Source organism: Helicoverpa armigera, chromosome 11 (genome assembly GCF_030705265.1).
Source record: "Helicoverpa armigera isolate CAAS_96S chromosome 11, ASM3070526v1, whole genome shotgun sequence".
NCBI lineage: Eukaryota > Metazoa > Arthropoda > Insecta > Lepidoptera > Noctuidae > Helicoverpa > Helicoverpa armigera.
Genome location: NC_087130.1, coordinates 4525791 through 4669969, shown reverse-complemented (window position 1 = coordinate 4669969; position 144179 = coordinate 4525791). Strand labels below are relative to the sequence as shown.

General features: G+C 34.8%; 11 protein-coding genes and 1 long non-coding RNA gene across 15 annotated transcripts; 5 read left to right on the top strand and 7 right to left on the bottom strand.

The window, feature by feature from the left end:
* Nucleotides 1-3587: 3587 nt before the first annotated feature.
* On the bottom strand, nucleotides 3588-6652 carry LOC110370161 (juvenile hormone esterase). The gene is made up of 3 exons (XM_021325894.3): nucleotides 6409-6652; nucleotides 4065-5353; nucleotides 3588-3889 (listed from the first exon to the last, which is right to left on the bottom strand). Exons 1-3 carry the CDS (start codon nucleotides 6544-6546, stop codon nucleotides 3715-3717), a joined length of 1602 nt encoding a protein of 533 aa, XP_021181569.3. The 5' UTR covers nucleotides 6547-6652; the 3' UTR covers nucleotides 3588-3714.
* Nucleotides 6653-10370: 3718 nt separating this feature from the next.
* Nucleotides 10371-10997, top strand: LOC110370204 (10 kDa heat shock protein, mitochondrial). The gene has a single exon (XM_021325950.3). The coding sequence runs from the start codon at nucleotides 10518-10520 to the stop codon at nucleotides 10830-10832; it is 315 nt and encodes a 104-aa protein (XP_021181625.1). The 5' UTR covers nucleotides 10371-10517; the 3' UTR covers nucleotides 10833-10997.
* A 569-nt stretch (nucleotides 10998-11566) lies between these two features.
* LOC110370160 (glucose-fructose oxidoreductase domain-containing protein 1) lies at nucleotides 11567-13664 on the bottom strand. The gene has a single exon (XM_021325893.3). It carries the CDS (start codon nucleotides 13453-13455, stop codon nucleotides 12253-12255), a length of 1203 nt encoding a protein of 400 aa, XP_021181568.3. The 5' UTR covers nucleotides 13456-13664; the 3' UTR covers nucleotides 11567-12252.
* Nucleotides 13665-17244: 3580 nt separating this feature from the next.
* Nucleotides 17245-23258, top strand: LOC110370130 (neurogenic differentiation factor 1). Its single transcript, XM_021325860.3, has 4 exons — nucleotides 17245-17541; nucleotides 17843-17930; nucleotides 18593-18740; nucleotides 22911-23258. The coding sequence occupies exons 1-4, from the start codon at nucleotides 17442-17444 to the stop codon at nucleotides 23220-23222; spliced, it is 648 nt and encodes a 215-aa protein (XP_021181535.3). The 5' UTR covers nucleotides 17245-17441; the 3' UTR covers nucleotides 23223-23258.
* Nucleotides 23259-24655: 1397 nt separating this feature from the next.
* On the bottom strand, nucleotides 24656-45443 carry LOC110370084 (arf-GAP with dual PH domain-containing protein 1). Of its 4 annotated transcripts, XM_049850968.2 has the most exons (9): nucleotides 45207-45443; nucleotides 40020-40245; nucleotides 38201-38374; nucleotides 36041-36133; nucleotides 34622-34798; nucleotides 33497-33732; nucleotides 32465-32659; nucleotides 27980-28097; nucleotides 24656-27694 (listed from the first exon to the last, which is right to left on the bottom strand). In XM_049850968.2, exons 1-8 carry the CDS (start codon nucleotides 45286-45288, stop codon nucleotides 27994-27996), a joined length of 1287 nt encoding a protein of 428 aa, XP_049706925.1. In that variant the 5' UTR covers nucleotides 45289-45443; the 3' UTR covers nucleotides 24656-27694; nucleotides 27980-27993. The 4 variants fall into 4 exon arrangements, with proteins under 4 accessions (XP_049706925.1, XP_049706926.1, XP_021181483.1 ...); XM_049850969.2 differs by lacking the exon at nucleotides 27980-28097 and having other exon boundaries at nucleotides 45207-45439; XM_021325808.3 differs by lacking the exon at nucleotides 36041-36133 and having other exon boundaries at nucleotides 45207-45436.
* LOC135117480 (uncharacterized) lies at nucleotides 30352-32454 on the bottom strand. The gene is made up of 2 exons (XR_010276932.1): nucleotides 30641-32454; nucleotides 30352-30487 (listed from the first exon to the last, which is right to left on the bottom strand). It is a non-coding gene; the product is annotated as an uncharacterized LOC135117480 (long non-coding RNA).
* A 1633-nt stretch (nucleotides 45444-47076) lies between the features above and the next one.
* On the top strand, nucleotides 47077-54160 carry LOC110370203 (WW domain-binding protein 11). Its single transcript, XM_064036980.1, has 11 exons — nucleotides 47077-47285; nucleotides 47798-47923; nucleotides 48350-48447; nucleotides 48952-49098; nucleotides 49329-49439; nucleotides 49765-49905; nucleotides 50741-50979; nucleotides 51794-51951; nucleotides 52311-52427; nucleotides 52745-52903; nucleotides 53395-54160. The coding sequence occupies exons 1-11, from the start codon at nucleotides 47222-47224 to the stop codon at nucleotides 53607-53609; spliced, it is 1575 nt and encodes a 524-aa protein (XP_063893050.1). The 5' UTR covers nucleotides 47077-47221; the 3' UTR covers nucleotides 53610-54160.
* Nucleotides 54161-56281: 2121 nt separating this feature from the next.
* LOC110370117 (uncharacterized) lies at nucleotides 56282-59375 on the bottom strand. The gene is made up of 3 exons (XM_064037076.1): nucleotides 58975-59375; nucleotides 58003-58199; nucleotides 56282-56985 (listed from the first exon to the last, which is right to left on the bottom strand). Exons 2-3 carry the CDS (start codon nucleotides 58181-58183, stop codon nucleotides 56861-56863), a joined length of 306 nt encoding a protein of 101 aa, XP_063893146.1. The 5' UTR covers nucleotides 58184-58199; nucleotides 58975-59375; the 3' UTR covers nucleotides 56282-56860.
* A 9308-nt stretch (nucleotides 59376-68683) lies between these two features.
* Nucleotides 68684-114903, top strand: LOC110370089 (ATP-binding cassette sub-family G member 1). The gene is made up of 10 exons (XM_021325819.3): nucleotides 68684-68962; nucleotides 91275-91339; nucleotides 105477-105597; nucleotides 105756-106013; nucleotides 107557-107743; nucleotides 110620-110734; nucleotides 112382-112768; nucleotides 113058-113222; nucleotides 113579-113835; nucleotides 114142-114903. Exons 2-10 carry the CDS (start codon nucleotides 91285-91287, stop codon nucleotides 114481-114483), a joined length of 1887 nt encoding a protein of 628 aa, XP_021181494.3. The 5' UTR covers nucleotides 68684-68962; nucleotides 91275-91284; the 3' UTR covers nucleotides 114484-114903.
* Nucleotides 114904-116273: 1370 nt separating this feature from the next.
* LOC110370091 (serine/threonine-protein kinase RIO1) lies at nucleotides 116274-121436 on the bottom strand. The gene is made up of 4 exons (XM_064036834.1): nucleotides 121216-121436; nucleotides 119954-121105; nucleotides 117958-118141; nucleotides 116274-117091 (listed from the first exon to the last, which is right to left on the bottom strand). Exons 1-4 carry the CDS (start codon nucleotides 121276-121278, stop codon nucleotides 116928-116930), a joined length of 1563 nt encoding a protein of 520 aa, XP_063892904.1. The 5' UTR covers nucleotides 121279-121436; the 3' UTR covers nucleotides 116274-116927.
* Nucleotides 121437-125070: 3634 nt separating this feature from the next.
* LOC110370221 (cysteine sulfinic acid decarboxylase) lies at nucleotides 125071-132193 on the top strand. Its single transcript, XM_021325969.3, has 4 exons — nucleotides 125071-125471; nucleotides 125735-126028; nucleotides 130886-131253; nucleotides 131417-132193. Exons 1-4 carry the CDS (start codon nucleotides 125202-125204, stop codon nucleotides 132018-132020), a joined length of 1536 nt encoding a protein of 511 aa, XP_021181644.3. The 5' UTR covers nucleotides 125071-125201; the 3' UTR covers nucleotides 132021-132193.
* A 1332-nt stretch (nucleotides 132194-133525) lies between these two features.
* Nucleotides 133526-143788, bottom strand: LOC110370218 (multiple C2 and transmembrane domain-containing protein). Its single transcript, XM_064036923.1, has 14 exons — nucleotides 143119-143788; nucleotides 142734-142914; nucleotides 142396-142541; nucleotides 141913-142053; nucleotides 141277-141457; nucleotides 140749-140927; nucleotides 140213-140417; nucleotides 139048-139193; nucleotides 136298-136449; nucleotides 136089-136144; nucleotides 135894-136003; nucleotides 135605-135714; nucleotides 135218-135315; nucleotides 133526-133959 (listed from the first exon to the last, which is right to left on the bottom strand). Exons 1-14 carry the CDS (start codon nucleotides 143535-143537, stop codon nucleotides 133903-133905), a joined length of 2181 nt encoding a protein of 726 aa, XP_063892993.1. The 5' UTR covers nucleotides 143538-143788; the 3' UTR covers nucleotides 133526-133902.
* Nucleotides 143789-144179: the final 391 nt, after the last annotated feature.

The window sequence follows — 144179 nt, the reverse complement described above, 5'->3', positions numbered from 1 at the left end:
ATCTGTTTTATAGACAATTTTTTTTTTCAGTTGAAGAAAGAGGTTTGAGTGCATTTCTCAGACAATTTCCCCAAAAGTATGTGGCTTCCAGTCTAATCAGATGCAGCTTAGTACCATTACTTTACATGGACCGTGGAAGTTGTGTTATGAAAAACATTGCTAAAATGTATGTTATTAATCCTAGGAATTTTCCAATATTTTCACATCAATACTACAAACGTTCTGTCTTTCTGTTTCTGAATACATATTACTATGAAATGTTGCTACATTTTTTACTGTTGTACCTACGGCTTTTATTCCAAGAGATGTCCAGCTTTGAAAGTATCTTTCCTAAAAGGAAAATATCAGCGGTTTCTGATAACGAAAAAAAATTTTGAACCATTTTATTTTATTTTGCTTTTATATAATTATAGCTGCGTTTCTTAGAACAACAAAGATCATTATATGATTACTCTCAATTGAAGGTGACAGGTTATCCTGTTGACAATATGGTAGGTGACCGGGCTAACAACCTCGCATAATCTCCTCTGTTGTGTTGACCTTCAACCATTTATAATTCGCGACCATTCATCAACAATACTTGAACATGTTTGCAACAATATGGATTAGTGCTAGAGAAAAATGATGAGAGAAAAATTGTGAGGCAGTTAAGATGCCAAAATTGCCTTTTAATTTCAGATTGATTACGAAATTTCATCATTCATTTTATAAATAGCACCTGTACCTACATACCTATATGTGTGATAATTTTATTATTGCGTTGTACAACAGATTAGGTACTTAATAGTTACTACGAGGTAATCTGATCAGATTTGTATCGCAAAGTTAGCGCCTAGACCGAAGATAATGTGTCAGATAGGTACTATAATGTAGATACCTAATAGGTTATTTTGCACCCGTCACCGTGGCATCTTTGATTTTTTGGCATTTTTTTTTTCAATATACCTAAGTTTAACAGTTTAAAAAAACTGGGATAGGAAGATTTCAATATCAGTCACAGTAAAAGAAATATGTAAGTCTTATGTACATAGGTACAGTTCACTGACTTCTAAGAGCAAAGCTACAAAGCCAATAATAACAAAGTTACGACTATTGGATGTCCGCGTTATTTTTGAGTTTCTAGGTACCTATGTAATATTTACTTCGGTACTTTTGTTATTTAATTTTGATGATGACATAATCCTATTCAATCATAAACAGCAATCGGGTGCAAATTTGCACAAAAACCTTTGGATTTTGCACACAGCTTCTAGCATTTGCACACAAAGTTTCGTGTTCCACACGGCGAGATGATTTGCACACGAGTTATCTTTAACAAAAAAGATAACAAGAAGTTTTTATTTTGTTGTCAATTTCCTTATCTTGTTTTTTACGTGTACTTATCTACGTTGTAGTTGTTTGATTGCGTCATCCTAGGAATCCTTTTAATAGCTTTGGGCATTAACTTCAATTGCTAGCCAAATCATGAATGGAATGTAAATTGTAAATAGCTGAAGATCGTGAGTTCATAATTACGGTCTGACATTCTGACATTCGTCACCGTCTTATGAGTAGAAAAAGGTGTACAACCTCTTGAGCCTGGTTATTTGACCTCAGTTTAGGTTCATAGACCGTCAGAGGCCTATCATAGTTATTAATATCACCAATATAAACTATAATAAAACATGTAGTCGTTAAAGGCTTTGCCTAGTTTGAGGCTAATGATAACAGCAAGTGTACTTTTTTGGAAATAACATTTCTTATTCTTTCTTATTCTAGGTGTTTACCTAAAAAAAATTGAACTTTATATTATTATTTTTTTCAGAAACCGAGATCTCTAGACAAATGATGTTGACAGAGAAGACAACAATGAGTAAAACGCCGGCCGAAAATAAAAAGAGCTAATGTTAGTCTCGCTCTGTGGGAATCAAATCACGACTCACGCGCACCGCTGTGAAAGGATACTGGAACGACTGAGCGACGATACAGCGGGATGGAAGTAGGTACACGGAAGAATTTATGAAAATGTGGGAAGAATTTATGTAAAAGTCCATAATTAGTAAGAAATTGAACAAAAGCTTTTAAAGTATTAAACAAAGAAGGTAAAGTTGCAAAGCTTGAATGAAGTAGTAAAAAATTTAAATTGAAAGTAAGAGACATGGAAACTATACAAAACCATCATCGATAAAAGACACAGAAGTAAAGGCAACACTGAGATGATCAGAATTCGTTGTAAATGGCGTTTATCGCCATGTACCTATGTTTATCCTAAGTATAAATAAATAAAATGTAATTGCAGAATTGCTTCCAATTTCACCGATGCACCACATGCTGTTTTAAAAGTCCTATCTGTAATAGTAAAAAAAAAAAACAAAATGCAAACGTAAAAAATACATTAAACGCAACGCATTCGAAACTGCACAAGAAAGTGAAAAGAGCAAAAAAAAAAACAGAAAGAAAATAAAGCATAACGAGTTACTTTGCACTCTCCTAGTGTTCTATCCAATAAATTACAGCCGGCCTATTTAGAACGTAAAAAGGACACGCTGTACAAAATCCGTGGGCACTGTGGGCAGGTTCGGATGCACCTGAGTATTTCACACCGCGACTCGTTGGCGCCGACGGCCAGTCTACTATAGTCTGTGACCCGGTTATGTAGACTCGAGAACATTTAGAACTGTATGGTTAGATTGAAGATGGTGAAATTGTGAAAGAAGAAAATGTTACAGAGATTTGGTTGAGAATTTAAAATTGGGTTCATTCATACATACATTGATGTAGAATAGTAGATTATAGATTTGTACAAATCTTCTTACATACAATGAGGTAGATCGGAGCAAACGGAAACATGATAATTGAATTACTTACCTATATGCATTAATAAAAGCCCAGCGGAAGTAAATTATCTTTTTTTATATACATATATTGAACCTTGTATAAGGTTACATTCTCGATATAGTCATGTCTTAACTGTTCCACTTCTTGTAGTGCAGCGAGGGTCAAAATATGAACTGTTCAATTTTGAGGTCAAACAAGGATTAGTAAACATTAAAATACAAGGTTGTTTAGCTACACAAATAACTTAATTGTAGTCTTAATTGCTTGCTTCATTCTAAGATAATACACTCAATTTCAATAAAAATATCTTATTTTTCCATCTTTATCGGCCATTTTTTTTTGTTTATTGTCCTGTCTATACATTGTAAAGTATTACCACCCACTCGCTCCAAGTGTACCGTGGTCCATAATGGTATTAGTGCATTCCGAACACTGCGACTCGGTTGAATGCTGGTCGGGCCACTGCGCCCCCGCAACCAACATTACTTCCACTGTACCAAGTGGATACTGAAATGATTTGCCTTTGGTGTTGCATCACAAGGCCCTTTTACAGCCTGTTGGACATACTAAGTTAATTGATATAAATTACTAGCTGTTTCCCCGCAGTTTCAGTCCGCGTCCCGGGGAAACTTATTCCGTACCCAGATAAAATAATTATAGGAATACGATACGAAACCTGGCAACATTAACCAATGCAATAATTTTCAGGAACCGTCTCTAAAAAACGAGTAACGCTGACTAAACACACCAAAATAAAACAACAGCTTCTATACATTTTATACATATATTTCGAGTATAAAAATTACATAGATTCAGTTTTGTATGCACGTTTATATTTTAGTGACACTTAATGCATAGTACGTATAAAAAAAATATTACAGTGAGACATTTGTCTTTTTAACTGCTGGTTTTACATTTCTTTTCATAGATCTCTTCAAAGACCTTCATCCTCTCTGGGTAGACTTCATACTTCATTGTCATGGTTTTATCAATCACTAGACAAGCAATCCCAGTGTCAGCTATGGGCTCCCATTTCGTTGTTATCAGAAAGTCTAGTCTTGGTGATGGGTCTCTGAAAACGCAAAATAAAGTATTGAAAACACTTCACTATAGATTAAATTCAAATATTACATATTTCATCATCTTGAAAATCATTTTAGAAAATCACACAGTTGACTTTATTTTTAGAACTACTGATAATGCCTTCAGATGCGAGATAAGTAGATCTAAGATTTCAAGAAACTCACCCGCAACGAGCGAAGTTCACCCACATTTGGTTCATAGTATTCCTCACGAATGTGTCTCGGTCTGTGACGGGCCCGGTTAATTTAGCACTCTTGACTATATAGCCCCCATCATCTCCATGACACGCTCCCTTACGGTCAATGTTGTAACATTTCTTGATATAATTCAAACCTCCATCATAAGCAAACTCATACATAAACACAGGAGAGTTGTGTTTAGCTATTAAAGTTGCAGCCACATAAATGCCACCTATGAAGTCGACATCAGAAAAGAAATCAATCGCATATGCATCTTCATCAGGGTATAATTTCTCAGCTTCCATATAATTTCCCTTCAGTCTCAATTCTGTATCTATTTTCTCCGGCACATCCAGGTCAAATGGGAAATAATCCACGAAAACTTTATCGTTTATAAACTTCTCTAATGTTGGTTTATTGTGTGATATCATGAGGAGTCCCTCTCGTGAGCAGAATCCTGTCATGTACGGTACTTTATGAAATTCTCCTTTAGCTAACAAGTCGTATGGAGATTTGCTCAAGAAAGGTTCCCAATTACCAGGTTGTTCGATAGTCGGCACAAAACCAAAGTAAAGACCTCCTTTCGCTTTTTCAGCCGACACAACCATCATAGACGCAGTAATTAAATCATGTGTAGACAAACTTTTTAAGTATTTTAAAAGCTGATCATCATCTGTAATTACTTTACCGTGGAGAATCGGTATTTTATAGGCCAACTGTTGGACGTTGGTGTTGTGAGCCCAATGCAATAGGGATGACCCAGACTGGGCAATAGCTTTGTGGAAGAGACCTTTAGCCATAGGTGACAGAAGCAGATACTCGACGCTCGCAGCACCAGCGCTGATTCCAAAAATGGTCACATTTTTTGGATCACCACCGAAACGCGAAATATTTTTCTGTACCCATTTCAATGCTTGAACTTGGTCTCTCAAGCCCATATTTCCTGGCGCCTCCTTATGGTTTAAAGATAGAAAACCAAGTATTCCGAGTCTATAGTTGATACTGACGATTACTACTTTTTTGTGAATCAGGTAATCAGGTCCGTGCGCCGAGTCGTCCGTACCATTGCCAAAGAGGAACCCGCCTCCGTGAAGAAACACCATGACGGGGTATAATTTATCCCCCTTCATGAAGGAAATCGGTGTATAAACATTTAAATACAAGCAGTCCTCATCTCCTTTTACTGCTTTTTCTTCTTTATCGAACTGTGCACATATGTTGCAGTCTTTGGTGCCATCTCTGATTCCTACCCATGGATCCGGTGGCTGGGGTGCCTAGAAACAAACGATTAGGAAATCTTAATAAGGCGCAAACTAAACATAGGTAGATACATATATGTTATGAAGAACATACTTTACATCTTAAGAATTGCATAATTGATAGATAAGATGTTTGGCTAGCATAAATGTAGAATACAGTGTCTGTAAATCGTTTGTCAATAAAATCTTACAAAGTACCTACATTAATTAAGTAGATGTATAATTTTTAGGTCTCATAATAATTGTCTGTTTATTTTTATCTAAAATGACGACAACCATGCTTCTAATGTAATTAGAATATAAGATGCTTTCAATTACCTAATTAACTAACTACAGGCACGAAGTTATTATTTTCAAGTTAATAATTTGTGTATTTATCTTAAACCAACGTTACCAAACAGCCAATCTCTGTCATGATAAAGCAAATCCTCGTATTTTTTTGCTCTATTTAAATAAGCGAAACAAGTTTATCTTTTACAATATACAAAGATACAAAGAATAAAACTATCTTACATAATATATTTATTATAGCATCAAGGTAGGTTTCTTGTACTGAATCAAGTACAGTAGGAGTAGGGCTGCCATCTCGAATTTCGCCAAACCCGGACAAACATTAAAAAAACCCGGACATTTGGCGTAAATCGCATTTTTTCCCCGAACGAGTACGATTTTGTTTAAACAAAAATAATACCTATTTTGTAATCCATTTACTATTAACATATACTTACATTCAATGAGGCGCTTTCTTACATGAAGTGTCCGGGTTTTCCCCGGACGCTTCTAGAAAACCCGCCCGGACGTCCCCCGGACGGGGTCAAAACGAGGACAAATCCGGGGAAACCCGGACGGATGGCAGCCCTAAGTAGGAGGCAAGTAGCTACACCAACATTCACTTTGCCTCGGTCTTAAATGACAAGGAAGTGGTCTGATTGTAGAAAAAAATAATATCTATACAACAGTCTTACAATAACTTATAACAAAACAGAAACAAAAGAAACTGAATTGGTTAAAGCAATTACATAATTTATAGTGAAATTACAATCGAATAAATAGTGCAATCATTCACTTACAGAAAATCTCAATTCGCCAATAGGTGGTTTTGCATACGGAATGCCTTTGAAGCTACAGTACTCAAAATCATCGAAGTTCTTTAACACCTTCCCTGTTATTTGACCCTGTTCGGTGTTTACCAGCACTTGTGACGACATATTTGTTGGTGTGTAAATAAACACAATTATTTTATCACACTATTTCCACTGCACAGCTGTTTTCGACATTAGTATAACCTCAAATCTGTCTGCTTGTGCTAGTGCAAGGCAGCATCAAGGCAGTGCACTAGCTCCTTTCTAACATTGAACAAAGTTCGTGACGTTGAAACTAGATGGCGCTTTGTTAAGTTAGTTAAAATCTATTTTTATAATTTTACTTTTAGTATTGTTAATTATGTAGTTACTAATTAAAAATATACCTAAAGAAAACAACTGGATAATAATATGTTTTAAATATTCTTATACAATTTTCAGCCGTAATAACAAATAGCAATGGCCAATCCTTTTTTTCAATTAGGGAGTAAACATTGTAAATTAGTTGATGATTAACAATTTATTTAAGAAAGCAACCGGAGGGTATATCCTTGAATATCATCATGTACCTATAATAATAATTTTAAACTACTATAACAGATAGCAATAGCCGTTAATTTGATCGTTCACTAACAGTAAATCTGAAACTAATGAATCCAGCCAGTTACCAAATTCCAACAAACATTGACTCAAATCATTGATCTTTGTTTCGGCACCACAATTAGAAGGCTTCACTAAACTGATTCGAATCCCGCGCAGCCGAGATAGCCGGATGCGCACCTGTGTTCCGTCGTTGTGTCGTGAGAACCGACCACGATCTTTAACACAAACCCTTTCATCATCCTCATCTCCATCATATTAAACGATTTTAAACCTTATTTCCTCGTCATAAAGAACTCCAGATTTATCTTAACCGCAAATGTATCGTGGTCAATTTCATATAAGGCCATACAGAGTTCCCTGTTATGCCATGTTTGTTGTGTTATTTTGTACGCTTTTAACATCCGCGCTATTATCGCAACTTTTTATCGTAGTTTAACCATGTTTGAGGAAGCATATCGAAATTTTGGTATTTGAGTAATTTTTTGTATCCTTATTTTTTACAAGAAAATCATTCTTCAGAGTTAGCTAATAAAAAAATCACTAAGTATTGAGCGTTTCCACCAAATTGTAATTCAGCTATTTACTGAAAAAGGTGTATGGTTTTTCACTTTCCTTAGGTTCCATTGATGCTGTTTATTGTTTTATGATAATTATTTTCTACCAAGCATTAAAAATAAAACGGTTTTTAACAACGAGGGCGTTTCTCTAACCACGCCCAGGTCTGATAAAATTGTTGAAAACCAATATCTATTTCTATAAAAATATCTATATAAACATCCAACACGATACAAAAACAGATTAGGCGAACCGAAAACATACTTGCGAGAAAAAAACCTTATTTCTTAATCTTGTATTTTCGGCAATACAAAACGGACACCCTACACTGCACACGTGAATAGTTTGCGAAATCCCGTGTGCTGCGTGTGAACCCGATCACGATCTTTTCTTTTTAAGGTTTTCCAGACCAGCAAAAAGTGTTTGAATTATAATTCATTGAATCAGCCTTCTATAGATACCCGGGTTCCTTTGAGGCAATTTTATCTATTTATTGGACGTAGCAATACAATTAATGTGTGTGAACATTCGGCGCCTTTAAGGTTTTCATTTGGCGTATTTATTTGGTCTAATGTTGTGGTTCTTTGTTTTGTTATTTTGGTTTTTTATCTTGAACAAAAGCATCCCGTTTTGGTGCATACTATTGAAATTAGAATAAATAGATACAGGAGCCTATGGTAAACAATAACGGGTAGGTAATCAATCTTAATTCATGTTATATATTATATTGAACGGCTCAAGATATAATTTTATGTAAAAACTTAAGTATTCTTTTTATATCCCTTACATAAGTACTTCTTAGTCTTGAGTAGGTATGTAGGTATTGTATTGGTATAAAGTTCAGTATAACAGCAGACCTAAATGAAAGCTAGTCTTGCCGCCTTTATGCCCGTCTCCATAAAACGTCAGTATTGTTTCTCAGGTGTCTTCGCTGGCGTTTTCCTCAGTAATTCATACTGTATCGTGTACGTGTTGCGTGATTAAGTGTCAATTAAGTATTCAAGAGCCGTCAAAGTGTATTCGCATTGGACAATGGCGGCGGGGCCGGTCTGTGCTTTCATGTGACCGCGCAAGCGCGGAGGCGGCCATAAATCGCGATGCGCGAGCGCTGCTCAGCTTCTTTTGTGTGGAGTGAGTTTATTCGCCGTCCGTACAGGGCATGGCAGACGTGTGTGGGTGTTGCGGCGTGATTGTGTGTACAATTGGTGCGCGCGCAGGTGTGTCCGAGACTGGCCGGCGCCGGCGCACATTCCTCCGGCGGTCACGGCGCCGCGGACTGAGTGCGTACTTGATGATTGCGGACACGACTCATGCGCGTTCCCAAATGACACTAACGTCTAAAGTATTCGATATAAATTCTGTGCGTAATCAATGGAGCTTATTGTTAATCATATTAGTCAGTTTAATATAAACATTAATAAACAATCTGCTTTAGTTTGTTTGTATGATGTTCCGATAAGCTTAGCTTGATCTCAGGGGAAGTACCTACCTAATTGAAAGTTATGAATAAATAAAACAATTTATAAAAACAATGAATAGGTTACCACATCTATGCACAGCTGAGAATATTTTGATCAATCTAATATTTAAATGAAAGAAATGAATAGACGAATATTTCGTAACCAAATAATATAAATCGAAGGCACATTTTATTTATTAATTAGGTACTGTTATTATAATTTTTATTTTTTCAGTGCAACGCTGGAGTTCGGGCTTTTCCTTTGTCAAGAAAACCGGACAATATAGCATGTAGAATTACCATCTATGTACATAACACAAAACTACACAAGTTGTAGATACATTTAACAAAAATAGATGGCGCTATGCGAAATGCGAAATGCGAGAAAAGTTTTTGGTTAAAAGTAATAAAGTAAACAAAGTGGAACCTGATTAACAAAACAGTTGTGCAAATGTTAACAAAATAGAAAGTGTCATAATCTATCTATACTAATATTATAAAGCTGAAGAGTTTGTTTGTTTGTTTGTTTGAACGCGCTAATCTCAGGAACTACTGGTCCGATTTGAAAATTTCTTTCAGTGTTAGATAGCCCATTTATCGAGGAAGGCTATAGGCTACTTTTTATCCCGGTACGGGAAGTAGTTCCCACGGGATGCGGGTGAAACCGCTGGCAGAAGCTAGTTTAGTACTAAAAATCACTACACGTAAGATACAGAGAATTCAGCAAAAAATAATCAAAGCTTATTAATTATACCATCAGATGATTTCGTTTTATAGGTATGTAGATAAAATATATGAATTTAAAAAAAACATAATAAGTGCTGTAATATTGATTCAATGGAGCGTAGATAATTATTTTATTATTTACTAAATCTAGTTCCATACAACTTTAGTTACTATAATTTCTGAGATGAGACTTCTGTATTTTTATAGGAACTAAGTACTGATTTATTTTCAAATAGTTAATTAGCATTCTTCACTAAATCCAGATAGATTTCAATGAGGCAATACTTCCGAATTTATTTCCATTCTACATATTTTTCTGAATAGTTAAAATGAGCGCCATCTATTTTTAATTTTGTGTACTTCAAATACACGGTAAATTCTGTTTGCTACTCGACACTAGAGGTCGTTAGTGCATACCCTTATAACAATATTAAAAATGCTCAGTTTTTAGTCAATTTACATTTAAGTTTTGTATTTTGATAAAATAAAATATTAATTACTTTTTGTTAAGAAAACTTTCTGACGTTACAGAAAGTTTTTCTTTTGGAAAATCAATCGAAATTCAAATTTTCAAAAATCAAACTGGCAAGTGGCAACACCTCGGACACATGGGGAGAAAATGAGATGAATGAACTATTGTCAAAATTGTACGATCGCCGGTCGGTGTACGAGCTCGAATATTCTAGATTAGAATCGGTGAGCAGGCTCACAGTCAGATTCAATTGTTTCCCTGAAAAACTTGACAACAGACAACATGAGCGGCAACGTAGTAAAGCGCCTGATTCCTCTGCTCGACCGTGTCCTTATTAAAAGGGCCGAAGCAGTTACAAAAACCGCGGGCGGCATCGTCATCCCCGAGAAGGCGCAGACCAAAGTCCTGCATGGAGAAGTTGTGGCGGTCGGTCCTGGTTCCAGAAAAGAGAACGGCGACTTCATTCCAGTGCTAGTCAAGGTTGGCGACAAAGTTCTCCTACCAGAATACGGCGGCACCAAAGTTTCTCTTGAAAATGATGATAAGGAGTACCACCTCTTCAGAGAGAGCGACATCTTGGCGAAGATCGACAACTGAATTTAGTGCTAGTTTTAGTTTATGATTCTGATTCTGTTTAATATTAGTTAAAATTTAGTACATGTAGTGAATGAACATTGTGATTGTGTAATATGCTACTATGTTGTGAGGGGTATTAATGTTATCTCCTTTGCATTTCTTATTATAAATTTGTTACGGAAATAATGTCTTAATTCATTTTACTCCTAAATTCAGTATTTCATCATTCAACATAACCTCAAATTTCTGCCAATGCCATTCTCATTAGTTTGACATAACCTATACTTGCACCAAGTGATAATCTACAGCATGCTATTTGCGACAGTATTTCACCTGGAACAAAGTGCATATTGTTTTCTAAATGAAAAACCGACCCACTGACCAAACTTTATCAGAAACTGATAAGCTCAGCTAATAAAATGATGTTAAAGCACTGAACTAAGTTCACATTCCAAAGCGTCACCCTCCTGTTTATTTTGGCAGTAAAGTACTAGTTCAACACAATTGTAATTCCAAAGACTGCAATTTACACCATGTCGTTTTGACTGCCTATACTTTTATTCTCTAGTGTTGTAAAGTCACTTGAACAACGTACCACACCCAAAAAGTAACAGCGAAACAAATGTGACTAAATAAATAGCCACACCTATGTTATCATTCTATTTCTTTTATTATGTAACTTCAAGACAGCAATTGCATAATGTGGCAGGACCACCATTCTCACACACCACACAAAAATAATAAAATATCAAGTAGTAGTATAAAATATTGTATTTCACACAAGTCATCTTTTGTACAACCGAAATACATTTTTAATTTAAATCACAGTAAATACAATATCTGTACAGAAGTAGACATGCATCGTAATTAGAAAGGAATTACATATTTTACATTTTCAAATAAAAATAAATCTAGCTTTTTCTGCCGTAGGTATCCCCTAAATATAGACCCCTAATAAAAGCGGTCTGAATGGTATGGTTGGTTACAGTTACTTCATACACCATTTAAATCTCAATTGGTTCAGCCTTTGTACAAAAAGATACAAACCAATACACATCTGCTTTTATCTTCTTATTCTTAGCGTTTATCCTGTCTTGTGACAGGGTCCGCTTTCTGTATCTTCTGCTTTTATAATATTTCAATTTCAGACTTATTTGTGAGTTTAGACTAAATCCAAGTGCAGCACAAGAACAATGAATGAATAGATTTACATAATCATGGCAAGCTTGAAATAACATGTTAATAAGTACATTGCTAAGCATATTAATAACTTGTTGTGACTAAACACTGTGGATAATGTTTAAAGGTAATACTGAGTTAATTTCAGATATCAAACCTTATTATCTAGGTACTTATTTGACTTATAATTATATGCAACAAAGCACGCTAACAACAAAAAAGGTACATTATAATGGCATATCAATACATTAAAATGCATAATCTATTGTAGAGATATGGCAGTGCGTCTCACAGCGGCTGACAATGCCGGATTTGGGTCTGGAGGCTCTGTGAGGAGTTGTACTGATGTCCAACACCCATCCTCATTAGATTGACGTAAAGCCTCCATGGTTGCTTGTACTCTTTGTCCATCTTCAAATGTTGCTGCAGACTTTACAGGTTCTTTTACCCAGTCCATTTGTTCCTTCACAGGTAGGAATGCCTCTTTTAAAGCACTTATCATCTTACACAGCCCTTTTATGTAAGGCTTAGGTACCACACTAGAAGCGCAGCTCAGATCTTCAACATCAACATATATGACCTCTTCCTTATCATGAGGCCTCTTGCCTTCATCCTCTGTGGTCTTGCCATTAGATTTATGTAATTTACCATGGAGGTCTCCACCTTTCACAACCAGGTACCCCTTCTTGCTACACACATAAATTTCCTGATTGAAACAAGGCCCAGGTAGGTGATTATTCAATGTAGCAGTAACTAACAAACCCTTATCCATTTGCAATTGGAATGTACAAAAATCTGGAGCGGTTATCTTCCTTATACCGTTCACTTTACTAGTTTCTTCTACAAAAGTCCTCAAAACTCCATGTACTTTGACTACTTTCTGGCCGGTCAGATATGATACTAGATCTATAACATGACTACCAACTAATGTTAGTGTACCTCCTCCCATAGTATCATCACACAACCAGTTGTAGGTGTCACTTATGAGCGGACCCATCTGCACTCTCACATCAATCAAGGTGAGTTCATCAGGGTTCCCCAAATAGCCATCTTGAATAGACTTCTTCATGTGACTAAATGCGGGCAAGAAACGCAAGGAATGATTGACTATGGATATCAGAGTAGGATAGTACTGAGCAGCACGCACCATTTTGAGGGCCTCTGCCTGGCACAGCCCCGCTGGTTTGTCGCAAACAACATGCTTGCCTATTCCCAGTGCCTTTACTGATATTTGGGCGTGCAAATTCGGCGCACAAACAATAAATACGAGGCTGACATTCTTCTTCAACAAAACATCGTCAATTTTATTTGTAAAAAACGGGATTTTAAGCTCTTTAGCAGCTAATTCTGCTTCCTGTAGAGTCACTCCCCATATGGCTTCAACTGGAAATCCTTTTTCTCTTAAAAATGGCACCAAAACCTTTGCAATAGCCCCAGTTCCAAAAACCCCAATTCCCGGTAACATTTTTTATTTCTCACGCAAGCTTCTTATTACGGCACTTGCTTGCGAAATAGCTGAACTGTTATTTATTTTTGAAACATAATTATTGTTTTGATACCTATTACAAACTCGTATTCAATAGAAAAATATATTATTTAGGATCCACAAACAATATTTTAGCACATCAACTTTAGTTCGATTTCGTAAATCGTAAGGTTTCTTCATAGTGTTGTAAGCTATCGATAAAATCGATATCGAAACAAATCAAAACGAATCCATTACCTACATCCTGCACACAATGAAGATAAATAAATCCCAAGCAGAAAGTATTTAATTCTGCAGGGTTAAGAGTGTGATCAGAGCATTTATATTATCAATAAATAAAAAGTCTAGTAATGATAATGACGAAATTGTCGTTACAAGACATTTTAAAGTCCATTTATAAGTTTATTTCACAGAACACACACAAAAAGACACACGATATAATATCTTCATTTTTATAGTACCAGAAAGACAAAATTTGGTTACTTTAAATAACACTACTTCTGAAAAGAAAACTCGAACACTTAATTTAAGTGTTAAATATTTTAGTCGACATCGGTATCATTTCGAATATGTACAACCCTATAAACGTCAGAATTCACTGTCATAGATTTGGCGTTTCAAGCTGCATGTTGCCATGCACTCATACATGCACTACACAATAATCATAGAAAATAAAGGTTTTCTGTTTGGCAATTAACAATGAGATTATGTTTCAACGGAATGAGTTTTTTTTTCTCTTATTTACTTTTCTGATGCCTAGGTGACACTGATCTTGGTACGTTACTGCAGGGAATGGAGCATTATACCTTTATCAACTTCATATAATTTTGCGGTCTTAAAGCGAAAAATAGGGAATTATCGGAGAAAAGCTTTGGAGAAAAGGAGGTTTAAGAACGTTCCCTATTAAAAAGAAAAAGATTTGTACGCCTAAGAGGCCAAACATGAATGGCTACGTTTATTATTTTGTATAACAACCTGCATAATTCTATGTGCACCCATGTTTATACAAATAAAGTATCTTGTAAAGTCAGTCGTCAGTCAGTCGGTAGAATCTTACCGACTAAGATTCTTATCCCTATGTCCCGAGAGACCTTCTCACTTTGGAAAAGGTTCAGTAACGTACCTAGTAGTTACAACGCCATCTATCGAGTTCTTGGGAACTATTGTTTTAAGTCCCAAAAAGTAAACCTCCCATTACGTGCTTCATGAATTAATGAATGGCTACGAAATATTCCGCTGTGATGGATCAAAGGGGTGCGCCGATTTTCTGAAGCCTACTTATTTTTCCTACATTAGATAACTACTATAAGGTCATACTAAGTTACGGTCGGCTTCCAGCTTGATCAAATGTAGCTGGATACCACAGTGTTAAGAATGGAGCGACAGCCTTTGTGACCTCATCAATCCTGGCCATCCCGATACCCGTTGGTAAAACTGTCTATCAGACCATCTGAGTTGTCACTATATAGTATATAGATGTCCAAATAACAGCCTGGAGCCACTTTAATGTGTCTTCCGAAACACGAAGGAACTCGTCACAAGGAGTAAAATGGTCTCAAAACAGAGCCAAAATGCTTAACTGCATCGATAACCTAGCTCTAACTAATGAGAAATAGGTTACTTACTTCAAACTTTAGCCACGGGTGTGCAGCTGCACCTAAGTCCTGGGTGTAGCCGTCGCCGCTATGTTAAAGGCTACATATAGTTCTAACCGAAGATCGGAGGAGACAACAAAGTTTAGCAACATATGACCGGTAACACCTTACCGTAGTTGGTTAAACCTAAGTGTAATCTCGCTTCAGGCTTAAGCCGTAACAAATCTACGCAATAGAAATTCCAGTCTAGTAAATGCGATAAGATACCATCATATTTATTCAAAAGCCCATAAATTCTTCAGATTTTCTTTAAGAGATATCGTTATTAATTGTATGCGTGTAAGTGGAACAAAGAATAATATTAGTTGAGTAAACAGTAGCATCGTAAGTCACACTGTACGGCGCTTAAAACGAATCACTTTTCGTCGGAGCGGTTAAATTCAATGCTTTGATATACGCCACCTGGACTATGTAGGGTTGCTACCAAATCGTCGTAAGAAAATTAGTTTTTCAACAATTACTTTTTTATTGGAAATATGTACTTCGTTAGATCTTCAAAAATAATCTCGTAGCATCTGGGTACAGCCCACCTGTTTGAATTAAAGGAAGACTTTTTTTGGTCTTTTAATGATAAAAAAAAACTGCCGAAAGGTCGTGGTTAGACTTTGAATTTGACTTTATTTCTTACATTTATTGTAATTTAAATAATTGTAACTATAAGTTAACTTCACTCATCATGCTCTCCGATGGTTTAAGTAAAATTAACGTAAACTAACCATAAGTCGATAGCTACAGCTACATAACCCATAACTACAGAGTACTTACCTAAATAAATGTAAACGATTAATATAATAATAACATGTAATTATATTTTTTAATAGGTATCTAAAATAAGTCGTAGCAACCATAACTGCATACTATTTGCAGCAATTCGTCTAACACCTCACAGCACAGTTGGAGTTCCCCGCCGATCATCTCCACAATTAGGGCTGACTGACGACCACCAATTAATAATGAACTTTAAATTACACGAAACAATTATATTTATGTTTTTAATTACTGATATCACCACCAGTGATATGCAGTACTTGTGCGATTCTGGTTTTTTATTAGCGAAAGGTCAATTGTTGCACGCTGAATTTTTTCACCTGTTGTCTGATTTTGGATGCTTTGGATATGAGCATCAAAATAGTAATGAAGAGATTGTTCTCTGCCAAGCCCTGTAACTTTTCTAAAACTTGGCCGAACTCGAAAGTTTAGTTTAGTACCTACTTAATCTGTAAACTGTGAATTTATTTGTAAGAAGGATACATACACCTTCCTAATTTGTTTTTAAAGGAAGCTGTACCTACCTACATTTTAACAAGTTTTTGCCGCAAAGATTATGACGAGACTGCTCTATCAGCTTTTAGGTATTTTTTTTTACTTTTAAATAGGAATTTACCAAACATTCCTCAGGGCATCACGGTGACGCAAGGGTTCGTCTGCATAGCACGTGTGTGTCAGGGTGGAATTATTCCAAAAGTATTGAGTGTCACGGAAGTGTGACCCGCGCGGCATTCTGACAAACTTTTTGTGAGAACTCTTCGACGGCGCTAATTGCTTCACACTTTTGTGGGTTTTGATTACATTAGTCATTTTAGGAATTAATTTAAATAAAAATATTTTTTTAAGAGGGAGCGGTTGTGCAATATATTTTTGAGATGGAAGTGGGTATAGGTACGACAAACTGTTAAACAAACTGTTACTGTGACGATAGCAAAATGATTAAAATCCTAACATACATTCGCAATCATTTTTGTTATACGTTCCATGGCTGTGCGTACTTACATAAGTCTTTCAAATAATCCTGGCACCCAACTGGGATCTTTTGATTTGTAGTCGTCAAACTTACAAGAACGTAGCATAGGTCTTTTAACTATGTTAATAGAAAAGGTAACTTAAAAATCTGTAGCCATAGTTATCGGCATCATTTACCTGTAGTTATATTTATTTGTTAAGATCTGGTTGATATCTTAACATAACAGCTTCCTGGAATTAAATAAATAGAAATTGACCCGCTCAATAAAGCTAGTGTTTCACAACCATGGGCTATTAGAAGTACCTATACAAAAACATACCAAAACGATGTGCTATGTATCTTGCGTAAACCATCGTTCATTAGTCGACCAGTAATCCTGACTTCTTGTTCGGGAGGGGCGAGTTTTGGCGCCGCCCAACGAACCATGCCGCCCGCCTTGCGCTCGCGCCGCTCAAATGATAAACGTCACGCCGGTAGACAAGAGGGCACCCACCCCTAACATTCTTCGGTTCGAAATTTAAAATATGTGGTAGTGTAGTGACAGTGATATAATTAGTGCAATAAACAAAATGCCTAGAAAACGAGTGAATCGATCCCCGCCGGTCGAGAAAAGAACAGAAGATGGTGATGATGATGACTTCTTTTTTGATGATACTCAATCAAATTCAGGTGAGATTTTCAAGAAAATAAAGCGATATTTCAAGTTAAAAATACTTTTTTTAAAGAATTTGAAAGTCCATTTATTTAGACAGTTATTTATTAAATTACTTACCTATATGAAAATTCAGTCCAAAAGAAAATTGAAAGAAATAAATACGAAGGAATTAATAAATAATTAACATTGCGTGTTTTGTGAATTTAAATCAAGAATTTTACGTTTTTACTTGACTCGTGGTACGGTATACCTCAGTTTTACAGTGTCGCCAAGTAGGTGCCTACTTAAACTTAAACCATTATTCATTATCCCTAGGTCGGAGTTCACAAGAGCCTCAACACAGAAATGCCGCAAACGCACGGGAGAGGGCAAGAATGAGAGTTCTTTCTAAAGCATTTTGCAGGTAACTACATACTTTAATTAATTAAGTATTCGCTGATGAATTTGCACGGGTCTTATAATGAGTGAGGGTAGGTATAGCGAAGAATGTGTATTAAGTATGGAAATACGAAACTGGTAAACCAATTGGGAAGGCACCTACCTAATAGTCTGGGCTATAGCTAAGCTTTCTTGCCAAATAATGTAAGTAGCCCGTCGGACAATAGATTTCTTCAGGGGCCAAACAGGCTGAGGCTGTTGAAGTGCTTTATTAGGTTCTCGTAAGGAATACTAATGAACAAGTAAGTAATTTTCCTAACTGGAAACTGTGGGATCTCTAAAGACTGTCTCTATAGACCATAAGCACTATAGATAGATTTTTCGGGTATTCAATCTGATTGTGCGTTATTAATCAGTGCATAAGATGTGGAAATTATTTTTTACTCCTGCAGTTTCACTGGTTTCACCCGCGTCTCAAGAGACTATTTTCCACACCCTGTTAGAAAGTAGGTGTCCCACGGACGATTAAAGTTTGTCTCAAATGTTTAAAGAATGTGTGTCTTAATATTCAGCTCTTTTTGCTGGGCCGACAACATCCACATAAAAAATAAATAGGTTTAATGTGAAATTCTTATCGGCGTACATCCACCTATGTAACTTTCTTACTAACAACAATTTACCTTCCAGACTGAAAACCACGCTGCCCTGGGTGCCGGCAGACACGAAGCTGTCTAAACTGGACACGCTACGTCTGGCAGCCTCCTACATAGCGCACCTCCGAGCCTTGCTGCACGAGCCCAGGTCTGCGCATACGCCGCCGCACCCACTTAGCCTGGTAAGTAACTTATAGTTGTCGGCACGGATATTGAGCTCTCGGCGGAAGAGCGGGGATCGCTTTGCGCACTGTACACATAAGGCAATAAACCAATAAATCGCTTCTGCGCAAGTGAAGATCAGGGCTCAATATCCGTGCCGATAACTACCTATATATCTCTATGTTAAAATAGGGTAAAATCGCACAAAATTATAAGTTATGAACTATATTGCGGATTATTTACTCACAATGTTGTGGGATGACCCACAATGGGATACCTCTGTAGGAGGATTCATACTGAAACATAACTTATTTAGAGAGAGATACCCTAATAAAAAGAAAATTTGGCTAAATGGATGACAATGGGATGCAAAAAATCGCTCCCTGTAAACTTCAATGAATATTCGTAGCAAATCTGCTACGAGTTACTTGCTACGGAGCGAAGAGGGGATCGTGATTGGTAAATATTTGTCAGTGCTGGTTTCATTTTCATCATCTAGATTACTTTTTTTAAACAAATTGCAGGAACATAACATAAATTAATGATGACATAGAATACATAGAAATTGTTATTTTTAAATATTTCTATGAAAACGTAAACATGTCGACGAATACATCTGTTATGGACCATGTGATTAATTCGGGCATTATTTATAATGCCCGAGCATTTTGAATAATGTCTAGCTTTATCGGGCCAAGTGATTAATAACTATCTTAACTTCATTATTTATCACATTGCACGGGCATTATTATATTGCTACATGATAGTTGAGCAATTTGATAATAAAGCTATATTTTATGCGGTGCGAGGGTGGCAGTTGTTCTAATAAATAAATCCTGTTACTTGCTACATATTTTATGATTATTGTTTTAAATTAGGTATATGTTCTATTTTAATGGGAAATTATAAGTCTAGCCACAAAATTATTAATTGGACAATTGTCATCTAATTTACTAACTCGGCCTCATTTTTCTTGATCTCATTTTTCTTGGCTCGTTTTTTTTTATTTTAGAATTTAATTTGGATTCAAAATATTGTATTAAAAACTGAACTTAGTGACGAAAACGAATCGCTGCAAAACCGACTCCACGTAGTCTTGTCTGCCCTACCCCTAGAGTGCAATTCAAAACCGCGTAGGCGCGGAGGGGCGAGGCAGTCCCATGCTCGCATGGGACCGCCGGAGCCCCGCAGCGCCGGAGCCGTGACAGAAGCCATGCTTGCTGCATGTTGCATGCTTACTTCTATGCTCTGTCAATTGATATGGGATGTGTTATATTTAGTTTATTTTAAGTTAAATGTCAATAACAATAAAAAAAAATAAATTAAATATGTTTGTATTACTTTGCCCAAAAGGTCACGGGCAATATGTATAGTGCCCGGTCAATTTGATTGTTTGAATAATTATTATCAAATTGCACTCTCAAATTGGGCATTATTCATAATGACCGGGCATTATGTATACTGCCCAATTTATCACTTGGTCCATAACACATCTACTTGGGCCAGTTAGTGTCCTTCGAAAACAGGCAAGACAAGGAAATCGATCGACGGATCGAAAACGCCTGGAAGAGCTACTGGTCCATGAAGTCGCTTATGAAGGGTGAGCTCCCTTTATCGCTGAAGCGAAAACTAGTCGACATGTGTATTCTGCCCATCCTAACCTACGGCGCTCAGACTTGGTCTTTGACCGAATCTCAGAAGTCCAGGCTAAAAGTTTGCCAAAGAAGCATGGAGCGTAGCCTGCTCAACATACGGCTTAGCGACCGGATACGCAACACCATTTTCCGGTCCAAGACGGGCATACTCGATGTGGGCAATAAGTCTGCAAAGTTGAAGTGGGATTGGGCGGGTCACATCTGTCGAATGCACCCGGACAAGTGGGCCAATATTACCACAAAGTGGATCCCGGAGGATGGAAGGCGACCGAGAGGGAGACCAAGGAAACGCTGGAGGGAAGACTTGGACAGCTTCCTCTCGGACTGGCCTCAAGCAGCGATGGATAAAGAAAAGTGGAAGGCTTTGGGGGAGGCCTTTGCCCAGCAGTGGGACAGCATAGGCTAATTAAAAAAAAAAAAAAAAAAAATGAAAACGTAATACATAGGTATTCAGTAGATCTTTTATAGACAGCATGTTTTTTCATCTAAAATGCAAGATATAAAATCTCCCTTTAGCCAAGAACTAAAAAATCACACAAACAACAAACACTCGTCAAAAAAACTTGCTTAGTGAAAACAATTATAGTAATAACACCAGATGTAATGTACCTACATTTGTAACATTAAAGATTTGCATACAAAATCAGTATTTTGCTAAGTCTTCCAATATTTATGCTATTTATAGCAGATTATTAAAGAACAAAAAGTGTTCAGCGATAAATATCGGTCGTGTACATATCCCACCTGTTCTTTGCAATAGTAATATTAAATCGTAGTCGTACGTATGTTTCTCTTCTATGGATGACCTACTTCAATGTATCTTGCGAAAGTTCTATTTACTTTCCACGATATCTCCTTGTGTCTCGTCTAAGAGAACCTTTAAAACCTGGTCTGATTAAGTCCAGGACCAGTAATGGAGAACATAATGTCATTATTTCTTTGTTATACTTGCATCACCTACCTACTAGAAGACCCAAACAAAAAACCACATCGAATATTCATCAGTGTTGGTGTGGCGACAAGTTTAACGCAACAAAAAGTTAGCACCCGTCCATTTATCAGGGAGGCGTGAATCGTATAATTGTTCACGATATATTCCCTGTCATGGCTGTCATCCCCTTAATCGTGCGGGCACGAGTCTGTCCCGCAATGAATTAGTGGCAGGCCTAAAAGACATTTGCTAAACGCCGAAGCGCGAACGCTGTCGTCGCGGGATTAGTGAACACGTTCCACGAAGGTCGCATAATTGATTGAAAGCCGGATTAACTGTTTGTGAACGCATCGTTAAAGATGGAACATTTTTCAAAATAGGAATTATTGTTGGAACAACATTGCGTTCATTTAGTGGTTTAGCAATTTTTCTGGGCAGCATAACGATAGGTACGCATTGGACTTTTTCTGGTTTTAAATTATTGTTGGATTCAATTTAGTAGGTATTAACTAGACCTTTCGATTGCTTTTTTGTGCAAAAACATCTTGTTTTGTTTATACTTTTTAGATTTTTTGGCATAAAACGGGTTGTACCATAGGGTTATAAACTTCGTGTGTGTTCTCTCTTGACTTGGGGAATAAATAAATACATGTAAATTTTTTCTTCAAATGAGAGTCACTTTTCCGACCCTTCTTCCTAATAACAAACAAAAAAGTATATCGGTACAAGTGGTGGAGATACATAGAAACAAAAAGGTTAAAACAATAAACAGGAGAGTTTTACGCTGCGCACACGAGCTGACCAAAAGTTTGCAGCTGTTCTGAGTATAAATAACGTTTATCTCCGGACGTTAAAGAGATGCTCCAGTTTTATTGTTCCTTGGTTCCTTTGTCTTATTTACTGCTTCATTACGACCATTGGGAAGGTTGTGTTTTACATACCTACTCACGTTAAAATGGTTTTTTTCTTTCACCCTATTTTGTTAACTTTGCAGGAACTCTGTGCCATAGAAATATGTTTGTCTCAAGTTCTACCACCAATTTTTCCTTTTAAGCTAACGAACGGCTATTGTGAATTTGTTATAGCAGTGGAACCCTATTTGAAGACTGGAGATAAATTAGAATTCTACCATTTAAAAAGTGCCTTTGATATTCTAATCCTCATCCTTCTAGTTTCTCTGTTTTGTTTGGAGATACACATGTTCGTCAAAAAACAACTTTGTTTGTTTGAACATAAAAAGTGCGGTCAAGTCGCAATAAACGGATCATCATAACTTGATAAATACATTTTGCTTATTGGGTGGTCTGACTATACGTCATTAATGTATGAGGAGGAACTATTCGTCATAATGTAACTATGCACTTACTTGCCAATTCCATTAGTGGTTCGATTAAAAACAGTAGCTAATGGTGTCTTGGCGCCTTGGAGAAAATAGAGAGATATAATATAATAAACTTTAGGTGGATCTTGAACATTTTTAAATAGGGACTCATTATTTTAAGATGATGTTTAAGTGTCTTTAATTAACAGTAACTCGTGATTAAGATAGGTCTGTTCTTTTAACCCTCTAATAAAGCAAGCTAACAATTCCCCATTACTTACAGGCGTGGCCCTTCGCCTTTCAGCACGGAGGTTCGCTCAGCTGTGCGATATCCCAACGATGGAACGTCAACCCTTCTACCAACGACTCTTCAAACTGCCGAAACGCCCAGCCTCCTAGAGACACCGTCCACGACAACCAGAACAACGAAGGTTACCAAGAGTATCCTGACAATGAGTATGAGGACCGCTGCTATGAAGATATGAATACGAACGATTGTACCCCTATTCAGTATTGCAATTATGGGTACAAGGATAACTACTACGATATGAGAAATGATATGAGGAACTACGGTTCGGATAGTATGATGAATTGATAGGCGATGATGACCAAAGAATTATAATTATTTAACTAAAGTGTAAAAAATAGGAGTGATTGGATCTATAAATTAATAATATTGAAATACAATTTATTCAATTTATTTATTTTTTTCCTTCATTTGTTTCTGATGTTTTAGCGTGAAAGAGCGATAGACAGCAGATGTAATTATTTTTGTATTGATGATTTACATTAGGCTCTTTAACAAGCCTTTGACCAACCTACTTCGGTTCAAATCTGTTCAGATATTTTTAAAACTAGGTGACCTTCAAAGTAGTTCAAAGTCCTGATGTAATCCATCAACGGATCAAGATTTGTCATATCAAATGAGGCAGTAAATCATCTTCTTAGAAACGTTAAAATTAATTAACGATGTTAAATTAAGAAATTCAACATACTGCGAACTTCAAAGCGAATTTCAAAGGATGAAGTGTCACAGGCATATCAGCTTACCTAAATTTCTGCACAATATTAAAGTTTTGAAGGTGCTGGAGATAACTCAATCTTAGAAAACCATAACGATACTTGGCTTTAGATGACTACCTGACCTCTTCTAAAGCGATGTTAACACCAACGGAAGTTTCACCAACAAAGCCTAGGAATTTTTTATTTATTCCCCATTGTCCAGGATTTAAAAAAGGGTGGACGGTTCAGATATGTTAGGCAATAACCGATTTTTATTAAGGCAACCCATTACTTAGGTTCCTTTCAACTTGTGTCTCAACCTACAAATATGTGCAACCCAAAGCTCATAAAACAATCAGGATAGCAATACAGGACTACTATAGAAAACTTGAAATAGTATTTCGGAAATAAATGCATCAGTTACATTGGTACGAATCCGGAACGCTGCTCATTTGAGGTAAAGTGGTAACTCGATACTTAACTAAGTAGACGTCAAGACGCGACATCGCTTCGAGCCTGACAAAACAAACACGAAAATAGTTGCCGCTGCCAGAAAAAATATATTTATGCGGAAACCGCTTTAAGATTTGCTTTGGATTTTGTAAAGGAAGTTAGTATTTTCTAAACTAGGTAGGTACCTTAGGATATTGCTAATTCATGTTTTTGAGAAACATTTTTGACAGACTTGACGAAAAAAATATGGTCAATTGCACCCTAAAGTCCTAATTTTCCGGCACTCTATTTCAGTAGTTTATGCTAGCTCAGCGTGTTTTTTCTTTCAAGCATATCAAAGTTAATTATTGTTGTTGCAAATGGCTAACTTCATATTTCAGGCAGCGGTGTTTTTCATGAATTTTCTCTATTGTGAAGTCACATGCAAACCACGGGCGAATCAACTGGATAATGTTAGATCCTGGATATATCTAATTAAATACACTTTAGCGCCACGAAAGGATAGGACTTGTACATACTACTGTGGTAACAAATTTCTTTAAGGTTTCGTGAGGATTAACGAAAACTCAATGATAGCAGGTGAAAAGTTTATTTTGTAAGTATTCATAGGTATGTTGTATTATGCCAGAGCACACTACAAAAATTATCGTTTTACATATTTACAACAAAATAAATGTAAATCTTAAGCGAGGCATGTTTTGGTAAAATTTGTTGAAATAATTACACTAAAATTTACAACTAAAGCGAATATGTTAATTGATTTCAAATGATGTATAAAATAATAACTTACGTACACGTGGGTAAGCGGCAGTACTCAACACATCGAATAGCTTACACAGCTAAATCATATTAAAAATAAAAATTGTACATTATCTAGGAAACATTTAAATTGCTTTTTGTGGCTTATTATTTTCTAATTCATTTTAACGCTTTCCATTTTCTATAAATTATAACTAAATCTACGGCTATCCTGATAAGAAAATGTTATACGATAGTATAAATTACATACGGTTCAGTATCGAACGTAGTCTAAGTTATTTGCTCATTAAATTAATGTTTTGGACATTAGCTTACGTGTCAATAAATGGTAGAACACGATTACATGATAGTGATTCTGATAGTATCCTAACTCTAAGTTTAGTCGAAGTCTGTCACTCGCACTACACTCGCACGCCACACGCGTGAAGACGAATTTAATTCATTCCTCACACTTACTATACTAAAGCATTTTGCCTGTAAGTCAGTTATAGTATACATTACAATAAAATATTATCTCTACCATATTTTTGGTAGCCTCCTAGCTTTGTATCCACTCCATTCCATTCATTTACTAAACTTAAACTTTTCAAGTTCCTTTACTCTACTGCCGAAGCAATCCGATCCCTCATACATAATTTATGTCTAATTTTCACTAAAAATATTAATTTTATTTTTATAATTTTAATCTAAAGCAGGTAGCTAGACTTTGGAAAGGGTCCCTAATCAATATGAGTATGTGACTACTTTTTTTGAAATTATATTTATTTAAAGTTTTCTAAAAAAGTCGTTTTATATCCAAAGGGTACGTGATCCACACTAGATTCTGCTTCGGGACTTTATCATGATTTAAACTAAACCTAAAACTGTTTAAAATTACATTTCATCAGTTTCACACCCAAACACTACATTTACCTATGCCAAACATTTTTCTTTCTCTTCTAGAAATAATATTTTATCGGTAAACCATCCTTTACCTTTGTCTAAGCGGCTGAAATTATCTAATTCTTCTATTGAGATATGTCCACATCCACACCTATATTTAAGTCAAACTGTCGACATCGAGTCATTTCATTATGAAACAGACGAACAAGAATTGTTTTTGAAACAGCTTTTCTTACACGTTATTACACTGATTACACACACAAATACAAACTGAACTAACACATGCACAACTTCGCTCAAAGCCCGTCGTTTCCGAGACTACCGTTATAGAAAAATATATAAATATAAGAACATACATCAGAGTATTCGTTAAGCCTAAACGCTATACTTTCTCACGTTATTGCATTGCTTGTTGCATTACATATACTTATATTAACGTAACATTACGCTTCTATCCCAATGGATAGTCAGAAGTGTAATAGAAAACCAACCTTTAGAGAGGTCCCAAGTGTAATAGGAAACAACCTATTGCTAATATATCGGGCACAACACTATTCCAACTGGAATCGAACTTAGGACCTCATGATCGTGGCGTACTATAAGATTATAATATAATGTTTAATATTACTGTGATTGCGAGATTTTCATTGATACAATAGTCACAAAACGAGTGTGAATAAATATTAATTATGTTCAATTTGCGACACAAAACCGAGATGGAACCTTCTGTACATTGCTACAATTTTTTTTGTTATGGTCATAACTTTAGAGGAGTGAGGAATCCTAATATATTTGCTTCGGTTAAAGCAGTACTCTTGTTAGGAATTTATCTTTTTTTAGTACCTAGTATCCTATTACCATACCTTTTTAAAGGAGTTTTCCTTTACCACGCTCAATATTTCGTACATTCGTACACTTCGCTTGTCTATTTTCACAATATACAGTCTCCATCCATCGTTTGTGTCGAAAAATTTTATAAATACAAAATTTTTGCGCGCCCAAAACAGTTTCGTTTTCAAGGCGAAAAAATACAGGGTGCTTACAAGTACCAAGTTCCAAACTTATACATAAATGCAATATACGATACAGGTCATATACGTTTCTTATTAAGTCTATGCTTTGGTGATACCACAGATTATCCAAGAACCAATTAAATAATTTTCGGTGGTTTTTTAATCCAAAAAGTATTTTATTGCTGCTAATTCAGCTTTTTTTTTTTTTCAGGTTGTAGATTTTGGTTGGTTGACTGTGGTATCCCATTACAGTACTCGTTTAGACTTATCACCAAATAGAAAGTCCCTGTAGAATGTCTTTTACCATGATTAAGAGAGCTTTGTTGTGATTTTCAACATACACTAAAGTGAATTACAAATGTATTGATATATTTACTTATTTTACAGGCTACATGTTATCATAACTACACTATCGGTTATTACATTGATATTTTGTGCGTACCGCCATGATATAAAAGAACATCCAATGAAATAACACACTTTATTCACTTACAAAACAAACATAAATTAATTATATAATTTAATATGACTTAAATTATCGATTCAAATCCTTCATTGCATTAAATACAATAAATTAAAACAATAATGTATACATTTTAGATAATAAGTCCATTAATAGTAAAATTAAAACGTTGCATCAGCATTACGTAATTAAATAATGGATAATAAACCGATTAAAATCATTTAATCAAAAATCATAGTTGTATTTACAAGAGTCGTCATAAAATAAGATCCTAATTATTAAAATAATTCTAGAAGGTTGTTTTTAATAATAATAATTTAATTTTAATTATTTAGCAGTCGTGTCCGTAGGCGGGCGACTCCCGGCGATATCATCGGACTTTCTTGTGTAAGCATTACAAGTAGTTGCTTGCGTATGCGACGGACACAGACTACCTTCCTGAGAATATGCTGATGGAGTTCGACGCCGTACGTTTGCGGACCAGCGTGGCTTCGACTGGAATAAATAAAAAAAACATATGATGAAACCATACAATTGCAGCTATCCCTTTTTCAGAAAGACAAGAACAGGACATAAACCAACCTAAACCTCATACTTCGCCATTCGCTTGTACATCCCCTATAATAGGGGAGAACCGATTGCTATTTGACCAAGTTTATGAGGTGATGAGTATGAAGTCAGGACTCCACAATCTTTACCTACGTAGGCTCGCCACAACTCTTAACAAAACGCACCCATCCGACTTAACCTAGCCCATCCAATTGTTAAACCCCAACTTACTAAGTAAATCCTGGCTAAAAATATGCATCCAGTGTTTCTTGAGGAGGCTGTAATAAGCGTCTAGGTGTTGTTGACAAATGCTTGGACCAGAGGGTACGCCTCGCCATCACCATTGGGCCTGCAGAATTTAATCTGATGTTACCTAGGTATGGAATTTTTGAGACTCCTGCCAATTAAGTCTAGCCAAAGCACTGATGTATTAACCTATGGATTTAATTTTTCTAGGACCCCTTCATGCAATGGTTAAACCATTTTAAGCAATGATGAGTGAATAGTTAGGCCTGCATAAATTAAGTTTAGCTTTTGGGAGAGCAGGTTATATCAATTTTTAAGACCCAATAAAGCTTTTAATAAGCTGCCTTAGTTAACCCTGCTAAGCAATCGCCTGCATGCAGTCAAGTTTCATCAATATTGAAGAGGGGTCTTTGCGGAAAAGCTGAAAGGAGGCCATGAAAATTTTTCTTGACATGCTTGCGTCACATCTGGTTATAGAATATACGGTCAGAGGCGCCAACGCAATTTGCGGATAGTCTAGACAAATCATGTTTACGGAATTTTGAGGTGATTAGGATAGAACGTCGGCAGTGACGTAAAAAGAATGTGTTTGCTTTGTCTATCAGAGTAAGTTAACAGCACTTTAAGGTTAATAGACTGAAGATGGTCTATCACGATTGTAGGTCACGATCAATGACGTGCAATATGACGTACCTAGTCACAAAATTGTTACCAGGCTACCTCAACAGCTTGTTTCTTCTTAGTTATTTTTGAATGATAAACAAGATATGAAAGCCGTTGCCTTAGGAGCTCAGAGACTGGTATGATTAATAGGAAGTGTTTCAAAAAAAAATTTGTCCAAAGTGGATAATTTCTTACCTAGTAGTCGAAAAGTAAAATATATTTACGAAATTATACTTTGCATTGCATTTTATACATACGTAATAGAAATAAACCTTCTTTCCATAGATATTTTTGACTCTCCGAAATTAATGCCCGTTTTCACCAACGAATACCTAAATTTAGGGAGCATTTACGGAACACTTAATAAGAATTTCATTTTCACCAAAGCCTAGGTGTCAAATTATAACCTTAAAATTTGACTTCAACTTGGGGGCCCGATTGATGCCTGCTTAAACAACCCCTATCATTATCATTACAGAATACAAACATATTTTGAACCGTGGATAGTGAAATGTACCTTTATATGTTATGTAACACCAAAAATACCATGTTTAAAAATCAAAAAAATACAAAAAAAATGAAACGTAAACTTTTAGAAAGTTTAGAAGCTGTGGAGGTTGTGGATATGTAAAATAATAATCATTAGAAGACCACGTACCTATCTTACGTGAAAGAGCAGATGACTGAGAAATAAGTACGATGATCATGACTTTTTTATAAGACTAGCCGTTTTCCCGCGGTTTCACCCGCGTCCCGTGGGAGCTACTGCCCGCACCGGGAAAAAATATAGCCTATGTTACTCGCAGAAAATATAGCTTTCTAATGGTGAAAGAATATTTAAAATCGGTCCAGTAGTTTTTGAGTTTATCCATTACAACCAAACAAACAAACATTTTCCTCTTTATATTATTAGTATAGATATAGATTATAGGTTATCACTTGCTATGAATGCACTTGCTAGGTCGTGTTGTCGCCGAATTATTCAAAAATAAGTCCTGCATGTCCATAAATATACAGACCATAACAGATGCAAATCTGATAATCACTGATGTAGTTTCGCGGTGGCCGGGACATCTATAGGCCTATTCAGACCTAAGCGGTATTCGCTACCGTCTACGGCAGAGAAAACCCTGTGGGTATGCGGTAATATGACTGTTCAGACCTAAGCGGTATTCGCTACCACCTGCGACAGAGAAAACCCAGTGGGTATGCGATAATATTACTGTTGATGTTCGGGACGTATGCCGCTGCTGCCGCGCGGTATGTAGGTACTTCTACCCACAGCGGCAGTGAATATCGCTCAGGTCGCTCTAGCCGCGGTAGGTATAGTTATTGGCACGGATATTGAGCCCTGACCTTAACCTGCGCAGAAGCCATTTATTGGTTTATTGCCTTGTGTACAGTGCGCAAAGCGATCCCCACTCTTCCGCCGAGAGCTCAATATCCGTGCCGGTAACTATACTTGATACTAAATACCTGAGCGAAACCCGTGCGGTATCTACCTCTACCCACAGCGGCAGCGAATATCGCTCAGGTTTGAATTGGCCTTAAATACCAAAACTGCAGTAGATACCAATGATTCGAAAATGGTGAATATGGAATAGCCTATCTCCTAGGTGATAGGGGATACCCTCTGGAGGTAAAAAGTAGGCTAATATTGAACATAATAAAATATATAAATTAAAACAAAGATAGTAAACAAATATTTTAATATTAGTCCTCATATGATGTACCAAACATTATCATCATCCTCCTGCACCAATTCAATTTGAGGTGGGCTGGGCGCAGCATGTTTTTACACGTCTTTCCAATTTCTCGCACCACCTGAAACTAAATAAATATAATAAATGTATAATTTTAACCCCATACTTAAATCCATCAACTCATGGAGAACAAAAATACAATGAAGTCGACAGTAAAACAAGGAACACAGTTGAACGGCAATATCTTATATTATTATACACAGATATTATTCACATTTACCTGTAAACGGTTCCTATCGCATTAAAACTATTTGTAACTGGATCCAAGCTTTGTTTTTGGCTTCGTTCGTGGTCCCATCCGTTTTTTGTTTAATATTGTGTCTCTATGAGACGTCAGCAATTTCACTAGCTTGTCTTTTCCTTCTGCAAGAAAGGTTTATCTTCGTTTTCTCTTCTCTGCCAAAATAAACTTATCTATTCAACAATAATAAACCCAAAATTAATCTCACTCTATGTATACATACACATCAGTCAATTTGACAAACGCGCGAATGACATAGGTAAAAATTCACCTATAGAAAACCTCTTTACTGTTTTATTGCATAAAACATAGCGTAATGTAGTTTAAGTTAAATTAAAATAACATCACCATGAAAAAAACTCACAGGCTTTAGTAATATATACTCGATAGACGTTTATTTCTTAAGAAGTAGAGAAAAATCATTTTATCGATAAAATATCGACTTTGCATTATCGTTTGTAGAACTAGTAATCTGTCACTTACTTAAGGGATCCATGTACAAGTGTGGTGAAAATGAATTTAGGTAGGTGTCAAATTGGGAGGGGTCCTTATTAAAAGTAGCTTTTAGATAGGGAAACGGTAAGAGGTTGTTGGTGAAAACGGGCATAAATTCCTTAACATTACAAGCAGCCCACAGTTTTCGAAACTAAGTACACGATACTCACATGCAAAGGGTTTCGTTATAGACCATTAAATATGGCCTTGAAAATTAAAATCTGAGGGGACCAAACCTGTTTGAATTTTTTTGCAAAACATTCACGGTCTACGGAAACACCACGTCTAACTACTATAAGAGTGATCGACTGATCGTATAATATAGCTGGGTCTTTCCCGTGGGTTCAAATTCACCGTAAGTCTTTGAATCTAATTATTTGGCCACAGTCATCACACAAACGCATTACAAATATCATCTGGTTACAATAGATAGGTTCTTCAACTGTTTTTCCGCAAAAGCGTGACAATTGAGAGTAACCTACTTCCCAATTAATTTTAGTAGAACAAACAAATATTTTGTACTGAAGAAAGACAAAATTGTTCAAAACAGTGCGTGTATGCTAACGTAACAATGACGTCTATTATCTATTACTAACACAATATTTCACAACTAGTAACACATTTGTCATCATCTGGGAACTAGAAAAACCTTGACTGTACCTGTGTTGGTACTGTTAGAGTCATTGATCTCTGACCATCAAACATTCCTACTTATAGTCTGCTCAGAATTGTAACAAGCTCATCATGACTCATGATAGATACTTAAGTTAATTTTTTGCACTCATTCGTGGGTCATATTAAAACTAAGTAAGTACATTAGACTGTGGTTTACGTTATTTTAATCTTATTTTCCTACTTAAGGTTCAAAGTACTCTTCAGAAGTATAATGCAGAACAGTTATTTTCTTTTTACGTGAAAAACCCACTTTTTACTTTCAGTCTCTTTGTACTTGGAGTTTGTTTTTGTTTTGTTACATGATTCTTCATCCATATAAAGGTTTTTCAACTCTAGATACAAAGATTTCCACTCACTAAATTAGTATTCTCAGTTCTGGCTCAGTCTCTTTTCTTACCTAGCATCAAAATTAGAATGCTTAACTAACGAAATATTCTTTCCCATTCCTATAGTAACTGCTTTCAACCCTTTTGATATTCGAATGCTTTTGTAAATGGCCTACATTCTTTTTACCACGTTTTTGAAAAAGGAACCCTGAAGACGTTATGGACGATCGTCAATTGTTTTCACCATGTTTCTCAAACCAAAAAAATAACCCTAAAGACATAAAATAAAGACTAAAATGCAACTCACTGGTAGAATCCTGCGGCGTGAGCGGTCTCTTGATGGTCTGTTGTATGACGGCCAGCCAGCCACCACGGTCTTCATGTGTAGTGGCGGCAAGACAGTACGTCCTGTCAGGAGTGACCAACTGGAAGGGGAACCGCGCGTCCTTGCACCCGTTACCGGTGTTCGTCACTTTGATGCAGTAGCCGTTTGACTCGTGCCCTGAAGAACAAATTGCGAGTCATGTGATTGAGGAAGGAAAGGTGAGTAGAGATGTCATAAAACAGTAAGATCAGGTGCCTTCTTGTAGAGCAAGTAACTGACAGTAGACCAAAATGATGCTGCGGGTTGTTCGAAAGAGATACCGCGGCCCTGGTACATAAAAGGCCTATGACGGAACACGAGGGTTTTTAGTCATTAAGAATCTGACACTCCCTCACCGCTGCTAACCCACAGCGGGAGGGGTCATTTGATGATTTTTAACGTCGTTAAAAAAAATACCAAAATGATAAGTTACTAATAACTAACGAGGAGTTTGGGTATCTTGACACATCTATCAACAGATTGGTCTTGATTGATTGGTGATTGTGGGTTTCAAAGAAGGCGTATGAGGGCAGAGCTAGTAACGTTCCTCGTCCCCCGAACTCCCGCATTTTGGTTTTCCACTTTCTTAGCAGATTTTGCGTTATGACATCTCCGCTAGTCATTTTGTTTCTCCATGGGACTGCAAACATTGTCGTTGCGTAATTTGTTTTGGTGGTTAAATTGCTGAGTCATAGGCTGCCTGTTTGGACAGGTCCGCTCTAATCTGTCGCTTTTATCATGTCATTGTACGCATGCGTTAACACGTTTCTTTTGAAGGTATAGGTAAGTACATAAAATTAGTCTGCATAAGATTTTGGAGATAAGAGAATTTAGAAGACTGTCATTGCTTGCTCTTAGTGTGATTTCAACCGAGATGGCGGAAAAAGTGAAATAAGGACAAATGCAGAGGGCATTTTATATGAAGAAATAGTAAAGGTGGTCTCAGACTCACACAAACAAATTTCGCACACTCACCAACAAAAATCTCGCCTTTCGGGTAAGCATCAAGCGGCTCATCATGGTACATAAGCTTCCTATTGTCCAAGGTAAACCAGCGTCGTCGATGAGCATCGGAAGGTCTTGGCCCAGTCTTCCACAGCCATCCTTCACGGGCGAAGTCTTTGGGTAGACGGAGCACGAGGTCCGATTGGGGCATAGATGGGAAAGCCACTTGGAGTAGGTGCAGTTGGGCGCAACGGATAGCTGTGTACCTGTGAAGAAATATAGTTTAGGAATAGAATGCTTGTGTGGGGATTCTGGAAGATTTTCTGGTTTTAAGGAAGGTAATCTTTTTCATGTAGGAAAAGTAGAGTGCTTTTTGCGGTGTTATAGAGTAAAATACAAAGATTTAAAAATAGTTGATGGATGTAGCAACTCCTTTCATAACATCTATGCATCCAAAAACAACTTTATTGTTGCATTGAAAACCTAGTAGACCTCCAAATACCCAATTTTATCGAAGTGAAGTTTCAATGCTAACATTTTAAAATAATTCTCATTGTTAGTTCTTTAGTGTATCCACTTGTGGTTACCATAAAAAAAAACACGTATTTGCGCATCCTTCCCCAGTTGCTAGTCGCAAAAAAGGGTAATTTATGGCAACTATTTGTTACGTTTACGATATTAACATATCAAGATCATAAAAATTTATGGGAATTCCTTGAAGTACTCTCTCAAGGCTGGGGCGAATTTCCATAATTATTTAACAGAATATTTAAATAATTATGGATTTAGGTTTCGTTTTTTGTTTTATGGTACTATAGATGTCTCTTTTATATATTCATTTTGGATTTAGTGTCCTAAATGGTCACGCTAAGTGTTAATTTACGCTATCATTTAACGAATTAACATAAATATTATTATAATTAGATTTAAATTTATAGATTTGTTTTTCTTTTTTTTTTCGACCAAAGAATTAATAATTCAGAGTTATTCGAGATTTGCAGTTAGGTACAGATTACCATTACATAACAACACTACAGGTGCATCGAAATATCGATATCAACAACATTTTGGCACAGAGGCCAATTTTTATTTAAAACAAACTTATCAAATCGCCGTGACGTCACAGACAGATAATGTTCTAGCCAAAATACTCACCAATTGCTAATAACTTCAGGGTCTTCGTGATACACGTAGATGTGTCTGGTGGACCCGTCTTTCATGAACGTCAGTTGCATTGAGTTCATGTGCCCGATTTTGGACGGCGCAAACGCAACGTTCAGTTCGGACAGTTTGAGCACACCCTTAGGTTCCTTATTTTCCCTCACGTGATATCTGGAGATAGAAAAGTGTCTCATTAGTTACAGTTTATAACAATGTTCAGAGTTCATTTCCTTTTCTAAGTAAACACACGGGTGCTTAAAGTGCTTAAGGATTAGAAGAATCTTCACCTAGTTTAAAGTTCTTCAGCTACCTAGACCCATTGAGTATCAGAGAAATCCATAATTCGGTCCCCTTTACAAAGATAAAGAGTGCATGAAACCGTTTTGAATAAAGTTACACAAGTAGAAAGTTCGATCGAAGTTTAGTCACAAAATGAATCAGATTTCCATTCATCTGTGAAACTTTCACTTGAAGACTGAAATATTCTATAGACGGGGAAGAAATTTGGCATGCAAGACTTTATATCACCACAACCTGACGAAGAAATATTAGGTCTTAGATCAGAATAATTGTATTCTTCGGTGAAAAATCTGTTTTAGTAATCCTAAGTTCTAGATATCTAAAGGTGCCGATCTAAACATTAATTGAATAAATAATCAATTAATTGATTACAATATAACGGCATTCGCAAATCAACCTAATGAACTTTGTAACCAAATGACGTATCGTGACGTTTGTTTGTTCAACATGTTTACTGCTAAACATCTACCTACACCCAAGCCTACTTACGCTAATCCACAAGCGAAACATTAGTTTCGCGAACATTTAAATTAGCGCGACGTCATTCGGTAAATGTGAATGTCCCACACAAGGTTTTTTTTAGCAAAAAACCAAACCAAAATACTTCACTTCTATACAGTAAGTATCAATGTGACGCAATATAGGCCAAATATGTTCGCGTCTTGAACTCTCCGTTTCAACCCTGTAACTGCTGCGGCCGAATAGTCGGCGACGAAAAATACATACAAAAAAATCAAAGTCGACGAAAAAATCAGACACGAATGTTTTGCAAAAGCACACATATTGTTATGACACATAAATTGCAGGCATTAATCATAAACAATAATATCAAAAAGATACTATCCACGTGCATATAGACGTATCACAATTTCATAGAAAAATAACAGTTTTGCCGCCGTATTTGAATAAAGTACAGCATACCCAACCATGAAAACCAGAATATGACTACATGCAACATAGATGGTACTGATTTTGATGGTAAACTGCGCATGAGAATGACCTTAACATGGGGTGATAGAGGTTGACGTTTATTCAACAGCTCTTACCTACATTCGAGACTAACATAATCGTTTGAATTTGGAATTTTCGTTCAAATTCTGCTTTCGTTCTTACCTCAAAGGACCAAAGTTTTTGACGCGGAGACGATCGATTAACCGATCGAGACAACCAGTTGTACGGCCGCAGCCGTCGGTAGCGGGATGATACCTAAGAACCAGTCCGGATATGTTTAAGCTAAACTACTTCGAAAACAACTAGCTTTAGCATTCGTAATTATAAGGGATAGCCTGCATCAAACACGGAAAATTGTTCCCCGGCTTTTTGATTACCTAATTCCAAACCTCCAAAGTGCTATTTTATCGTACTACGATATGTTATTTTCGGAACGAATTATGTTATGGGTTATCCCGAAATTGTTATTATTTGAACTTACATTCACTAATTAGATTCCTAGTGTTGCAGTTAATAATGTTTTTGTATGTAATGTAAACAATCAGGGAATTGCCCGCCGCCCGATTGCGGTAAAGAATGCGATATGTCAGCATTAGGTACGTATAAATCGAGTAACGAGGTAAATTACACGATGTTAGGTATAATGACGGACTTAAAATTTATTTTGATAAATGTTTTTCCTTTTACGACCAAATAGATATATTGTGACATATTTGTTTAAATATCTGTCTCTTCTAGTCTTTAATCATCACTACTTTTCCATAAGTAGATAAAATGTTTTCAGCTCTTAGATATACAACCGTGACAAGTTGTTTTATTATGAAACTATGTTAAATGATATCTATATTGATTATCATCATAATTATGTGCAAATCGTATAAGCAAACGGATAGTCACAAACCGTACAGCGAGGTGGAACTATCCAACAACGCAAGGTGAAGGATATCTTTCATCACAATGTCAATGTTCAGTGACGTAGACCGATCATGACATAGTAACTGTCCATTAAATAACACACAGCTTTATAAATAAACTACGTCATAGAATTTTGAAGTTTTGTAAAAATTATAACATAATTCAATAGTGTTTGTCTTGGAAATTACACAAAGAGTGTGAAAAACAGGAGAGTAGTCGCCGTGGCAAACAATTTTATGAGTTCATAATTACGTAGTAGGTCAACATTTGACTTGACGTAGGATTGCAAAAGAGGTGTGGAAGTTTTCGTGTGATGTACGTCACAAATTTACCCACTATTTTTCAACGAAACCGATTTTATCGTGGTTATCTTATATCTGGAGATAAACGGAGCGCGCCGTCACTGAGTTGGGACATTTTCTTTAAGTATTTCATCAACCAGTGACAGTTTTATTATGCTGTTTGATATGTAACAAGTTAACACATTTACAAATAACGTACTGTGCATAACAAGTTCAAAAATAGCTCATTATTTCATTACTGTGTAATTAGATTTTGCGTCATTAGAGAGTTGAGGCTCATGTCTATTTATGAAAGTAATTAAGTATTGTCCTAAAATAAAGTTATTTGGGCATGGTTTAACTGCACTGTTTGAATGAATTACCGTCTAAGTAAACGTATGAACTCAAGTTTTGCTTTGCAGATATGTTTTATAAGCACTGACTAAAACGTTGTTAGTTGGAGATTGAGGAAGACTGATGAACCCAGCTTGTCTAAATAAAAATTGTTTTTATAACGCACGAGCTGCTACCGCATAAGTATATATTATGTTTATAATTTAGTGACCCCGCCTAACTGGCTTCGTTATCCTGCTTTATTTTCCAGTCAGAATATTGTACGCTATATTTACCATATAATAGGTATATGTAATTAAAGTGTAACTTTGACCGTTAAATGATTATGATCATGAAGATTGAGATGTGATAGCTTTGAACGTTCAAGTGTGATTAAAGATTTCAAATCTGGCCATGATTGTAAGCCAATGTGTAAGCTAATGCATGACAAATATTTTTTAAAGAAATATAAACAGGCAGACAATAATTCTAATATAAATGTGACTAGCATGATAACTGAATAGGTGACGTTCACGAGCGTTATATTAGTTACGAAATGCGACAAATGGTTATCTTTTACATAAAGCTTTCATAGGGATTGCACTTGGTAATTTTGACCGCATTCTATCGACAACTCACATTTTTGAACGCGTCCTTATTTGACGGCAGTGTACGCGAACAACTGCGTTAGCACGAGCAGGGTTAAGTGTTTCGGCGAATTGATGTTCGAATGCGGCCAACGACCAAATGTAATTGTGTCATTATGTTCAGTTAACGATACATTTTGACTCACTTAAGGGTGTCCTCGTTCTCACTTAACACGAACTTCCTCAGCTGGTAACGGCTGTCTTCTTTACCTCGCTTCATCAGGAATCCTTCCATAGTGCCAGATAGATAGCTCTGACGTTCAGGGTGGCAAAACTCTTCACGTTCATATTTTGCTCGAATCCACTGCTCAATCAGTACTCTGAAATAAATTGGCAGTATTTTTTAGTCAAAACTTTATTGATGTTATCGCTGTTATCTAGAAAGATGGGTGTACATTAATTAATGGTCCCTTACAATAATGTGCATAGAATAATAATTTATTTAACAGAATTTACGCTCACTACATGACTTCATGATATCTAATATGTATATTCTTAAATTATGTTGTGTATATGCACGTACATTGCCTACCCGTTTTCGGAAAGCCCCGATTTAGAATGGTAATAGTTTAGTTATTTATAAATATTTTAGGGAAAATAGATTTTCCTTGTACGCATTTACTGACATAGAATGCATTATTTTAAAAGTATACCTAGTCAATTTAGAAAAAAAAAACTATGATTTTCTTAATAAACAGTTTGTTTTCTGTCTATCACATTTTCTGTTATGGGAGGAAGATAAAACTATGTGGGTCAAGTTTTGATATAATAGATAAGTCATGTTATGATTTACGATTCTTGGTAATAGGTAAGTACTATGATGTAGTAGTAAGAAGTAACAACAAAAATATATGAATGTTATCTAGGTAGGTACATGTTGCCTATTACTGCCATAGATATTTTATCGAGACGGCCTGAAAAGTGCGAATTTTTTCGTCATCCATCCAAATACGCAAAAGAATATATATTCCTAATTGAAATTTTCATTTATTTGAAGTGACATTTACTTACTAGCCTTTGGCCTTACATCCATGTACCCCTAAGCCCCAAACGCGTATGACTACGCACCCAATCATTTTCAAGCATAGACGCTGTGAGTCATAGCTTGCAAGCTACTTACATCTCTGAATTTAACAAAATATACTTTCTAAGAGGTTTTTCCGAAGGGAGCTAGCGACTAGGGTGAATTCACAAACGCCACTTCTTTCAGGCTACCGTGAATCATACACATGACTCAGAACATTATGAACTGCGAATCGATTTCAGAGTTTTCTTTTACGGAGAAAAAATATGATGTAGTGATTAAGTTTCTGATTTAGAAGTTCATATTTTGGATAAACGAGAGCTACTCTACATATAAGGTAGTATTACCACAGATTACTTAATAGTTACTAGTATTACCTAGTCTGATACGTTAGTATAATAGGATGCCTACCTGTATTTTATTAATGAAAGTTTCCAAGGCTAGGCTCTCATGGGACGAACTACCATAGCCTAATTAGGTAGTGTGTTTTAGGTTTAACAAGCTATAAACTAAAAATATCGCTTCACTACCCATACTATTGTTCATTTTGTTTATTACTCGTGCCAGCTTTTAATTATAATAAAAATTACTGTGGTACGTAACCACATAATTAAGGCAAAAATATGTCGTCAATGTGGTCAGTTTGTTTCGAAACAAATAAATACATCGGTTAGTACTGACGAGACGTAAGAAATCTGAGTACAGGCTATTTTTAGCGGAACCGCAATAGAATCCTTCTAGCTAATGTGGGTTACATGATTTAATTTAAATTGATAAATAATATTACGGTATGGTGATAGAAGATCGAATAAAATCAGACCTTTGAGGTCAAGAACTCAAAAAAAATACGCAGATATGGAGTTACTAACAGATAAAATGCCAGCGTGGTTTTCAAAAACAGCAGCTAGATTAGAATATTTTTGTGTGTTGACGTCACTTACTGTGGATCGTTCCTGTTAGGTCGTCTATAGCAGGGTGGGACTCTTTCCTCGTATTTATTCTTGGCGGCGTTGTTACCGACCTCCTTCATCCGCTGTACCTGAGAGTCCTCCCAGCGGTCGAGCTTCAGATGTTTCACTTTGCTGATATGCGCGCCCATGCCACGGTGGATGCTGGCACAGCGCATGCATATAAAAATGCCAAGGTTGTAAGAAGCCCAGTCCGGGTCTGGAAAAAGAAACATAAACATAAGATGGCACTTCTTGTAAAAAGATCGAAAAAAATGTCCTTTCAATAACATTTCCATAATGTTTACCACCTAAGGACATTTACGACCACCTGCTAAAAACAAGATAAAACAGAACGAGATTAGATAGCATTAATTATTTATTATGTATGTAATGTAATACAAACAATAACAAAATCAAAATACGAATTCTGTGTTATTTAATGCACAATTCGATTTACGGATTATTCGTTCCTTTAAAATACACAAGTTATAGAGTTTCCCTATTTTTTTACTCAGGGCGATTCTTAGATTTTTACTACTATAGAGCAGGGTTTACACCTCCTGATCGTTTTGTCTGCCTAGCCTTTTCCCAGCTATAAGTATTGGGATTGACTTCCAGAAATCCAGACTAACATAAAGCGACCTGTTTTGCAGAGACTGACTGTCTATCTGACTCCTCAAGCCAGTTACCTGGACAACTATATACCCTTAGCCTTTTAGTCATACTTTCTCGCTCCTGACTTAACGTCTGCCAAAGATTTTCAAATGACAGCCGGAACCAACTAATTTAACGTGCCTTCTGAAACACGGAGGGTCTCTTCAAGATGAGATGAATCTACAGACCGATCGCGCCAAGCTTCAACTCATAAGTTTTAGGGAAAAATAAAAATATGTGCTAATCTAACCACAACTCTACGTCAATTTTATTTAACTAAGCTGAGTAACCAAGACAATAAAATGTAGCCGTCGAGTCAGAGATTTACTTAGTTCCTTTTCAAATTCCTGGTAGCGGTAAACAAGTTGTTTATTTCTACTGATTTCCTTAATAACAGTAGTGTTATTCGCCTGAATACATAAAGCATTGTTTGTAAGCGTCACATTTTAAATTTCTGTAGGTGAATGACTTTCACTGTTACAGTTCTTGTGGGTAAACAAACAAGGTAGGTAGGTATATGTATATGCGTAGGCAGGTACCTACTACATTATGTTTATGTTTTGACTACGCTGTAATAAGAGAAACTTTATAGTTTAAATATTTTGGGTCCAGTATTTATCTTGAACAGTGTCTCTCAATCTTTTCTAATGTACGACCCTTTGGGGAAAATTCAGGAATTGCAGCGTTTTTAGAACTAAATTTGACCTGCTGATCACCTATATAAGTTCCTTTTTCGAGGAAAATAATATCTCTACTATTAAAAGAGGATAAATTTGTTTTTTTGTAATGGATAAACTCAAAAACTACTGCACCTATTTCGTTTTAATATTCTTTCACTGTCGGAAAACTACACTCTTTCAGAATTACATAGGGTATATTTTATCCCGATACGGGCAGTAGTTCCTACAGGACGCGGGTGAAACCGGGGGAAATATTTATAAGGAAAATACTGTCCGTTCATTAAGTTTGATTTCGAGGAAATCTCTTACATGTAGAGAGAGGTGTGATTTCCGAGTTACTGTTTGCAACATTTTGGTAGAATGTATTTACATATAATATGACCTGTATCTTTTTCTAGAATATATTTCCATAGCTATCAAAACAATAGGTTTAATTGTAATACGTACGTAATTTACGATAAGAACTCTGCAAATCGTCACAGATTCGATTAGATGCCCTAAATGACGTATTACTGTGCATAACAAGCTGTTATGCAGGTGCATGAGTGACGTGAAATCTAGAAAAGTTGCAGTCATAAACAAATGACTGTTTTCAGGGTGAAATTGTTCAAATTACTCTTAATTTATTGATATTTGATAACAATAATGTTCGTTACACCTATGAATGAGTTGATTACGTGTCGTACCTCAGCGAAGTCCAACTAAATACGTACTTCGCGATGGTCGAACTTAAAATAGAACTTGATCCCCGCAAAGTTCGTCAGTGTGGCCGCTATAAAACTTAAGCTTCGATTTTTAATTGTTGAAAAGCTTTTTTGTGGAAATAGGCGTTTCCACGTTTTCGTTTCGCATCACATCCGTGTTTATAAGCATACACAACACACCGACACGACGTCACGCCGCCACACTCACACATCAACATTTGGCCTCTGCGCCACTCGTAAATAACATAACGCTATGTCACAACTCTTGGGATACCTGTTAGATACGAATTACCTTTGTTTCAAAACTTGCAATTAACGTTTACACCTCTCTACTTGGAGCAAATTATCAGTAACACACGGTTAATCTGCTTATCCTGTAAAGTAGCGACGCGTAAAGATACTCATGTGCTATCTATTTACAGCCGGTGGACTTCTCAACGCTCATTGATCAATCAAGGTTATCGTTTATTACTTAAGTTTATAATTATGTTAAAATAAGCGCATATCTACTTGTTTAGTGTTATTTATCCATTTTGTAACTGTTTTGTTGTCATAACGTTTAAGCCTACATAGAGTTTAATACTTGAAGGGCGCATATTTATGAACTACTGTTAACTTGCGCATACTTAAAACAGGTAAAACTTTATTCAGAAAGTGTTTGGCATATATAGTCTGTTAGTCTGTTTGTTTAGTAGCATTTCACCCGCTCAAAGAATTAGTCATTACTGACGACAATTTAATATTCCCCTACGTTCTAATAAGTCAGGTTAAACCGGTATCATTAATTGAGCTTTTGGGTAATAAGAATGAATTTAAGCCTCTTCCTCCAGGTGAACTAGGTTCTAGAACACAGGGACCGGGATATTTCAATTAAATATGCGACAAAGGAATAAATATATATACAGCCTATTTTTACGGATATGATTTTCTTTCATTACTTATGGTTTCTCTATCCATATGTGACTCTTCCGATTTCTTTACTACGCTTTCGATCACGTGAATCTTTATCGATATCATAGCTTTGTATTATCAATTATCGATTGCACACTTTTACTTTGGGCACAGATTACAAAATATCTTTGGGTCACTGAAACTGAAACACTTTTGGGTCTAGCTGAGTTGGAGTGTTTTGCATGGGGTGATAGTCTCTATGGGCAAGTGTTGGTCAGCCTCTTCTTCAGGGGCCCGATTCTCCTAAGTTAATATTGTCAAAATCGAATAGAAATTGATTCGCAATATGATCGCAATAGCAGTTTTAACCATATCGGGCATTCTGCTACTAATATAAGACCAATCGTATTCCAACGACATTCGATTGGTTTACGATTGGTCTGCCATTTTGGCGAATTTGGTCTATACGGTAGTTTGCTCTACAATCATATTGCAATCGTAAATCATTTGCAGACAAAATGATTCATTATTGAATGACAGAAAAGGATAAAAACGTTTATTTCAAAGAAAAAATAGCGGAATGCCACATACGCTTCAATCGTAATCGAGTCGGGATTGGATCGCAGTCGAACGTGAATCGTATGTTGCTTATTTAATAATAAATAATATTAAAAATTAGGAGAATCGGGCCCCAGGTCGAACTATCGACTTCTGCACCTGTTACCTACTTAGCCACGAGATCCATATCCTACTCATATAGAATATTTGAAAGGATATAAGTTGGATACTCTTTTACGCAAAAACTACTGATTTTAAGTTTATATTACCTAATATAACTTATGCATCGGAAATATTGATTTAAATAAATAAATTAAGAACATATAGGCTTTTATCCGGGTGTAGGAAGCGTAACATTTGCTTATTTTTATATAGATTCTAGAACTAGTTTTCAAAAATAGGTCTGCAAAATGAATAAAGCAAAGAAATTATTTATGCATTCACTAACAATTTAATAGACAAATAATTAATTATTATTCTTGCTTTTTTATTATTATGTATTTTGATATCAATGAGGAATGAATGATAATTTGTCCTTGTAAGTTATTATTGGAAATTATAAAAGAGCAATAAAACGTCGAAGAAGGAACTCTACCATTCGCATGAACTTTAAGATTTTTTTTTGTTTATGTAAACGACATTGTTTGTATTTCAAATTCCAATTTGTTTTGGTGTAATATTTAGAATTAAAACATAAAAGTCGATGAAAATATCATACGAACCACGAAATCACTTACAAAATGTTTTTTATCTCAACAAAATTTTGCATAAACCCTACACGATCTCAGAGCAAATTCACAAGTTCGTATAATAGAGTTTGGACATTCGCCGCGCAGTATAGACAGACATTGAAATGTAAAATTAGGTCACACTCACACGAACGCGCCGCTCACATCCTAATTTCTTATGATAGATTTATAGGTATACAACAACGATAAACAAGCGATTACAGAGAAATCTTTGCGGTTTACAGATTATCATACAGCTAGAGCTACCAACTCCATGCAAAAGTGTGCAAAATACGGAGAAATTATGGCATACATGTCAAGGATACAGATTACCCACAGCAGACCTACGGAGGGCAGAACCTATGACTCATGCTAGGCAACCAGTTATGTACCTGCTTAGGTATTTATGATAAAACACGTCTGTAAATAGGCGGGTTATTTTTAGGTTCGTAAAATAAATTAAAAATTGTTGTTCCCAAAAACAAATGAGCGTGAGTTCATTATCAATGATTCACATGATTCAGTAAGATATTATTATTTTGCAATAAATACGATAGGTAAAGTAGATATTTATTAATTTACGATTATGAGCTGAAATTGTTTTAACCTCTGATAGAGCAAACTTTGGTTTTGCGAAAAAACCAAATGTTTGCAGTTGTCACATTGATTGAAATTAAATTTCAATTAACACGATACATTTCATACGTTTGTGATAGACATAATCGCACAAACATCACTGATGTATGGAAGTATCTTTACTACTGACTTAGCTGCATGTTTTGAATCATCGTAAAATGTGCTGGTCGATGATTTGTTTTCATTGAATGCATTTTACGTCGAGGTCACTGAACTCCAAAGCATGGACGCATTTACGCCCCCCGCCTATTCACCACCCCATGAAAATACCACGCACAAGGAAAACACTATCACTAAAATCGTTAAGAATCACTTATAACAACATACCCGGGTTTCCACAATCGGCACAAACATTATTTCCACTTTTCTTTTGCAACTCCTGTAACAATTTCTGGTTATGATCTACCATCGTGGAACTTTTGCATCAATAATGAAGACATACACGCTAGCGTACGTCGCCGCTCGAAAGTCGAACGCCTCGAACGAACGCGTTCTCTACCACTGCGCGAGGGAGCGAGCGAGACTTCGGCCGAGCGACGCGACGCGAATCGGTTCAACAAACGCCATTTCGTAGGTGAGGAATGCCATTGCATTCACACCCATTTACGTTCGGTTAGCATGAATGAGATAGAAAGAGATGTCTAGTTTCGGTATATGAATGAAACCAGTGTGTAGTGGATGGTAGTGGATGCTCGTAAAATTTATTTGTGTGTGTGTAGCGTAGTAGGTACGTGATGCGATCATGCGACGCGAATCCAAGCAAGCGCCCCGTCTCGCGTAAATACGTGTAAATACTGGGTAGGCATCTAGGTAATACAAGTCTGTCTATAAATTATTACTCTTCGCATAACTAAATAGGAAGGTACGCTACGGTACTCGTAACGTAGCCGTCATTATGCTGGTCGGTCAATGCTTTGAGAGTCGGCCAGATAGTATTGATAATTAAAATGCACTTCCATTCTTTTAACGATTTGTATAGTATATTGCATAAATAGATAGGCACCATTCAAGACGATAATGTGAATGGTTAGATAGGTATGCCGCATAATTTCCGGTTGGATCATGTTAGGTCTACGTATATTTATAAATAGAAATTAAAATTAGTAATTAGTATTTTAAAATTCGAGGCACCGTTTTCGGTGTAAGTAAGTTAGGAAGTCTGTTTGTCGACTTATTCTTACCGACTCATTAGATTTTTCTAAATTTTCTCTGTATAAAACCTTTAAATAACGGTTATGTACAAAGATTTGATGAAATATGCTATGAGATGAATTTTATTAGTAAATTGATTTTTTTATTTGATGGTGATAGATAGAGTCTTGGCGATAGACCCTTTATGAAACTGTAGGTAGGTATGTGTATAACATTTTGTAATAAATACCTAAGTAGGTACCTACCTTTTAACCGTTTGAGCACTATGTTATTTCTTTTCAGATAGGTCATAGCTACCTAGGGGTAACGGGGTAATAACTTGTGTACCTAAACCATGAGAGAATGAATATGGATATCATCAAATAATATAATAACACCGTTTCTTATTAATTTTGAAACTAAATCATTCTCGTCGCGTAACGCAGCCTAGAATTATTTTTAAACTTACCTAGGTATAGAGTTTTACCTTCTCTACGTAGAGACGATAATAAAGTAAATCAATTGATTGGTACCTAAGATTTTTTAGTCTTAAGTTAACCAAATTTTTACGTAAATAATAAAATTTCTTTTTGTAATTCTACGTTGGTATTTTTCAGAATATTAGGACTTGTTGACACTTGTCATTATTATTTTGTGAATAAAAAGATAACATAAGGCGTCTAATTCGAATGTTTTCATTCTAGTTTCCTAGGATAACTTTTCAAAGTTCTAAAGACCCTGGGCTTCAGAAAAGTAAAACAAGGGGGCAAAACGCTAGTACTTTACTATACTTTGTCCCACATAATGCATGTACAATGCACAGAACAATCTTTCAAATTAGGTGTAGCATTTCGTGAACACAATAGAAAAATAAACACATGAGTTTTATGTAAAAATAGAAAAAGGCTATTTTTATCTTTAAACCTATGAATGGTTTAAAAATTAAAACTTAAAAATAAAACCTTTTTACTTTTGAGTTTTAGATAGGTGATGGGTAATGATGGTACTAGCAACATTATTAACCTTTCACTTAAGTCAACGTCACTGTGTTGTCAGATTTGACAAAAGATAACCTTATGTCAAACAAAATAACCAAACGAACGCTTGTTGGCTTGGAGTAGTTTTCGTTTGTGAATTTTGAGATCGATTTCTCACAGAAGTAACTGCTAGTAAATAATTATTTAGTTTTAGGTTAGCTACAATCAGTCAAGATGGGGCGCCGTTCCATAAATACCACTAAAAGTGGTAAATACATGAATCCTACAGATCAAGCAAGTAAGTATTGGTTATATTTTTATGGAAACTCGTTTATAATTATTCACGACATATTATTTTTGTGGAACAACGTACATAGAAAAAAGCTAACACATAGTTGGGTTTTCATGTTGTTATAAAAACGGTCTAACCACTTAGCTTGGTCTGCATTCCTCCAGATCCCTCCCACTCATGGGATTGTTGGAATCTACTGACTGTCCTAATGGTAGCTACATTTTATGATAAAGAATATGTAGAAGGAAGCTTATAATGTACGTTAGTAGCTTCCGCTTGTGGTTTTAGCTTCGTCCATAGGGAACTACTTCACACACATGGGAAAAAAGAAAGGAGCTTGTATGTTATTCTGCTATACGCTACCTGAACTATAAGCTACATGACTGCTAGTTAGATTCTATCAGAATCCAGCCTATAGATTTAACATTAAAGAGTAACACATCCAGAGAACAAGACAGTAGAATTATTTTTATTGATGATGCCTGAATCCAACTATTTATATTTTTTTCTGCCATCAGGAAAAGAAGCAAGGAAAAAGGAATTGAAGAAGAATAAACGGCAGCGGCAGATGGTGAGAGCCGCTGTGCTCAAGATGAAAGATCCTACTCAGATCTTGGAGGAGCTACAGAAAATTGATGAAATGGGTAGGTTTTGTTTTTATTCATTTAAACTCTTTAGTTTGCATCCAAAACCTTTTAGTTACCGTTCCTCTTGAGGAGACTTAGTAACTTCCCCCTGTGTCTATGTTCCTTAGGAAATACTTAGTGCACCGGGTAAAAGTTATTCTTAACACTTAAATATTTCTTTATATTGTATAGCACATTCTAGCAAAGGAACATAATCTTCAGAGTTATAATAATAGTACAGATTATGTTGCATAACTATCCTACTTATGATTAAATACACAGTCAACTGGCATTTATTATACTAGCAATAAAATAATCATTCAATTATGTTCAGAACACCAAAGCAATGCTTGCAAAAATTATACAAAAGATTAAGACTTAACATTCATCTGAATTGAATGTATACAAAGTGAAACTAAATTATTTTTTCTCATGTTTACCCAGAGTACAACGTCTTACAACCGTCACCGCTGAACGAAAAAGTTTTAAAAGAGAAGAGAAAAAAATTAAGAGAGACTTTTGATAGAGTTCTCAAGATGTATGTAAGTATAAAATTTTTATTAAAATAACCTTTTACCATATTATCTCTATAGGATTATAGAGATTGCAAGCGATGGTGTTGCACAATATTTCCCAAAGTGTTGAAACTGTATAGAATAACAAGGTAGATTAAAGAAATGCATGGTAATATGATAATCAGAATTTTACAGTGCTATGATGACTTTGCGTTTTTATATCTGTATTATGGGTATGATATTATGGTAAACAAGATATGAGTGAAAATATAACTCTTCTTGGCAGTTAGGCAAAAGGTATAAAAATAAAATGTATAATGGTTTATAGTGTGGGGATTTTGCAAGCTATGTCTTTGTGGTGTTGATTTTATTAGATTTCTAAAATAAATTTCGTTATAGGGTTCCAACCCTATGCATGGGAAACTACTAAAAATCTAGTGGTATGCCTCTACTTAAACTTTGGCAGAAAAAAGATGAGTGACAAATTTCAACGTTATTCCCTTGCAATAACATTTTTAATCAAAATTCTAGGACAAAGATGACCCAGAAAAATGGGTGGACCTCAAACGTCAGGAAATGGAATATGAGAAAAGACGGGCCCATTTGATATCCTATTATGAATCTGTGAAGCATGCCCAGTCAGTTCAAGTGGATGATATTCCTTTGCCTACTTTACAAGTAAGTTACATATTTTTAATCTGTTTCTATACAGTTGTCTATGGCTAATTCCATTTTTTTTTCTGTATCAAATTTTAAATTTCTGTGTCCAAAGTCTTTCTGTGTGTAAGTGTCTTTCCAGCCAGTAAGCACTTACCAGAGAAATTTCAGAATGTTTAATGATGTTGGCGTTTTGGAGATTTCTTGGTACTTCTGTATTACCAAGTTTCAAGTGAAATTGTTGCTTGCAGGTACCAGATAACCTCATATTTAGCAATGTACCTTCACAAATACCTCTACCTATTGACGCAGTGCACCCTGTGGTTGTCAAACCTATACTGAAGAAGGATTCTGTATACAAAGTAAGTTGATTTTTGTTTTTATATACTGAGCTCTTTTGGACCCTAAACATTTTGTCTGAAATGTTGCTAGGATTCAATTGTTTTATTTAGTTGAAAACTGTTCCATTTTCAGTGTGTAGCAGTTAACATCAGGTATTAGTGGCCTATCTTGTCACTATTTAGTTTTAAAATACGAACATCCCTCTAAATTAGCATTTCTTCAGACAACTTGCTCTTCATCATATTTCTTTTATTAAATGACAAGAATTTTTAATCACCAGTTTCTTTCATACATCTTACACTAGAATACAACAGTTTACGCTTGTATAGTACCGCAATATTCTAGGAGCGGCCAGTCGGCGTAGAACCGCCTGGCGTGCCTCCAGGCCCACCATGTGACTTCGAGATCTTAGTACTGGAGAAAGAAAAGCATGCAAAAGTACTGCGCTTCTCTGATATGCCAGATGAAGGACCACCTGGGGAATGTGTAAGTGTATTAAATCTATACTAATATTATAAAGAGGTAAAATATTTAAGTTTGTATGTAGGGGTAATCTATTTAACCGCTGCTGGTCGGATTTCGAAATTGTTTCACTGATAGATAGCTACAATGTTCCTGGGTGCCATAGCCTATATTTTATCCCGGTACAGGCAGTAGTTCCCATGGGACGCAGGTGAAACCGCGAGAAAACGGCTAGTTTATTATACGCAGCTATATACATAAGTGGTTTGCTTGAGTGGCTAGAGTCAGGAACCATTGTTCCAATGAAAAATACTTTTAGTGTTAGATGGCCATTTTTACACGGGTGTTTGAAGTAGTTTTATAGACACAGAATCGGGAATCAGGTAGTACATATTAATGTACATATATATTTTTTTATATACTGCGTAATAATTATGAAATATCCAATGTTGGTTATGTTATCATAATATAACAGATAACTATCTGGAATCTTTAAATTACACAATTGTTTTTTGACTTCTGTTATGCAAACTGGCAGTAGGTATTTTTTTATCATTGTTTGCCAAAATATAGCTATTAATACTTAGCATAGGAAATTCCTAATTGATTGACATTAAGGAAGCTAGTTCTAGAGAAAAGGCGAAAACAGAAGGACATAATGGAGCCATAGACCGTTCTCAATTTCTCATAATCAACTTACAGACAACTTTTCCTTAGAGATATCCCGTCTTATGACTGCGTCTGCTTTTCGTATCTTCTTTTTCCGCTTCGCTCTGTTCAGGACACCTTTCTCTTCGAGTTTGCAGATTTTAATGTCTTAAACAGCCTTACAAAAATTAAACTTAACAACATTTTTCAGGCACCACTACCAAAGGTTCAAGTTCAAGCGAAACCAGTCCCAGAAAACATAGATGGTGAAGTCGTAGAAGATGATGCAGTAAATCCCCAAGCGAACGCCGCGACTCAAGCGCCCAAACCCACGTCCTTACAGCAACGCATGTTGGCGCTGTCTGGTCAGAACATTGATGACTTTATGAAGGAAATGGAAGAGGTGCATCGGAAGAGGGAGAGAGACCGGGCTGCGGATTTGAATGCTAGGTAAGGATTATTTGAGGTATTGGGTTGTTTTCATAGTGTGATAGCTCAGGCGCCCAAACCGACGTCCTTACAGCAACGCATGTTGGCGCTGTCTGGGCAGAACATTGATGACTTTATGAAGGAAATTGAAGAGGTGCATCGGAAGAGGGAGAGGGATCGGGCTGCGGATTTGAATGCTAGGTAAGGATTATTTATTTGAAGTAGTTGGTTGTAATAGCTCAGGCGCCCAAACCGACGTCCTTACAGCAACGCATGTTGGCGCTGTCTGGTCAGAACATCGATGACTTTATGAAGGAAATGGAAGAAGTGCATCGGAAGAGGGAGAGAGATCGAGCTGCCGATTTGAATGCTAGGTAAGCATAATTTGAGGTAGTTGGTTGTTGGCAAGGGCTCTGGTTGGGATGGCTCAGGCGTCCAAATTAATCATGTCCTTACAGCAACGCATGTTAGCGCAAGGAGTTATTTGCATTTTCTGTCAAGCTAAAATGTAACATTTATAAACAATCGGGATTTGTGAGCAATATGTACTCAATAAAGAGGTTTTTTACCTTTTTTATTTTCCCGACGTTCCAGCTGAATTGCACCAACCGTGGTCACGAGACGCACTATGAGCTCATTCGCGCCAGAGCAGTCGACGTGTCAACATCTCCCAACGATGACACGAATAACTGTCTCGCAAAAATTTACGCTAAATTTTCCTAACATTTTATTATGCTTATTTACAAATAATGCCACATATAGGTATGAAGGATTATCCCTCATACCTTTCTGTTCATAGAAGTATGATTGAATGATATGATTTTCTTTCCCGCAGATTAAGCGCCCTAAAACGCTCAGGCGGTGGTCGTGACAGTGACTCGGACAGCGAGCCGGAGGGAGGCCCGCACGTGCCGCACGTGGCGCCGCCAGACTTCACGCTCGAGCCGCCCGGCGCCGAGCTCAGGCAGATGCCGCCGCCGCTCGTACCTCCTGGTGAGTGATAACATATAAAGATAGAAATATATAAGGCATGGCAACTTCCCAACGTTAAAAAAAAACCTACCAGTTCAGTCGTACTGAAGCCTTTAAGATAGACACCATCGTCATCTGCCTAGCCTTTTTCCAAACCGTTGGGATCGGGGTACAGTCTCACTTGATGCAGCTGAGTACCAGTGTTATATACTAAGCAACTGCCCCTCTGAACCCCATAACCCATTTACCTGGGCACCCCAATACCCTCTGGCAAGACAAGTTGACAAACTATTTGGCTTTTTACCTGAACAACTGCCAAAGATGTTCAAAAGCCACTGCCATTTGTAATAAAGATAAATAACCAGCTCATATGTCTACAGGTCTCCGGCCACCGCCTCTTCGTGCGCCCCTAGCACCGCCTCTGCGCTTGGGCCCGCCCGGGCCTCCTCCCGGCCCTCCTGGACCTCCACCTGGGCCGCCGGGACCACCGCCAACAGGTAAACATTTTGTATTGTGGCTGAGCTTAGGAGTATGGATTTTTTATTTGATAGATACTGCAATTATGAGAATTTGTCTTGTCTGGGTCAGAGTGTTGAGCATTGAAGAAGTAGGATGTGAAAGATAAAAATGCATGTATTCATTAATTCGTAATATATACCATAACACATATCTGCCATGTTATTAAATGTCTTTGATGCAATACGAACGACCCCTATGACAAGTAATTTAGCTCTACGATAAAAGACCTGTGCCCTAGAGTAGGACAACAAAAAGCCTAATATGTCGTTCTACATTTTTTATGTTCCACTTCCAGGCCTCCCCCGCGGCATGTTACGGCCACCAGGCCCGCCGCCGGGAGCTCCGCCGCGCCTGCTGCGGCCGCTGGCGCCGCCGCCGCCGCCCAAACCGCATCCACAGCTCTCCGTGCTCAGTGCAGCACCGCAGCTTATTACTAAGAAGGATGCTCAGCAAGGTTAGTAATACCTTTATTTTATTTGTTAGTCACAAAGAATATTACATGCCAAGCTTAACTTAAAAATTAATGTATTCCCTAATGCAATGAAGTTAATGTCATACCAGACTTATAGTGGACAACGGATTGTTTGTAAGCCTTCAGTACTGTTAGTTGTAGATAACAGAGGATGCAAGGAACATGGATGGGTTTTAGATAGTTCGTACATACTATTTTAATATTACCTCTCCTGTGCCATGCATAAAGCGAGCTTAACCTGTAGATAAATAATTAATATCTAGTTAGCATGCCCGATAATAAATTTAATTCATTTTATCTGCCACTGCCTGGATAAAAGTTTGCTGCCTGGAAAAGAGTACAGTTGACAAATATATTATGTATACGGCGAAACTTTTTATGTATTTATAACACAAAATCCCCAGCCCGTCCACTTTGTTCTAAGGATTACTTTTTAAATTCCCTCTTTTAGTTTCTAAAAACTTTCATTTCAGGTGCAACAATCAGTGCCAAACCACAGATAAGGAATCTATCAGCCGACGTCACCAGATTCGTGCCGTCAGCGTTGCGAGTCAAACGCGAGGACAAAAAGGCTAAACCGGGAATCAAATCCGGGGCCATACAGAGGCCGGCTGACATACCTAAACAAGTGCCGAGCAAGGATGACGCTTATATGCAGTTCATGAAGGAAATGGAAGGACTTTTGTAGCGAGTTATAAGACTGTAGGTGGATGTTTTATTAGGTCATGCAATTTTCAACTTTTAGTGAAAGAATTAAGGTTCAATTTTGATTTTGTGGGCTTGACAGTGAGTAAAAACAAAAGAACTACGAATAACCCTTTTCTTAGATGGCAGATTACTTCGGTCTGTCCTAGTCTTACTATTGACTCCAGTAATGGATTGTAATTTTAAATAATTGAAGACAATATACACTCTAAAAATCAGTCTATAACAGATCACATCTACATTTGTACGAACTAGTACTTCTGACATAAAGATACGGAAATATTTCTTATACTACACGGTAACATTATGTTTCTGTTAGTTAATACGATACGGTACCAATATCGTCGATATACATTCAACTGTATTAAACCAAGACCATTGACTGAATACTATTTTCTTTTAACAACTGATTTTCAAACGGCTTCGAATAGCCACAGCATGCCCAAAGTCATAGCAACGTTATAGCCTATGATCTAATTTTGTAAATACTATGTTTAGGTTATAAGTATGGAATAATAAAATGATTTTAACGTTTTTGATACTGTTATTTTGTTTAAAATCCAAAACTAATATCACACTTTACGCCATATTCCAAAAGTAGGAAGTATATATTTTTTTTGTTTTGAATATTTTTATCGTTATTACATAAGTTCAAAAACGAAACAATTTAATTTTGCACTGCCTATATCGAAGTGACGTAGCTATGTAATCGCGAGTTGCATTATCAAAATTATTTTGAAAAGCTTCTGAAATACTCAGAATTGAAAATAACAAATACTGGAATGTTTATAAAAAACAAGACGTTAATTCTTACATTATCTTGTGTTTACATGAGTATGCAAATGACCCGTAAAATCCATATTTAGTTTGGATACCGGAAAATAAAAACAGTACCTAAACTTAATTGTTACGAAATCGGGTTTTATTTGTAGAAGAAAACCACATTATAGGATATGGAGATAATAAAATAATGACTAGGAATATTGCACTAGCATCTTGCCACTGTTCCTGGTTGTATAATACAATCAGTCAAACCATTTGATCCTTTGCCTTTAAGTCAATGTATTATACTACAAAATTGCGAAGGTTAGAATGTTACCAGACCTTTATCTAATGTCCGGGATCGTACACAGTCCATCTTTGTGACCCGAAGTTGAATAAAAAATTAAAAGTATAGTGTATCTTGGTCCGCATTGAGCAAGTGTGGTGATTAATGCTCAATCCTTCTCCGTGTGAGAGGAGGCCTGTGCCCAGCAGTGGGACGATAAAAAAAAGGCTGTAACAGTAACAGTGTCTTGGTGCTTCTAAGCTTAAATAATTTCCACTACTCTTCAACTGTATCTATTCCCTAGAAACAAATTGATATCTTCAACTATTAAAGACGTCAAACATATCAATAAAAATTGCCATCCGTCGTAGTGCGGGTTATCATTTTATCATCAACTAGAAAAATAAGATTCATGCATGCTTGTCACGAAACTTAAGCAATCACGTGTCAAATAAATTCTTATTTGTTCATGTTACTAACTAGCCGTGTTCCCGCGGGTTCACTTGCGTCCCGTTTGATAAACTGCCCGTATCAGGATAAAATAAGGCTATATTTTATCCTCATACGGGCAGCTGGTACTTGGGCATAGTCTTGGGTACGTTAGTTTTGTTACTCCAGATATATTTCTATTAAAGCTTTAGAGAATATGACTAGAGCTAAGTTGTTCAAGAAGGAGGTTGACAAAGGTAAAAGCTTAATAGGTAAAATAACCTTTATGGGTCCTTAACAATTAGGGAAAATCAGAGTTCTGCGCAGTACTTCTTGATTATATCAGGGCTATTATTATATAAATTGTAATGATAAATAATTAATAGCTATCTAAAAGTTTTGTAACAATTTACGTGAACAACAGATAAGAATATTATTATTTTGTTTTTTACAGTTTGCTGGTGTTCTTGTTCCAACTGCATAGTGTAGGTACATACCTGAATACCTACTTTATCAATGTATATCGGGTGTGTCGTTCATAATCACATTAAATGAAATGCGTTAATATACTGGTTAATATATGTCGATTAACACAAAGATAAAAGAAAAATACGTAAAAATAAAAAAATGATTTTTTCAAACAAGGTAATGGAATAAAAATGTGCAAAAATTAGAACACCATATAAAAGTCAGTCATTACAAACAACTGAAATTCTCCCTTGAAAACTGACAGCTGTCAACTGATCAAAACATACGATACTCCTAACTTTATCTCTGCTTTACACATGATGTTGTAAATTATAAAAACGAAAAATGACTCCTGTGGCTAAACCACTGAATGGATTAGGTTATTTTTTTTACAATTCGCCATAGAATATCATAAAGTATATGCGATATGATTTAATGTGATTGTGAACGACACACCCGATATATTTTACCAAAACAGCATGCTCATCACGATATGTGTTCTGATTTCGTTTAATTATTCGATCACTCCATAGTTGCATAGGAAACAATATGTCATAATTTTCTTTGAATATAAGTAATTTATACGTAATGGATATTATAATATGAAAAAATATCAAAGAATTTTCGCAGGTTGTAATATCTCGACAATTCTGCTTACCTCAATAAATTTTACTGTTCACTTGTACAAGTACTTGCAAGATGAAATAAAATACAGTATTCTTTCAGTATAATATAATTTACAACAGTCATTGAAACTAAAAATAAACATATTAATTAAAACTTACAAACTAAAATTGAAAATTAGGTACGCAACTAGTTATTCTAATTAAAATAAATATTAAATTGGTGGGCAATGTGATTTAAAGCAGCGTTGTCACGGGTAAATAACCTATTAAAAAAGTCAGAAACATTAAATAAAGCTTATTTTAATACACTATTCTATCTAAGACTTCGTATCAAGTTTTCCCAGGGATTTCATTCAGAATTTTATGCATTTTTATCAAACAAAATTATAGCACAAACATCTGGGTGTCCTTTGCATAATAATTGCAAACTATTAGTGGCGACCTCTGCTGAAATTTCTAGAGGAACCTATTTTCATACAGTGTGACTGATATCTACTTCTCAATAGAAAATTAACCATTCAGCCTTTGAGAAGATTGGCAAGTTCAACATTGAAAGTTTTCTCTAGCCTACTTACTAGTCCTTAAACATCAAACATAAAATAATTTAATATTAACCTAGATCGTGATAATCGCGGTATTTTGTAACTAAATAGATCGAATGCATTAGCAAGCCGACAATAGTTCTGGCAAGGAACAAGGCTTCGTACAGCACTTTTTGATGACGCTTTCTCTATGCTCCCATTGTCTTAATGTCAGTTCTTTCGGGATTGGCTGCATGTTGACTTCTTCTGAAAAGATAAAACGTTAATTGTTAGTTAATCATGCATATTGTAGGGTTCGTAAAATGAATTAAGAGAGGTAGGTCAACTAACTAAAATAAGGGAAAGAGTTAGGTTTCCTCCGTTTACAGTAAGCTTGAGTTCGCTATCCTTTTACATAAATGATTTATAATTATTCATCTTACTGAATCAGAATAACATTATTTACACTATACAAGAAAAAGTGCTAGTTAGAATAGAGCTTAAAAGTCATACAGAACCTAGGTTGCTATTATAATAATGCTACTGAATGCAAAGTAATAGTTATCTGGTGTACTTGTATTAAAATATTCTTTAATAGCTTTTATGAAATGACTGACAACCAATAATGACGCTCATATCTGCGCTATTCGAAGCGAATCTAGATTATATCATCATTCAAGGTACTGACCTACTAACAACAATATATATGTAAGAATTTTTACTTAGAACATAACTGATTTGAGATCAATGTCAAACAGGTGCTATTAGCTTATCATTTATCACAAATATTTGCTGTATCATGACAGTTATTGATTCAAGATTATAAACTTTAAGTACCTATACGATTTCACCTTCTAAAGCATTCTAAATAGTATAGCTTTTCATATTGAGTGTCTAAAGCGTTTTAAGCGCCTGGCGCTGTAGTTAGATGCTCTGCTAATTTCAATATGCAGCATGTGTTGCTATGCAGTTAATAAGAGGCACTTAAAATCTTGAATAAATCGAATTTGATAAACATAGAGAAAAAGTAGATAAAATACGTGTCATGTTTAAATAAGCAGTAATTTTAAAATGTCGACTACAGTTAGCAAAAACAATCTGTCGTTATAGTGGTCCAATATTACTTTCGTGTGTTGAGGTGAAAACCACAAACAAAAAGATGTATATTGCCTACTCTATAAACGTTGGTAATCTCCAGTGACAAACTAGGTCCATTGCATCATGATAAATATCTTTCTACATACCACATTAGCACCCTTATATTGTGTTACATAAGATAATTACCGGAAGAGTAGTCGCCATAGGCTCCGTATGTGGGGCACAAATCGTTCATCACAGTGTACGTTAGGATTCTCATACAAGTTGGTAGAGACATGTCCATGTACGCTGATGTTAAGATGTGCGATGAAGCAATGTGGTGGTTCAGCGATATCATTAGCACTACAAGAAAGTATTTGCCTTGCATCTTGTTGGTAGGTACGCTGAAACAAAAGACGATCAAGTTAGGCGAGTCCAAACGCTACAGTAAAAGTGCTGTGTGAACTTTGAAATATATGATGTAGTTTCTATAACATTGATATCTGATCTGTGACGTCACTTGTCATGTTGCTAAAATAAATAAAGTACTATGTGAAGGAAACTATTTTGTACACAGCATTTTTAAAAGTAGCCGACGATGCTTAGATCAATCGTTATTTGCTAGGGCTTTAACGCAGGGACCTAGACATATAATTAGAAGGCCAGTTCTGGTCGCCCGTAATTTATTTTTATAAAAACTAGCTCTGTAGTGCATTCTAAAGGGGTCTAGCAAGTTCGTGCCGAGTAAACCTGGTTTAATTTCATGCTTAGAAATGACAGGACAATTATATCTAGGAGTGAACGAGTAAGGATACTCGGGGTAATGATAAAATGTACCTATTTAAGCAGGATGTTTTTGGTTTACTTAGGAACAATGAACAAGCAGATTAATATTCTAAAATTGGATCAACGCACGCGAGTGGTGATAATTTCTGTTTGTGCTAAGACAATTTATCAATGTGGGGTTTGTCCTTGTTTGGCGGCGCCAAACTTATTTTAGGGTCACATTAGTAGTTAGATTATAGTACTACAGTCAAATGAGTAACTTCCTGGTCCGAACTTAAACAGTTTTAGAAAACGAAGCGTGAATTTTACTGGTATCCCCAGACATAAAAATCATCTTTGAAAAACTCGAGAGAAAATGAACAAAGAAAATAATGGTTTTAAAAAATTACTCACCGATTTATCACTGTGAAGAACCTCAGGGAAACTTAAATAAATATAACACTCCGTAGATGTTCCCTCATCTAATGGTTGGAAAATAAATAGCTCCAGTCTTTTTATACTCGACCCTGTCAAAAGTAAACAAGTCCCTAATAAAATTCTAGGTGCGTAAACAATTTTCTCAGTAAAAACTTTTGTAACTAATTATATTTTACACATAAAACGAACTCATTAAATTCCGCGCGTAACTCGTATTTTTGTCGCGGGGTGATCGCGTACAAAACTTGAATGAGCCCGTTGGCTAGCACCAAAATTTCAACGTAAACATGTTGTTATAAATAACCCGAACATAGTTTATCGGTAACTACATTTTATCAAACTAAATAAATGACCTATGTCTCTTAAGTATGTATTTAAAAAACTTGTTCAGCTAAGGTTTTTATTAGAGTCACGATCGTCTGTGGGGGACCACGGGACCACCCATCGCCACCCTTCCGTGTTTTCAGATCTTTTTAGTAGTTTAAAAAGTAATATAAAAGCTAATAAATAAATTATCAGACAACCTTTTGATAACTTTCTTCTAGTTTCCCTGTCTTCGACCTTCATTGGCATCTCATTTAGGCACCACGGATCGTAAGCTCTGCTGGAAGTTTCGTGCTTGAATGTTTTGCACGTCTGCGTCTAGTCAGACTACTGTTAGTGATCTGATTACGTTTTAATGAGTAGCGATGTTGACAAATTAAGTTAATCGTAACCTCATTATTTTGTACTGTAGTTTGAAAAACAAGGTGTTAGGTAACTATATTTCGGAACATTCCATTCATTGGTGTCAGGATGTCCCTCGCCTGAAAAAATAATGTAGGCTTTACCTGTGGTTTTATTTCATGTGGTTTCTATTTATTTAGGGAGGAAACAAGCATGTAATTGCGTCAACTGATATAAGTAGCTACCTACTTCCAACTATATTTTCCGTAACAAACAAAGCGTGCTGTAACTATTATTCAGTAAATAATTAATTATCTGGAACTGTTTAATTTTATACATAAACTGCATAATAGGTCATTTCAAACGTTATAGGTTATTTTAACACATTATTTTTAGCTCGCAATGTGGGCTATGTTTGCGGATGTTCGGTCTCCGTGCAAGTCGTTGTTCCACATAAAGGAGTCAACATTAGAGTACACAAACACTTTCTTTTTCATTCATGACAGATATGAAATTTTGGCCGTTATTGCTATCTATTTTTGGTACTTACACAGATCATACGTCTCCTCAAGAGTTAGTTTTAAAACTAGTCCGGACTATGATTGCGCACCTATCACATCTAGTCCATTCGGTTTTTTGGTCATATAGCAAAATTTTGTGACACACATGTTTCTTGAAATTTTAAACCTTTCTCCGTTTTCTTCAAGAGTCTTCTAGAAACTAAGATTCTTTGGTCATCCAATGATTAATTCTTTTCGGTGTGCGAACACAGCAGAGATAACTTTGAACACGCAATGAGTCCGTGCTTGAAAATGTGAAAAGAATGTCATTTATGACCTACTCATTAGTAGTTTTAGGTATGTAGGTACATAGTGGCACGAAAAACTACAAGAGACTAATTACTTAGTCAGAAATTAAAATTATCAGTTCTATACCTACTTGATATTTCATTTAATTATGATGTAAGAAATATCTTTGTAAAAGTCTATCATCTGTTACCTTCTTCTTTCGTGACGTGTGTGTAATGAGGAGGGATGATACGCATGCAACAAAGTGTGTGCTAAGTATGAATGTAAATGGATGGAGAGGAAGAGGAAGACCTAAGAAAAGATGGATGGATTGCCTGAAAGATGATATGAATAGGAAGGGAGTCAGTGTCAGTATGACGAGTGACAGGGGAAAATGGAAGAAAATTACATATTGCGCTGACCCTAAGTAAAATTTGGGAACAGGGCAAGAGAAAGAAAGAAAGACATGTCTTATAGCCCAAAATCCGGGATATCTGTTACCTGTTCCGATGACTGTTAAAATGAAATTCCAAATGTCGTCAGACCTTTAGAGAAAGGTTTAAAGAAAATACGCCAAGAAGCACGGAGTCTGGAATTTGGAGGTGTTACACCCCTATGCCTGGTGATGAAGATCAAGAATTACCTATAAAAGATGTCGCGGGTAAAACTAGTAAGTAACAGGGAATAGAAGCGTGTAGACTATCAGTAGGTATTTGATACGAATTAATGACTACCTACTGGTCGTAATTAGGATTCATTTATTATTTGCGATAGACATAGCATTGGTGTGTTGTCATGGACACCGACTGATAATACAAACAGCTGCCTACATTAGTTATTTTTACAACTTTATTTTGATAATAAGTAATTTAAAGAATTAAATATTTTCCTTGAGGAGCAGATTTGTCAGTGAACTTCCTATTATAGATAAATTGGTAAGGGTTTGAGTATTTTTCAATAATACTGACTAGCCGTTCACCGCGGTTTCACCCGCACGCTCTTTGAAAGGGAAGACCTTATGGCATGTGGACCGCCAGTTTTAAACGTCTTCATAATAGGTAGGTAAGGTCTAACCATGTATTTAACCATTTGCTAGATTTTATTTCCTAACTTAGCCAAATAATTTATCACACTATCGTATTGTCATAATGCGTAAAGGAATGTATAAAATGAATGTTATGTTTTCAAATAACAAGTGATACTATTACGATAAACTTTATCCAATCAAAATCAAGGTAACAAACAAAGTCTAAGGACGTGAATACCTAAGGAAATGAATCTTATCTTCTCTATTCCTAGTTCTGATTAGTTAATTCTAAATTTTTCCAACACCAACTATGTAAGTAGATAATCTTTGGGCTTCCGATACCTACCTGTGTTTATTTATACTTCCTGATAGTCCAAAGATTAGGTACTAATTATTTCTAGAAAAGTCTATAGCATTAATTTTCCATTCAGTGTTTATGACGAGTCACGTGGGTACCTATATCTCCTTGTAAAATTGTAAATTAATTCATTCTACAGACTATTTTCTTTTCTTTCTGGTTAAGGTTTCGGAGCCCGATCCTGCATCAATAGATTTCTCCTGTCCTTATTACAATTTGATTTGGAATCGATACAGCATGTCTTCCATGCTCTTTTAATCTTCTCTCTGATAGTCCACCTATCATTCATTCACAATAAAAAGAAAAGTAAATCTGTAATTAATTTCGAACGGCGACGAAGTCTGATTTGTAATTAGAGAAATTGCAAATACATTAAGCAACTCCCTAGACAAGATTACGATAACTTGATGTAAGAAATAAACATGTATTTATTAATATTAGATGTAAGTAATGTAAGTATTATGAAAGTGCATATGTGTGTCATGTGTGTCATTAAGAGCACCTGTGTCTTCCGGGTCGATGCACCCTGATGTCCATACAGACCTCATTTTTTGCAATAATAATCGTCTTGATGAGGGAAAACTTTGTTTGTAGATGTGTATTGGGCACGCTTTTCTAAGGTCACATCAATTTATGCCTACGTGGAAGCTCCTTGTTAAAATCATTAGAAGGTAAATACAAGTAAAAGTAAAAACTATCATACCTTTGAAGTACGTACTTCATCTTCCACGATTACTCATATTACGATTTAACTTAGTAAATAAAACAATGACATTGTAACTTAAGTACTTAATAAAATAAAATACACATTAAATTAATTGAACAAGATCATAACGCTTTGACCACATTAATTTGCATTAATACAATCACGAGACATGTTACAATGGCAGTTGAATAGCACTATAATAAATTTAAAATACTTAGTTGTTTTAATTATGCAATTAATTATTAACATTTTATGCATTGTTTGAATTGTTCGTGATTAATTATTTTACATCTTATGCGGTTACTAGCCACGATTGTCTAAAGCTCAGAATAAAATCACAGGCACATTTTAATGTAGGATTTATCACTGCCATTACCGTGAGCACGAACTATGTAACCATGCAGTGTCTTACCTACACGGAGCGACTGTCAATCTGACGTCCTCAGTCCTGAATCCAGTTACCCGGGCAATCCGATACCTATTAGTAAGTCTGGTTGTCAGACCTTTTGGCTTTGCTTTCCCGTAATAACTGCCAAACATGTTCACCATCAAGGAGTATCGAGTTGCCTAGCTGACTTCGCATAACGACTGCCAAAGATGGTCACCACCAAGACCCCTTGGTCATCGTTATTGCCCAGGTACTGGGTTGAGATCACGTAGGCAGTTGCGATACTCGGCTGTTTTCACCTAGACTGGAAGCCGACCCTAACATGGTCGATCAAAATGTAGGTATATGTAACAGTAAGTGGTTTACTAGGTACTATTTTTATCTACTACTATTTTCCGCTGCGGTTTCACCCGAGTCTCGAGCGAACTATGCTATTTCTTGCGGATGAATGAAAAGTAGCATGTAAGTACTTAGGTGTACTATAAAATATTCTTCTGATATTCAACACGGTATCAGGTGTACACGAGAGGTATTTAAAATGATACAAGAATCCGTCTTTTTTAGTCAAAACAAACATTTCACTTGTTATAAAACCGTTTATTTCGGTATCAAAATAATAAACAATGTTCACGTTTTCAGCGGATGTATCTGCGAGTATGAATTCAACATAGAGCCCAACCGCACAAGGTTTCCCACGAAAATGTAAGCTATTGTTGACTTTTCATTGCTTTATTGCTACAGGCATTGTTGCTAGGGATCTTCCACGATGAACAATTAATAAAATAAGTAATATCTATCATAATAATTTGTTGTTACGACAATAGGTACCTAATTATGGACGTTTACGTTGGTGTGAATAAAATCCCTATTTGTATGATATACAATCTTTTAAGATTTATTGTTACTTACTCTTGACATATCATATATAATTGTTACGTATCTCTTTTGTAAATTAATACAATTATTGCTCAATTGTATGACGACAACCTGTCTAGCTATTTGGTAGACTTTTACTCATAATTGCGGGCAGAGTGCAGACATGATATACAAGGTCAATGAACTTATAATAATAAATCGTTTATTTCCGTAAATTGTTCCCATATTAGGTACCTGCCTATGTTATATAACATGAATAAGGTATGTACTTAAGATAATTATATTACGTACAGATGAAAGGTTAATGAACTCGATTATCTCCCTATTACTTAAGACAAAAGATTTATGGCATTTGTACCTAGGTATATACAATTACATTTTTCCCACAAAAACAATACAATTTATAATTTCAGAAACATTGAATAACACCTTTTTTATACTCACATACTTATAATATTACCATACCAACTTTGTGAACACTACGTGAATTTTGTTTACATTTAGGAAAAAGGCTTTTGTGTTCATGATCGTGGGGCCAAAGCGTTCATTGCACGTGAACTTAAGAAACTCGTTCATACTTCTATTGAGTTTCACTCGATTTTCTCATGTCACGGCCTTACAAATCTATAACTATACTTAGAATTGATTATACAGCTTAGAAACCTGTATTACATACCTTGGTTTAAACTTGATATGCCTGCAGGTCAAGAACCAAGTAAAAGCTAGTATTCTCAGGCTAGTCTTAGTAATTTCCATGACCGGTTACTTTTACAGATAGTTACTTAGTTGCACCTGTAGATTATATCTGATTACTACCTATTTCCCGGGGTTTCTCACGCAAAGAGATAAGTTATCGTTTATCCTTCCTTGTTTCAATGCAGGCAAGTACTCATACCTTTGCGCTTACCAATTAATTAATATTATCATCATGTCTATTTTAACAGAAAAATAACAAGGATACAGATTGTTAGTTTTAGCTCGACCTCTGTATGCCTGGATGATAAGTAGCCGCTCAAATATTTTTTCAAATCAATCAATCATAATTTCAAATTCGTAAGCTCAACGGCAACACGTTCAACCAACCAACAAACTGTTTAGCTCTTTAGTATATATATTTTATTGGTAGAATCCACAGCCTAGTTCATACTACCGTTATAATCAATATGACACCTCCATGGAGTTGTTGTTACCTTTAATTAAATCTTTACAGAATGAAGTCGATATTTATCGCCTTGGCATTTCCTCACAATCATTGTTGTCGACAGCTCTTTAAACGTTTCTTGAAGACTATGCTACATTCACATTTAAGCACAAGTAAGAAAGGGAAACAATGCTTCCTCAATTTATAATTTAAGTAAGTTCCTAAAATGGTAAGTTATGGCATTAAACATGGAAATTCACTGAGTGATAAAACAATGCATAAACGGGTACAGACCACAGAGAGAGTAAGTAAGTGCCATACCTACATCTATACTAATATTATAAAGCTGAAGAGTTTCTTTGTTTGTTTGTTTGAACGCGCTAATCTCAAGAACTACTGGACCGATTTGAACATACGATTGCACACTAAAAGAATTTTTCAAATCGGTCCAGTACCTACTTATAAGTTCCTGAGATTAGCGTGTTGAAACCAATTCTTCAGCTTTATAATATTAGTGTAGATTGCCACATTTATATCGATCCATCACGAGAACGATTTCAGAACATTTCTTTCTTCAATACAAATCCTAATGACTGGTAAACGAAGTGGACGCTGCGACGCATAGTTAATTAGTTAATCTATTAATAAGTTAATCTACTGGTTTGATATTATGATACCGATTAAGGATTTTTTTTTTAAGATGTGCTTATCATCTGCCAAGCCTTTCAAGAACGTTGGTGTCGGGTTTCAATCTAACAGGATGCAGCTGAGTACTGTATAGATTGGTCATTGGTCACATCTGGCATTGGTCAACCCAGTTAGCCGAGCTTACAGTACACGAACCTTCCGAAACACGCAGGAATTCGTTCTGGATTTTTTTCTGCAAAAATATTTACCTAAGTAGGTATTTCAAAAGGTGCTAAGAAGTGAATTATGACATTAACTAAGTTTGAGGAAACGGTGTCCTTTGCCTAAAGCAGTTATTTTTGTCATTGAATGCCATTGCTTCAGGTACTAACGCATTTCTGACTATAAATTACCGACGTTTTAAAAAAAGTTTATTTTTATTTTTTTTTTTATTTATTATACTTTTTGCACACATTTTACAAAAAAACAATGTACAAAGGCGGACTTAACGCCTTAGGCGTTCTCTACCAGTCAACCTTTAGGTGGAGGAGAAATTTCATGGCAGGTGCACTAAATATGTATATGAGACAAATCGAAAATATATAAACGTACATAGACTTATTATACATACACATATATATATAATATTAAATAAACTTTAATACATATATAAATAACACAAAATCAAATGCACATTATTTTGTGTTATAAGGGACATTATTTGTCCCTTTTTGAGTGGTTAAATAAAGGTTAACCGAGGGTAGGTATAACCATAACCATTAAAATTATTAATAAGTATGTATTATGATCTTAAGAAACTACTTCTATATATTCTATGGATATATATATATTTTAATTTTGAAGGATTGTTGAAATGCAACGTTTTGCACCTTTGAGAGTTTGTTTTACAATTATTGTCATTCCTTAGCTGCAATGTTTTATGTAAATAAATATTTTATGACATGGTCAGTAGCTATAGTTTTAAAGTTCAACAATATTATTGAACGTAAACAACTATAAGTATTGATTTATTTTTTTAATTTTATTTTTTTATAACAAAGGCGGGGTAGGCCCCGGAAGAGATGGCGTGACGAACTAGACGCCTATCGTCCGGATTGGTGGACACGGTCGAAAGATCGGGAAGAGTGGAAGCGAGATGGGGAGGCCTTTGCCCAGCAGTGGGACACTACAGGCTAGATATAATAATAATAAAAATAACAAAGAAATATTTCAGGATTGTTTCTTGCAGCGTGGAAATCGTAGAGCTATTTTGTGTCGATCCTTTTTTTTATATATAAATAATATAAAAAAGCTTGATTTCAAGGATTTTTTATTATTGAATGTAAACAACTAGTATTGATTTCTTTTTTTTTATTACCAGGTACAACAAAGCTAAAAATATTTCAGGATAGTTTCTTGCAGCGTAAAAGGAAGTGGTAGAGCTATATTGTGTTGATGTATTTTTTATTTTCTTCTACAATAAATCTCTTTTCCAAAACGAAAAAAAAAACTTGATTTCAGGATTTTTGTCTTGCAGCGTAAGGAAATCCTTAAATGGCATTTTTTTATCAATTTTAAAGGATGCTGACAGACTAGCTAATTAGTAAAGAATAAAAAAATTAAGAAGGTGATGATTGCTTATTGCACTTAATGTTTCTGTATTAAATATGCATAAAAATTCGTTCATGTCTTCATTCATCCTGTAAAATGCTGTTTGTTTAATATAACAGTTTCTTGTTTCTTTAAAATAAGGATGTTATAAGTAGTTAATCCCCTTTTCACCAAAATACATAACATTATGTATTCTTGTTCATCCGATCATAATGTTATAACATTATTTCAGATAATATGAAAAGAATAATTTATTGGAGGAGTGCGAAAATATTTTTTCCTGCGGTTTCGTCCACCTCTGTTACAGTACCTATTTTTTCCTCTTTTTCTAACATTTTATCATAATAACGTAGTAAATAGTTGTTGCAGTTAATATAGTGTTCAATCTTTGCCATTTAATGGTTGTGGAATTAATCAAATTAAAGCAAGCACTAGACACCTACATTTGATAATAATTTATTCTTAGTTGTAACGTGACAAACACTGTGTTACAAATGTTACAATCGCATTACAACATTTTCGAATACATCAGAATCTACAATCGATAACATTATTCGATTCCACATCGATTACTTACTCGATTCGATATAAGTCCACGATTTTGTTTAGGCGTAACCATGGTAACCATAATACATCGTAGTTTGAATGTTTGTAATCGTTCTATGTTTAGAACGTAGGGGAACGCATGCGCCCTTTATGCGTCGTTCCCGCGCATGAGTCAACACCCTTGTCAAGTGTGTCATATATGCAGTGCCAATGGTTCCGTAGAAAAGAATCGTATAATATAAGGCTTCATGGTTTTTATTAGAATGTTCTTTAGGTCTTATTTCTCCTGCCCTATTCCCAAGTTATTTGGGGTCGGTACAATATACCTACCTGTTTATATTTTTTACAAAATTTTACCATTTAAGATAGGTATTACCTAAGTAAAATATCTGGCAAAAAACTACAATTTTTGTGTTTATAATTAAAAAATAATATTCCGTAACCATAATACCAGATAACGCAAGTTATCAAAACTTCGAGCACCTTACAGCTAAGTTAAGGTCAACTGCCAGAAAGTGTATATTTCATCGTCTCTTAATTAATGTAGACTTTTTTCTAAACGAGCATTTTTTATTCGATTTATTATTTAATACCTTTCATTTATACACGTACCTTTTATTTATACATTTCATTTGTATGAGTTTAGCTTAAATATCGTAAGTTTTTATGTTTTGCAGTACAACACAGAATTTGCAAAACTTAAACTTTAGGCGCTTGGCGTTGTAACAACACGTCGCGTCGGTGAAAGTGAATCTGTGAATGAAAAAGAAATGTTCAATTAAAATTAATTCAAAATTGAACTATATAAAAAATAAAAGTAATAAAAAAACTTGGAGGTGCAATATGTCACCATCACTCTACAAAGTCAGTTCTATACTGACGGATCCCTAAAAATGTTTCAGTGCAGACAGCTGACGGCAGGCGCTCCCGACTCCGTTGTTATATTCGGTGTTTGTGTTGCGTGCGGCCAGTCTCAGTACATCGCTGCGCGCCAACAAGCGCCGGCTGCGCGCGTACTGGCACAACACACGCCATCGAACGCAAAAGTCAATGAAAATTCAAAATAAGAATCATCGAACGTCTATGAATGTCATTGCTCTGAGCGATTCAAAAAATATTTTTATGTTCCAAATACGAAGGTATTCGTGGTGGTATTTTGTGCAGTATTGTGTTTTTTGTTTTGTGCGAGATTTACTGTTAGTGATTGTTTTGTGAGTTACACAAAGAAAGGTAAGAGTTCTATTGTTTTTTCTAATAATAATTATAAAATAGAGTACTTTACAATTGAGTGACGGAAGTTTTCAGTGTGGAGTAGTATTAATGCTTTGTCATGTCATTGAAATTATGTATTGTTCATAAATTAAAGTTAAGCCGTAAACCGTATGTTTTCGAAGAAAGTAGAAACTTACACGCTGTATAGAAATTAAACTAGAGTCGAATTTTATTTTTAATGAATAAAATAATTATTTTTGTTAGGTTTTCATTCATGAAAATTCGCCTAAGTATAATTTAAAATTAAAATAATGTTTGCGTCTGAATTGCACGATTACCTATCTTTTATAATTAGGTAATGGTGATATTAAAACGATCATGCTGTATAAATTAATAGAGGAGACAATAGAGTTACGGAACTTTACCTATTTACATTAACGAGTGAAAATTACATTAAAACTTACAGGTAAAATATACCTAAGTTAATACGTATTTTATAAAACAACAAAAAAATAATTTATTCTTTATTTTTTTTATAAATCATGAAAAAAATATTACCTGGTAACTATTTTTAATATATCATCTCTATAAAATCGTGACTATCCGGAATCACTGATACTAATTTTGCGGTCGACTGACGAAAACTCAAATCGCGTTGCGTGACTTTTGTATACAATTTTTGTTTGATGACTATAGTAGTATAGTAGGTAATTTCTGCGTGTTTTGAACCGCAGTCACAGCTTTCTATGGTCCTCTGTGATGGCAATAAAGGGTACTTATGCTATGCATTACTGCTTTATTTCGCTTTCTAATCTCTTTTTTGGTAGGTACATAAGCACGTTAATGTGAGGTTTTGGCTTCTCAAGCATATGTAGGATGTTCGAGCCTATGTGATTTATGCTCACAAATTAATTGTATTAAAATTACTTTTACACTACTACTGCATACATATTATTTATACTAAAGTTGAAGCATTTGTTTGTATGAACTCGCTAACTACTGGTGCGATTGGAAAAAATCTTTCAGTGTTAGATAGCTCATTTATCGAGGTGGAGGCTACATTGAATTAGTTGAATAATTTTAAATCGAATAATTACAGGTATTCTTAATCTGTTGATAGAGCATGGAAGGTCAGGGACTAAGAGTATACCTAATTACTTTATACCTATATAGATATTACTATATATTTATATTATTATATTACACGTGGCTAACGATATACCTATAATAACAATAATTTAATTTCGGAATGCGTTTTGTAATGTGTTTACAAAATTAAAAAGGATATCTTATCGCAACTATCTAAAATTACGATTAATGTTTTTCCCTATAGGTAGTATATGAGTATGAGAGTACTATCACTCTATTATCTCACAATAATAACATTAATTACTATTTACGTTGATATTTAATGTTATAATAGATATTGTATCTCTAGAAAATATTCCAAGCGAATCTAATATTTAAACCCAGGCCTTCAGTGCAATAGTTTTTATCCGCCCTGATCCAATTATGGAAGCAGTCGCAAATTGATTCACGACCCTTTATAACTGTGGAGTCAGTTTCAAATAAAAATGAAAGCTATTATTTCCTCAATAGTGTTTAATTTTGCCAATAGCTGCACATAAACAAGTGACTGAGCGTCATTTGGTTAACAAAGGATTCCTATGTCCTATAGATCTATCCCTTGGCTTGCAGATAGATGTTGAATTTTGACAAATATGCAATCGAAAACTAATGGATAGATAGATTAAAGAAATTCGCAGCTAAAGAATAGATCGCAAGCATGTTGTGTTGACATTTACTATTAGAAAGTATTAGCGTTTAACTGCAAAAGGACGTAAGTGTAATCTCGGCGTGTAACATCGAGGTCACGGACGGAACATAGCTTAAAGATGTGAATACACGAATAATAGTGAAATGTGCTTATATTTCATTCCTTTCTAATCTTAAACAGACTCAACTGCTTATCTAGAAAGATTTCGTTAAAAGCTATAGGAACATTTTGTTGTTGATATTTTCCTTTTTAACACGCTTTTGTTAGGTCGATCTTTACCTAAGTAACTATGCAATGGAATCTAAGGTAACTAATTTAACTATCTTCCAAAATTGGCAACTGTATGTAGTTCTGATGACAATACAATAATAGGTTTGGTAGGTACTGTGGAACAGTAACTGATCTAATGATGGATCCGGAAGGTATGGACTGGAACTTTATAATTGAAAATCATAACGTAGTTATTTTTACTTTCATTTATATACCTAAGCATATATTTTTTTAAACCATTAATTTATTTTTTATTTTGATCTACCAAAGCAATAATAAATATATTACACTTAAAAAAATCGAAAACAATTTTGTTGTCAGATGTGTATCTATTATCAATATTCGGCTATTCAAATTAGGGAAGTTCAATTCAAATTCGGTATTCGGCCAAAAAATTTTCAATGCCGAATACATATTCGCACTTCAAGTAAACCGTTTAGATTCCATTCTTTGAAAATATACACGTAATGGAATCTTAGATAAAATAATTTAATCAGTATTATAGTTGGATAATAAGAATGTTATTGTAATCATTGGATATTATTATTTCTTTCAATAACGTTGCAATAGGTTTATACGGACATGAATCAAAGTTTTGAATAAACATTACAGTTGACATAAGGTGACCTATAGTTTTATTTTATACAAAACATTTAATTGAAAGCGTACTGTTTTTCTAGTCACTATACAGTGGTAAACGCGGATAGCTGTATTATTGTTTTTCTCATAATACTATTTTTAACCGAAAAAGGAGAGTCGGTACGGTCAAGTAAGGTTCATTAATATCTCATATCTTAAAATATTTATGAAGACAAAATACTTATGTTATTTGGCGACAATATAGGTACAGTAGCTTCCCCAAATGTGTAAGAATTTTTCAAATCCGTTCTGTAGTTTCGGAGCCTCTAGTCTAGGGTATGAGCTAACAAAAATATGTTTTCTCTTTATTGTATTAGTATAGAAATATAGATTTCCATTTATTCCATTCCTTTACGAATACGGTATTATGCCAATGATAAAATTTGAATCAGCGTTACAACGTGTTCGATAAGAAAGGTAGTAAATTGATTTAGGCTTGCTTGTTTATGAAAACACGCATGGATTACGATAAGAGTATACCTAATCTTTCTTCGAATTTCCTATTTTTGGGTATTCGAATATCTCTATAAATTCTCGAATCAACAAATCAAGTACAAGTACTCGGAAATCGCAACCTAGAAATATATTATAACTAGCTTTCGCTCGCGGCTTTGCTCGCATGGTGTGTTGATAAAAAGCAGCCTATGTGTTAATTCCAGGGTATCACCTATCTACTTACCAAATTTCAACCAAATTGGTCCAGTTTTTTTTTCGTGAAAGAATAACAAACATACATCCATACATTCTCACAAACTTTCACGTTTATAATTTTAGTAGGAAGTAGGATATTAGTGGGATAGATAACGCAACTATCCTGAAGGGCTAATAATAATAGGAACCACATTTTGACGGTACTGGCATACTTATGAGTCACTATTCCATTAAAGTTGTCTCAAAAAGGCTTCAGCGTGTTGGCTTCGTTTGCTATCCAAAATCCGGAATTCTACCGCTATAATCTCGTGGTCTAGTAGAACATTGTGGAATATTCTGACATATTGTGATTATTATGGTTTTATACAATTTGTTTATTTTCAAACGCAAAGTAATGATGATTGCTTTAAAAAGGAGATATTTTGGGATTAGCTGTTACGACTTTTCGGAACTGATTGGGTCTGATTAGAGTTTTGCGTGACCACAATGATTATTGTTGGTAGCGTCCTAACATGTCCAATCATACCTATACATAACTGTGGACACTGTGTTGCAATTATGTGCTGAAAGGTATTTGAAAATTGGTTGGTTCCCCATTGCGGACTATTGACTTTCTACTGTACAGCTAACTGATTGCAAATTATGCATTTTATAATTACAATGAACATAAACTGCAATTCTATGGCTCGTGAACGAGATCTCATTGATTTTATCGTAGGATGACTGATACGTCAGAGAGAGTGAGCAGAGCAGCCCCAGAATAGTACTAGATTCTTATGTTATTTAAATAAGCAAATTAAGGTATTGCATGCCGCAGCCCTGGTACATAAAGGAAGGTTAGGGAGGAACATGGTGCATTTTAGTCTGAACGAGTCTGACACTGACGCTTTAACCAAATAAAGGTACTGAACCAAAAAAAAAATGCTGCCGATCATGATTTATGATTGAAAGAGGCTCTCTCAATCATCATTATGAAAAAGGTAAGGTGGGCCAAAAATAAACTTTACGAGTTTATTTTTAGCAATCCTCATTTGAACCTCAAAATGACCTCAAAATTTCTATATTTCGCGCTTCAATAATATTTAGGGGAAAATGAATCAAAGAATGTAGCTGCACAGGTGCATATGTCGTAGCTGACGTAATTTTATAAGGAAAATATAACTTTTGTTTGACATATGGTAATACCTTCAACGAATTTGGATAGATCGACACAGAATTAACTTCCACTGTACATAGTCTGAGTCACGTTAATGATATTTTAAATTCTAGAAGGATTGTACTTAACACTTGATATTCTTAACACCATGCCATTTCCTTTCCAAAATTATTTTTCTTTTATATTCCTTAGACATGCAATTGTTAAAAGACAAATTAGGAAAGCTGACCCCACCACCATATGGGATACATAGTAGGAAAGAGAGAGATTCCTTAGACATGCAATAGTTAATAACCCACATAGATTGTCTTAATGAAAAGCAATAGATTGCGATGCAGACCATATGTTGCATCAATTATAGTCAATGAGCTGCGATGTTAGAACGAGTCCATCGTCCTGTGCATGAACTTCTAACGTTCATAGACATGGACGCATCGTCGACCGCATTTCACTTAGCAAATGGAAACACTGGTGCCTCTATTCTATTAGGACATATAGTGCAGTTATACACTTTACTATGTCCTATATAAATTAAATATAATGGAGGATAAGGATTGCAATAACCTATCCTTTCGTTAGTTTTCGATTGGAGATTGTTCAAATTTCAATCTCTAATCGCCAGATCGGTTATTGAAATGCACCGTATATGACTCGGGGATTAGGCCAGATACATTTGACAGGTTAAAGATATTCGGCCTTATTTTTGGCACTTGATATTATGAAGGATACACTGTTGTAAACAAGGAAGAAGTAACCAACTACGAATGATAGTCACGTTTGAATCATGTGAATTGAACTTTGCTCGCAAATATATTATTATTTTGTATTATTTATTTTAATGCGACACATATGGGCCAAGGCTTGTTGATAATGTTATCTAATTAAAGGAAGCGATCGTCGCGGACGTGCAAGTATTTAGGGCTAGGCCTACATTTGTTGATTATATAGGTGTCTAGGCGAACGATGCTTGTGTTGATTTGTGTACGAACACGTGAGTGCCCCGAACTTTATGTGAGTTCATTGGTTTTACTTGGAATTGATAACGTATCTTGACTTCTTATATCTTGACCTTTTTGCTAGTATTGATGTACTCCATATACGAATAGTTGAATCCGTAGTAGTCATTGCTCAACTTGTCTTTGATGTTATTGCATTCAAACAACTCTTCAGCGGACAATAGAGACGTGGGTAAGTATTACATATGTCTTGTACAATAGTGATAAATAGATGGATATTTTGTACCTTTCTCGCAACATAACGTATTGGTTTCTGGTTTATAAAAATAGGACAGTTAAAATATCCTCATTGAAAACGGAAAGTAGGACGTAAACAAGGTATTTTTACACTTAAATTCATCGAGATAAAATGAGAACAAGAATGCAAATTCAACTGTAAAAACTGGTTCACGCGTAAATTCAGAAAGTTTCGAAGCGATCCCTTTTGCCTAAATAATATCGCATACGATTTATCTTCTTATCAAATAACACGGCAGTTGTCAAGTGGAAGAAAAAACAAATAATTGAGTGAATAATAGGTTTTATTCCAATCAAATGACAAAATAAACAAACAATTTTTTTTTGCAATCAATACAGTACCTAATTAAAATGTTTTTTTTTTTTCTATAGATAACTTTATCACAGTTGCTTTTAAAGTTCAAGTTTTTATAATACGCGGAATATAACTATTTATTGGCAATGCAATAAAAACTGGTGAAAAATAAAATACGGTTACCGCGTGCTATCTGTCAGCAGTGTCTACCTAGAAGCGCATTAAGTTCGTACGTAAGAAACGCGTTATGGAAAGGTCATTGACTGTAGAGCGTATCGGTCAAGAACCACACAAATATTAAGGCCAAGGATAAAATCATTATTATTTATTATGATATTTTTTGTGATTCAAAATTATAATTTATTTGCATTCTTTATAATAATTATTTTTTTTCAGTCGTTGTAAAACAAGAAATACGATTATGATTTGGTTTATAGAATAACGGAATCACGTAAAGTAAACATATTATATGTAGTTTAGGAAGGAAACTGCAGAGTGGTTTGGAATATTTTTTGTAGAATTATTAGAAAGAATAAAGAAAGGGGAAAAAAGTTCGTAAAAAAAGAAATGCGTGTGTTGATGTTGTTCAGTATTTAACTTCCAATTATTGTAACAAGACAGTCAGATCTAGCTATCTAGTGAGCCTAAATTGGAAGACATTCCAACAAACTTAGAATTTTAATTAATATTTTCGATGACAAAAAATACTCAAGGCTAGGTTTAAAGTAGGATTAATATCTGAATACGGAAATGAGCCACACACTGACACTGACATTGAAATGAACGAAAGATTATTGAATATAATAGATAAGTAACCAATTACACTTGAGTTTTTGTATTACACCAATCAGTTCATCTATGTAAGTAATGTTAAGTCAGCTAAATAATATACAGCAGCTCAATAAATAATAGACCTTGTCTAGAAATAATAATTAGACCCTATCATTTCAAGTTAGTTTAATTTAAACTATCGGGATATTACTTGCAGAAATTATTAGATCTTCATCACGATACCAACGTTTTTACATGTACATTGTACTTACCATAGTTTTTATTCAATTCGTATGGGAATTCCAAATTGATCTGAACGCAGTTTTTTACGAACAGACATTGAGACGACTAATGGTGAAGACCTTCCTTTGTTGTTCAGAACTTTGCTAATAGTTCTGAAATTATGATCATCAAGGGAGTAAAAAAAGGGTTTTCATGAACATAATATTACATTGTTAAACTTACATTTTGCGTTGAGACTCAATAAGCAAAGTTTAAAAAATCCTGTCTAAACCAATGTGTCTTCTAGCAAACACTATTTAAATGATGGCAAAATATGTAGCTTTAACCTTCCCAAGACGCTATATTTTCCAAAAATAGGAACAATATGAACTGATAGACCATGGAGGGTGAAGCAAAAATAGTGCGCAACCTAAAGGATATTAGCATAAGATTCAGACAGTAGGTAAGTTTGATGAGGGATTACAGAAGAAACCTTGAACGGTCTATTCGCCTTTGGAGTTTTTTGTTTACTTCCATACCAAATAGATCTGACGTACCTATGAACGTATATTTTTTGCCCTGTTGCAATCAACTGAGCGATCGTGATCGACCAGTCTATCACCTGGGAATGTCTATACCTGCGTTGGTTTAGCGCTCTAAGATCTGAACGGAAGGTTGCCAGCACAATTTATGCACTTATGCAGTTCCAATTTATTTTTGTAAGTACTACGCACCTTCCTATCAGAAATCCGGCTGAGGACAACTGGCCTACTTTTTCTACTTCCGATTTTAGAACGTTGCTCAACGTTTTGCAACTTTATCGGATCTGACCCTATAATTAGCGTAGGAAACGAAGGTTTGCAGCCCATTTAATGTTGCTCAAGATGTTGATAGTGGTTAGGAACTAGCCTAGCCTTAGGAACTTCATTTCTATATAAATCCGGTATAAGGAAAGTTTGCGAAAGTTTTGAGTCACTCTACATATGTACCTTAGACTTGAAACATGTAGGTACAAAATGTTCAACTTTACTGAAGACCATAAAATACATAAAGTTTCTAACCGCTGCAAATACAGACATCCATTTATTGATACAGCAGATTATTTCAGACCTTATTATAAATAAGAACTACTAAAGCAAGAACAAAATGGTCACTTCAGTCCACTGTAAGCCGAATGGTATTTATTGCAAAAGCGTTCAAGAAAGTGAGACAAAGGTGAACGGTCCGTTGGGACTTCTGTTTTGTCTATAGCTACAAAGTCGTTTTATCGATTAGCATGCGCTAGATTATGGCGGTGCTGAAATTACAGGAAAGTAAAGCAAAACCTTTTTGGCTTCGAAAATAATAATATATCCATATATACTCTTTATGCCCTATAGGTATAATTTATTATTCGTTAAATGTACACAAAGTAATAAAAATATGAAGATTTCTTCTTAGAACTACTAATTAGTGTCACTTATTACTATTGTGTTTTTAAATATTACCGTGCAGTTGTTTTTGAATAATGATCTATTAGTAGTTTTCTTATTTAGGTACATTATTTCAGGACATGCAAGTATGGAAAAAGTGAATAGTTTTTCTTCAAGTGGATAGGAAAGAGTTAAATACATATTTATATTTTCTTCGTCACAGTAATTTATTTCAATGATTATTTTATTCCATTTCAGAGGTTACGAGGCGGGGTTTATTTCCGCGGTAAATTCTGATTACATTTTCTATTGTAAATATTCTAAACGCGTAGTAATGGATAGATCTATATTGTTGTTACGTGTTTCCATATTCCCTTCCTTAATCGCGACCTTTACCCACACATATATACCATAGATACTTTTAATACGATATGCTCTAAGAATAAACCATTATAATTGTCTCTTTTGAAATTAACTAAAGGATTTTGGAGTTTCAGTAAACCTATATTGAAAACGGGAAAAATATGTATATTGATTGTTGATTTGACATTCGTTATATTCAAAATTATCGATACAAAGATCAAATAAAATTGCTTTGAACATATTAGATGAGTAAATTAATTTCCATACTTTGCATAGCTTCTAGCTTGAACAAAACAATGTTGTGACATGATCAATAAAGTATGTTCTTTATACTTATTTCAGAATTATGTGGGTCTCATTAATTGAATCATTGAGCAAAGTCCCGTTTAGATTGTACCTATTGCAATCGCACAGTAGCTAGTAATAATGTTTAAACAATAATAAAAGTTCCACATGATAACAATTTTATTAGTATTTACGATAATTTATTAAGAGCCGTGATTCAAATGTTATTAACAGCTGCAATAAATGCAATTAGTAATATCGATGATTAGTAAAAGTTTTTTGTAATAGGATAAAGTGCACAATATTGCTTTATGTGATGTTGCGATAATTGGATTACTTCATGTGCTCTTTGAGTCAAGTCTGCCCTCTTTGCAAAGATGTTTTAGAACATGTAGAAAGACAGTCAGGTGTTTCTTTAGAAGCTTTCGACATGCTAAGAAACATGAGCCTTAGGTGAAGCTGATTTTTACCCTTCACGGGTGTAACTCAACCAAATTCTAGACTCAGGGCTGCTGTGTGAATGGTTTTTAAGACCTTTGAGCACCCACAAATTGAACCCGGGACACGGCGCACGGCATTCGCGTTTGAGACCAACGGGGCAATTTCTGGTTTCAGTGGACGTTTTTGTTTTATTTTTTTATGCGCATCTATCAAGTGACTTTTGCCGCGGTGGGTGCAGTGTGAGCGACTGTCAGACTCTCTTACTGACTACAACCCACCATGTTCCTTCTTCAGCCCTTTGTGTACCAGGGCAGCGGTAACTCTTTCGAACAATCCCGCAGCCTCGGCGTCTTAAAGAAGCTGCAGGAACATTTAAATAAATATTTACGTATTTATGTATGTTTCAATCAGATTTTGGTTCAAGGCTGTTTTTTGCGTATCTCCATTCAAACGTTAGACGGTTCAATATCGTAATACAGGCGTATTGTGACACTGATAAAGTACTATTACAAAACACTGAATGTATGTATGTGATCTATCATCTTCAACTGTTGTTTTATTTCACGAACAGTATTTTACGTAGTATTGTAGTCAGTTTCATTGGAATCCAAGCCGTGGTGATGTCATAGCCCTTTTTATAATAATTCTAAGCGTGTATGTATTCTATGGTAGATCAGTAGAGCACATGTTGTTTATGAGTACTGCTCAAATATCCGTATTTTTTGCTCGTCATTTTGTTTAATTTTGAACTAGGAGTATCGTCGTAGTTTACAAAGTTGAATTGTGTATGCAAAATAAAAATAATACATTTTTAAATTTGATATGTAAATAAAGCTTTACCTAAGTGTGAGACTAGCTCTTGAGCTTTTATGTATGTTTCTATTTATGCACCAACGATGTCGTATGCTAAGATGACTGTCATTTTATCGCAATTTCAACCCAATAATGTATTCAAAACAAAACACACTCAGTAGCACGATATTAGATAATCATGTAAGGAATTCCTGAAACTGATTTTCATAAGGCCCTTTCCCACGATAAGCCGAAGCTAATTGCAATAACTTGTGCGTAAATCGCTATATCTATAGGTTTTCGTAACATTGGCTGTTAGATTGCGTCCGAATTCACTCATTGTGGGAACTTGAGCAATATTTGTATGGAGTTACTAAAAAACTTCTTGCTTCAACCTTCGTTTGCAATCGGCTGTATGATAAAATGAAGATACAAAAAATTACAAGCCTCCTTGGCGATAAACCTTTGTGTTTTGTGAAAAAAGTCGAAAATATTGCTAGTTGCTAATGATTTTTTGTGTCATTAAATTTTATCTAACATGTAAATGAATTTAACGATCTTTTGTTGTAATTATTTGTTGGTTTTATGTATATTCATCCTTTTTTGAGTCTAGGGGTACCTATGTTTTTTTTTATTTATTTGTTGAATGATAACAAAATAGGTTCGTTTGTTAGTTTTAACGTTGATGTTCTGAAAAAGGTTGCCAAATCTTCAGGGGGGTTAAAAATAACATTTTCTTAATAGTTACTTTTGATGCTATAAAGATTAACTGACACGGGGTTTAACCTTCAAAGCTTATCATCATAATTAAATTGTCTTCACGATATTGACGTGCAGAAAATAATAACATAAAATTACTGATTAACTTTTTATACCGTTTCGACTCAACATTTCTGTTTTTATAGTTACATCTTTGCACTTTATAGGGTTCCGTATCCAAAGGGTAAAACGGGACCCTATTGTTTTCGCTCCTTCGTCCGTCCGTCCATCCGTCCGTCTGTCACCAGGCTGTATCTCATGAACCGTGATAGTTAGAGAGCTGTAACTTTCACAGATGATGTATTATTGTTGCCGCTATAACAACAAATACTGAAAACTAGAACTAAATAAATATTTTGAGGGGCTCCCATACAACAAACGTGATTTTTTTGTCCGTTTTATAAATCGGTACGGAACCCTTCGTGTGCGAGTCCGACTCGCATTTGGCCGGTTTTTTATATAATGAGATCATTTATCATGGTAATAGGTACGTAAAATGTAAATAAGATAGAAAAAAACTTGTTTCGTGTCAAAGGGCGAATCATATTTCTTTATGATGAGCATTTAAGGAAGTTAAGTACGGTCTTATACCATAACAAACAATTATATACGCATTTGAATAATGTCGTGTTATTTTCAATTGAATTTAAAAGCATTTGTTTGTTTATCTATTTTTAATCGCGAGTTATTTATGTAGTGGTTTATAAATAAACTTGGTAGAACTGCTCCTATATTGTTGTAAGTAAGTACAAATATTTTCTCGACACGTGTGGTTATTTAATTTGCAACGCGTAACATCACAAAATCTCAGATCCTCAAACAATTTTTGATTCAATTGGCCAATTTCAGTTTGTTCGCGCACATGATGATTTGTCAGTAAATGGGCATGAAAGTGTTTAATTGTTTTTTTAATTCTTCTCAAAGATCAAAGTATTTTTAGGTTTTACACTTTATTAGGCTCTCTAACTTTCATTCTGTCTACATCTTAGGAGTCATATGTTATGAAAGTGTGTATGAAACGATTGAAAGTAATAGGTTTTATATACAGAAAAGAGCTTCTATTACTTTTACTTTAAGGCTTATATTTAAGAGAAGTGTTAAAATGTCTTGTTTCACGAAATCTGTGCTTGAGCAATAGCTGACAAGGTCAATCTTGTACAATATGTAATATAATGACTGACTGACATAAGATACATAATTATTATTAGATTTTATAATCGACTGTCTAATGCTGACTTGCACTTTTACACTCGAAGTTTTAAACTTTATCTTTCTGTTGTAAATTACTGAAAATTGGGACATTTCGCTTACGAAAGTTGTAACCAAAGATCTAGAATATATGACGGTTGTTACTGAAGATTTATGAGTTACTAAACTCTAATGTTTCTATTGTTTTAAAACGTTAAACTGCTTATGTATCAAGATGTATTTATAATCAATTAAATGGATTTGGAATTCTCTAAGGATGTCACAATTTTTTCATATTTCTAACTGCTCGGCAATTTGCAATCGAAATCATGGACATGTATACAGCCTCGGTTAATAAACCGATGTATGAAGGTTATATATGTCTAAATCAATACGTACTCTTGAAATCTGGATTCTGGAATTGCGATATTATAATTTTGTGAGCTTATTCCCAGAGAGAATTTTACTATAACTTTCTCTGCAGCACAAATACCTAGGAAAGCTGTTAGTAGCTTTCTTCATTAAGTGAGTAATTAATAGTTATTGCCTTTAAACACCAAATTGTTTAACTATTCTATCTGCAACAACAAAGTAGTCAAAATAAGCTTATCAAACTTATAAATCAATTTCGATAAGAAATTACTTAATGAAATAAAAAACCATAACATTATTACATTATATTTATTACATTCTCTGAGTAATTGCTTGTAAGAATTATAGCTGACATGCCCTTGAGGTGTGGCTGTTGTGGGTACATAGATAGCAATCGCCGTTGCCATGGTTACCACATATTGTTTGGGTAAGTGTGTAAGCAAGTTAGCGTTGTAAAGCGTTGGATGTTCGAGAAAGATCTGGTGATGAATGGTAGCTTTAAGCCTTGCTAGTTTTTTATACTTAAAGCATTTTCATCTCACTACGAAAAACGAGGCCACACCGAATCAAAATAGTAACTTCTTTCAAGAGTGTTTTAGGGGCAAGTGTGTTTAAAGAAACTCCAATCTTTACTTTAAGGGTTGTTTTGGAAATACAACAACAACACACGCACAAGTGTGTGTATTTTCAACGCCTATTACATATTTATATCACATTGTCTTGAAAATTCTCACGATTTCTGAAAAACGAAATCTGTAGACTGTTTACTTCATGACTCATTGTTATCCTGACAAATCTAAAATGGAGCCTTAATTACGAATTCTCTTATGTACAACAATGTAAAAGATAGCTTTGTCATTGTAATTAAATCTATCTTTATAACAATAAGATTCCTTACGTACATACGCTCCGCTATTCTTGCTTTCTTAGATCATACAAGATTTATTTTTTATTGTTTTGAAGGCTAAGTGACCAGAACGTGAAAGAAACGTTACAGTTTCATGAATAATAATTCGTTTGAATGATAGGCTTTTGTTTTATGACGTCAATGAGTAACACAGAAAATAGTAGATACCTGTGTTTTTTTTGGCTTTTATTACGGTTTCTATTTGTAATAGGTGCGGGCAGTGTTTTACAAAAAAGCCGTATTAGACTGCCTGTCTTTTGTTTGCTCACGTTTCATACTCTCTTGGATTGGATGTTCTCAATATTCTATACTAGCTTCCGCCAGTGGCTTCGCCCGCGTGGTACTTTGACCGGGATAAAAAGTAACTTATGTGTTCATCGTCTAGCGTATCGCCTATCTACATTTTCAATTAAATCGGTCCAGCCGTTTTTCCGTGAAAGAATAGCAAAGATACATCCATACATTCTCACAAACTTTCACATTTATTATACCTATATTAGTAGGATAAGTAGGATATTAGTAGGATTTCTTTTTTTCTTGTTGTTTTGTTTCTGATTTGCTTACTGAATGAAGATAGGTAGAATCAAGAGCGGCTTTAAACAAACCTATCTATATGTAACTAGCAAACCCGGCGAACTCCGTTTCGCCAGCAGATCTTCAGGCTTCGTTTTATGTAACATTTTGTTTGGTGATTAAAAGATAAAGTTTTTTTTTTATGCTATAAACCTCACGGAGACCAAGACCTTTCCAACGAATGCAAAACTGTGGAAATTGGTTCGTGCGTTCTGGAGTTATAGCGTCAGGGAGGAAAACCCGACTTATTTTTATATATTAGATTAGATACCAATCATGGGAACACTCAACAATCTTCAATTGGTTAATGGAATGTAGGTATTCATTTGAATAGCTATGTTTTTTTGCTTCCATTAAAAAACTAATTACAATACTACAATCAGATGATACCAGTGATTAATTAAACGCATGCATGACATGACAATTGTTTGAAAATTACAAAAAATAGTACTTTACTTTGATATAAAGCTGTAGACAGATGATCGACGTTTGTTTTTTACTGTAAATGTGTGGTTATGCAAATTAATTGTCTGTTTGTATTGTTTTTTGTTGCATTTTGTAAAAGCTATAATGTTTATGATAATGAAGAGCAAAAAATGTGAATTAAATGTGTACCATGAGTATAAATGAAGACGTTGAGCGCATTATTAAAATATTGTACGAACAAATAAACATATCCCACTCACCAATAGTATTTTAAACAATATTATAATGCGTCAAGGTATCTGGAAATCAACGCTATCGTATATTTTTTTTGACAAGAGATTATTTTTAACATTACACCTGTAATGTTAAAAACATACACACACAACTTTACTCATATCTTGCGTTAATTGCAATTGTACTAAGAAACAATTCATTGCTATATCATGATTAATTACTAAAGATAACATAATCATTAACTAAAATTAATCTTCAAAGCATGTGCTTGCGCAAGCATATTGTTTGAACATGCGTGAACACATAGTTGCATTCATCAGTGAATGCGAATTTTTCTCATCTAGACACACGGCAGTGTGTCCGCCAAGTTCGAGCAAAACAAGCGACACACCGGCCGTGGGTTATATTACACGAACCATTTCGGGCCAAATTCGACCCCCCTATAACTCAAAATCTATTTTATTTACGCGTATCAAATTTCTAGTATCTGTTGAGACCCCCTCACTTATCTAAAATACAAAATTTCATTAATATACCTATTGTAGGTCTTGAGATATTGACGTCAGAAAATCGCTATTTTTACTATACACTCACTGACTGACTCACTCACTCATCAAAAACCTAGACCACTTCCAATGGTCGTATTGACTTGAAATTTGGCATGGAGGTAGGTCTTTATGTCAAGGTAAAGGAAAAAATCTGAAAATGGCCAAGTGTGAGTCGGTTTCAAAATAATGAAGGTGTAAAATACTCAGTTTAAAATACCTCTAAGGAACTAAAGCGAACTGAATTTATCTATATTGATATAATATATCTTCGAATGGTCGTACCGATCTGAAATTCGTTACAAAGGTTTGTTAGTCAAAGTAAAGTAAAAATCTGAAAACGGCCAAGTGTGAGTCACTTTCGAAAATAACGAATATGTAACTTTGATCCACGAACATAATATATGATAACATGTCATGTCAGTCAGTTGGTAAATCTAGTTCATTTAGTTAATCTAGTTCATTTCTTTGTAAGAAGCATAGTGCATATTCAAAAATCTGAAAGATAGTATATGAGACATTTCCTTAACTAACTTAATCATAAGAAAAAAATAAAATAAACAACTTTACAAAAATAAATGAAATCCCACCCAAAACAAAAATGTGAAAGGCTGCCAAGTTCGATAATATGGAAATCCTTCGCCTATAAAAGAAGTGAGATCTGAATAAGTACCAAGTTCCATACACATACCTCAGTTAAAAATAGTTACTTTTTAATAATGTTACTTGGCAAGTTTTAATAGAAAATTAAATACTTGATTCATTGCGTTTAGTAGGTTTATAACAAGGTGTGTGAAAACTTGCCAAGTAACATCATTAAAAAGTAACTATTTTTAACTGAGGTATGTGTATGGAACTTGGTACTTATTCAGATCTCACTTCTTTTATAGGCGAAGGATTTCCATATTATCGAACTTGGCAGCCTTTCACATTTTTGTTTTGGGTGGTTCAATATTTTTTCCCATACTCCCGACTAACTGAATGCATACAAAAACCAAGCACAGTCATGCTTCAGCTTTCTTTTCTTTTCCTAGAAAATAGCATTATATTTACTTTGTCTGATTCATTCTTCAAAGAGTTTCACCGTGATGATACCTCACGATTAGACTAGAATAAAATACCTAAGTTAAGAAAAATATATAAGTGTGTGCATTGTATTACGTAACAATTTTGCAAAATGTATCCACATAGTGTTAGGTTTAGTCAGCTTTTTACTATCCTGAGAAAGACTGATTTCAGCTTCAGATTTTGGTAGGCACCTTTTGGGTTGCCCGGGTAACTGGGTTGAGGAGTAGTAAAGTACTGGTACTCTGCTGAATCCGTTTCGACTGGAAGGCGACCCCAACATGGTTGGGAAAAAGGCTCGGAGGATGATTTTGGTAGGCACCTATAACTTTTTCCCACGCAAAGGAGTTCGGAGAAACCTGATACTTATCTAATCAATCGTGGTCCTTTAAAGCATAGTAAATCAATGTCATTTTGATGGTATAAAACCGTGGCTTACTTACATATGTAGGTACATCTTGTACCAGTTTAGCGTCTCGGTATGTGCAACCACAAACAATAATTTGTGGTAGTTTGATGACTTACGTTACGTATTTGTTTGACCTCGGCAAATATGGCGAGAAACCAATGCAGTTTTTGAGGCCCATACATCACTTCAAACATTTAACTTATAAGTAAAGTACTCTTCAGAGAGGTACTCTTAAGTAACTCCTGAGAGATTTTCAACCGATTTCTTTAGTTTATGACCAAGAAACAGCTGCACTGGCTGCGAAAAGTCCGATGGAAGCTAGTTTGATAATAATGTATGTTTGTTACCCCGTAACTTAGTTGTGGAATTCTGGTAGGTATCTAGGTATTAGTTATGTTTCACACAGATGTATATAATTGCGCCTATAACAAAATACAAATATACATACCTAATGAACATGTTCAGATTGTGCTTGACGACCTTAGTTACAAAGATTTTTTGGAACATCATTAGGACGTTGCTCTGTTGCAACCTTGCTATAATTTAGGTCAAAAATGCATTATTCTACCTACAAACCCGTTCCTGAAAAATAAACAAAAGCAAACCATTCTTAGAACTTAAATAGGTCCAAAAGCAATAACACTTTGCTTGTCCTAATCTGTAACCTTGTGGAAAAAAAGTTTTATTCTAAATTGAATTTTATAGTGACATAAATAAAGTTTAAATTGCAATACTACAAGATTTCGTAGTATCGCCTTGGACCGGTCGAGATCACTGTGACAAGTGAAAGTACCTATTCATTGGCAATGATCCCGCTTACACTTCAAGATCACTATCATAAGAAAGTACCTACGGCTACGTACGATATTGTCGCTTGAAAGTTGGCTTCCAGCTCTTATCTTTGTTTTATTGAGAATTAAATGGTGTAAATGTCTTTTATTTATTATTTTAAATAGTTTATTAAATACTTTTTTGTGTCTTATGAACCAAGTTTATTATATTATTTTTTATCACCACGATTTTAATGTATAAAGCGTGTTTGACCTACTTATACCAGCCATATATTATATCTTTTATATTTGGTCTCTATCAACAAATTCTTTATCTATACTTCTATACTAATATTATAAAGAGGAAAACTTTGTTTGTTTGTTTGTTTGGTTGTAATGGATAAACTCAAAAACTACTGGACCGATTTTAAATATTCTTTCACCATTAGAAAGCTATATTATCTGCGAGTAACATAGGCTATATTTTATCCCAATACGGGCAGTAGCTCCCACGAGACGCGGGTGAAACCGCGGGAAAACTGCTAGTTTTTTAAGTAACGAAACTCACAACAAGAAACTGCAATTTTAAAATCTTATAAAACATCAAGTATAAAAGCCATTATTGGAAACACGATAAAGATCACCATAAAATGGAAGCCATTAAAGTAAAATGTCAGAATACCCGTACAAAAATTAGGAAGTAAAAGTTTTCGTAGTGAGATTTCGATAATAACAGCTGTGGGGTTCATTGACCGCTCTTGACCGGTAAAAGTGAGAAACACGGTTTATTCACATATCAAGTTTATTAATAGCTATAAACTTTATTGTTATGCCACCAACCGCCTAGGGCCTTATAGTAAACTTATGACGAATTTTTGCTATCACCATGGAATATTTGTAACCGACTTCTCAAAAGGAGGAAGTTCTCAATTCGGATATCTGTTGATTTAAGACTGATAGATTAGATTCGTCTTCATTTGTTATGTGTTCTATTTTTAATATTTTGCTTCACTGTACCTTCTTATATCACAATCCTTTGCATGGGCAAATATGATTTATTGAGCGACCATTGTGATACTTATTAGCGAAGTCCGTTCGGTACAAAAGGATTATAAATGTATTGTGTCCAAAAAGGAAATGCTGTTTGGGTTGAATTACACTTAAGATATATCTTCATCCAATGTTGATTTTTTAATTAAAGTTATCCTCTACTTAAAATTTTTTTCATCATCCCCTTGAATCATCCATAGGTACCTACCTAAGATACCTATGTGAATTATTAAACACACTAAATTGGCTAAAAATGGCAACAACATCTTTATTACGAGTATTCAAGGAACAAAAGAAGTGTAAATACCTCCAATTAAACTTTGGATATAAAACTCCCACGATAAGTTTCGACAATTTTTTTTCAACAAACAATTTAATTGAGGCTTTTACGTCTTTTTAACCAAAATAACCTAACCTCTTATGTAAGAAACCTTAGTTCAACGAATTACTTCAAATAACGTACATTTACTTGTTCTTCACCGATTTGAGATTTATGAGCACTGAATTTTATATCATCTTAATACCTATAAAAGAGCCGGTATGCTGATGTATTGTCATATAGTTGCTAAAGCGTGAACCATTGATTTTCGAGGCCATGCGTATGAGAAAACTGTGTGTCGTTCGCAACTACTTTCACTAGTTGGGTGTTTTTTTTTCTTTTATATCCACGATCGAAATTCGAGGTTTTTTTGCCAGTGTCTTACTGTAGTCTTTGATCTTTTTCTAAATCTGGAATCCATGGGCAAATGGATCATTGACCTACAATTAAAATCTTCAATGACATGTAGAGTCCCAAAATTTTAAATTTAGAACAGCCGTAAACTTCAGAATTAAAACTAACCAATTATCTAATTAATAGGTACCTGTGTTAATACGTCGAATCAATAAAATATGTATATATATTTTTTTTTTATAAAATCGTTTTTATAAAATAAAAGTAAGTTTCAACCTTTATTTGAAATAGGTTAACACCCTTATGCTTGGCATTTTGAAAATAAATAAATAGGTACTGGCAGATTAAAAAAAATAAAAATATTTCAACCGTGCATTTATTGATTTTATCCTTAACTGTTCTTTTATTTTCTGATCATGATTAAACAATATGCAATTTATAACATGTCTATTATGGGTTTAAAAAAATAAATAAATAATCTGTTAATGGTTACCTTATCGAGACTTTATGTTAATTCATGTAAAATAAAAAAGCATCTAAATAATCAAGATTTATTTTATAATTGTATCCAAAAACTGAATTATTTACTCGTTCATTACAATGGGTATGTTTTGTCGTAAATGTCATAATTCATTAACTATGTTGGGATACTGATGTACAAAGTGCTGTAGCTGTACATTTCAGTGTGGGCTAGGGGCTAGCACTTTAGACCTTGTCAATATGGCCACAGTTAAAATACATTAATGTGACTGCATTCTATTTTATCTGTTGAGAATATTTCTTTGGATATCAGGACTAACCTTTAATCTTTAAATACCTAGTGGATATTTTTTTACAGTTAGCATTCAAAAACAAAAATAAACATTTTGGTCATTAATTATGTAACTTCAAGTAATGTTATTTAATGAAGAAAATACAAGGTAAAATACATGTAAGTACGTATTTTTTTACCTAGGTATACATTTGAAATGTACGAGTTTTTAAATAAAATAAATATTATAAATGTCTACTGGTACCAATTTATCCTGTTTCCCGCATCGCAAACTGTTGATTCATGAGTCCTGTAGGTACTTACGCACGCTGGTACTTTTTATGACTGCACTGGCTATAAAAACATTCCGGAGAGTGCCAAGTGGGTCACATTAAGTATTTGTGTAGAACTACATTTCGTAAATACGATGCTCTTTTGTTTACATTCTATATTTGCGTTGTGAACTTTTTGTTACTCTCAAAAATAATTGAAGCGTAGTTTGAAGAATACTAACTTATTTACATTTTGTGTGCAAACCTTTTTTGCCAAATTCAGAAAATAAGAGGCTCTCAATTCAGTTAGTTTAAGAAAATGTTCACTCGGGTGTTGTTGAACAAACAATACATTGAAGCAAAGATCATTAGTTTGTTGCTTAGTTTATAATTGACATGTAGATGTTATCCGGGTTCATAAAATTAAACCGTGAGCATGTACTAGAAGTAAGCTGTGTTATGGAATATACCGCGTTTTTACGTGAATTCCAAAATTATACATAGTTTTTGTACTTTAAGTTAAAGGTTAACTTAAATAGAGACAGTTGTATCCTGATTTTTTATTTCTAACTTCTGGCAGGTGTCAATATGTAAGGTCAAGCTTATGTAATGTGTTTACAAAGATAGAAATAATATTACAAAATAAGTTTTTGTGTACATAAACCCTTAGACAAGGCATTGAACTTACTTTTTCTTACTTTGGTAGGATTACTGTAGAACAAATTAGCATTGTATTATTGTTATTGTTTCTCAGCAAATAGTTTTACAATTGCCTGTTTCTATGGTTACTATGATTTCACTATAAAATTGAAGGCATCCTATCTATCTTATTCTTTGTGATACGAAATAGAAAGTTAACTAAATAAAGAAAATGAATACAAAAAGAGACATGATTTAGGAACATTTCTTAACCATGGAACTTACGAAAAAAGACAAAGAAATTGATGGTTTACGTAGATAGTCTCTTACCAACATTACTTTCACTAGTTTCTAAGAATAGGCGAGCCTACTTAAAGAAAGTATGTACCTACCTACTTACGTAGATCGTCATTTTCGGTGGAACCTCTATACATCAAAAATACGATTAAGTACCAAAAATAATAGTAAAAGAAAACAGTGAGTAAGTAGGATTTATAATATTTTAACTATGCTGAATATAGCTACTACTAAAAAAGCAATTCAAATGTAAAGATAAACCTGTTACATTTATTTTAGATCTTTTATATTCTAAGACCATTTTATAGGTTCTATTTACATTCTTAGTAAAGCCATAAACGTCAGTCAAACATTATTTACGATGGCATATCCATCGCAATAAACAATTATTGTTTTTGTAAAATCTATTTGTATGTACAACTCAATTTTAATTATTTACTAGCTTCTGCCAGCGGTTTGGTCCGTGACCCGTGGGAACTTCTGCACGAACCCGAATAAAATGTAGCATATAGCCTTCCTCGATAAAAGGGCTATGACAAGTTGCATATAGCCTTCCCCGAAAAATGTACCAGTAGCTCTTGAGATAAGCGTGTTTAAGCAAACAAACAAATTCTTCAGCTTTACAATATTAGTATAGATTTTCTAGAATGAATGATCAAGTGTAATGATGTTTAATGATATAGCTAGGTATCTACATTAAGTATGCCGTAAATTATATACTCAGTGCATTGAACGACAATGAACTTCTTTTATGAGGAAGTACTCCTTGCTGACATTTTCCTCGATCGAAGTATACGCCTAGATCCGGCATTGTTTTTTCATTCGATTTTTATACTTTATGGACTTTTTACTACAGTGAACATTCTTCATTTAAAAGGGGATGCAAGTGCTTTATTATTATGTTAATGAACTAAACGTATATTTGTTTACGAGTGAATGAATTCTTCCTGAACGATACAATCATTTTGGAAGGAAATCTTTCACAATTTGAAAAATTAAGTCTTCTGTGCTCCGTATTCGATGCTAGTCTTAAAAACTTTCTCCTAAAATAACGATGTTTTTTATTGTTTCAGCTAATCCAAGATGGATTTGGAGTTTCGGAATTTAACATACACCGTCCAAAACCGGTTTCCTAAGGGTAAGTTATAAGTAAAGCATCAGTTCAATAGTTCATTTCATTGCTATTGCTATCCCTACTCCGGTTTGAGTACAAAGTATATTATATACCTCTAAAAACAATAATATGTTACATAGAGCCACCAAGTCTGACACCAGTCAAGGGGTATTGGGTTGCCCGGGTAACTGGGTTGAGGGGGTCAGATAGGGCAGTCGCTTCTTGTAAAGCACTGGTACTCAGCTACATCCGGTAAGACTGCAAGCCGACCCTAACATAGTTGGGAAAAAGGCTCGGAGGATGATGATGTTACATAGATATTTTTGAGATACAATATCTTTGTAGGCAGTTCACAATCCCGTTAAAATTTGAAAGAGAACAAAAATGACAACGCCTGTAAAAAACAAATGACAGTCTTTACTTTAGTCACGTTTTGGCTATTCTTAAGACATTGTTATTGTATGTATAGCTGATAATGAATACTTTATAACGGTAAAGTCTTTAAGAAAACAAGTAGATCAAAGGCACTGCAGAAATGACTTTTGGGTATCAGTGAGTCTGCGAAATTGTTCGAAAGAGTTACAGTGGCACTGGTACATGAAGGGCTCCAGAAGGAAAATGGTGGGCTTTAGTTAGAAAGTCTGACACTCCCTCACGCTCTGCACCTACAGCGGGAGGGGTCATTTGATGAAAAAAAATGTATAAGCAAGTGGCGGAGATACGAGAGCAGTTTGGTTTTTTTAAACAGTCGTGCTTGAGAGGCTGGTGCTTTAACCAACTAGGCTACCATAAACAGTCCCATGTGTGGTCTACTACGCTCTATTATTGTAGAAACTTTGTTTTTCTCTAGTTATCAAACGCACGTGTTTGGTACTTCTCCAGACCGGCTGTCACACTGACCTTAAACAGGGATTGATAACCTAATTAGTGAACCTTCATCACATTTCTTATTAATTGGGAACTTTAGAAGTTATTTACCAGTGGTCGAGTCGAATATTTTGTGATAGTCTGTTAGTATGTAGTTAGAAAGTACATACAAACTTAGAGCTTTTTAAGTATATCTTAGACACCAATGACTGTGTTTCGGATGGCACGTTAAACTGTAGGTCCCGGCTATCATTAAATATCCTTGGCAGTCGTTACGGGTAGTCAGAAGCCAGTAAGTCTGACACCAGTCTAACCAAGAGGTATTGGGTTGCCCGGGTAACTGGGTTGAGGTCAGGCAGGGCAGTCGCTTCTTGTAAAGCGCTGGTACTCAGCTATATCCGGTTAGACTGGAAGCCGACCCCAACATAGTTGGGAATAAGGCTCGGAGGATGATGGATGCTGTTAGTATGGAGTTGTTTCTTGTAGTGACACCATAGTTCCAAATAAACTACCATAGTGTAATAAAGTATGAAGGTATGTATAGATACTGTGGAACTATAACATATTATTGCATTCGATCCAGTACTTAGTTTATATTTATTTTACAATTAATTTTCTGGCTAGACACTTACTAACTAGATGGTAACAGTTTATATCATTAACCCCATATTAACAAGATTTTTATTGTATTTATGATATAAAGTAGGTAATTATTTAACTGCAGTAAGACAATAGTGGTATAAAATAAAAGGTTAAGTAAGTTTACTGTGACTGCAATTTATTTAATTTTGTATGGATGTGCAGTTACTGGATAAATATAAACTGGACTAGAAACTGTGACTAAAATATATTAAATTAGGTATTTAAAAGTTCACAAACATTCGGCAACCTGTAATAAAAAAAAAACCTTTTTTCAAAACAGATTGATAAGGTACCTTTAGTTTAGTCAACATTCATAGTCTTCAGACTAGGTAAGTCCATGGATACAGTAAGTTACAGTACGAATAAAAACACGTATTCTATTAATTAAACAAATGTTCGTGATATGCCAGCAATAAATCAAGAGTACACTCATCATATGCAAATGCATTACAAACACTATGCCTCTATAGGTAGATGCCTATCCGTAGATACCTATGCACCTACTGAAGAATGCATCTTTATTGAATCACTAGGCATCATTGGAATCGTTATATTAACATATTATGTACTCTATTTATTGTACCGATGAGTAATAAGGATGTGTTTCTAATAGAAACCCATACTAATACTTATAATAAATGCATGAGTAACTCCGTCTGTGTGACCGGCTTTCAGGGAAAAAATACTGAACAGATTTCAGTTAGGCACACAGAGCTTGAGAAAGGACGGGTGCTTTTTATCCGGCAGCGGCAAGTTGATATCTCAGATGTAACAGCCGTATAGTATACTATAACTTTGTATGTTGTTGTTGCCGTCTATTAAAGTAGGGTTAAATTATGATCGCTAAATAATGGATGCGAAGTCTTATCCTGAAGCAATTTTTCCTTAGTTCGTTCGTATGCATGATTAGTTTACTGCTATCATCAATGTAGATGAATTTTGTTATGAAGAAGTATTTTCCAGAGCTCATGATAAGAGAAAAGTACAATTCAATAGAATCACAGGCAATCTTGGCAGTTCATTACGATTAAATTATCCTTTGTTGTGATCATTATTTAAATTTTATATCCATTTTATTAATTTAAGTGCGAGCATCTACTTACCTTTATTGTTCTGACGTGTGATGCAACCCATTATTATATGTATTATATTTATTTTTATTACATAAGGCACTCTATAAGTAAATAGACTAATATGATTATCGCAATTAAAGGGCTAAATAAATAAATACTTACTAAAATATAATAATAGGTATCCCCTAATTGATTTCAAATATTTGAAACTTTGCATAGTTACTCACTTCTTATTTTAACTGAAAAATGTAAATAAATCAAATTCTAGTACCTTATTTAATCAAATACGAACAGAGTAGAACCGAATGTCTATCGCAGGAAACGAAATATGTGTCGTTGCGTTAATAGAATGTGAAAGTTCACTATGATTCAATTATTAATTTGCATTAAAACAATTGGGTACATCCGATAGTGAATCATTGTTCTATTCCATGTTATGTTGTTTGCTCCGATATTGAAATACTTGCGTGATAATAATTCCCAGGGAAGTAAATTTTAGGTTGGAGATAGGCGAAATGCTATCGAAACTACTTCTAAGTAAGGAATATATCTACTAAGTGCTTTTGAAGACTTTATAATGCTAATGATACTAAGACTTCACACCTTCAGTCTGCACGGCGTGTTGCACCATTTACCTATAACGATAGCTGAAGCATTTTCAGTTGTTAAATCATCCATTTGGCCAATGGACGGCAGTTTGACGGCTGACTATGGTTTTGATATCGTTATAATTAAGTGGTGCAACTCACGGTTTACTTTGACGACTGTAGCTAGCTTTTAGCATTATTTTAATGGGTATGTAAATTATGAAACATTATACAAACATTACATATCCTTTAACAGACCTCTAGACAGAGTTACAAATCAAACTATCTTAACACTTCTATCAATCTTGTAGAACAAGCTACCATTTATTAGCACTCGTCTCGCTGACCTAGCCGTCGTTGATAAATATCGCCTTAGCACGGTGATTTATTTAATGCTTGCAATTATTGTTGTATAATGCACTTTAAGAATTAAACCAACTGGACACGCCATTGCATTGCCGTGAATTTCTCTTTGCTAATTCCAGAGACTGCCGTGTAAGTATTTTAAGTTTATGCTTTATTTTGGTCCAGTTTTGGTCAGACTTTAATTTCGAGAAATATTTAAATTACGTAATAATATAATACTTATATGAAAATAAATAACTCCGAATTACATAATGCATCATGCTTGCGTTTGAAAATGTTATCGTTATGTGTGTGTAGTATGATTAAAAATGCTTGAGTGAGCTATCACAAATAATTTTTACATTTGCACACTTTTTCGAATAGAGATTTCTGTTCATACAGGGCAGCTAGTTAAGTGATCTAAGACAAAACGATCTCCTTCACATTATGACGTAACGTTTTCAATCAGGAGCCGTAATGCGTGTCATAATAAGGTCTAACCAATAGGTTATCGGTTCGTAAGGGCATCCTTAACCTTGTTCCTCTGTTGATTGATTTCTACTGCATTTATGAAGTAATTAGCGCTCGTAATTGCATATTAAGATAAACAATGTATTTATGAAGGGACATTACATTTTATTGACAAACATCTTAGGCTCATTTTCTTCAGTAAGTTAACCTTCCGATTAAGGAGAACAGCTGTTTATTATAAATTGAAAACTCCAAAAGCTTATTGCTCCTAAAACTAGGTTAAGGATGTCACATAGGCAGTCGCTCTATGTAGAACACTGGTACTCACCTGCATCCCATTAGAGTGGAAGCGATCCCAACCCACTTGGGAAAAGACTTGGCAGATGATGACTGATTGCAGATGCTATTATTCTAAAAAACAAAAGGTTTATTTAGGGTGGGTTGCACCTTTAAATTAAGTATAAATTAACGACAACCAACCATAATCATCCGCGAAATAACTAAAAATTGGTCAAATCTGCGATTGGACGGCTGGTTATGCTTTCGTTATCGTTATATTCAAATGGTGCAACCAACCCTTTGTATTGTACAATTTGCCTGAGGAGTTTTCGTGACTGCTGAAGGTAAAATACATCATGATTGATAGACTAGCCAAGACACTGACACAACCTTTAGGGGACGTTCCTAATGATGAGATGAGATAGACAGCTGTCACAACAGATGTTCTCTTATATGATAATGTTTTGTGAAAAAAGTGACTGCCTTGACGTTCAGTAGGTTATGGGTATCATGTCAGGGTTAATGATTATGGGTTATCTATACTGATATTCTAAAGCTGAAGAGGTTGTCTGTTTGTTTGCTTGAATCTCAGAAACTACCAGTACGATTAGATACTATTTTTCAGTAGTTCCTAGGCCCATTTGTCGAGCCTTGGTCAACTTTTTATTCAAGTACGAGGAGTTGTTCTCACGAGGCAAAGTGCTTGTTCAAAAGCATATCAAAAAAGGTAACACTATATAACGTAATAGTCTAACAATATAAATAAAAGTTAATCTTTTTTTTAAGTCATAAAATGAATTGTAAAATTATTTTTAAAGCAATAAAACATCGCTAGAAAACGCAGTTAATAGAAAATAAAATTGAAAGCGTGAAAACCGTATATAATAGAAATATACCTAATCTAAAGTGTGAAAACAACACTACGATCGTATAGAAGTGAATGCATTGACATTGGCCTTGAACTGACCGGCCAATGTTACGCGTGCGCTACTTGTGTGCGTGTGCCTATGCAGTTCTGACGTTTTGCTTTCTAGTTAACTGTAGTAATTGAAAGTATTGTTTTTTTCCCTATTGAGTGACCTAGCGGGTCAGTCTATTATAGGCAACATGCATGTTTTTACGCAACAAATATGTTACATCCGCGATGAAGGCGCTATCTTTATTTGGTCTCTACAGTTTCAGGACCTTTCATGTCATGTCACATAAATATTTTGTCTTAAAACAACTGTTTAGGTACTTTTAAAATTGAACGTGAAAATTTATACCTACTTATCTTAAATCTTTGTAGGTATGTTGTCATTGAAGTTAGTGCAATATTCAGAACCTTTCCTGTCGTGTTAAAGTATCATCTCCCCTTTACCGTGTGTTACTTACCTACATACCTACCTACTCAATTTCCCACAACAGTTTAAATATTCATCATAAATATGACGTTCGTCATTTGTTTCCAGTCTGTATTCCAATCGCTTCCCTTACCATTACCATTACCATTCGAAAATCGCAGAAATGACCAATAACAGCTCGTTACAATGCTGGGCACGAAACAATGGAAGGTTGGAATACATTAAGATAGGTATCGATGGATACTGAACACTGGGTTTTACTGTTAGTCATCATTTTGAAAGTGTAAGGGTTTGATCATGGGTAAGGCCACCATCAGTCTATAGTTCTGCGAATTTGGAATATTTTAAATGTGATAGGAATGTTATTTTTAATTTAAGTTCCGTCAGAAATCAAATTGCTCTGTGAATACTCTGAATATTTGAAATGCAAAATGATAAACAAAACAATAAATCAAAGCTTAGATTTGAAAATCGAAAACCTAGAAAAACAAGAAGTCTTTATCGATATTAAATAACCTGTCATCAGTTATTATAATTCAAAGGCAACGTGTGCGCTAAATACTTAAATTATAGCAATTTTTTGTTATTAATTTCATATAAACTGTGCAAAAAAAAACACGATAACTTATTACATTGGAAACAAATCTATTCTAAATGTAAATTATAATATGGAAATTATTAATTACTGAATAAATTAATTCGAACCGCAGTTTTTTCATCGTCAATCGAAGTTTTTTGTACTGCAAGAATTACATAAAGCGAGTATTTACAATGAGGCCAACTACCTCATAATTCAATACACGAACCATTTACTCAGACGCCGGAAGAACATCCGTGGTACAACGTAAACCGGTTATGTATGGGAATTTTACAAAACAATATGGATGTTAATTAGCATAAATATGGCAATGGATTTCACTTTTAACGCTGCTTCTTTTAGTTATTTTTAGAGATATTTATTTAAATTTCTCTTCGGGTCGACCGAAAGCTTCTTGTTGATACTCGGTAATTTTACAATCGACAATGATTAACGTTCATTCCTTCTCTGTATGAGAGGAGGTCTGTACCTTTCAGAGAAAAATAAAGTCTGATGATGACGAATGATTTTGTGTGCGTCTTTGAATATGGCTCCTATAACTTATGCTTAGGTATGTTGCTCCAATCATCATTGGTGGTCCAATACCTGGAGTAGTCGGTAGTACAAAAAAAAACGACTTTTCCAGACCAGAATTCAGAGGGAATTCAAGGAAAATTCCATTTCCCAAAACTGACTACACTATTATTGCAATTTTTTTACGAAATGTACACAGCCTCAATTTTCATTACCTAGGTTTTTTTCGTTGTGTTTCTAGCCGCTCAAACACATACGATTAGAATAAAAGGAAAATTTTGTAAATAGTAATGAGTTGCATACACCTAAGTCGTCAATCAGATGCAGCTGCGTATTACGTAGGTACTTACATGCAATGTGATGGTAAACAATACGATTGTGTACTCCGGTCAGCGGATGTCACACAAATCCATTCGGTATTCGTCACACGTGCGGTGCGTGACAGTTTTGTCTATCACTGATCTTTGAACTTTCGTTATTTGTTGATGGTTTTAGTTAATATGATTTAAAATTTAACTTTACAAAAGACGACAAAATACTTCATTAAAATATTTTCACAAAAAATCTGCCGATTACTGAAAACAAAAAAAAATCTAAAAAAATCTTCTAGAGGAAAATTATTTGCAAGTTTTATTTATTGGACGTTGCAGTATTATTTTATTGCCGAGTATCTTATAGGTACAGATACCTAATACAGTCAGTCTTTACGAGCACGGTACACAATTATAAATCACCCGAAACAGTAGTTTTTAGTCAAATAAGAATATTACATCCATAAAATATCCAGCTACAGTTTTATTAATAATTAAGTTTGAAGTTAATTACCAGTGTAACACTGGCCGCTACCTCGCAAAGGGACCGTGACCGGCCGCGGTGAATGAATCATGCGCAAGAGTCGACGTAGGCAGATCAGCATTCTCCCGCCAAAATACCAGTATGGCGGACACCGTCGTTTTTTGATGTATATCTCAAATAACTGGAATTGCAACTTTGTTGTAAGAGATAACAATATAATAATTTAATTAGCACGACTTAAATAATTAATAAGTAAATGTTAGAGGTTGCTACGTGTTGCTACGGTTTACGTGAAGTGGAACATGACATTAGTCATATTATCCGCACGGGGAAAAAAGATATGTAACAATGTATTTTAAGTAAGTATGTTATGAAACAAAACCTAAGTCTTTACCACACATGTACTATAATTTAGGTGTATATCAACCTTGTTAGTATGCCTCTGACATTCGCACTCTAAAAATAGAATTGCAACTTTCACCGAATTTAGAGAATTTTGGCACTGATTTCACGTTACATTGTGTCGTGAACTCATGAAACTGAAATTGTTCTATTTTCAGCATGCACACCAATTGCACACACGAGACGTTTCTAATGAGATAATTTTAGATGAAGACACACGTGGATGTGTTTGTACGGAAGCAGACAAACGAGCCGTGCATTCGGAAATCGATTAACGGCTGCCCCAATATCCTATCTACAGTTAGAATTTTAACATTACAACCAAACAAGTAATGGCAACTTCAAAATGGCACGTTAAACTGTAGGTCCCGGCTGTCATTGAACAACCTTGGCAGTCGTTAGGTACGGGTAGTCAGGAGCCAGTCAGTCTGACGTCAGTCTAACCAAGGGGTATTGGGTTGCCCAGGTAACTGGGTTGAGGAGGTCAGATAGGGCAGTCGCTTCTTGTAAAGCACTGATAGTCAGCTACATCCGGTTAGACTGGAAGCCGACCCCAACATAGTTGGGAAAAAAGGCTCGAAGGATGATTAACCAGACAAGTAATGCAAAATTTCTATATCTAGTGAGTAAAATCACAGACAAATTATTGGGAAAGGCTGCAGTACCTAAATCGAACGGATGAACGAATGAAGGCATTAAGCAAGCCACGACACAAAGTTTATGCAAATGAATAATTACTTAAAGCAATCGATAAATCACAAACAACCAAATACATAAATCGTGAACTTACGATTTTTTACGTCCATTAAGAAAGGGAAGCAGTTAACAGCGCTATTCAATAAATTAAGACAAATGTACTGGCTCTATGCACTAATTGTTTTGATTTATACGCATTGTGAAGTTTCTATCATCAGTTTATTTAAATTAGGCAGATATTTATTGGAAGACCTTCGTATTTCGCGCACACAGATAAAAAGTAGCCTTCCTCCATAAAAGGGAGATCCAACAGATTTTTTCGGTCTTCGGTCTCAAATCGGATCTTCTATTTGATAGATAGATCGATAGTCAATAGACTAACTCACAGAACTGGGATACCAAACAATCAAGACAACTTTATAACTGTATAAGCATTTACAGTACCATCAAGTATTATGGCGTTAACACTTGAAAGAATATCCACCACTATGCTAAAACCAGACCTTTATTTGGAAGTGCCCTAAATAAACTCTTTTGCAAAAAAAACGGGCACCTATGCGAAATCTTAGTTTTAAGGACTTTACGTGTATTTCAAAGGGTTTTAATGATTGTAGTATGTTTCTAGCATCAAAAGAGTTAGCCTAGCATGCGTGAGAGTGTATTCTAAATTTGAATTTTGTACAATTGCTAAGAAATTGGTTAAACCTTGTTTTGGACTAATTGCTTGCAGAAGGTTCGTCGGTGTTTTGAAAAGTTTTTGAAGTGATTTTCAGGAAAATGATAATGCAGTTTTAATTAATGATTAATGTACTTTTTTGTTAGATCAAAACATTTTTGAAAAACTATGCGTATTTGATAAAATTTTCACCTGCTCTAAATGGACTGTACTGATGATTGATGGCAATGTTAAGAGTTTCGGTATTTTAGTGTAAAGCATTCTATTGTTTAGATATTGTACCCACGTGTTTTAAAAAATCGCTTTTTCATAAATAAACACTATTTAGAAGAGTATCAGTACCTTTGGCTGCGATAAAACCAATTTAAAGTAAGCAGTGCCCATCACAACTCGTCTCCTATAGGACTTTGACATTTTTAAAAGTCTTGAAATTCTACAAAGTACAGAAAATAGCGCATAGACTGTGAGCACGAAGTTTTAAGGTCTCGTAATTACTGATTTTTAAACAACCTCGTCTCTTGGGAAACTCCGTAGACCTCTGAAGATCTATGAGTCTGAGCGTTCAAATAGCGTGTTTTCATCCCACGGATATTTTATCAAATGAACTTGCCAACACCCTGATTATCTGGCATCTGCAGCACTTTCTTGCTTAAATCATAACAATAATTGGCTAGCTGCTCATTTCTTAAGAAACATACGTTTGGCCAATAATTTTGATTTCTTGACACCCTTTCAGCTAAATCGTTGTTTAATAACCCGATACCTATGGAGTTATCGAGAGCTTCAACGAGGCAATAATTTGACTTTTTAGATAGGTTTAACCCTCCTCATCATTTTTCATGTGGTTAATTTTAACATTTATCACAAAATTTGGTATTTTTTAAATGTCAAAGTCCTATAGGAGACGAGTTGTGATGGGCACTGCTTACTTTAAATTGGTTTTATCGCAGCCAAAGGTACTGATACTCTTCTAAATAGTGTTTATTTATGAAAAAGCGATTTTTTAAAACACGTGGGTACAATATCTAAACAATAGAACGCTTTACACTAAAATACCGAAACTCTTAATATTGCCATCAATCATCAGTACAGTCCATTTAGAGCAGGTGAAAATTTTATCAAATACGCATAGTTTTTCAAAAATGTTTTGATCTAACAAAAAAGTACATTAATCATTAATTAAAACTGCATTATCATTTTCCTGAAAATCACTTCAAAAACTTTTCAAAACACCGACGAAGCTTCTGCAAGCAATTAGTCCAAAACAAGGTTTAACCAATTTCTTAGCAATTGTACAAAATTCAAATTTAGAATACACTCTCACGCATGCTAGGCTAACTCTTTTGATGCTAGAAACATACTACAATCATTAAAGCCCTTTGAAATACACGTAAAGTCCTTAAAACTAAGATTTCGCATAGGTGCCCGTTTTTTTTGCAAAAGAGTGTATTTACATAGCCACAGCCATTATAGTCTTTACATCGTTAAGTTAAAATTATAATGTCGTCAGCTTGTCGCGAGGCAATTTCTCGTGAAGAGAAAATGGGGCTTTATAAGCAAGGTGCTTATTATATTTGCATCAGCTTAGTCTTTGTTTATGGTCGTTAAATCTCAAAGCGAAACAGAAATAGGTTTGTTAACCTTTTCAAACCCTTTTGATGGCTACCAAGAAACTATAAAGTTAAGGAAAAGATTCGAGTCAATTGTTAGATTTTTATTGAACCAAGCCGGATTCGAATTATCAATCAAGAAACCGCAGGTGCCAATAAAATTCATTAAATCTTTATATTCTACACTCTACAGATATCTGCTTACAATTTTAAACCTTCAAAACCGTGTCCTATATCCTCTAAAGTTCTTGCTAAAGTTAAGGCTACAATATAGAAAAAGTTACATTCATATTATTCCACCACAAATCCATGCCATGCTACAAAGAAAGTCATACTAACTAAGATGTAGGGATTAGGTAAGTTCATCATTAAGCCAGTAATTATAATTCTTATCACGTCTTAGTGCAAGAGTCAATAAACTGTATGCCATAGACACGTGTCCATTGGCCGGTCACCAAGTATTTCTGCATCATTATACTCTTTAGTGCAGTTTGCGTCAGCCCATATATGACACGCATACGAGATCTTATCGCATTGCCTATTGCAGAAGGTACCTACCTACATAACAATGCGGGACAACCTACCTATATATACTTTTACGTGTATATTCAAGAGGAAGTTTTTAATATACATACATTGGGCCCTTAAGGCTAAAGATTGCGATCAGGATATTTTAAAGACAGGTACGGTATAAGATCAGCAGAATTATTCAGCTATGGATGGAACCACTAGTTAATAGAAAACACTGTTAATTCTATCTTCTGGTTACCATTTCAACTCCACTAAGGTAAGGTCCCTAACTGTTCTTGGTATCTACCTACTGACTACATTCCATGCAGAAATATTCTCAGCAAACCAATCAATTTTAATAATCAATAGATATTTAATCGATTCACGCCTCAAACATCTCACACTAATCGAATGTTTTCGACACACAAGTTCAAGGTGCGAATACGGTAACTGTTTCTTTAATAAGACGTGCAAATCGATTACTACCTATGCCAGCTATGCCTTTCATGTTTTGCCCATACAAACTCGCTTCACAGTTATCCTCCTATTTACCACTTCTGGGAAAGATATTTCCTTGTATCTGGAAATAAAACGACTACAGTGGAACGCCGGTTATCCCCATTCATAGGGACCGGTGTCAATTGGGATAATCGATAATTCGGATAATCGTTTTTTTTAATGTTGTTTCAAATTTTTTTTTGTTATCTTTTTTTTTTTAATTTTCTTTATTTTTAAGTTTCCTTTGTAATAAAATTACTTACCTACTCTGATTTATGTAAGTCACTTTTGAAGTCGTGTAAATCAAATAAAAAAAAATCGTACATAGACCGGTATTAAAGAAAAACGAACTGTCATTTTAGTATGTTGCAGCCCCATCAGGCCTTAAAAAAAATACAAAGTGTAAAAATTCACAACAATATTAGAAATACATACTTAGTAGGTTAAGACCGATTCCGACAATTGGCGATTCGATTAATCGGCGTTGTACTGTATATCGATTACAGCAAAAGTCTTATCGATTCTCGGTTGTATCTCCAGGATTCTAGTGGCAAGGTGCGATGCACTAGTCGGGTCACATAACTGTTTCTCAGCCGAAGCCCGCCAAGAGCCGTGGTGCTTTTCCGCGATCCATTCGTTTAGTATGAGAAATTTGCTGTTCCATTTTAAAAATAGGTTAACATTTTCCTGCTTGAATATTTATGTTTTTTATTTGGAGCAGTTGAGTGGGTCAGCAAATGAATTTGAAAATTAACGAGTATTTAATGAATCTTGATATTCCAAAGAATTGTGACAAAAATAATAAAAGATACAGTGTAGTTTTTATATAGTTATTTTTTCTAATTGTTAATATTAAAAAATACATTTATTTACATAAGTACATGTTTAATAAAAGATAAAAAATACAGTATAGCTATACAGACTATTCTTTTGTGTTGCCATGCTAACAGTTAAGAAAAAAAGGTTATTGTGAAGAGCCTCGTAGCAACTGAAAGTACATAATTGTATAAGGACCTAATTGTTTTAAAACAATTATTTCATGTAATTTGCTGAAAAAATGCGTATTTATTTTATTTTCTCATAATTACCTACATTCAATTAATCTTCTATTGAAAGTAATCATATAGAATTAAACACAATAAGCTTTGTGTTTAAACCAATTATTAACCATTATCACGTAAAATAACACAAATTATACCTGTATATAAGTAATTTGACGTCATTGGTGTCATTCACGGTGTCACTATTTTTCATTTAATTGGATATTATTTATTTACATAAGTAAGTAGAAGATTACTACCCATAGTATTATATAACACTAAAAACTTTTCAGATTTTAAAATAAAAAAATCCCAACTAACATTGACATTGAAAAGGCGTACGTAATCCTTAAAAAAAATCCCACATTGCACTTGAATGGTTTCTTGGTAATCAAATAACTGCACTGGGGAATTTCTGCGCTCAAATCCTACATATACCATTATAGTACGATGCACTATTATGTTCTGTACTGCAATGTCTAGGTCAATGAACTCTGTACGCACGTATGAATCTCTTTTCATTTACGTAACCGACTTTGAATGGAAACTTTATTGAACTTTGTCGACTGAATTTTCTGACTTCAGCTCATCTATTTAAAAAATAATAATTAACCCTACTTATAAAAAAGGCATCCCTTTCGGCTATAAATGTGGCATAATCATGACAAAAAATATTAAATATGGCTTTGTCTTATTTACGTTAATATCTGAGAAACTAAATCTTGCTTCATAATTCTTGCAGAATAGTTTCGCAATTTATAGATTATATCTGGTAACAGACAACTAATAGACACAATACTATTGCAATTACCTTTTTCTTGCTTAAACCGCAATAAACTTGTTAACGGAGTAAAATGATTTAGAACAATATTATTACTATACCTATGTTTCAGTTAAATAAAAAGAGAAATAAAACGATTTGGCACTTACTTCTAAAATAAATTGGACACTATTAATGTCGCATTCTCCAAACTTCCTAAAGCTTAACTTAATTAAACTTTATTTTGACTTTTAGATATTGACGACTTCTGTAGATACTAACCACTTCACTGTTCACGATTCAGACACAATAGTTAAACAATCGGTGTGTATCAAATATGACTCATGGGACAGGGAAGTTACTAAAATTGAGTACCCAGATGACTATGGTAATTGTCATCATCTGAGTTATAAGATCTTATTTACATTACTTATGGATAACATTATTTCTTTTCAGGACCGCGGAAGGTGGTGGTCAAGGGTGTGGATGGCAGGTTCACATCAGGCCAGCTGGTAGCCATCATGGGACCTTCGGGAGCTGGCAAGAGCTCGCTACTCAATGCATTGTCTGGATACAGGTAAGAACGGCAAATAATTTTCAAAACCAATTCAAAACCTACGTTTGGTACTGTAGTCGTTCAAGAAAAGCCAAGACACGCTTAAAACGTCCAGGGTTGAGTAGATGTTACGTATTAAATTGTTAGGAGTCGTAACATTTTTGTTTTCCACTTCTCAGATCTGCAGGTGTGTCAGGAGAACTTCTGGTAAATGGGCAGCCAAGAGACGAGCATCATTTCCAGAGATCGTCCTGTTACATAACCCAAGAGGATTTACTCCAGCCATTGCTGACAGTTCGCGAAGCCATGGATGTGGCAGCCAGGTTGAAAGCGCCCAAAGGATCTAAAGCACCTTCAGAAGAGATTCTTCAAGAAATGGGCCTATTGGAACATCAGCACACACGAACAGATATGTTATCGGGAGGACAGAAAAAGAGGTTGGTTTGTTTTGTAACCTTTATGGTAATGCTGGCCGGTAACATTATAGTTCGAAGTTTAAACTGCTCGTGGCTTAATTTTAAGCCTTCAAATTTAATCAAGTTAAATCTTCTAACTCCCATAAAGTTTGCCAATGACCTAGTAATAATGCGAGTCGCAAAAGACCTCGGTTGAGAAAGTTGGCCTAATATTCATATTAAGGAAAATTCGAGATCTTTTTAGATTTTTATCACCTTCATCCGTTGAATTAACATAATTTGCTTAAGTGTTTGCGTAACAATTATTTTGGCAGGTCCTTAGTTAGATGAGTTATGGGCCTCAACCGGGCACAAATCTAGCCTTGCAGTATTATAAAGAATTATTACAAAAAATTCGATCGTGTGACGTATGTGATCGTGTCTTTAGATCAAATTGTGTTCTGTTTTCCTTGCCAATATAATAAACTCGACAATAGTTTTGCAACTATTATTGTCGGAACAGTGTCCTAACGTCGTCGGAAGAAAATTTCCCACATTTGTTTTAAAAAAACTGACTTGGGAAACATTGCATTCTGCAGCTGTCGCATAGAGTATTTAAAGATACTGCTGTTATTAAACAATTGGTACGGACTGTGTCTTTAAACGAACGGAACAGTTGTAAAACCCTAATAAAATTGCATGAAACTAGGACCTTTAGTAGATACTATTGTGATTCACTTGTGCTTTTATTTTTTTGTATTTTTGAGGTAGTAGAAAGAGTAGTAGGTAGTTGAGAGTAGTCTACATAGCATACCAAAACATATCACAGGGATATTGTAGCCAAGTCATAATCAACAAGGATGCACAAATTGTGGTCATGATTCATGGTTTTCTCGTAACTGACAGCCTTGTGCAAACTTCGAGTGTTATAATTATAGCTCCATGCATCATGCGCTGCAATTATAGATACATCGCAAACTCATATTTTACCAACATTTTATTACCATTATGATAATGATCGTTTAGGTTTCTCAATTTTCGTTTACTATGTAGTACCTAGATATTTACTTTGTATATTCAATTGATTAACAAAGCAACAGGCTTTCTAAACTCATAAAAGCAATAAAGCTTCCTTTCATAAAGTGGATTCGGAGGACCAGAAAAACTAAAACTCTGCAACATAGCAAAGTATTTTATGACTACTAATCACAGGAACTACTCAATAGATTTCACAAATATTCACCCATAGAAAGAAACTTAACTGCCCCTAAATCCTGTCCGGTAGGATGTTCAAGTAGACGGAATGGCTTTATGAGATTTAGTAAATACAAAGCACCATGAAATCATGTCTTCCTTGGCGGACATTTCAATATTAGAAGTTTGTCCGATGTCCTAACATTTCAAAAGCTGTTAGGGATTATTTAGTTGTTTGGATTATGTAGTATAATTTCTTCGACATGTTATATTAAAAATTCTGTAACCCAGATGAAAAGAAGCCACTCATAAAAGTACAATAAACTCCGCACCCATTTACTTTATCAAAGCATCGCTGAATATCTAATCAATCTCCCTTTCCCTCTTCCAGGTTATCAATAGCATTAGAATTAGTCAACAACCCTCCAATATTCTTTTTGGACGAGCCTACGAGTGGACTCGACACAGTCACAACAACACAATGTGTGAAAGTGCTGAAACAATTGGCCAGGCAAGGGAGGACCGTCGTGTGTACTATACATCAGCCCGCGGCTTCGCTTTTGGAGATGTTCGATCAGGTGAGACTTGGGAATACGTCTATAGTATATCTCTGCCATCTACACGGGACCAGAGTCCCGGACTTTAGGAAGGCAAACGTGGGGCCGGATTCAATGCTGAAGCACTATTGGGAGACCACTTATTAGAAAGTAACGGTGATATGTAACCGATTTTACGTAGAGGTTCTTTTTTAATTCCATTATTAATGAATCTATTAAAATTGGAAAACTGTTCTTACATTGAAAACTCTGCATGAGGACCGTTACGTCGAGCCTGCAGTTTCCCACTTCTGCTTACATCCTATTTACTTGGCTTAATGAAATTCTAGATACGACTCTATAGTTAGACCTCGGCACAGGAAAATACTTTAATTTTATGAAAAGGTACTTAGGTATAAGTTTGCAGGTACATAAACACAGCTTAAGCAAACCATACCTCCCAAGATTAATCAGCGTCAGCTTTGCATATTAAGCTTTGAGATTTTCGTGGCTTTCCTTATAGTGTATGTTACCAGCAATTTATTATGAGGGTACATAATGCATTTACCTGCACGTAAATTTTATATTAATAAAACATTTAACGAACTTGCAAAATGCTTGGTTTTCACATTCAGTATTAAGGCACCGAACGTTTTCCTCAAGTCTTATGAATGGACTAAGAAATTAGGTACATACTAACGTACTTTAGTTTGATATTATTTATTAAGAAGAACAAGATTTAATCGTAACTTACTTATTTGTACCAGGCTAGACTTGGCAGAAGGACGGAAAACTAGAATTTTAATTTAATTTTTCGAATGTAGCTGCCCCGTACCTCGTTATTTTTATTATTTATCATTTGTTTTAGGTGAATAGTCGGTGCATTAAGAGCATTTTTATGTCAAGATTTATTATTTTTTTAAAAGATCGAAACATATATCTAAGTGTTATAAAGAAAAACTAAAGACTATTATTACAAAAGATAAATGTTAGAATACCATTAAAAATTGCAATGTTCATTTTATGTTCGAGTAACATACCGTATTATTATCATATCATTATTAGTCGGAATTATTATGAAGTTATTAACTCGTCCACACCTTCAATCGTGAGTTATTGTTGAAGGCATTATGAATTTATGTATTTTAGTGTTGCTAGGAATCGCACTATATAGTAATATGTAATTATAATTATGTAGACACAGATTATTGCCTGGTTACTATGCTTAAGCCTTATTTTGAGCATTGCTGAGAATCCTACCTCTATAGATCTCCTGTAATCTAAAAAAAAATATGGTAACATTTTTTTTACAAACTGTTGCCGAGCTAAGCCCATCTCTGTTTTACAGCCAAGTTTTGAAGTTTGAGGTTCAGATTTGCTTGTAGGTTGGGCCTTTCTGTAAATTGTTTCTCACCAGCAGTTTTACAGTAAGGTACTTTCCGTAATCAGTGGTTTATTGCTATTATTAGGTTGTCTCTAAGCAAAACGGGGACATCCAACTGTGAACTTATACATAAACCTACAACTCTGTTGATCCTTTTGTAGATTACAGGCGAGATGCCATGACGTTATATATCACGTAGGTATTTTAATTAATTCCAGTTATAATTATAAGAATCAACAAGAGGTTACATTTAATAAGTTCGTGACGATCATAGCGGGTTGCGTGTGACTACCATTGTTTCATTAGCTTAGTGATTATTTACATAATAACCGTAATTACCATTATTATACAATACTCTGTGATTTACTTTGACGTTTTCTTCTTCTTATTTTACTTTAAAATACCTACAAAAGTTTAATAATAAAAATCGTTGTCTACATGATTCAATGATGGAATAGGTGTTAACAATTCTTATGGACGTGTTAATGAGTTGGTTTTCATACATTTTGCATGCAACGGTATTGAATTTTCTTTATATTTAGTGAATGGCTAGATAAATAAAAATGTTAGCGTTAACTCGATACCTATATATCTACCTATGTAAAGGTGATACATATCTATATTTGAACGAATCGAGCAATCACAGCTCTCAAGCGTTTTGGAAAAACCCAATTCTCTAGAGAAGGTTCGATCTAATAAATCTCTAGGTTTATGCTGATATATATCCTAGACTACTTGTATCCACAACTTTTACAAAAATATTGCGTACCAATAAGAAAAATATCATTCCGTTATCGCATGCTATTAATGAAAGTTTAACACGAACCAATCAATTCTCGAATGATACAGATCCTCTGCTAACGACCTTTCACCAAGTTGTGTTGTCAATAGGCCGATCCCAATAAGCTATCTATCTATTATTTTGCTCATTAAGTTTTGACCTTTGTCCATACAAGTCACGTCAAATTCCTAACCCAAGTTAGCAAAACCAACAAATGGATAGAATATTTGGGTTGGCCATTAGCCATCACATACAGCCACAGCCAACAACTTTGCCGTCATATATTTTCGTGACAAATAGTCATAATGTATCAAAGAATACAATGTTGCTGATTATTTTTATCAAGATCACACGTGTAAGTACATAATTAGGACAGGAAAACTATGTTGCTAAAGGTCAGATTTGGCTTGATTAAGCGTTGCAGTTGTTGCTACATCTCATTAGAAGCTTTGCAAGTTTGTTTAGTTCTAACAAAATAGGCAGGTTTTCAGGGTTGACAGGGAACAGAATCGAGCCACATTTATATTTCTAACCAAATAGGTAAACAGAGTATGGCTTTCAGGTCAGATTGGAAATTACTAAGCAGAGGCTTGTGTGAAGCTGTTGATGTCCTGTCGCTCAAATGATGATGACAGAATTTTGACCAGTATTTTAGGCCTTATGCCAGACTTATACCAGTTTAGACCAGAATAACCCTGATTCCTTTAATTAACAATGAACGACGTTATTGACGGTTTTCCATTTAATTTCCAGGTTTACGTGATAGCTGATGGCTACTGCATATACCAGGGCGACACAAAAGCGATGGTTCCCTTCCTACAGACCGTTGGCTTGCCCTGTCCTAGGCATTATAACCCAGCTGATTTTAGTAAGTAACTTTTTTGTTTTGGTTTATTCACTTAGCTCGTCGTCCTATTTAGGAAACCAGATCATCTTTAAGTAGGATAATAGAGGATTGTTTCCTAGTAGGTGCAGAATTAGGTGCTAACATCGAGAGTAAAGAAAGTTTGCAGGCAGGCGTGAATAGGCGTGAGCGAGAATGTGGATGGTTTTCGTGGGAGTTCTCGTGTATTCAAATCATGTGAATCGAGTTGTCTCGTGATTTCTCGGCAATAGTGTGGAGCCATCAAAACAAAAATGTGTTTTGTGGTTGTCAAGATTAGAATGTTGACACGTGTTAAAGTTATCTGGATTTACATAATTATATAATGATTATTAACTTTGTAGTTCAATACTTAATGACAGTTTGAGAAACGTGGAATGCTCACACTTAGTTGCTAGGTCAATTAGAGCGAGCTGTACCTAATAGTATCAAACAACTGATTTGTCTGGACTGATTATATAGGTACCTAGGTATCTGATGCAACAATAAAAACCGATGACTAAGAAGTAAATTAGTTAATTTTTGTTGTTTGCTAATTTGTCATGTAGCTTAGGATAAAATGTGATGGCATCCATAAATAATATTTGATTAGGTTTGGATTAGACATGTCTACTAAGTATCTCCACATTGCCTATTCTATAAAATACTGTTTGGGTATAGCATTGATTGTGATGACAAAAAGGTATGCAGGCATGCACATTGTACAGTATATTGATTGTTTAATCAAGCTTGGTCCAATTCAAAGTCTTTTACGAAGCAACAATACGATTGGCATAACAATAAAACAATACTTTTGTGTTCGGGTAGATACTGACTATTCACGCCGTTTGACTCGAGTAGGTACCAAAGGCACTACTTCCCTTACCTGGATTAATAGTAGCGAATAGGCTCAATAGGTTGGAGAGACATTGAAAGATTACGAATAGGGATCTGTATGTTGACAGTCCAACTTAAAGCATCATTAAAGGATCCTTTATTTGCACCTATAAATCTTCGACCCTAAAAAATGAAGTTTTCTTTAAGCTGACAAGTTTTTCATGTGGCATTCTTAGTTAATTTAACCGTCTCGTTTTCAACGTGACAGTTCAACGGTCTACCTAATCTGCAAGGGTAAAGAGCGCCACTGAAGGAAAACAAAGCTGAACCCATTTGTTATTCAAATCAGCACCTATCCATTTACTTACGTAAAGTGTTACAGTATTTTAAATATTCCATTGTGATACTGTTCCTCTTAAGTCATATGTTATTCTACGCTGACATAATTTTATAAACGTTTATAAATCTCCTGTTTAAAATGATTTTGTTTTATAATGTCAGGTCTTACTATTCAAAACTATGCGATTAATAACTCTAGTAACATAGAGAGGTTGTTAAATTTTAGCGCTATCGACTACATCTATTTAAAAGGAGATAGAATAGGTATGGTATCTATTCCATACGCAAGTCTATTATTCAAAGTACAAGTTTAATAAACTTTCCAATCTGATTAGGATGTAAAGGAAGTTGAGGCACACAAATCGATAAGACGAACGATATATTTTATAAGCCTTGGACTTCCTTTCAATTCTAATCATAAACATCAAACAAAATTTTCCATAGACACTTACCTAATAAATATTTTTTTACTTACAGTCATAGAACTAACAGAAACCCCAGAATTTATAAACCTATTATCCAAAGAGATTATGAACGGAAAAGTTTACAAATCAGTCAAACTGGATCAAGAGCAGGCAGCCCCTAACACAACACAGATGCAGTTGAAGATCAGCTATGAGACAGAGGATGCTAACGAGACAGAGATAATCCTATCAAATGAAAAGTGTTCCTACAAAGTACAGAAATACGAAGGTTCGAGTGGCTCTGTAAGTTCGCTGTCCAGTCAGCTGTCGAATGGAAATTCTTCGATAGCTTGGATGAGGATGCAGAAACCAGACGCGAAGAAATATTCGGCGACGTTCTTTGAACAGTTTTCGATTCTGCTGCAGAGGATGTTGACACAGATTTTTAGGAATAGGCCAGGTGAGACTTTAACTCTTAATAAACCTTGAATAATATTTGACAAGATTAGGTACATAAGTTGACTTCCGAGAAAGTTTCGTGAATCACTTATTGCCAAACACTTTTATGCTCATGGGCGTAACGATAGACTTTCTAAAAACCACATCAAATAAGAAAAAATAACTAGGCTCCAAGGACCCTATGCACCCGATTATAAAGCCCAAGTTTTCATTCTCAAGGACCTTGATTCTGAAACCTTAAGATAAACTTTTCAGTAACAGTTTTAAATGAATTTGTTCCACAATTCCAGGTCTCTGCATCCAGTTCATTCACCACGTGATGTGTGGCCTACTAGTGGGGATCTGCTTCTTCAACATGGCGAATGACGGCACGCAGATGTTCAACCACCTCAAGCTGTGCGTAGGACTCGTCATATTCTTTGCGTATACGCAGATTATGGTCCCTGTTCTTGTTTGTGAGTACTTTGAGAAAATAATTATACTACCAAATAAGAATATGCTAAAACTAACTTTGGAGTAACTGTATTATCATTATCACCAAATAGCGAATGTATCCTAACGAGTAAATTCATAAAAAATGGCGTGAAATCATCTACACAAGACCAAAATGATTTAAAATAGACTTGAAACATTTGAACTTAAAAGGGTCAAGACGAGTCTCTCGCCCGACTACTTAAACACCACTCTAGTTTTTAGTCAGCTAAAATTCTTGCTCTATCATACACTGCAGAAATATTTAAAGTCGAACTAAGTTTGAGAATTTTGTGGTCGAACCTTTGCAACAAACTAATCAACATCTTCATGATTCCAGATCCCCAGGAAGTGAAACTAGTAAAGAAAGAGCACTTCAACTGCTGGTACAGCCTGACCCCATACTACGCCGCATTAACAGTCTCCAAGCTTCCCGTACAAGTGACGTTTAACATCATATTCTCCACCATCGTATACTTTATGGCCGGAGTACCGTTCTCTGTAATGAGGTTTCTTGCCTTCTGCCTCGTGGGCAACGTTGTGTCTTTGGCAGCTGAGGGCATGGGCATGGCGATTGGCTCTGTGTTTAATGTTACGGTGAGTTCACTACTATGTTATCTACTGTTCACATTCTACAAGGAGCTTTCGCATCCTTCTTTTGAGAAAAAATCATTAAGGACTCGCACGGAAGGAAACACGAAGGAGTTGACCAAGAATCCTAAGTGGTCCGGGTCAACTCCAGAATCCTTTTCACAGTTATCTGATCATTCAAAAACTTTTCACAATATTTTTACCTCCAGACTACCCAACGCTCAGTTGTTCTACACGTTACTCTTCACTGGTATTACCATTATCTTCATCTAAGGAATTTTTATAATAATCTTTGCATTCTCTTCATTTCAGAATGGCTGCGCCATCGGACCCTCGGCCATCGCTCCATTCCTCGGCCTCGCCATCTACGGATTCGACTTCGCTCACGAGATCCCTCTTCTTATGAACATCCTTATGAAAACCTCTTTCATCAGATGTGGCATAGTCGCCATGGTCCTAACAATTTTCGGCTTTGATAGACAACCATTAGATTGCGAAGACATGTATTGCCATTTCGCCAAACCCGAGGTTTTAATCAAATACTTAGATATAGAAAACAGTTCGGTTTGGCTAGAAATAGCAACAATGTTGGGTATTATGTTGGTCTTCCGATCTATGTGTTACATCGGCCTAAGATGGCGATTCGCTACATGATTTATATAACTATAGAGCCTTGTACGCGTCCCTTCAAATTGTGATATAAGCATTACACATTTCTGTTAGTACAAAATTATTATTTTCTTGTGATCAGTTTATGTTAAATTATTGTTTAAGCTTTAGGTATTTATGTCACGTAATATTCTTAATTATAGTTAGTTTGTATTCACATTTACTCCGAACGGGTGTTGTCTCGAATTTTGTACTAAGTTTATGTTATTTAAATTATTGTAAAACGTTGAATATAAATCACAATAAGTCTTTGTGGGAACTTTACACCTAATCATTAAAATATATGGGTAATGGTATATAATCTTGGGTTATGTACGGCCAAAGATACCTACTACATACATCTGTGACTGATTGTTAGAACTAACAAGGCAGTATGCTCATTTCTCTTGCCGTTAATTTAAACTATGCTAAATAAGTATAAATATATGGATTTAATGTGGTAGTATTATACTTAAATCATTTTTAATCATACAATCATGGATATATCAGGAGTAAGAGAATAAATAGTTACACATTTAAGACACGATTTCTTTGGAAACATGTTATATTTTGGTTTATGCTAAGTTAATATTCTGTAAATACTAGAAATAAGAATGTTCGTCTTAGATATTATTTGGTTAAAACATGTTAATTTTGGGACCATTATTTGTGTGATATTTATAACTATGCAGCCCAGTACTTTAATAAAATGTATGTTATTTTAATTTCACCTTTGGTGTTGGCATTTGATGACTGTGTAATGTAAAATTATAATCAAGTGTAGGAGTATTTCCAACTAGCGGATTTTCGCGTAAGGTATAGACGCCAGCAGGTCAACCTACCCGATAAATATATGACAAACTTTACCATCGAACATTAACCTTCCCTTATTGTAATAAGGTTGAAAATCTATTGAAGAAAGACATATTGAGAGAGGTTGACGTGCTGTTGCCTATACCTACATAGTCTCGGTTCTTCTACGCCTGACAAGGGTGAACATTCTCTGTATGAATGTTATTAGTTATTATTTTGGGTATTATTTGTAATCGTAGGTATGTCGAATACCAAAACTTTAAACTTCTTAAGAACTAAAAGAAAATTTATATGTAACGTGCTTATACGCAAGAATTTTACTGTCGTAGTGACATTTCGGATGTAAAATTAAACTTTCTGTCACTCATTCCTATTAAATTAAAGAAATAACAATAAGTAATGGTAAATGGTAATTTAGATTTAAAAGCTGTCACACAGCGTTAAATAAACGTGATATCTTTAATTTATAATAAATATATTATAGCTTTTAGTGTATGTAAAATATATTTGACATTGATTAAAGTCCACTTCTACAAAATACCACTTTATATAGTAGCAAATTATGAACTTTTCTGAATTATGTAAAGGATATTAAAACAGCAATTACATAAGCCGTTAGTGGAATTATATTAAAGCTGTAAATAAATCCCTTCAATAAGGTTTAGAATCGTATATAGCTGTTATATAAGTGGTGTCCTGATTTAGAAAAAAAAATCTTCTCATAGAAAACAAGGCAAAATAGTCTCTATTTACAAAGCTGACAATTCATACTTATTTGGTACTTTGATCAGATGGTTTAAGGTTCATTTTTCTTCAGCAATCAGACTTTATTGATTGCAAGGGCAATTGAAAACCGTGATAAAAATAGAAATGTTTAAAACAGTGATATTATGAATTTGATTTAAAACAAATGACGGGTTTCATTCGCCTAATCTGTGAATAAGGTATCTTTTTGTACTTTTATATGAAATCAAAACAAAATATAAATTTACAAGTAAATAATAGTTTTATTTATCCCTCTTATGTACGGCAGTTACATTATTGCAATAAGGCACCTGTTTTGAGTGTTGAAAACTAAAGTAAATACATAAATCTGTTTCAACCCTTAAAAAAAATGACAATATTTCATTATGTATGAAATTCAATATGTATGATAAAGCAACTGCAGAATCAGTGAAAATTTTCATGTAGCACAGAAAAAAGTTGGTAACAACAACCCACTTTGCATGTACAAAAACAAAACATCTGTGACTATCTTAAATTAACAACCACATTTTCTAACTAATTAACTACACAAAAGATTATTCATATCTTTATAAACATAAGTAGTAATAATGAACTAATTGAAATATGGTTTGGTGCTGTAAGCCCAATTACTACTTCAGCTACAATGAGTTATCTAAATGAATACATAGAGAAACTGAGAAACAGTATTGACGTTATTAATGGTCAAATAAACTTTAATAAAGAACACATTAGTTTGCAGTCAGAGAAAAAGGGGTATTCTAATCAGTTTAGCTGCTATTATACAATGATACTTACGTACGAAAATACAGTATAGTTAATTACTCTGTTGCTAAAGAAATATTAAATACAATATTTTATATAAAAATCTTTACCTAAGTAAAATAATATGTCTATCTCTTCCCGGCACCCTTGTCACGTCGTTTTTTGACGTGTTTCTTTGTTTTAGTTTTCCTTTTCTCAGCTTTTTCTTCCTTGACAGCTTTTTTCCTTAATTTTTTGCTGTTGGGTGATTCATCTCTGGGTCGAGCGCTGTTTTTGAATTGCTTTGTTGTTTCTGAAAAAAGGTGTTTAGCGGATTTTTCGCTTAATTACTTTTTTGTTGGTATAGAATTTCCTGGGGTTTTTTACAATGATTTAGGAAATTTCGTAGCAGGTGTTGGGTTTTTAGGTGCTGTAGCAAATTATTGGACAAGTTGGATAAATTTTAAGCTTAATTAATGTTGTTGTCAATTTGAAACTAGAATATACAGGGTGTGTCGTTCACAATCACATTAAATCCTATCGCATATACTTCATGATATTCGATGGCGAATTGTAAAAAAAATAACCTAATCCATTCAGTGGTTTAACCACAGGAGTCATTTTTCGTTTTTATAATTTACAACATCATGTGTAAAGCAGAGATAAAGTTAGGAGTATCGAATGTTTTGATCAGTTGACAGCTGTCAGTTTACAAGGGAGAATTTCAGTTGTTTGTAATGACTGATTTTTTGTAAGCACTGGTACTCAGCTGAATCCGGTTAGACTGGAAGCCGACCCCAACATAGTTTGGGAAAAAGGCTCGGAGGATGATGTAATGACTGATTTTTATATGGTGTTCTAATTTTCGCACATTTTTATTCTATTTACTTTGTTTGAAAAATGCATTTTTTTATTTTTACGTATTTTTCTTTATTCTTTGTGTTAATCGACATATATTAACCAGTACATTAAAGCATTTCATTTAATATGATTGTGAACGACACACCCGTTATAACTTCTATTTTCTTTTTGACTAGAATCAACCCAATTTATATTTATGACATGCATAGGTGCTTCTAAAGACCTTAATGAAATAAATGATTTCACTCGTTTTTGACTGACATAGCAAAAGCAACAAAAATATTCATATTGTGAGTTTGTAAATAAGTCAATACTTACGCTCATCATCATCTGACCCCTCAGAACCGCTGTCAGATCCACTGTCAGAAATCTCATCTTCCTGTAGGATGTCCGGTTTCTCAGCTGCGGTTAGGTCTTCATTAAAGCCGGCAATCTTCTTGTATGCTAAGTCTTCTGTATCACCCTTTTTGGCTTTTGTTATGTCTCTCTCATAGTTAATGACCTGGAAAAATATACATTATAACATTACATCTGAGGGCACGGCAGTGCCCCAGCCAAGACTCGAGCAAAGCGGGCACGGCCGTACCATCTTTTCTCGAAGCGTTTCGCGGCTATTTCAGCCCCCTGTATCTTCCATGTGAACAAAGCTAGGAGTTTAGGGTTGACGACCAAGAGTAAGTATTAGAACAAGCTCAGTCCCAAAATTACAAGAAATTTGAATAAATAGTTTACGAGTTATGAGCGATCAAAGTTACACCATTTTGTCACTGACTCACTCACTGACCGATCATCAAAAGTCTAAGGTACTTCTAGCAAACTTAGAACCTTCAAATTTGGCACCAAGATAGGTTATTGGCTACATATAAAGGGAAAATTATAAAAACCTTAAAACTTAATAAAAAAATAGGAAACAAATTTATATTTGCGGTTTTTCAAGAACATTGTGTATGAATTTTGACTGCATTGATAACTTTGTTATTCATTTATGTACAAAATGTTACTATTTGTTTTATTGTTACGTAGTGTGGTATATTGTTATTATGTATTAAATATACATACATATGAATAAAAAAGCTAGGTTAAAATAAAATGAATAATGATAAAATCTTTCATGTTAATGCAGTGCGATAAATACTGCATGCTCGCTCGATAGATGGCGTTGTCCTGGTCTAAATCGCGCTACGGTTTTTAGTAAAAAAAAAAAACAAATAATTTCATGTGATAGCGCCATCTACCTTTGAAATAAATCTCTTTTATTCTAAAAGATATTCGATTAAAAAATTCGACAATTTCGAAATTGTTTAATTTATTTAAAAAAAAATGTTGTTTACGTGCTAGTTTAGGTCTACATATTTAGTTAATTTAATTTGTTATATACTTAGAGAAGAAGGAGACCTACAAAAAATAAATTAGATCCCACCAAAAACATTAAATGTAAAAAAAGCCAATCCTCTACGCAATTCCTCCACCGTAAAAAGTTTTGAGATCGCATAGAAGCCAAGTCCTGTTCAACTTTATTTGTAATAATAAATCAATATTTTGTGACTATATCAATAGTTTTGTTCACATTACAATAATATTGTCTTGGCCATGAGCACAAGTTAATAGTCGCTCCCTGAAATAATGTGTAAATACCATTGAATTGATACATTCTATATGGACATGATTTTACGATTGGACTGATTGGAATTTGAGATCACCATGGACCAAACATGCGTTATAGTAAATGTGCAGTTCATGATTTTGGATGATACTGACTGTCGGTCATTTAGTAACAATTGAAAAAACTAAAAGTATTTAATTCTGTGATATTAAACTTCATGATTGACTTTCACCTCTCCAAGATATGCTGTATTATATTTGTAGTTTATTGTGCTCATGGCCAAGTCAATATTATTGTAAAGTGAACGAAACTATTGATATGGTCACAAAATATTGATTTATTATTACAAATAAAGTTGAACAGGACTTGGCTTCTATGCGATCTCAAAACTTTTTACGGTGGAGGAATTGCGTAGAGGATTGGCTTTTTTTACATTTAATGTTTTTGGTGGGATTTGAACTTATCAAACTATTTTGCATCAAAAAAAATATATTGAGATTGATGACTATGACACATTTCACACTCTAAAAACTATTATTGAACTTAAAAGCACATTAAATGTGTATGTGTATTCTATTTACAGTAAATAGGGTAACTTAAGCAGTAACAATATTGCATGGTCCGTACTAGAAGTGAAAAGGTTGGGAAATAAATGTGGTTACAAAAGCTTACAATTTAGCTTTTGTTTAACATGGGAACAAACAATCTTACCTCAGTTAGCCTTTTAGGAATGTAGATATTTTTGAAGGCTTCCTCCTCAACCTGTTCCTGAGCTGTCATCTCCTCAAAGTTCCTTGCCGCAGCTTTTTCAGACAACTTCTCAAGGCATTCCTCTAAATTATTCTCATTAATTGTAGAATCGGTAATAAAATCAAACAATTCTTTAACAGTTAATGTTGCTACACCCTTCTTTCTAAAGAAGTCTGAAATATTTGTGCAATCTTTACGTAAGAACTCAAACGCATGTGGATGATCATGTTCCACTGATTGTGATACGTCTATGATGACTACGTTCCCTTGATGATACAAAAGATTGAATTCTGATAAGTCAGCATGTACCAACTTGCATATGTTGAACATTTTCCACATCATCATGACTATATCTCTGTATAAAGAACGAGCGGTAGATTGTGATATTTCAACGTCTTTCAATTTCGGTGATGGCCAACCGTCTTCACCCATAAAAGACATAACCAATACATGGCTACGTAGAATCACTGGTTCAGGGACAGTTAGTTGAGCATTATACATTCGTACAAGATTTCTCATTTCTTTCTCTGCCCATGTGCGCACCATCTTACGTGGATTAGACCTACAGTAGCCATTTCTGAATCTGTATTCTCCTGACACATACTTATCTCTGTCCTTGAAGACTAGAATAGATGTTTTGAATATTTTAACAGCATAATCCTTTCCATCTTTAGAGGTTGCATGATACACATTAGCTTCTTTGCCTGTAGAGATGCAACCATTGATTTCATTGATAATGCCTCTATTAAGGAGTTTGAATAAGATCATTTTGGTACGAGGGTCCATGACCTGCTCAGCAGTTGCTCTGTCATGTTTGTCTTTAATCCTAATCCTCTCATTATCGGCCTTTCTATCGTTAATGTCCATGAATTTTTCAGTTTTCCTCGACATTGGTTCGTATTTGTCAACATTGATTTTGTGAACATATTTTTTGAATAACTTTTCGCTCGGCTGGTAGGAACTGACTTTATTAGATGGTGCTTGAGAGTTGATGTTGTTTTTCTTCTTGTTCTGACTGGGATCATCGGAATCGTGAAAGTATTCGTCCGAATTGAAATCGTCATCATCCTCAGATTCACTGCTAAGGTTTTTGATTTGTGGAACATCTGAAAACTGTGGAACATGTGCATGTATTAGAGAGCCCTAAGTATTTCTTAGCTTCATGCCTGGTGATTAAACGTGTAAGGAGCATAGTAATATAGTAAACTGATTCTTGAACTCACCCGAACACTCTTAACCTTAACAGTTATATCTTCCTCGTAATCACTAAACTGGCCTTCCGCCATCGTGACAACAATACTTAGTAAAAGTAGTGAGCTTAAATTATGAAGTCAGGTTTAATATAATAGCTATTTTTGTAGTAAAAATCCAAAACAACCTCTTAGTCCATGTGGATCATGAACTTTTGTTGTTGTATTTTTGACAGTGACATGAACGACAAAATGGCACTTTATTGACAGAGCGTACAATACCTCTGTTCCACGATGTAGTTGTTCTTACTCTGTTCCACGACAATTTTTTAAAAAACTAATTCATACTTTCTTTTTTTTTATTCAAAGTTAGTATTCGATTAGACTTTACAGGATTATAATAATTGATTGTTACAATTTATGAAGATTATTTTGTGGAGTATTTCAATATTCAAACATATACTAAAATTACATACATAGATATTGCATGAATTAATCGTTTCATACATTTACAAAGTCTGTATATCTAGATATAAATGTTCGAAAGCGTCGCTCATTGACAAGTTTGTAGTGGTAATAAGCAGTGTAAAAATCATTAGGCAGACACACTAAATACCTACCTACTTATTGTCCTTTGACTCTGCCTAATCCTTAGGGGAATACAAGCACAACGTATGTCCGTGGACAGGGGAGGCTTGATTGAGTAATGAGCCAATTCAATGTCAATTGGAAAAATTGCGACGTTTTGTTTTATAAATATTTGATCTATCGGATTAATTGGACAATCCCCTGTACTCGGATTGATAACTACCGGTGGACTTTGTTGTCCCTGAAGACTGCCGTATTTTAATTTGAACACAGTTTTTTTTTGTTTTGGCTGAGTCTAATTGGCTGCAATCAAACAAATTTGCAGTCTGTAGGCATGTTCTTGCTAGGGGAAAGAACACTTAGGGAAAATTCACATCAGCTTTTTGGTAAGGAATCAGCAAATAGAAGCTGAAAAATAAGAACATTAAGATTTCATTTGGATCCTGTTACAGTCCTACAAGACGTGTCTTTTAAATTATTTTCTGGAAAATTCCCTTATCTACTTTGAAGGCACATAATGCACGTTTGCTTGACTGCCTAACTGTAACTATTTATGTACATTATAAAAATTAAGCAAAATCATTGCATTGACCGAAGTGGAGGCCTAAATGCAATAGGAAAGATACCGTATCTTTTACCCAGTACCCACGTAGGTGTTGAAGATTTTTCTGTATTATTTGTTACCTAAATGATGAAAGTATCAATTCAGTTCAATATCCTCTAAAATTCAATGAACCAGGAAAAAATCTTACTATCGCATTTTTATTGAAACCAGTACCTTTGTCGTCATCAATAAAGTTTTAGTGAGTCACAATAAATTAACACTTAAAGCTGCATTAGGGAAGTACCTGTTCACAATCTGTTTCATGCAGTTTCCTCTTAATGAACGGTAAGTATGGTAAAACCCCAGTTTTGCAGCTACCAAGAAAGAGAACATGGAATTATTTGAAATTGGGTCGATGTTCAGATGTTTATTATGTTGTTAAGAAAATGTGGGTCTAGGTTGAAAAGCATCAATTATAAGTAACAGAGATTATTGTTGATAGTAATATTTTTATTTACTCTCATCCTTACTTATGTATTTTCAAGTAGATTTATAAACATTGTTAGCATTGTCTGCATACTTAACCCAATTGCTATGTTATTTCTTTGAAATATCTGTTCAAATCCAGCATGTTTTGTGATTTTGGGATGACGTCATGGAAAATATCTGAGATTATGGATGCAGGTGGAAAAAGTATATGACGCACGAGATCGATGAAGGAAAATTAAAATGAATTCCAGACATTTTATTCCTCCTAAACTCCTAACATTCCAAGTATTAGAAGTTGGGTACCTATTTCCTTTTCTTTTAGTGTGTGTGTAATATAAATTATCGCTTACCTCTGCATTTTAGGCATAATTTTAATAGAGTATGGCCTTTAAAGCCTAATAATTTTCATACAAAAGCCTAATTTGCAAGGCACCATTTCGTGAAGGTTGTGCTCATATACCAAGGTATACCTTGGAACTAATATTATAAATTGCAATAAAAACAAAAGTTTAACAAATGAATCAGTGTGTGACTAGAAACTACTTAGACAGCCTGTCTGCAGTCTATCTATGTAGTAGAATCGGTAGGTAGGTATTAGGTATCTAAGAATGTAGCTCAGATGTTTTTCCATTTACGAATATAAATATTTCCTCCATGGTTCATGTGCGTATACTTAGTTTTTCTTTGCTTAAAGATGAATTGTTTTGCTTGAATCCATCGAACTGGATAAAATATCATTAAATATGAAAATAGGTTCGTCCTGTAAAAATATAAAGGAAAGGCACTAAGGAGCTTTACGATGTCACATAGGTCACGGTAATGTGATTGACATTAAACAACATGAAGAAGTAGAAGGTATAAAGTCTGTTACAGGCATTGCTCTCAATTCAAAAGAAGCAAGGACAACAAACGCTAATAATGAAGATGAATTAAACACGAAATACGCTTCAGAAGACAAGAAATTTGGATCAACAATGACGATAATTTCTGATAACTAAAACAATAGAAACATTATGACTTTAAAACTTTTTATTGCAATTTGTTCGCAGTTGATTAGCCATGTAATAAAGGTCAGTGTCGACCTCCATAAGACTAATTAGCGTAGTTATACAAAAAGTAACAGTCAAGGCAAATAAAAAAGGAAATGTAAAAATTAAGGAATCAGATTTGTTCGGAAACCCGTTTTGTACATAAATGGTCTAATGTATGTACGTAGGTATGGTTTCTGCTTCCTTCCTTTAGTAGTTTGGATACGATAATCTTAACACGTGTAAGGCAAGTAGGCAGCAGGCAGCTGCAGTTGATCTTGTAGGGGCGAATGTGAAGTGAGTAAATTTTTTTAGGTAAAAAATGACCTTTCCTCAGCAAGCACAATGTGAACTGTTTACATCCCAACTGAGCCTATCATATCTTTTAGTTTAACATATCCTTTGATACCTCTGTAGACTGCTCCGGATATCTGTGAAGGATTTTCATTCGGAGGTTTGCTAACTTCTTCAGATCTCATCCTTATTTCCATGCCTCACGAGTCAGATTTAGTTATAAAACTAAACTGTAAATAATTACACTTGTGAGCTGTGTGTATTAGACCGCAATTTGTTCAGTAATTGATTATCTTTAATTTACGGTCTACCGTTCACTTCAAATGTTGATTAAAGATATATTTATTTTAAATAAGTAGCTATTACTGATAGCCTTGAGAGGTTGGGCAGTAATTATATCAATCTAAATTTAGGTAATACTTATACCTTAAACTATGGAGTGCCAAGCGCGGCATCTTTTGTTGTTTATAATGTGGCTAATTTTGGCACCTTCAATATTTCAATTAATTAACAAATGCAAAAAGAATAGAGGGAGAAATCCATCATCATCCTCCTGTCCTGGATAGTAATTGATGTAGCAAGAACAGCTATATTCGAAAATATAAATAAAACATTTAATCAGATCAGGTCATCTAGCAGAGGGTCATATAGGTGAAAATAGCAATACTTACTTCTGTTTTATGTCATTAATAACTCACGAGTTGATATAAGTTTTGCAGAACGGAACTGATCTGAGGGATTTCGGAAGAGAACTTCCGTCCAAAAAAACACATTAGCAATATTGCATAAAAAATTCAAGCATTTCATTAAAATGTATCAGTTGACACGCTTTGACAAAGTTTGTGACTTGGCAAATCGCACATTTGTTTATATTTTACTGGAGTAACCTTACGAAGTGAATTGACGTCGCGCAGTAGTATTTAAGAAGGCTACGCAATTACTGACGAGTCAAACCTTCGGTTCAGAGGCTCGCGGCCGGCCGCAGCAGCCATTCGCAACACAAAACAAATGCACAATTGAAAACTTTATTTTCTTTGAATAAAACCACGTGTTGAGTGAAAGAAGATAAAGTCAAAATGCCTGCCGATTCAGATCTTATTGTACCCGATGGGGAAGAACGAGGAGTAGACAAGGATCTTTACAAGAGTCTTGCTGAAAGATCGAAACATGAAGATTTTATGAGGCGGGCTGTGGATTTGTTGGTGGAACGGGTGGTCTTCGCAAGAGTTTCTAGGACTTCGAAGGTGGTAGAGTGGGCGTCCCCTGATGATATCAAGAAGGCGATCGATTTGAAGCCGAGGGATTCGCCAGTATCGCACGATGAACTTCTGGCACTTATGGCTGATGTGAGTTTAGTTTTTTATGAGTTTATTTGATAGAATAAATTAGTGAATAGGTACTGATAGATAAACATGCTGGGATAATCTTTAGAAAAGAGTAGTGATAGCTCTAGCTATTTGTCAATAGAAGATTACTTATTATTCAAATATCTAATTCCACCCATCCAGATAACGAAGTAGAATCTTCAATGAAAACCATTTCATTTCCGAAGCAAAATTATTTTGCCAAATTCCCTATTAGCAAAATATTAATTAGTTCATCATTTCAGGTCGCTCGCTATTCCGTTAACACAGGACACCCATACTTCGTGAACCAATTGTTTTCTTCAGTCGACCCTTACGGTCTGATCGGTCAATGGCTGACCGATGCCTTAAACCCCAGCGTTTATACCTTTGAAGTGGCACCAGTGTTCACGCTGATGGAAGAAGAGGTTCTTCGAGAAATGAGGGCCATTGTTGGGTGGCCAGAAGGTGATGGCGATGGCATTTTCTCACCTGGAGGATCCATTTCCAATGGCTATGCAATCAGCTGCGCTCGGTATTACTTCTACCCAGAAATTAAGGTAAGTTTATTTTTACTCTTTAGCTGTAGTTTTTGAATCGTGTTATGTTTGACAAAAATGTTTCTTACACTGTCATTTTTGTCAATCATTGGGACCTTCACTTTGCAATGAACCTAATTTAATTGTTTGATCCAATATTATTTTTAAATATCCTTACAAAAATAATGTCGATGAACTTTAACAGTACAATAGGTATTCAATTCACGCAATTATACAATTAAGTACTTGGAATATCAGATCAATCTCCTTCATTTGCTTTTTATTAATTTATAAACGTCCAATATTTATAACAGGTTGTTAGACTAGGGGAGATGTTCCCAAAACGGGTAACCTAAGGGAAGATGTTATATAAAATAACCAAGAACATTATATGCGACTTGTATTTGTACTCATAGGGTTGTTTATATAATAAACTTTGGAAAACATAAGATAGTCTTAGTAATCTTCTTCAAAATTCAGAAAAAAATCAAAATAATAAACCCCTTCGAAATACCCGCTTTGCCCTCGGGGGGTCCTAAAACGGGTAGCGCCTTTGGGCAAAGCAGGTAATGAATGAATATATGTGATAAATGAATTAGAAAACGTATCTTAGCCTCCTGTTATCCAGGAAATCTTTATCGTTAATTAGTCTCCTTAATTATGTTAAACAGTTTTCTTATTTTGATCAGTCTAGATCACTTTTTTACTTTATTAAATGTTACATTTGAAATTATAATCCTACCAGCAGATAATTTTGTTAAAAATCAGAGAAAAAATATTTTAATTTCTTTTTCATGCTGTTACTGTACTTCTTCAGCTCTCTGTGGCTTCCTTTGTCTTCGATTAGCTTTCTGTGGGATCAATTGAGGAAGTGGCCCCTTATTTCAAATCGGGTAGTCACCCGTTATGCCCCTACCCGTTTTGCCCAAAAGCACGTTTTAAATTTCAACTACCTTAACCTTAAAATAGTAAACAAGGAAACCACTAAGTATTCACAATTAATAAGCATATAACATGCAAAATGATAATACAAAACTGCGAAAACCGTATCTTGCACCATACTTGAGTAGTCAGCACTAGCATAATCCGTTTTTTTTTAGTAAACTCTGCAAAAATCTTTTTTTACATCTAATCTCGAAAACGCTCGTTCTAGGCGCGCGAGCCAACTGACCGTGATCGGCGGGGTGGTAGTGCACCGCTCTACACTCACAGGTTCACACTAAGACCTATAATAGACGAATGGCAAAGCCTACCCGTTTTAGGAGGGGTACCCGTTTTAGGAACATCTCCCCTAATTATTTTATCTCGTATTGCAGTCGTTCATTATATAGATTGCTAGTTTTGCAGGAAGCATACCGTTCGGTAGTTACCTTAACCCCGATACACCGATCATTATTATCGCGTGCAGTAGTTTGTGTAAACCTTGGTATTTTGTTTTATAAAAAACTGTTTAGTGTTTTATCTGTTCTAAGTATTATTCTATCTAGAGAAATGGAGCACGTAGCATTAAAATCTTTGACTTCTTCTGCTTTATCCTTAGGTTCATTCAATCGTCCATTGATAGTAACAACTTCGGCAGCTTATCGTAATAAAAGCTTGTCAATATTTGAATTCGCAATCTTAACGATAGACGCTCTTATCAATCGAGAGATTTGTCAATATTCATTGATTATTGGGTCAAGAGATTCATAAACATTTAGCTTCTTTATTGATCCGTTTCAGAAATATTTCCGTACTCCATTAAATAGGACTAGGAACTATTTATAGATCTATTTGAGTTGACAAGGGTACCTAGAGTTGTTAAATTAATACTGATTGATTAATGGCTTTGTGGCATCAACAGTTATGAAGCTGATGACTTAGCCGAAGCTAATATCCTTATGATAGGAACCATCTAATCACAGATATTAAAACAGTTCGCAAAGAATGAAGTCATTATTTCAGTTGAAGATTATTTTGCTGCAGTCTAATTAGACATTGACCATTTATTAGGTACAGTTATCGGCACGAATCTTGAGCTCTGACCTTCACCTGAGCCGAAGTAATTTATTGGGTCCCTTTTGTGGTATGAAGTGCTAAAGTGGTGATTAGCCCGCAGTGCATCGCGTCACAGCCGTCACTCGGGATTGGTTCTTTGCTAATAAATCACGTCTGCGCAGATGTGGGTCGGAGCTCAAGATTCGTGCCGATACCTATACAAATCTAGACTAGTGTTATTTAATTATTGTGTTAATCAGTTAAAATGCAAGGGCAAGAAGCACAATGTAAATAAACGTAATGAATGACCGTTTTTTATTGCTGTAATAATGTTTACAATGCTAGAATTAATAAAGATATTTATGATGACCTTGACCTACAATTAAAGAAAGTAACATATGTTTTTAGTAGTTTTCGTGCAAAATATAGTTCGGAATTGCTTGCTCAACAATATTAGGACATAATTAGGACTCATAGTATAATATGTTTGAAAACAAGAGATCAAGAAATAAATTAAGTAGACCTAATTTATTATCATCATTGGTTTATCACAGCGTTTTCAATAGTCAAATAAAATGTGACAGGATTCAATTAGTTACGGTTTTTCTTTGAGTCAGAGGTATGATGTAAAAAAAACAAAAAAGTACCTACCTATAGCTCGCAGGAAAAAGCAGGCAAATCGATTTTAGGGTGAATGAAACATTTTAAGAAAGGTAACAAACCCGTTACTTCAACTAAGGTCAAACTTGCAACTGTGGGACAATTCGCGAACTTAATTGAAAGTACTCAATTTAATACGTGACAATTGTGTCTGTAACTAATGGGCTGTGACAATGCATAAAAGTTTTATTTTGCTAAACAAAATGTTCGTAGGTCATTTCTAAACCTTCCGCTTACTGATTGAGTTAATAGGTAATTATTATAGAATTTACTGACTCGAGACCTGTATCAAATCAGTGTCCTATTGTGCTTAGTTTGTGTTTCCACTGCTGTCAAAATCACACAAATGGCTGGTGCCATGTGCAATGTACAATTGAGTGAGACCACACATGTATATTTTTACAGAGTATCTAATAGCAGAACCGAGTAAGATATCAATATTGGCTTCAAGCAAAAATACATAAAACCAATCAAACAGTGTCATCAATGTATTGATTGCTGTCAATAAAATATTATGTGGTTTTATTAATATTTCCACATAGTAGTAGTATGTCCATTTTGTAGTAGGTACATACTAACACATTCCTGTTATACTCAAGAAGTCCTGTAAATAAAATATGCTTTTTTTGTCTTTACATAAACGTTCGATTTTACAAAAGCTTGTTGGGCCATTTTATCAAAGTTTTTCATCCATTTTCAGAACTCATTTGAGATATTTAACGCAAATTGTTTATCAATTATTATTATCCTCGGACAAAGGATCAGCATGGCCGTCCAGCGAGGTAAGTAATGCTGGCAGCCTCTTGGGTACGCTCCCAGTTGACAGCGATGGGGATGAATTTTTTGATGCGTTTTAGATATAATGTCTTTTTTGTTGTTTTTTTTTTTGTTGTAAATATCTATCTATGTAAATAACTATGTAATTAATTGTTTATTCGTCTAAGTAACAAGAACTGTATGTCTAATACACTGTCCGAGGTGGGTTGCCTTTGTAATTAGGCTTTCCAACTCGTTACTAATATTAACATGCCCAAATTGTTACTCGCAAGATATTAGATATATGTTTAGGGACTTGTGGAGAATTTGCGGAATTGGGGTACGAAGGTCAGATTCCTTGGACTTAGTTTGTGTCTGGTCCTTACAATGGGTTCGAAGGGATACATTAGATATTAACTGTAATTTCACGGTCAATTTGACTATCGACTATTTTACAGACATTGTTATTGTTTAGAAATCTATTTTAAGATTACATGCTGGTTTGTCAAATCATGTCAAAAAAACAACAGTATATAAACCATGTCCTACAGGAACATTTAGAAGGAATAGTAATGTTTTGATTAAAAATGTCGTCTAAAAACATCTGCCACAATACGAAACCCCTTCGGCTTAATACGTTGGTATTGCAATCAATCAGCTGTGACAAGTAATTATATAAGTATTTAAATCCATATGTAAATATTCTTTATCCTCCCATGTATATTACATGTAAATACATATCCTTGTTTTTTATATTGTGTTAAATAAGTAATTTCCGCTTTGCTAATGCATGTGTACGTTTACGCGTAGTCGTAAGGATTTTATAAGTATCTGCAATTCTTCGCGGCTATCCGCGTACTTTGAGGTCATTATTCTAGTTTGCGTAATTACTATAAGATACTCGTAAAATTAATTGCGAATAAAGTGTAGTCCAAATTTTTTGTTAAAAGATACTAAAATATTTTCCAATTTAGTATTGGCATAAGTACATAATCATGAATGAGGTGTCTTCAAAATGTAATGTTATCTTAGTTCAGGTATCTATTTCTCTGTGGTTTCTAGATTACATAAAAGAAAAGAAAATTAAATAAATGAATAATTTTCAAATAATTTATGAATATTCAAATAATTTCTTAATAAGATGTATGATGATATCTAAACAAACAAATATTGTGAATATAAACTTAATATTCAATATGATCAAATAACCTCAAAGACAAACTATTCCAGACAAGATAGTAAACTTATGAAACTTATCAGTTTTAATTAAAATAGCATTGTATTTATTCGATACCAAAACTTATAATTAATTCATAGAATTTATTACAAGCAAAAACACAATTATTGTATGTTAAAATGTTTGTACATTTTTAGTTCACAAAAAAAATATTAATTTAAAAATAAAACAGTTTCAAAAAAGTAGTTTATATTCAAACGTAGGTATGCAAACTTTTTTGATGTGCTTAACATAACTTTTTTTTTCAGAGCAAAGGCGTTTACGCAGTGCCAAGGCTGGTTCTTTTCACGTCAGAGCTAGCCCATTATTCTACCAAAAAGCTAGCCACATTCATGGGCATTGGAGGAGACAACTGCATATTGGTGAAAACTGATATAAATGGTAAAATAATTCCTGAAGATTTGGAAACTAAGATTGCTACTGCTATCGAAGATGGTGCTTCGCCCTTCTTAGTGACGGCTACTGCTGGTACAACTGTCTATGGGGCTTTTGACCCCTTGGTGGAAATTTCTGAGATCTGCAAAAAGTACAACCTGTGGCTCCATGTCGATGCTGCTTGGGGTGGTGGTGCCCTAATGTCTAAGAAACACAGACATCTCCTGAATGGCATTGAATTGTAAGTATTGATTTAAAAAATATTGACATACAAATCGATCAAAATATTTTAAACCTAGTAGTTTCTTGCACAAAAAACTGTAGTCATAACAGACTGCCTCCCATACTCGTTTCATAGTTTTAAAAACAAAACAAAAGCGTTAATATAACAAACAATTTCGCAGGGCGGACTCGGTGACGTGGAACCCTCACAAGCTCTTAGCGGCGCCACAACAGTGCTCCACCTTCCTAATTAGACACAAGAATGTCCTCAAAGACTGTCATTCGAGCCACGCCAAGTACCTCTTCCAGAAGGACAAATTCTACGACACTACATACGATACTGGAGACAAGCATATACAGTGTGGAAGAAGGGCAGATGTGTTAAAGTACTGGTTCATGTGGAAGGCTAAAGGTAATGAAGGATTTGAGAAACATATCGACGTGCTTTTCGATAATGCAGCGTTCTTCACGGAGCACATACGACAGCGGGAAGGCTTCCAACTCGTGTTAGACAAGCCAGAGTGCACCAACATCATGTTTTGGTATATCCCTCGCTGTCTCCGCGGTCAAGAGAATGAGCCAGATTATAAAGAAAGGCTACACAAGGTCGCTCCGAAAATAAAAGAGCGCATGATAAAGGAAGGAAGCATGATGGTGACCTACCAGCCACAAGGTGACCTTGTCAATTTCTTCCGTATCGTTTTCCAAAACTCCTCTCTAGACCACAAGGATATGGTCTACTTCGCGAACGAGATCGATAGACTCGGCAAAGACATGGTAGTTTAAATAATATTACAATTAATATTTAAATAAACTAAGCATTAAAGCTGTACAAATGTCAGTTGACCTGTGATTACTTTTAAAGAATTATAATATATTATTCGATTTATTTAGATTTAGAGAAATTCATGTGATTAATGTAAATGTACTGTAAATAAATTATATGTTATTTAGAGTTATGGTCTGTTTTTTTGCACTCGCTTCGTCATAAGTAATGGATGTAATAAAAGTACGGAGCAGGCATTATGATGATGGTCCGTGCAATATGATGCTTGAATAAACATTTGTCAAGCACACGGAAAATAATTTTCAGTTTTTCAGCAGCATAGTGTATTGTGTTGTAAGCACACTATTTTTCAGGGGCACTTTAGCATGTTCAGCATTTACATAAATATATTTTTAATAAAGATGAATAGGGTTTGCGTTGTAGGGCTTTACGTGCATTAAGTATTATAAATATCCCTCATATTTAGGATTGTAAAATAACCTAATGTCACCTGTTTTTATTCAGTAAACATAGTAAGTAAACATAAACTGGGATAGAATCGAACATTTCTTTTTGAGTTAATCAGTAAGAAAGAATAAGACGAAACAAATTATTACTTAGGTGCTTTTCAGTAGTTTTAGCGTGAAAGCGCAGCAAACCAACAGACAGAGTTAATTTCGCATTATTTTATAATTTTCATTAAAATTTCCATTCATATTACAAAAGGTCATTGATCCATTGAATATTACCTGCTTAATGAGCTAGTTCTGAATACATTGACAGATGTATCCCTGGGTAATTTGACCGGTTGCAAATTAGCCACGACCGAGTTAATACCCTATTTACATAGATCATTTGTCAACATTTACGGTTGGTGTGTGGTCACCTATGATTTGGACCGAATATCAACCCCTGAGGCATCCCTTGGGTCTCATTAGATAGTCCAAACAAAATTAATCATTGGACTCCTATTTATTTAATTCAAGGAGGTTTTATGTTATCTATGGATATTGGTTCCTATTTTAATGGATAAATAGTTGTAGTAATAGATTCAGTCTACAAAAATCTTTGCTATATTACCTCTTATGATTTCCGTGATTCAGACATTCACTACATCTAAAACCCTATGAAGTCCGGCGGATACATTTTTCGAGTGACAATTGATATTCGGCTACTAAAAAATGAGATTTATAAGTCATCATACTCATCATCATATATGTACAATTACGACTGTATTTCAACTTATTAAAAACAAATGATTAAAATCATTTACGCCGAAATATATTCAGAGTTCGGGCAAGTAATAAATGTAAAAGGTTGGTAAAAATAATTATGAATTATTTTACTGATGGAATAAGTACATAAATTTTGTAGCTTACTATTTATTTTTAATTCATCCGGAATTAGTGAGGAATTTTCTTTTTTGACCAGTGTAAAACCGTCATATAGACTATTTAAGCTTTTTGGGCAAGAAAACAGAATACAGCTTAATAAATCATTATTTATTTTTATTCATTAATGCTTATAAATTATTGTCAAGATTAGCTCAGAAATAAATAAGTTACATTCACCCAGTAATTATATTATTAATACAAGATATCACCTCTATCATTGGAGGATGATAAAATTAAACTAAACGACTATTCACGTTTCTATTTACACTATATAGCAATACTTTATTAATATAAATCTATCAAATCACAGGCCATCACTATACATCTCACTTCACGCCCGTAAAGTTTCAATAGTAGGCACATGTCGAGTTGTTACTGAGTAGTTCTCCTTAGAACATCTCTTAACATTTACTCTCACTTAGGCCATCTTAACCGAGCTCATTAACTCCAAATGAGCACTAGACTTAATGAGCTAGTCATTAAAATAAAAATTACAATTATCAGATCATTATCTTATCACATCTTCATCCGGAACTTCTTCTAAGGGCATTTCTTCGCAATTCAGCTGAAAAAGAAATGACTAATTAAACAAATGAATTGCTCGCTGGTCCGCAATCTAAGAGTAGGCACACCTTGTAAACTTTTAGTTGGCTGATAGTTTGTTTAAGCTCATAAACCAGAGTGCTGATTCCGAGTTTTGTAAGTTTACGCTCTCGATACGTAATTATAACCTGGCTGCAGTAAAGAGTCGTATGCTACATGACATGATTAGAATATAGTACGTTCATTCATTTTTCCGGATAATGACGTTTACTATTTCGCAAGTGAGCGCGTTTATAGTACGACCAAGTGCCGATGATAGCCTTTATGAAATAAACATTTCAAAAATGAATACTACGTAATTAAGTTGTATGATAATTTACGCATCGAGAAAGTTAACTTGCAAAACTCGCACTAGGCACTCAGTATTTAAATCAGTTAAACGATTGGGTATTTGGCCGTTATCAGACCCCCTAAAAACTTTTATTGAATTCGATTTTCTACGACGAGTCGGCCGACTATTTAGTCTGCAGTGTGTGGGCACTCTAATTGTGTCTTAAAATCATTAGTAAGTATACATTGCTCCCGATGTTTGAAAGTACAAATTACTCACAGCACAAATGCTGTAATGGATATTATTGATAGTGATCCAATTGGAAATGGCAGAAAATCGAGTTACGTAATTACGGAGTGGATTCCTCTAAACGTTAACTAGGACATTGGGTCGAACACATTCAGAATTAAAATGAGGTACTTCATTAGTACCTACTAGTTACTGGAGCATCGAAACTGCAATAATGATTACGATTCATCTCTTTTTTGGCTTCCAATTATCAAAATTAATTGAAATTCTTGTTCCATTTTTACGTATTTATAAATAATTAATCGTCGATTAACGCTATTCACAGAAATAATATTAATTTCAGATTCGTCCAAAGTTAAAATGATAACTGTCGAATAATGGATTAATATTTGTAATCATTAAATATTGGATTGGGAGTAAATGGGATTTCACAAAAATACATTTTCCGTGTAATAGTGAAAAGTTAAATATCCGCTTCATTTGAATACATTTTGTATTAAACCTAGTTTTAAATTCCAAATTTTATCAGAACGATTCTTTTGTTAATTTACTGAACAAAATGTGAATAATTCGCTAAGTGCTGTTATTAAATAAACCTATGAGATAGCTTTGTGATTTTAAAATTATCTGTAAAGAGCATTAAATTAGATTGGACGTTGATCGTAATTTAATGAACGATATTGTTATATTAATTTCTTACCAATATTTCATCGTTAGGTACTCTAGACAGCAGATCCATTATCTCATTATTTGGTATTCTGTTTGGTCGCAATATTTTTCTCGTGAACTTGTGAATTCCTGTAGCAAATTACAAAATAAATGATTAACGTTACCAAAAATGGTAAATCAATGAAACAACATTATCAATAAGTAGAACCTAGTGATAAAAATTACGAAATTGAGAATTTAAGTTTTAAGTAATGCAATTATTAGTTTACTAGATATTTGGGTTCAGAATCGATTATGGAACATATGGAATCTTAAAAAAAAAATATATGTACAATTTTTACTTTCTAATCATTTCATTATTATATGTACATATTTTCTTGATGAACATGGATGTAATTACAAAACTATTTGAACTTACCCCAAATAATAAATATGTATTTAGTTGGTATCATAAACATCACGAATGCAATCACTAGTATCAGGAAAATCGCCAGAAGACTGAGGAATGGTACTGTGAAGTTGAATAAGCTGCAAAAGAAAATAAGAAATAATTATTCCTATATTTATTTTTTTATTTTTGCGTATTCTTATTTCACTTTGTGTTAATCGACATATATTGACATATGTATATTAACGTATTTAGTTTAATGTGATTAAGTATGACACATCTTGTATAAGTACATACGATTTAGAGGTTCAAGACTTACTTTTTAATACTCTCCCCGAGATTTGCAAAGGCACCAATGAAGTTTTGCACAGATTGCACCATTTCTTGGAAACTGTTTATTTTTTGTCTAAGGGATTGATTTTTCTCTTCCTGTAAATAATAAAACTTGTTTTTAATGTCATATCCAACGTAAATGCATTTGAAAAGATCATGAAAAATAAGAATATATTCTTACCTTCTCTTTTTTGACATCATCTTCTACTGGTATTTTCTTTAAAAAGTAGTCTTTCCCTGTAAAATAAGTTACATAAATTATTAAGGACAAAAATATTTTGAGATAAAATAAGATTCGAAATACAGCGCTTTTCAGTTTGACGATCTTCGTTTTGTAGTAAGACGACAAATTCATTTTAGTTCAGCTATTTACTAAGTCAAAATGCTTACATCTAAGTAGGAAGTATTTAGGAGGTCGGTACCAAAAGAATGGTATAAGTAGGATTAGTGGCAACATCCATATTCTGAAGAACCAGCAGAATACCATCCATATCATCAACGCTATTACATTGGCTTTTCTTGACTCCCATTCGAAACATGTTCTGAAAGAAAAGTGTATTATGAAAATTCGTAAAAATATGCATTTAAAGAAGAAAAATAAAATTAGGAATTCTAACTACAATTACCTATAAGAATTGTTTTTATTTTTTACGTGAGTTGCATTTATTTTATGTCAAAACAGCTCAACCATTTTTGATAAAATTTGGTAACCTGGTATCAGGTTTCTCAGGACGCGAGTGAAAATGCGAGCTAAACCAGTGTTCAACGTAGGTAAATAAAAATTAAATTCATGAATTCTAAACACAACATAAAACCTTCGCAAGTAATTCAAACTTATAATTTAATTCTCAGTTGTACTCCTAAGGCCCTAATTACTTGAAACGAGCTGATCAAAGCCGATAAGTGGCCCACTTAGTGTTGGAGGAAATTCTACTGGAAAGTGCAAACTTTACTTGAATTTCTCAACACTTGCGCAATAAAAAGTTTTTAGTTAAGGCTCTTTTTTGGTTCAGTATGTTCTTATTTTTCCTTGTGAGGAAAATTAAGTTTTAAAATTTAAAACTTTTTAAAATTTTACTGAAGTAAGGGTTGGAATTATACTCCATGGGACGTAGGATCGTTTGATAAAACACTGGTAAAAGTGTGATTGTGACTGTTTACATTTAAGTTATAATAATGCAAACCTCTTTTCACCTAGGAATGTTCTTGTGTGAGGATTATCGATATTGAACAATATTTTATCTTAAGACTAAGTTACCTCATTATCATTTAATCCCATTGCATATTATTATACGTATGTGTTACCGGCCGAACCCGATTTTAGGACAAACCAGTTTTGCCTAGGCTCAACTAGTTCTTCCTATACGCTTTAGGATTAACTATTAAAGCCTAGTCCAAACTAATTTGTCCTAAGCTCGATAGGACGGACCAGTTTAGGCTAGGCAATACTAGTTGATCCTGATATAAGTACGCACACTCTAGGATAAACTGGTATAGCCTAGTCAAAACATATAGTATACAGGGTGTGTCGTTCATAATCAAATTAAATCCTATCACATATACTTTATGATATTGTATGGCGAATTGTAAAAAAAATAACCTAATCCATTCAGTAGTTCACCACATTAGTCATTTTTCGTTTTTATAATTTACAACATCATGTGTAAAGGCCCCAGTACACTTTGGCCCAAGTGCGGCCAATACACGCCATCACCAATGTGTACACGGGGTATTGGTGCAGGTTGGCGGACATTTGTCAAGGTTGGCGCGCATTCGGCGAGTTGTCGGTTTTTTGGGCACACATCAAAGGAATCTTGGCCCAGCTTGGCGAGTGGTGTTTACACATTCGGCCAATGTTTAGTTCGTCACCGACCGCTGAGGATAAAATACACTTTTGTGTTGCGTGTAAAAATAAATATAGTAGTAAATACAGTAGTGTAGTATAATATAATTATATATAGTAGTGTAGTATAATATAAATATATAAAGTAGTGTACAAATAAATAGCCGAAGCCTTAATTACTTCGACGTCCATCGCAAGTGGTTTGCCAGGCAGGAATGAGCCATGCGCCAATGTGTAAACACCATTTGATCGTGGCCTACATTTGTGCATTGCACAGCTTGGCCTAACACAGGCCAACGTGTACTGGGGCCTTAAAGCAGAGATAAAGTTAGGAGTATCGGATGTTTTGATCCGTTGACAGCTGTCAGTTTTCAACGGAGAATTTCAGTTGTTTGTAATGACTGGCATTTATATGGTGTTCTAATTTTCGCACATTTTTATTCTATTTACTTTGTTTGAAAAATTCACTTTTTTATTTTTACGTATTTTTCTTTTTTCTTTGTGTTAATCGACATATATTAACAGTATATTAACACATTTCATTTAATGTGATTGTGAACGACACACCCGATATCATCATCCTCCGAGCCTTTTCCCAATCATGTTGGGGTCGGCTTCCAGTCTAACCGGATTCAGCTGAGTACCAGTGCTTTACAAGAAGCGACTGCCTATCTGACCTCCTCAACCCAGTTACCCGGGCAACCCGATACCCCTTGGTTAGACTGGTGTCAGACTTACTGGCTTCTGACTACCCGTAACGATTGCCAAGGATGTTCAATGACAACCGGGACCTACAGTTTAACGTGCCATCCGAAACACAGTCAATGGTGTCTAAGATATACTTAGAAAGTACATACAAACTTAGAAAAGTTGCATTGGTACTTGCCTGACCTGGGATCGAACCCGCGCCCTCATACTTGAGAGGTTGGTCCTTTACCCACTAGGCCACCACGACTTTTCAACGACACACCCGATATATATAGTCGTAACTAATACGTTTTTTTTAAACTAGTTTTGCCTAGCCTAAACTGGTCCGTCCTATCGGGCTTAGGACAAATTAGTTTGGACTAGGCTATACTAGTTAATCCTAACGCGTATAGGAAGAACTAGTTGAGCCTAGGCAAAACTGGTTTGTCCTAAAATCGGGTTCGGCCGGTAACATACGCATTCCAAAACCAATTTGATATAACTTGGTATATTTTTATTTTTATACGTGTGTGCATTCAAAACTTCCCCCAGATGGCTAGTAAAAAATAGAGAAAATAGAGTTCCTTTAAATATTCTAGCTAAAACTTACTTCATAACTCCAAAAGCGTCCAGCGTCCAATTTAGCACGACTTTAGCTCGTGCGAGGTTCCTCGTGAATGTGTGTCGGTCCAGCTTCTGCTTGGTCTCAAGATATTTGGCCTCTTTCGGGTTTACTACGCGGACTGATGCTTTTAGCTGAAGATTTAAATTAGAAATTTTATTATCACTTAAAATTATATGGTGACTTTTTTTGAAATCAAGTGTTATTGTAGAGGTGGCCTAGTGGTTGAAGCTATAGGCTCTCAAGTGTGAGTGTGCGGGTTTGATTCCTGATCAGGCAAGTATCAATTTATTTTAAATTGAAAATGAAGGAAAACATCTTAAGGAAACCTGGGCTTACTGATTCTGCTAATAATACATTTGGGAGTTAAACCCGCAATTACAAAGGATAAAGAAGATTTTTTAAGATTAAGCAATAAAAGAAAAAGTACAGTACAGACCCTGTAAAGGTCAGTAACCTCTCACTATTTACTAAGGACGTATTCATTTATTCACATAGCAACACGATTTATCATGAAAGTGATATTCAGAAATTAGTTTCTCGGAGACGCGATTTCTCATTATCTGTCACCCATGTTGTCTTTTCCTGTTAGTCTTATTTTCTTCTGACAAGTGGCAGACAGATAATATTATAAGGAAAATAACTACAGTTCTATACGTGTTATTTTACTACTAGCTACTTCTATTGTTATAAGAAAAATATACATTGAGTCATCAGTTGGAGCAACGCTATCTGGTATTTGGGATTGGTTTCCAGTCTTCGAGTATTTGGACTGATGAGTTAACTATGTACGTAATAAGATAACTATTTCTAGTTTCCTTTTGTTGTAAGTAGGTAGATGTTATAAATAAGGGACTTTTTCTGTCGGTAAAGCAACTTTACTGAAGAATGAGTTCTCTTGAAATGAATTTGCTACTGTGCAATTGACAACTAGTGACTTCACGATTTTTGCATTTATAGGTACGTTTAATGCAGTGGTAAAAAGCTGACTGCTATCAGAGACAACGTGAAATTGACTCACGTGTTGTAACTAAATGCTTTTAGTCAATAAACAACAATGCTACTTTTCTTTTAAAAGGTTTCTGACGACTTCGTTGGCTAGTCTAGATCTAAAAGATTTATGGAAATAAATAGAGCTAGACCTTCTACTTACAAGTTTCCAAGTGAGATTCATTTCTAGCAGTATCCTGGGATTATTTCCTTTAGCTCTCTCTCTTAGACTGGAGTCTTTGAGCGCGTACCACTTCTTCTCGCCACTTTTAAAGTTAAGCAAAGGTATTGAGAGGCATCCTACTTCTTCGGTTTTTTTCTCGTCCAGGATTGTGATGTTTAGAATCGATGTAACGTCGGATACTTCGCTGTAAATAGACAAAAAAATAGGATTTTATGTGAGGCCTACTGATGTTATAGAAAAGGCACTAAACTTCCATAAAGGGAAACTTGAAAGTTGCATTACAGGAATCTGGAAGTTTGTGCTCTTTTCAGTGACATCGGGTTGTCATCCCATAGGGATATGTATGAATGTGAAGAAATAGAAAAGGCACCAGTGTCTGCGCAAATGCCTATGCGCTATAATAATGTATCTTGTGCAGCTGGCTGATCTCCTTGGACTGAACTGCCACCGCGGCCGACAATCAGCCCGAACATCATTATTATATTTTTTCGAATAATTCGAAACTTAAAACTTACAAAGTAAATATCTTCATCCAGTTAGGGTCATATGTTTTGAACTCAGTCTGGGTCTGCAGTCTTTCGTTATCTAGTTCTAGAACGCAGTAACACTCGTTGCAAGCCAGCCCTTTGGCACCGTAGACTATTACTGTTAGACTGCCAACTTCATCTGATTTGCCTTTGTATTTGTACCAGGGCTGTAAAAGAGTACCTATATGATTATAAATTGTCATGTATCCTTTCCGTATTTTTTGATAAATTGGAGTTTTAACGGAAAGTGTGTAGTCAATATTTTCTTTAGAAATGATCGATGATAATATCCTAATGCGTATAAATTTTAGTGCACTAAGGCGAATACTTATGTTAAAAAAAAAGATATGTTGTTAATTTTTTAATTCATAGTCGACTGAACTTTCAGGTAAGTATAAGGAAAATTATTTTTCCTTATAATTTCAAACAGGCCTATGCTATGACGAAGTCTAAAATCTGATTGTCTTAATCTTATTATATCACATAAATATGACGTAAGTACATAACGAAACTTACAGAATTCTTAGTGACCATAGCAAGCCTCCTCTGCGTCTCCTGATACTCATCAAGGCTTATGAGAGAGAACCCAGTGACTGTCAGCAACATAAACATTTCAACTTTCTCTTGATCGCCTTCTAACTTTATTCGCAATTTGTGGGTCTTCTCTTTCTCCAGTTCTGTTAGATCGATTTGTGTTCTGAAAATAAGAAGAGATGGAAATTATGAATATAAAGTTTTATGTGGGATAAAATATAGCTGCAGTTTAAACTTTTGTTTGAAAACGACCAAAGAAGAAAAGGTAAATAGGTATGGTAATGCTGATATTTAAAATTTATAAATAAAAAAAATCTAATACGTACGCAACAGTACGTCAAAGTTTTATCCAGTTAGCGAAGATAAGATATAAAACAAAACACGATCAAACGATGTAGGTAAACTAATTTTAGAGAGGTTTCTAAAAGGGAGGAAAATTACAAACACAAATCACATTCAATCTTCATAGAACATATTAAACGACAAATTACGAATAAACAATATTGTTATCCAATATTAACATTTGTACCATAGCGAACTTAATGAAAATCCTCGGCATTAAAATGATGTTTTTCCTTTCAAATATTAAAATATAGTAGAAAATGGAAGTTAATATACCTGCCAACACAAAAATCTTTTTCCAATAGTTGTATTTCCACAATGTTGTCTTCGTACAAATTAAAATTGAACAATTCTTGCCATTTAGCTTTGGATGTGTTCGTTTTTATTACTTTTGATTTATATTTCTCAGTGCCCAACCTGTAATAAATTAAGTACATCTTTAATAAGGAAGTAAAAACGTTTGATATCGCTCTAATTAAAATGGATAAAAAGTCCGATTTTTTCGTAAAAATATTAAATTGAAATATAAATAAAATAGGTAGGTACTTACGATTTAATTGACATACTTTGAACAGGATGTTCAGACTTTAAAAGGGATATAAATTAATCGTATGCAATTAAACCATTTATGTACATACATAAGTAATTTTGATAGACTACAAGATAACATTAATGCAACTTTGCTTCCTAAACATGAAACGAAAATACTGCACAAACAAAGAAATAATAAAAGGCGTTGGTAAAATTAATAAATCTCACCTAAATCGACAAAACAATAACCGGGGTTTGTCCTCTAAAACATCAGTTTCCAAACCAGTGGCTTCAATTAAAGCAATGGTCACCGTAGCCACTTTTGTCCTTTTCAACGTTTTTACTCTTTCTTCTTTAGTATTGCTCAAAATAAACTGAAAACAAAGAACTCCTTTATTTACTTGTCACTCTTAAAAAAATACATCTTTTTTTTATTTGCCGAAAGAAGCTCCAATAAATCGTAACAGGCGATGCTATGAAATGTCACTGTCGGGTATTTGTAAACATTAAAGAAAGAGTTTGGGAATCGTAATCGTAACATTCGTTGAAATGTAAATAAAAAGGACCTTTTCGACTTTCTCTCGAGCTGATTTCTTCTCGTTTTCAGCCTTTTCTTTCTCCTTTTGTCGTCGTTTGTCTTTAACAGCTGATATTCGCGAGCCAATTTTGTTTCGTATCGATAATGGCGGGGGCGGAGTGGGAGTTGGCGTTTGATACTCGTCGCTTTCTTTAGCCACTTCATTTAATCTGAAATATTGCAGGAATTCCTCATTACTTTTAAAATTGTCTCTTAAATAAACCTGCAATATAAATTTCAAACTTCACACTTCAATGTTTTTGATGTTGTTGTTGACGTGTCTATTAATCCCCATGTCAAAATAAACTTTGTCACTTTTCTTATTATATTTGGAGTTTGTTTTAGGTCTATAGTATAAAATAAAAGGAACTCACGATTCGAGACTCAACTTGGAGAATTCATCACCGAAGAACGAATCACTGTCATTCTCGTTTCCACACTTAATAGTTGGCGTGGGCTCAGATTCGGATATACTGGCCTGCCTTGCACTAATATACTGTAAGGAGGCATCATTTTTAGCGATCTCCTCAACAATAACACTGTATTTAACACTATGTCTTTCGAAGGGCACGTCTTGTCTTTTCATCGTGGTATCAATATTATTAATATCAGCACAGCTCGCGTATCTGGGTTCCTTGTAGACGTAATCTTCTTTGAGCGATGACAGCGAATCAACGGACCTAGATTTATCAAGTTTTCTTTGCATCTCCTCATATTTGTTTTGTATTCTTTCATGGAGTCTCGCGAAATGACTTTTCTTGAGCACATCGCCGTTTCCACGCACTTCCTCCATTTAGTTTAAGCACTATAAATATTTTTTGCAACACAAAAGACGTAAAATGATGTTCACGTGAACGATACGTTAACATTGGCAAATCATTTTGCTGCGTGTTGAGTATAGATAACGTTATCAGTCGAGGTATTGATTATTTTGACTAATCTATTATCTTTGAGGTATTTTTAGTTATGCGGGGGTTTTTGCACAGGTGCGAGTACGTCGATGGTCGAAGGGATATGAGACCTGGTTCAAACATGACAGAAATTAAAATAAGGCATGGCCAGTTATGTTACGTACTGATAAATCTTATCAGATTGAGTTGATGAGTAATCAGCCAAGTGCGTTATGTGAAGATAAACTAACACGCGTTCAATCAATATGATATAAAATTAGGAGATAATATCGCAAAAAACAACAATGACAGTGATATAGTATAAAGTTTCGGGTGAAGAATTTTAACAAAAATATAAGTAAGAGCGCATCATTTACCTAGACATTCCCAACTATGATGGAGTTGGCTTCCAGTCTAATATACGAAGAGACTATTCATATGACCATCTCGACCCTGGCAAATGCGCAAACCCCGATACCTCTTGGTAGGACTACACAACAGACTCCTGTTTCTGGTTGCCCGTTATGCATGCTCAAATGCAATGC

What these genes read in the sequence shown, in the direction of transcription:
- LOC110370130 (XM_021325860.3), top strand. Translation starts at nt 17,442, where the DNA reads ATGCCTAGAAAACGAGTGAATCGATCCCCGCCGGTCGAGAAAAGAACA. An exon ending in TGATACTCAATCAAATTCAG is followed by an intron (nt 17,542 to 17,842) that starts GTGAGATTTTCA and finishes CATTATCCCTAG; the next exon opens with GTCGGAGTTCACAAGAGCCT. An exon ending in CTTTCTAAAGCATTTTGCAG is followed by an intron (nt 17,931 to 18,592) that starts GTAACTACATAC and finishes TTTACCTTCCAG; the next exon opens with ACTGAAAACCACGCTGCCCT.
- LOC110370203 (XM_064036980.1), top strand. Translation starts at nt 47,222, where the DNA reads ATGGGGCGCCGTTCCATAAATACCACTAAAAGTGGTAAATACATGAAT. An exon ending in ATAGAGTTCTCAAGATGTAT is followed by an intron (nt 48,448 to 48,951) that starts GTAAGTATAAAA and finishes TCAAAATTCTAG; the next exon opens with GACAAAGATGACCCAGAAAA. An exon ending in GCCGGGACCACCGCCAACAG is followed by an intron (nt 52,428 to 52,744) that starts GTAAACATTTTG and finishes TTCCACTTCCAG; the next exon opens with GCCTCCCCCGCGGCATGTTA.
- LOC110370161 (XM_021325894.3), bottom strand. Translation starts at nt 6,546, where the DNA reads ATGTCGTCACAAGTGCTGGTAAACACCGAACAGGGTCAAATAACAGGG. An exon ending in TTGGCGAATTGAGATTTTCT is followed by an intron (nt 5,354 to 6,408) that starts GTAAGTGAATGA and finishes GTTTGTTTCTAG; the next exon opens with GCACCCCAGCCACCGGATCC. An exon ending in GTGAACTTCGCTCGTTGCGG is followed by an intron (nt 3,890 to 4,064) that starts GTGAGTTTCTTG and finishes TTGCGTTTTCAG; the next exon opens with AGACCCATCACCAAGACTAG.
- LOC110370160 (XM_021325893.3), bottom strand. Translation starts at nt 13,455, where the DNA reads ATGTTACCGGGAATTGGGGTTTTTGGAACTGGGGCTATTGCAAAGGTT.
- LOC110370218 (XM_064036923.1), bottom strand. Translation starts at nt 143,537, where the DNA reads ATGGAGGAAGTGCGTGGAAACGGCGATGTGCTCAAGAAAAGTCATTTC. An exon ending in TTATTGTTTTGTCGATTTAG is followed by an intron (nt 142,054 to 142,395) that starts GTGAGATTTATT and finishes AATTTATTACAG; the next exon opens with GTTGGGCACTGAGAAATATA. An exon ending in TACCTAACGATGAAATATTG is followed by an intron (nt 133,960 to 135,217) that starts GTAAGAAATTAA and finishes TTTCTTTTTCAG; the next exon opens with CTGAATTGCGAAGAAATGCC.
- LOC110370091 (XM_064036834.1), bottom strand. Translation starts at nt 121,278, where the DNA reads ATGGCGGAAGGCCAGTTTAGTGATTACGAGGAAGATATAACTGTTAAG. An exon ending in TTAAGGTTAAGAGTGTTCGG is followed by an intron (nt 121,106 to 121,215) that starts GTGAGTTCAAGA and finishes CATGTTCCACAG; the next exon opens with TTTTCAGATGTTCCACAAAT. An exon ending in GGGGTCAGATGATGATGAGC is followed by an intron (nt 117,092 to 117,957) that starts GTAAGTATTGAC and finishes ACCTTTTTTCAG; the next exon opens with AAACAACAAAGCAATTCAAA.
- LOC110370117 (XM_064037076.1), bottom strand. Translation starts at nt 58,183, where the DNA reads ATGCAAGGCAAATACTTTCTTGTAGTGCTAATGATATCGCTGAACCAC. An exon ending in CTATGGCGACTACTCTTCCG is followed by an intron (nt 56,986 to 58,002) that starts GTAATTATCTTA and finishes TTATCTTTTCAG; the next exon opens with AAGAAGTCAACATGCAGCCA.
- LOC110370084 (XM_049850968.2), bottom strand. Translation starts at nt 45,288, where the DNA reads ATGGTAGATCATAACCAGAAATTGTTACAGGAGTTGCAAAAGAAAAGT. An exon ending in CCTGAAGTTATTAGCAATTG is followed by an intron (nt 33,733 to 34,621) that starts GTGAGTATTTTG and finishes ATTTCTTCACAG; the next exon opens with GTACACAGCTATCCGTTGCG. An exon ending in CACGCCGCAGGATTCTACCA is followed by an intron (nt 28,098 to 32,464) that starts GTGAGTTGCATT and finishes TAAATTCTGCAG; the next exon opens with GCCCAATGGTGATGGCGAGG.
- LOC110370221 (XM_021325969.3), top strand. Translation starts at nt 125,202, where the DNA reads ATGCCTGCCGATTCAGATCTTATTGTACCCGATGGGGAAGAACGAGGA. An exon ending in TTCTGGCACTTATGGCTGAT is followed by an intron (nt 125,472 to 125,734) that starts GTGAGTTTAGTT and finishes TCATCATTTCAG; the next exon opens with GTCGCTCGCTATTCCGTTAA. An exon ending in ACTTCTACCCAGAAATTAAG is followed by an intron (nt 126,029 to 130,885) that starts GTAAGTTTATTT and finishes TTTTTTTTTCAG; the next exon opens with AGCAAAGGCGTTTACGCAGT.
- LOC110370089 (XM_021325819.3), top strand. Translation starts at nt 91,285, where the DNA reads ATGGATTTGGAGTTTCGGAATTTAACATACACCGTCCAAAACCGGTTT. An exon ending in TTATAACCCAGCTGATTTTA is followed by an intron (nt 110,735 to 112,381) that starts GTAAGTAACTTT and finishes TTTTACTTACAG; the next exon opens with TCATAGAACTAACAGAAACC. An exon ending in GATTTTTAGGAATAGGCCAG is followed by an intron (nt 112,769 to 113,057) that starts GTGAGACTTTAA and finishes CCACAATTCCAG; the next exon opens with GTCTCTGCATCCAGTTCATT.
- LOC110370204 (XM_021325950.3), top strand. Translation starts at nt 10,518, where the DNA reads ATGAGCGGCAACGTAGTAAAGCGCCTGATTCCTCTGCTCGACCGTGTC.